General features: G+C 43.9%; 3 protein-coding genes across 4 annotated transcripts; 2 read left to right on the forward strand and 1 right to left on the reverse strand.

The window, feature by feature from the left end:
• Positions 1-55,979: 55,979 nt before the first annotated feature.
• B3GALT6 (beta-1,3-galactosyltransferase 6) lies at positions 55,980-61,084 on the reverse strand. 2 transcript variants are annotated; one of them, XM_005292898.5, is made up of 2 exons: positions 60,686-61,084; positions 55,980-60,032 (listed from the first exon to the last, which is right to left on the reverse strand). In XM_005292898.5, the coding sequence occupies exon 2, from the start codon at positions 59,535-59,537 to the stop codon at positions 58,497-58,499; it is 1,041 nt and encodes a 346-aa protein (XP_005292955.2). In that variant the 5' UTR covers positions 59,538-60,032; positions 60,686-61,084; the 3' UTR covers positions 55,980-58,496. The 2 variants fall into 2 exon arrangements, with proteins under 2 accessions (XP_005292955.2, XP_023960124.2); XM_024104356.3 differs by having other exon boundaries at positions 60,585-61,084.
• Positions 61,085-62,093: 1,009 nt separating this feature from the next.
• Positions 62,094-102,510, forward strand: SDF4 (stromal cell derived factor 4). Its single transcript, XM_005292897.4, has 7 exons — positions 62,094-62,413; positions 66,881-67,248; positions 78,042-78,178; positions 79,268-79,381; positions 90,177-90,335; positions 93,947-94,122; positions 100,433-102,510. The coding sequence occupies exons 2-7, from the start codon at positions 66,941-66,943 to the stop codon at positions 100,607-100,609; spliced, it is 1,071 nt and encodes a 356-aa protein (XP_005292954.1). The 5' UTR covers positions 62,094-62,413; positions 66,881-66,940; the 3' UTR covers positions 100,610-102,510.
• A 1,908-nt stretch (positions 102,511-104,418) lies between these two features.
• TNFRSF4 (TNF receptor superfamily member 4) lies at positions 104,419-120,025 on the forward strand. Its single transcript, XM_024104355.3, has 7 exons — positions 104,419-105,648; positions 110,193-110,315; positions 110,801-110,917; positions 111,369-111,435; positions 112,348-112,562; positions 113,926-114,051; positions 115,789-120,025. Exons 1-7 carry the CDS (start codon positions 105,498-105,500, stop codon positions 115,857-115,859), a joined length of 870 nt encoding a protein of 289 aa, XP_023960123.2. The 5' UTR covers positions 104,419-105,497; the 3' UTR covers positions 115,860-120,025.
• The last annotated feature ends 10,140 nt before the right edge of the window (positions 120,026-130,165 follow it).

Raw genomic sequence — 130,165 nt, forward strand, 5'->3', positions numbered from 1 at the left:
ATTAGGAGATTAGCTTTTCCTGTAGTATTTCTGAATGTCAGCTTCTAGTCCTGCCTGAAGCCTGGCAACACACGCAGAGCATGAAACAGAACAATATTGGGAGTGGAGAGAGTAAATGATTTTTCCTCAGCCTCCAAAAAGGTTTCATTCAAAATGTCTGAACCTATGAAATTCTGGGAAAAGGATCAATGGGAGAGAATTTTTTTTCAATTCTGCCATTGTGCAAATTCTGTCAAGGCATTTGTTTTTTTATCATTTTGAAAACCTTTAGTGCAAACATTCATCACCTTGAAATAAGAAAAAAAAAAAACCTCAAAAATAAATAAAATCCATTTTGTCGTTCTCCTTTTTAGAAAGAAATGAAAGGGGGGGGGAGAGATCTACAATTAATCCCCCAACATGGCTTCTGTAGATAGTTCCTTAGGGCAGGAGCGATATGTATGTAAGGGGCTTAGAACAGCTGGGCACTGGGTACTGCTGTAACACAAATAAATCATCATAAGAGATGGTTCGTGAAGTGTATTTGGCGATAGAAAGATAAGGACTCACTGCAACTGAGCTGGGGGAGCTAGTCAGGTCCGTTAACTTCTTGAAAAGTGGGTAGGCCAAATCCCATATCCCATTTGCAGATGATGTTGCTAATACTTGCCATTCAGCTGCAATCTAAAGACCATTCTGTGACTGGAAAGAATTCAGGCGTATAGCAGACGGCGCCAGGCTGGAGGAAGGAAAGGCACTTCAGGATCTGCCTCTTGGCAGTTTAGCTCACAATAAAGGGACAAAGAGACAGGGTAGAGTGTGCTTTATTATGGCTGCTTATTTTATTTTGGAAAGTGAATCTGGAGCTGAGGAACAGACTGGGATTGGCAGTCCAGGAGTTGTGGATAAAGGAAAAGGTACCGAAAACACAAGTAGCAAGCGTGTGCTTGCACACACAAATACTCGGTGATACTGTGACTTGCCCGCACAGGAGCAGAGTAGGCTGGCTAGTAAGTTCTGGAGTCAGAGACATTGCTTAGCACCAACAGTAATGGTGAGACGCAGAGGATAGGAGGGAAAACGCCCCTTTGTCTTGGCAATAAAGCTAGCCAGATGAAGGCATTGAGGTCTAGCTAGGAGCGTGCTGGTCTGGGAAGGTGGCAGTCCCGGGTTGTGTTCCCAGCTCTGCTACTGATTTGTTTTGCAATCTTGAGCAAGACATTTCATTGCTCTGTGCCTCAGTGGCCCCATCTATAAAATAGGATAGATAAATAAATGGAGATATCCCATCTCCTAGAACTGGAAGGGACCTTGAAAAGTCATTGAGTCCAGCCCCCTGCCTTCACTAGCAGGACCAAATACTGATTTTGCCCCAGATCCCCAAGTGGCCCCCTCAAGGATTGAACTCACAACCCTGGGTTTAGCAGGCCAATGCGCAAACCACTGAGCTATCCCTCCCCCCGTGGGTATGAATAACGATACGTACCCATGTGTGGGATGCACTTTGAATCTTTGCATGAAAAAATGCTACCGGTGGCTGATTTTTACTAACTAAGGGGAGAAGGTGGCTGATAGACTGAGAAAGGATAACAACCCCTCCCAACCCTTTTGTACAATTTCTGGCTTGAAAGCCCAAACCCAAACTGGAATTAGGGCTAACGCAGCTGGGGTCAGAGTCAAATCAGGTCAGAGCCAGGCCCACAAGGCAGCACATGGCTATTCGGAGGCGTGTGCACTAACGTCTGCTTGTGCCTCTGCCCGTGAGCCTGTAGAGGCTGCCTGTGTGGTTCTGTGGTGGTGTGAGTTATGACTTCAGAAGGGGGGGGGGGGAGGGAGAAAATAAGTAGCTGAGGATGAATAGTGGGTTTTTTCGACAGCTCATTAAGCCTGTAATAAGTGCCTGGCTGTGTTGCTTTTGGGAGCAGGTTCTGTGGTGGCGGAGGAAAAGATGGCTAATGCGTTTATTTGTACATCGCAGTTCGGAAAATTGCTTAAGTTGTATTTCTGACTGTTTCCATCACGGCCTCGGCTCTGTCTGCGCGCAGCCTGCCAAAGCTGGCCAGAGAAGAGCCATGCTGCAGCAAGAAAGGGCTTCTGGGCCTTCACAAGAGTCTAGAACAACCCCCTCCCCTCCTTATACCCTGCTTCCCCCCACCCCTCAGATAACAGAGACCTCGGCGTCATGGCAAAGGGGACTTGAAGAAGGGACAGACCATGCCGGAGCCTGCCTCCCGTGCCCACCCGGCTAGATGGTTGAGTCTGTTTCTAATGCTGTGGGCAGGAAAGGTGCTCACCATCGGGGAGTGTAGTCCCGCTGTGGGATAGGCGTGGCCTGAACCCCTTGCTCCTCTTCCCCCCCCCCCTTTGAGGGGGTTTAAATAGATTTCTTCAGCTCTGGATTAGCTTCTCATTTGGCCATGGGCATTGCTTTGTCTTGGTACCTTTCCTGAGTCTGTTTCATTTGCAAAAAGTAAAGCTGGATGCAGGTTAAGTTGAACAAGTGGCACGTGATTGAACCCTAGGGACTGCTCTGTCCATGGGCCTCAGTTGCTTCCAGCCTAACTCTTCTCCGGCTGTCCCCTCGGACTCTAGTTCCACTGATCATGATACATTGATCACAGAGAGCTTGGTCATGAGTGGCTGCACAACGCTGAGTGAGCTACCCACACCAGCAATCTGTGCAATCTGCTCCCCTCCCCCAATGCAGGAATGAGCGGGCAAGAAGTGGGTGGAGCCAAGGCTCAGTTTGCCAAATGGGCCAGCCAGTAGAGCTGAACTGGTACATAGGGGGCAGTAATTTGTACCAGGTTTAGGCATGGCATCGTTTACTTCCTGCCTGGAGCAAGGGCGGAATCAAGGACTGAATTGCAACTTTTTTTGTTGCAATTTGGTCTCTGGTCTGCTCTTAGGCCAACACAACTATGCTCTGTCCTTTACCTAGGACTTGTCGTAACTGCACAATCCAATCCAAAACGGGGCCAGAGTTGCAAAATTTGAATTAAGATCCAGAATTTGACACCTCTTTTCTCCACCAATTGCTAGGGTTGCCAATTTGGGTTGGATGTAGTGCCATGACATCCCATGTCATCCCATGACATAATCTTTAATTAAAGATTGATCTTTAATTCCTGGAGACTCCAGGACAATCCTGGAGGCTTGGCAACTCTACCAACAGCCCAAATAACCATGGGATAGAATTTCAAGCTATTGAATAATTAGTGGAATTCTGGCACATAAGATTCATCCAGAGCTGGGGGTACTTAATGGGGAAGGTCTATAACCAGCTGTCGACCCACCATTTCAGAAGAATGTTCAAAACCATAATCCCCAAGCAATTGTACTTTAGGAAACTCCCACCATCTGTGTGAGAAATCCACTATGAAGGTGTAACGCACTCCCGGCATTGGCCAGATATTATATACTGCATCATTATTACATTTATGAGAAAAAAGATAGGAAATATGTTAATGGGCAGCTCAAATGCTGTATGTTTGGGAAGAGTGGTGTATCATGCAACATGTTTAAGTCCTTCTGGTTTCAAACTGTGATCAACACTAAATCTACAATTATCACACACTTGGCCACACAGCTTTCTTGTGTATTAGAATTATTATCAACCAACCAAGTTGCATCACTCTGAACTCCATGATATTTTCCTCTGCACCAATCTACATACAAGGGATATTTTCTTAGTATGTTTAAGACAAGAACACAATTTATTGGGGGCCGTGGGGTTGGACTTTTTTTAGAGATGAACAAATATCTCAAACAATTTTCACAACTATTTACTCCAAAAGAAAAATAAATTCACTTCACCTGTTTTTTTTTATACCTTTGTGAGCATTTGTTTTCCATGGATCTATACAAGGGAATGAATCTACCATCTAGGATGTTTGCAGAAGTAGTCATTTTTAAGGCTAGTTGAAATTTTTCAAATTAAAAAACAATGGTGATCAAATTTTCAATTTTAAAATGTCACCCTGGCCCAATTACAGAACTGCTAATTTTAATTTTATTTTTTTAATTTCAAATTTGGAAGAAAAAAAAAAGGAAATTATTTTGCATTTTTTTTCCTGATCTTGTGTGTGTGTGTGTGTGTGTGAAACTCTAATAAATTTGACATAAATATTAGAAATTATTCACGGGAAAATAGATGCTGAGTTTATAAATGTGAGAATTTGCACCAAAAAACAGCTGTTATGAGTTATGTTCATCCAACAAAAACAGAAGACTGTAAAAGAAGTAAAAACATGTGTCCAAACAGAACTAACCAGCACAGCTCAAATTCTGAATATCGGCAAAGAGAGGGAAAGGAGGAGAAGACCTCAGAAGGCCTATGGTTGGTGATGAAACATATTTAGACCAGTGCTGGGTTTCCAAAAAGGAGCCTAACTTTTCCAGTATTCAAACGGAGGATAAAACATTCTAGTTGGACAGATCCTATCCCAGATGGCAAAGTGTAGCTAATGGTGTCCGCCACTAACTCAGTTGTTATACTCCTAGCTCTAGGCTGAATGTCAATGGTATAAACAGGTGCAACTCAATTCATTTCAATAAAGACGCTTCAGTTTACAGCTTATCTTCGGTCCCCCCTACAGTCAGCTTCCACATCAGGACTTTCCCCACCCAGCTGCCTGGGGGTATTGGTCTCGAGTGCTGGACTGGAATAATTACACTTGAGAACTAGAGAAATTATTGCAATTGCCATCCATCAGGTGCAGTGTTAACACAAAGGTGCCTTCCACCCAGGGCCGGCTCCAGCAGGTGCTTGGGGCGGCCACTTCGGAGAGGGGCGGCACGTCCAGCTGTTCGGCGGCAATTCGGCGGACGGTCCCTCACTCCTGCTCGGATCACGATCACGGCTTTTTTTGTTTGTTTTTGTTTGGCTGCTTGGGGCGGCCAAAACCCTGGAGCGGGCCCTGCTTCCACCTGCTCCTAGCATGGTTCCAGGTGGCAATTAAATGAGAGAACCCTCTTATCCTAGCCAGCATTCCTGTTCCCACCATGACATGTTCTCACATCAGTCTGGGCTGTGTGCAAGCTATTGCTGAGTGCCTAACAGCTGCCTCGTGTTCCCTACAGAGCCCTGGCACTGCCAATGCTTAAATCATTATCTGCCACAGGAACTCCACACCCAGGACTAGTCAGATCTTCATTAACTCGATGAGAGCTCCTAAAGGGTTTGGAAGTGGAAAACTTCAGGCTCCTTTGGGTTCCTCCAAACAGATCTGCTCCCCGTGAGGACTGGCTACTACCGCTGGGGGGCGGGGGATGCAGAAAGTGAGGAGATGCCATTACAGTGAGGGGGTGACATTGCAGCTACTGTAGCTGTAATTCATCCTCTCACTTTCTGAAGATGCCCCTCCCCCAGCAATGCCCCCCCCCTTTGTTAGTTGCTATTTCTCTCCCGGCCCCCAGCCACCCACCCGCCTGGCAGTCTAGACTGCCAATCTGCAAGGTTCCTCCTCTGTCTTTCTGCTCAGGATGAGTAATGTTTACACTCATTTATTTAATCCCAACTACTTCAAGATGTCCTCAGGCCAGCAGGAATGCAGGGCTGAGACATTAACAGGAGGCCTGGAGAGCAGTAAAAACAGAGCACAAAATGTAGGGCCTTTCCCCCTTGGTACTGGTGGGGTTCCGGATTCTATAGAACTGAGTATCCTAAGTGCACTGGGGGGATGGGGGTGGGGGGAATCCCTTCATCTAACTGCCCCTGCCAGCCGGTCAGACGTTCCTTTCCTAACTACCCTTTAAATCTAAGGACTCCTCTTTTCCTTCCCTGAATGTTCTCTTCACTGGCCCTGGCCCTAGAGACCCATCCTGCCCCTTTCTCCTCAGGACTCTACCTCTGGCTTCTTGGGCAGTCATGCTGCAACCACTGCCCTCGCTAACTCGGGATTAGGGCCATTTTATCTACCTGCACAGTATTCCCTATAGCCCCCCAAGTCCTCCCTGTGGTGCCACAACTGCTACTCACAGGCCAAAGGCCATCCCTTTCAGTTACCACCCTCCCTAGCAGGCTTTCCCTGGGAACCTGCCACCCTTCCCCTCCTGCAACCCTGCCCCAGAGCAAACTCTTCCTTGGAGTGTGCCTCCTCATTCTCAGCCACCCACCTGGTGTGATGGGCTCCTCTGCTGGGGAAGATGCCCCCGTTCTTATGCAGTGGGGTTCCTCCAATGAATCCCCCTCGCCTCTGCCTTCCTTATGAACTCCCCAGCCAAACAGCCTAGGGGTGAGCCCCATCCAGTTCTCCCATGTGGACATTTGCCCTCCTGGGTTTCTCCTTCTGTCCACCCCCAATAGCAAATAACCCTCTGTGTCTCAGTACGCTGCCCCTGAGAACTTCGTCCACCAGCTCTGGAGGTCTTCAAAACCCCTGTCTTGATGCTGTCTCAACACGTAGCAGGCCGCTGACCTATCTGCTTCTATTCCAGTTTCTGTTAATTCTGCGGCCAGAAACATGGCATCCTGACATCCCACTTCTGGTACCACATCCCATTTCTGGTACCACATGTGCAGGATCCTTCCTAGGCTTCATGACTCAGTTTCCTTTGTACTCTGTGTAAACTAGCCCAAACAGGCTTTTCCTTTAGTCTCTAGTGTGTGCTTCTGTACTCTGACTCTTCTCTCCTTGAAAGCAGTTATACACACCCTCCCCCAGCCCCCACAAGCTGGGGGTTACCAATCTCTTCTTCAGAGTTGTCTGCTGAGAGTGTATTCCTTCGGTGGGTCTTTCCAATTCCCTTCTCCCTCCCTGAGCACTATTTTTTCTATCACAGGCTTCTTCTGAGTCTTCCTGCCCACCTGGTGAATCCCCTTTATTGTGCTCCAGTCCTGGTTTGCCAATAAACCACCCTCTGGAATAGCCAGTTGCTCCAAGGTGGAGTACAGACTAGGGTTGTCATGGGCAAACTAAGCCCATTGAAAGGCCATTTGCCCCATAATGGGGTGAAGGATATCTGAATGGATGGCTGGGTGTGTTGACGTCACTAGGCCTCACCCTAGGTAACTCGGGAGGGTGGAAGGCCACAAAGTGTCAATGAAGCCTTCCTGCACTAGGCCTAAGTGAACCAAACTCTATCCTTCCATGTTTAAACTCTAATCAACCTCAAAAGCCAGGTGCAATTGGAATATGTAAGCAACCAGTTATCTGTGTGCAACCCCCTGCTCAAGCGGTAATAATGAGGCTGCATGTTTCTGGCTGAAGGGAAAAAGGACAAGATAACGGTTTAAAGAAGTTACTAACAAGCTAGGCTTATAGCTGCCAAGAATGACTTAACTATTACCAGGGATGGGAGGGGTAGCGGGAGGAATGGGGGGGGGGGAGAAAGGGAGGGCTAGAGGGGAAAGGGGGGGTGAGGCTTAACTGCAAAATGTATAAAAGAAGAAAAACTGTTTCTGTTAATGTGCTTGATTTGAGACTTGCCAGTCTCCTTGCATCGCTTTGGGATCCCAAATAAACTTTGTTTTCTTCTCCCCCTGGTGTGTTTATTGGCGCGAAGCACACCGGGCAACGAACCCGCTGTTGCTTTGCCTCGGGCACTCTGTGCTGGCAACAGGTGGATTCATAAGAGGATGGATAGATGGATGCACAGGATTAGCGCTCCTGATCCCATCTTGTGTTCAGACCACCAGATCATGCCTATAAGCTACTGCAAAACAGAATTCATCCTGGAATAAACTGAGATCCCTGTCTAGAGCTGCTGTAGCAGCTGCTGCTGTCTTCCCCTGTCTTACAAATTTTATTTTTAAACAGAGACTGCACCTTTTATTGAAAACCAACAGCAGCAGACCATGAGTGGCTTTCTTTGATGGAAATTTCCATCTCCTCTAGCCCTCAGTAGCATGAGGCACAGAGACGGAGCATGAACACGATGAGTTGTGCCCGGGTATGGCGTCGCCATGACGGCGCCACCGGTGGGCCTGTGGCTTGCCAGGCCCTTTGGCGCTCTGTCAAAGGCCCCACACCGAGAGCGTGTTTGGGTTCCGTGTCGGTGGTTTGTTTATTCATTTCTCCAAGGGGTGTCTGGGTAAACTCCATGGGTCTGTCTGCGTGAACACTCACACAGAGAGAACTTGCCATGAGCAGCAGTAGGGATTCGGGATGCCGGCTTGTGATAAGACACCCCAGCGTGGCGAGCATAGCTGGAGGTAACGTCCAGGAGCTAGGGGACCAACCAGCAGTGCTATGGTCATACAACACAGCGCTGTGATAAAGTAGGCTCATGGTCCCAGGGGGTTGGATTGAGTTGTGGAGACAAACAGCACAGCCCTGGGTTGCTGCTCCTTGGGAGAATCAGAGGCCAGTCTTTCAGCACAACACAGCTTTGAGTCTTCCCTGTCCATTGCCTTCATTACCTCCCCTGGCTCCATCCTTCACGACTTGTGTGGTGTACCCTACCCAAGCAGATGTATGCCTGCCTTCCTGTTAGTAGATTATTCTTGGCAGTTACCACGCTTCTCATAATTAGCTTTCTAAGAGGGCTAAGCAAGAGCAACACGTACTCTGCCATTTTGTCTGTCAAGCTGGCGGGGGAAGGTACAAAGAAAAAGGGAGCTGTGACCTGTGGCAAGCAGGCTAGAGGAGCCGTCTCTCATTTCAGAATGCATCTGAAGGCCCTTCACTCAAACAGGACAGACCATCAGATGGCGTAACCCAGTCAGGTCAATGGGGTTATGCCACTTCATGGCAACGGAGGATCCCACTCAACATCATTTTGCAAAAGATGCAAACTGGGTTTAAGCTAAAGCAGGAGCTGCTGCCCCAGTGACCCAGATGGAGGCGGATACGGGCTGAAGCCACAATGGAGAAGAGGCACTGGTTACCTCAGCTATGCAGACTACGTTCTGTGGTGCTTGATTAAGCAGCTGTGGCTGCCGATGATTTAATCAATGTGGAGCCATTCTGCATTGCTGAACCAAGGCGGATTTAAAAGTATATTAGCTCGCAATAGGTCACCCTGACTCCAGGAGGGCTTATCTGGACTGAGGTTTGAAAAAGAAAATGATCAAACTCGAGTGAGTTATTTGCAGTGTTGTTGTAGCCATGCTGGCCCCAGTATATTAGCGAGACAAGGTGGGTGAGGTAATAACTTTTATTGGACCAACTTCTATTGGTGAAAGAGACAAGCTTTCGGCCTGAAGGAGCGCTCTGTGTCGCTCAATAGCTTGTTTCTTTCACCCGCAGGAGTTGGTCCCATAAGAGGTATTACCTCACCCAGCTTGTCTCTCTGATGAGTTAGATCAGGCTCCATGAAGAGAAATTGTATTAACATAAACTCACAAAAAGGCAGGACATTTGTGATCAAAAAAAGCCAAGTCTCGGCTCTGATGGTGAAATTCACCCCTGTGCGGAAGGCCAGCACTATCTAAGCACCACTTACATCCCACTTTAGGGCCCATAAAGATCTAAATGACACATAGGTCTTGTCCTGGGCATCTGCACAGGGATGAATTTCATCCTTAACTCACATCATGATTATCCCCGTTGTTTCCACAGCAGCCCCACTGCCGCTGACTTAACACATGGCCTTGGGTAAGTCACATCACTGCTCCGGGCCTCAGTTTCCCCACGTTAAAATGGGGACTGTACTCCTTAACCTACCTTATGGATGTGTTAAGGATGGAGAGAGCCCCTGATAGCCTGGTGTTTCATCAGTTTGTTTTACAATGCATTTTTTTTAATACACACAAAGGACCTGTGTGGAAAGTCCAATAGAAATTAATAAATAACGGGACCTTTCGGTATGTTCTCAGAAGCAAATTACAATATCCCTTGTGCTGGTTTAGGTTTGTTGACTGGCACATTGGAGGGGAAGAAACCAAATCTACACCCATTTCATTCCTCCTCACCCACTTGCTTTGCACATTCCTTTATGCCCAGCTCTTACTTCCCTGCATGGACAGAGCGCCCGATTACAAGCTAGTTATATGAACGTTATTTATTGAGCCGTAAGCACACAGAACTCTTGTGTCATGGGTGATCTGTAGTAAGAATACAGCAGACTGCCGAAGAACATACCAACAAATTTACAACCTAAAGCCACGAGCGCAGGCAGTGGAGTCTGAAGCCAAACAGAGAATGCGCGTCCATAGCACTTTTCATCTGCAAAGCAAGAATTGACTACAGTGAATTGCAATGGCCTGCGTTGTGTAGATGGTCACAATGGTTCCGTTCAGGCCTTAAAATCTACAAGTTCTGCAAACATTAACCAATTAATTTTCATAACTGTCCCACGAGACTGGTCAGAATCATTATCCCTATTTTACAGATGGGAAAACTGAGGCAGAGAACAGTCAAATGACATATCCAGAGCCACCACAAGAGTCAGTGGCAGATCTGGGATAGGAATATCCTGGTTCTTAGTCCTCTGGAGTTCCTCCATCTTGTATCTGAGGAGATGCATGAGCTAACTTCTTGGCTGAACCAGCCAATGTATGAAATCAGCATTTTACTGTCAGAATCTCTGATATTTCATGGCAGAATGAAGTTAATTTACTCGGTCGACCTGCAATTTCACACATAACGGTTCACACTTTACTAAACAAACAAGTGTAGTTTGGTAGCTCCAGTTCTCTCAACATGAGATCATGTCCGTTCTGACTCTAACACAGTATTTTTGTTTTATGCTGGCCTGACGCCTGGATAAAAACTCTACTTGTCTTACACAGTGTTCGGAGGTGTGTGTGTGTGCAGGGGGCTGGGAATGACTAGAGCTCAGTTTTGAAAGCGACGTATTTCCAAGAACACTCAGAGTGAAGGCATTTAACCCTAAATCTTGACCTACCTTTGCATAGCACCTTTAAAATTGTTCATATTGAGTTAAAATCAGAGGACTAGCAAAAGACATAGGCACTATTTATGACTTTGAAATGCAATTTAAGTGGGACTGCAGCATGGTCAATGCTCACCATTTTATCGTGAGGCTGAGACTCTGGGGTGTTCTTAAAGCTCCAGCTTCTGGATTCCTGTGATGATGTGAGCATCTCAGCTTTCCTTTAAAAGAAATAAATATGGTTTTTGTGGCTGCAAAGAAAAGCCTGAAATTGTGAACCCCAAAAAGCCTCCAATTCTAGAAGGCCAATACAAAGAACCCTGCATAGATTGTTTAATAATCTCATGGTTTTTAAAGGCCATTTTATGATTTTGGGAGTCCGGAGTCAGGATTTTTGAATGCATGGGGGGGTGGGAGGGGCTGGCCTCCTGCAGCGGAGTTGCAGGGGGAGGAAAATTTCATTGATCAATTAGTAACAGAGAGGAGAGGTCAGTTTCCTAGCTGGCCGAAGAGCATGTATTTTAGTTTTGCAAAACAAAACCTAACCCAGCTCAGTTTCTCCCACAATCAAACTCCCTGCTCCCAGGAATGGAACATTGGTCTGCAAAGCCACCATCTCCTCTGCATTCAGCTCCCATCTGAAGACCCACTTCTACAGAGAATGAAAGACAGCCTACTGCGGTATTCAACCTGCCCATCTAAATTAGATCTTATCCCCTTTCAAGCCATTGATCCAATAGATAAAATTCCATAGTTCTGGTGGGAGTTGGGTGACGAGACAGCAAGTATGAAAAATCGGGACAGAGTTTGGGGAGTAATAGGTACCCATATAAGAAAAAGCTCCGAAAATCGGGACTGTCCCTATAAAATCAGGACATCTGGTCACTGTTGCCACCTCATTATGGATGTGTCTGAAGGACACATTCAACATAGCGTGAAACAGACGACACAACAGCGCTGCTGACATGGGATGCAGCGATGTTAACTGGCTGAGGATTTCTCTTTCAGTTGCTTTGTTAACTGACTGGTGTCTCTTCCCTTAATGCTGCTTTTGCTTCTGTTCTGTTCTCTCTGGGCCCTCCATCAAACATATCAGAGGGACGGGACCTACTGCCCCATCCCATCATGAGAGGTGGGATGCCTCTGTCTGTATGTACAGCGCGCACAGATGGGCTCGACATGGAAAGTGCCCCATGGCCATGAGAATGGTGCTTTAATGATTACATTAGAAGAAAATATTACAGCCCTCAGCTAAGACACATTTAGTGAAATGAGTCACTACCAATATCCCTTTAGCGTGGGGTCTATTTGCTTTGAATGCAACACCCCCGTGGAGTGATAACATCAATTTTACAACAGCAAATGTGTCACATCACAACCTGGGGCTATTCTACCAGCTGCAGGCACCTAACACATTTTGACAAGAGAAGACCCGGGCTCTTTATTGTGTTTGCTCAGAAAAGATGACTGCCTAGCGAGGTCTGGCATGCTCATTTGATCATTAGCAGTCATCTGTTAAGCCAGACTTCTTAGAGGGGCTGGGGAGTGGGGAGGGAGATGTGCTTGAGTGAAACAGTGCTGGTTTGCTCTCAGGGTGTCAGACAGTGGAGGGAAACGCAAGCAGAGTAAAGCCATCCTTGCACATGCTGGTTAAAGCAGAAAATATCACGGTCTACAGATCCGCTTCTGCGGGCTGCTGGGCTGGCCCTAATGAATAGCATTGGGCAGGTTCTCCAGGGGTGTAAATTGATTTCAAAGGCACTGCACCTGTTTACACCAGTTGAGGATCTGGCCCCATATTTGGGAAAAAGAAAGAAAGAAGGAAACAGTAGAAGGGAAATAGGGAAACGTCTGTGATTGCTTTGCTGCTCTTCACCCACAGCCCTTCTGTGCTACCAGGCACATAGGGTGACCAGACAGCAAGTGTGAAAAATTGGGACGGGAGGTGGGGGGTAATAGGAGCCTATATAAGAAAAAGACCCAAAAATCGGGACTGTCCCTTTAAATTGGGACATCTGGTCACCCTACAGGCACATGTCATTGACATCAATAGAATGGGAAGCTGTTCCTGGTACATTCAGCAGCACAGCAGGTGCATTCTAATTCAGGTGTGCTCTATCAGGGCAAACCGTGTGTGTTCATCAACAGGATGTACCTGACACATTCAGCTCTGTTGTGTTCTATCGGTTCGTACCTGGTGCATTCCATAGCCGTTCAGATGTGTTCTCCCCGAATGCACTGCCTGGTATGTTCAGCCGGGGAGTTTATCCTGAGTGTTCTACAATATTTGTCATTACACAGAGCACATTGTCTCCAGATGGACCCGGAGCAGCAGTTGAGCTGTGTTCTACTGGACACGGGTGGTACTTTCAGCAGCAGAGCAGAAATGTTCTTCCTGAATGTACTTTATTTCTCCACCACTCTTGAAAGTAGAACCAGGTTAGGAGACTTTTGGGTTCAGCTCAGGCACTTGGGGCGGATCCCAGGGGTTTTAACCCATACTCAGAGGTGGGTTCATTGTGTGAACATGCAGGACTCACTGTGCAGTCACTCTACCTCTTTGTACCACTGGTATGTCAGCCTTTAAGGTGGGCAAATCAGTAAAATTAGGGCCAACTCGGACTTTTTGGAGTTTCATTTAATTCTGTCATTCTGTTTTCATTTCTATGCACCTCTTCACTTCTGGTTCTGCCTGGTAATTCCGGGCCCAGCTGGGAACAGGACCAGTCAGCAATCTGGCGAGAGAGCCTATTCCCATGAAATTCCCAACCCTCGCTTACAGGCCAAGGCAGGATGGTTATACATTTTGGTTCACACCCTGATGTCTGGGTGTTTAGCTGAATTGAGCTGCTGAATCTGTCAGGCTTCACCCGTTGCTATTCAAAAGCAGGGACCTCAATGATTTTTCTTGGGGAAACATACTTTCCTTCCAACTACCAGGGCAAGACAGGGGTTGGATGCAAAGCCCATTGAAATCCCACTGGCTTTAATGGGGGGGGGGGTTGATCAAGCCCGCACAGCAACACAAATACAATTCTGCCCTGCTCTTCTCTGCTAAAAGTGACCTTCCTGACTCCTTGGTTGTGAATGACTTGGGAACCCCTTAGGGATTGTCCTGTTTGCCTTACAGAGAAGTTGAGTGAGTAGGATTCCAGGCAAGCTAACCTTCCTTTCACCCATCTGGGGAAATAACAATTTTTAAGATGCTTTCTAAGTGGCGGGAAACTACAGACCCATCCAGACAGCACCAGGTCGGGGGTGTTCACAACTATCGATGAGCTGTTTAGTTAAGATAACAAAGGCAGTAAGTGATCCCAGTCCTGTTTCCCTTTCCAGAGGTATATTTCAGGTGTGTTCGCTGCTACGCCCACTCCTGCAGCCGTAGTAAATATTAAACCTTTCAGGACAGGATTATTCTCTCCCCTCTGCACTCAGAAAGGCCAGGGGAAAGTTTCATCAACTTTCCTAGCAGGAATGAGACACTATGCAAAACCACCAGTGTCCACTGCCACTAAGCCTGATCCCCATATGGTCACTGACTTCTGGTTCTGCTGACCATGCCTGCTACATAAGGACCTTTACAGGAAACATATTCCTTTCTTTGTAGCACCTCAGAAGATTGGTGGAAGTGGCAAACAGCTTCTAAGGGTCCATCTACATAGGAAACTCTGTAAGCGTTTTTTAAATTTAAATTTAGCATGGGTGGAAGCTGGATTAGAGACTGGACCTGGGAATTTTACCCTGAACTGAAAAGGGTCAGATAACACGTGGATAAGATTGCTGGTAGACAAGCCTCCAGCACTGGTAGCTCCAATGAAACTGCAGAAGTTTTCCTACCACAATCAAGGCCTTATGGCTTAGTTACCCACAGATGAGGCCATTTTCCCCACAACAACGTAGCACTCAACCTATGGTGCACATCACAGGGTCTCTGTGTATGTGTGTGTGTGTGTGTGTATTACATATTCGAAGCGTCTGGGTCTCAGACCCACCATTAGAGGATTCCTCTACCTATACCTGTATCAACACAGTATCTGAGCACCTAGGATATGATCTAAGAACCTGTGGTAAACGGCACCTGTGAAACGTAGCATGGGAATGAGGGAAGAATATCAAAGGTCCCCAGCACCTAACTATGGTGCAATGGCTTTAATACTAAATGTATCTCTGCCTTCCCCTGACATCCCAGCTCCATGCCACTGACAGAACCAGGGAGATCCTCTACTGGAGTGTGGGTAGAATGTGCAAGGGGGAGTCCCTTCTCTGGGTGTGGAGAGGATGGAGGAAAAGCATTCTCCTTGAGAGTCAGTTCATCTGCCATTGGACCCTGGGCACATACAAGCCAAGGTCCCTGCTAACAGCAGAAGCCTGCTAGGATTTGCAGAGCTGTTGCTCAGCTCACTGTCTGTCGCTGCTCGTATTTCAGGAACTAACTGGCAACTGGAGCAGCACGGGTGAAACAAGAAAGGCGTAACCGCTGATCTCCCCCCTCATTGCAATTGCTCAGACCCCGTCCCCTTTCCACATGTACCAGAATCTACTGGAGTTGCTCCAGGATTTTATCCCATGATCAGACCCAGGGGACCACCACCACAAACACCCTGGATGTCTTCCCTTGCTTGGCTGCCCAATACAGTATCATAAGTAATCTGTGGGATGCAGCTGATTCCTAGGGCAACCTGCTTCTGATCATCCGTGAAGTGGCACCTGGTTTCTGGTTTCTCTTCAAGCGCATGGGCCAAATTTCCTCCCCACCCACCGGTGGGACAACGACATAATGGACGAGAGAATGCCAAGCTGGAAGCTTGTCTGAGTGCAAAGCATTCCAGTGGGCGAGGAAACATGATGGTATTCACCGCTGGGAAAGGATGGGAAGCAAATTGTAGATGAATACTTTACATGTCAAAAGATGATGAAGAGCCTAGTGCCGTCTACTGGGGTTTGGAGTGGAATAAACAGGAAAGCCAACGTCCGAGAGAGAAAGAATCTGCCTTTGAAATGGACTCTCTCCAAAGGCATCTGCTGACGTTCTCACCGTGAGGATGATTTATTACATGCTTAGCACGGCCGGTAAGCCCAGCCTGCTGCAGAACACACAGGAAAGACCTACCCTGCCCCAAAGAACGTACAGTATAAAACATAATCACCCAGCTGCGAGGATGCAACGGGAACCCAGAGCAGGGGATAACTTCGGGGCTGAGTCTTCTGCTCTTAGGATTTGTCATCCCCATTAGAAAGTTTGCACTAGCTTAACCTCAGTTGGTTTTTAAACCAATTTAAGTGAAACTGAAATAAGTCACTGTTAAATAGAAATCAGAGCATTCACAAAGGGGTTTGCACCACTAGAACTAAATCAGCCAAAAATTGGGTAAACTGGTACCACTCTGTCATGTCCATAAGGCCTTAGTCATGCCTTACTCCGAAAGTTAGACACACAAGGGCTACTCGCTGATCTATGCAGCATGACTAAGGGTGACAGAACTGGGTCCTTCTTGTTTTCCCACCCCCGCCTTTCTTGTTCATTGCCATGTGCTCCCTTCTTGAGGGCACTCTGGAAGATATGGGGATTTGAATGAGGGGAAGAGGTATCTTAGTGAACTGGGACTGGGAGTTTGTTCTGCGCAGAAGGAGCAGTGTGGAATTTTTACTTCGTTCACTGAATTATGTATTCAATTAATAGTTGTTGATCAGCTGATCAATAGTAGAGTTGGCTGAAATTCACCGAAAAATGTATTTGATCAGCATTCCATCAGCTCTGCCTTCCATCCAGCCCTGCACATACACAGTGAGGGCCTATGGCTGCATCCATCAAAGACAATGGGAGTTGCCACCGACTTCAATGGAAGCGGGAACAGGCCTGTATCCAGTGGACTTCATTGCGAATGTCTCTAGTACATCCTTCTTGATTGCTAGCAGACCTTGCTGTGCCTGCCACACATTGTCAAGGTAGGCATCATGTCAGCAATAAAAAATAACAGAAAAATGTGCCTATTTTCTCTTACAAAAGGAAGCAGTAGAAGCAGAAGGCACCGAAAAAAAATCAAATCACTTGGATGTGATCTCATGTATCCCTAATTGGATACATGTAGGTCACCAGCAAAACTGCAAACATGCAACATAGGGACTAGAACTCAGGACCAGGTCTCGGCCAGCTCAGTTAAAGGAACATGCCTACGACAGAAGGTTGACACGGGATACATGATGTTTTGGCCATATTATTAAAGTTCACCCCCACTTCTGTTAGTCTCAAAGGTGCCACAGGACCCTCTGTTGCTTTTTACAGATTCAGACTAACACGGCGACCCCTCTGATACTTGACCCCCACTTTGTGAACCAACCACAAGGGGGCGACAGATTCTCACACGTGGACAAGTCTGATTCCATCCAGTGGTGCCCAGAGACACCAGCCACGTACATTAGACAATCACTCATAAAGGACGATGTGGTGATGACACGAAGGCACTGAAGAAATACAGCCAACGTCCGCAGAAAACGGGAGTAGTAGATGCACAAGAGCCGTGCTTCGCACAAAGGGAAACAAGCTGACTTTCATTCCAGAAAATGCTTTCATTCACTGGAGAATGTAATTAGCCATGCAAGGAGCTCTAATTACCTACCCTTCTAAAAAAAAAAAAGAAGCCCAGAATACACGTGACTGAGAGCCACGTTCTTTTTCTGTTGTTTCTAAAGTAAACAGTGGAGGCTGAGGCAATTTTGGGATCATCTGAGCTACAAAGGGATGTATGTAGTAGATCTAAATGCTGGCTTTTTTGGAAAACGGGGTATTTCCCATGAGCACAGTGCCTGGCCTTGCCAGCAAGTGCACACTTGGTAGCCACACTCCGAAACCTCACACCGCTTAAAAAAAAAGAATAGGCTGTGGTATGTTTGCAACTGATTTATCCGCTAGCAATTTCCCCAGCATTGCTCCTCGAGGAATGCTGGTCGTCGGTTTGTCTTTCTTCCTTTGTTTGTTAATAGACAGATATTCCATGTGCTGGTTAACTGGCCAAATGCACAATGTACCTCTTATGGAATGGAGGTGTGAGGGAATAGGAAAGTGGACAGGCCACCTCACACAACACAGCACAGTTTATTCCCTCAATAGAGTGGGATTATTTTGACCGATGGGAAAATCACAGGGAGGCCCTGGGAGTTAAGACTTCTGGGGTCTGTTCCTGGCTGTTTCACTGGCATGCTGGATGCCCTGGATAGTGTCAACAACAACGAGCACATCCAGACATTTCTGACCTGGTAAATCAATACTGCACTGTACATTCTTGGGGCTGGCAAATGATTGTAATACCATCGTGCTGAGCTCTGGTGCTCACTGGAGAGCCCAGGACCTTCTTGTATGAGTCATGGTGGTAAATTAACTCTGCTGGCCTGGCTAAATCCTAATTTGGGTTGTTTTACACTCCAGCTATCTAAATTCTTTCTCCAATCCCAACTGGATTCCTCTCTGTCTGGTCAGTTGGCTGCATGTCAATAGTGGGTGATGGGATCCCTTTGGATATACTGTTACAGCAGGCGTCCCCAGATGGAGCTATCGCATATAGTCTTCCAAGCTTTTGTTCTTAGTATATGATCAGTGTTCAGTCCTCAAAGAAATGCAGTATTGTTCGTTTCTGATGCTGGATTTTATTTATTTATTTATTTATTTATTTATTGAGGGACCTTTCTGCAAACAGCAGAAGAGCTTGCGCTCTGCCTTGATCTCTCTAACAACAGTCAATTCTTGGTGCAGTTGCTCCCTGGGAACCCAGCACTAGTGTTTGGGCTGAGATTTCTGAAAGAGGGGATTGTGTGCTTGCTCTTTGTGACCACCTCTGTTCAAGGACAGGTGTGTATATCTGTATATAGAATAAGTAAACAAGCTGCACCAAGAAAACACACAGGATCTGTGTAGTTGATTCATCCTCCAAAGGATGAAACTGACCTACAAGGCCCTGAAATCTGCTACTGCTCCACAGAAGGGCAACAATACACCGAGTGCTGCGATGTAACAGGCCATCAAACTCAAAGGAACTGTGTCGGTTTACATCACTGAGGATTTGGCCCATTATTCTTAATCTTCCCAGACTTTAGGAAAGCCTGAGCTAAATGTGAACAAAGGGCAAATCCACAAGGCTGTTGAGTGTGGAACACAAAGCAATGATCAGTTTCAGTTGAGTGTTTTTTTGCCCTATTTTGTGCTATTGACATATTCAGCCAGCCAAGTGTACTGTATTTTGCCCATTGTAGATATCAGTTTGTGGAAGGATAAAAAGTCACAGTTTTCAGGGACACTGAAGTGTCAGACTAAAGGATTCCAGGGGCAATTACAGCTAGTTTGAATGATGGCCTTTGAATACAGAATTTAATCCAGGCGATTCTTAAGTATTTATAATTCTTCCTGTTTTTATCATTGGAAGAAGATCGGTCTGTCTGCTTGGACCAACACTGGGGTTTGAACCCAAGACCTACACTGGTAAAAGCACAAGCCTTTACCACTGGAGCTAAAGAGATGAATCTATTGGCTGGCAGCTGTAATAGACTCTTAGGGTCAGAACCACAACTGGTGTAAATTGTTGTAACTCCATTGAAGCCGGGGGAATTATGCTGATTTTACCACAGCTGAGGGTCTGACCCTGAATGTCTTATGTGCATCAGCCACTGGAGAGGGACAGCATCCATGAGTTACACTTGGCTCCAAGACTGCAGGATTTGTGAATGTCAAAGAGTAACTGAGGGAAAAACCTGAGGGCTAGCTCAGTGGTTTGAGCACAAGCCTGCTAAGTCCAGGGTTGTAAATTCAATCCTTGAGGGGGCCACTTAGGGATCTGGGGCAAAATCAGTATGTGGCCTGCTAGTGAAGGCATATATATATATATCCATATATTTAAATGAATATTTTTCTCTTCTGTTTTGTCCAGTGCCCAGATGCAAAGGAAATGCATCTTGGACAGAAGCTACAGACATTCTCATTTCACCTCAGAGTCTCAGGGGTTCTTTAGATCAGGGCTTGGGGCCTGGTAACGGAACCTGGAGCCTGTCTCTTCAATGCTGCATCTCTGAATCCATCTAGCTCAGCTAAGGGGTGGCCCAACATTGTAGCTGCTTACGGCAGGCAGTGTGTTAGTGGATAAGAGCACAATGCTAGACTGGTCCTCTTCATGGCTCTGCTGCCTGACTTTGGACATGCCATTTCCTCTGCTTCCCATCCCACCTTTTGTCTATTTAGATTATAAACTCGTCAGGGCAGGGAGGGTTTCTCACAATGCGGCTGTACAGCACCAAGCACAGTGGGACCCTGATCTTGGTTGGGAGTGGGACCCTGTGTGCTACTCTAATACAAATACAAACTACGTTTGGGGGCCTATCTGAACTGAGTCGGTGATCTCTAGTGAACAGCGCAGCTCGTACTAATCGGCCATCTTAGCTGAGAGGCCAAGGACTGGACAGAGACTGAACTATGTTGTCCAACTCCAAAGCGGACAGGACTGAGGTACATTAGCAAGGGGCAGCTAACACCTTCCGCATTATTGGCTGCACACATGCTATGGAGAAACAGACAGCTTTGGCTACCACCATTGTCAATCTGGTACCTTTCAAGAGCATCCAAAAACCAAATCCAACCCTTCCTGTTTATGAGCAGATGCCTCATTCTTGGGGCAGCTCTGTTTTCAGCTTGGCCTGGCATGTTATAGATCTCTGGCCCTTATTTTTTAAGGGGCTCTGAAGATTAGCTCAGTGATTGGAGGTCTTTTTAGGTGGGGACGTGTACTCGTGACTGAAAAGAAGCAAAGCCAGCTCGTTGTCTTGCTTCCAATCCCTCTTTAAAACTCAACTACAAAATACTCAACAGTGGTTTAGGGAGGTGGTGTGCTGAAACCATGGTCTAGCAGGCTGACCAATATTGTCTCATTGTTTCCTTGCATTTCCCCTCTGTCTGTATCCAGCTCTTGTCTTGTACTTTGGGGTAGAGACTGTCTTTGTGACTTGTGTCTGTACAGCGCCTAGCTCAAAGGGGTCCTGTTCCATGATTGGGGCTCCTAAGTGCTACTACGCTACAAATCATAAATAATAATACGAGAATATAAAGGAAACCTATTTCAACAAGTGCGTTGAAATCTAGTTCTTTATAACCCACTCTTACACTGATCTTTTGCCTAATATTAGGTCTTTAAACCCTGATCCAAAGCACATTGAAGTCAGATGGAGCCTTTCTGTTCATTTCAATGGATGACAGAGAATTGTTGCTGCCCAGTTTGGGCAATCCGTGCTAATGATGGAGATCGGAGATTAATGCATTAGTTACAGCATTAACAGCCCTCAGATCAGAGCAACAGGAGGGGAGTTTATCCAGGCCCAGAAGGTTCATGCTTTATAATGGATTGTATGAGATCTGGCCACCCACCCTCACTATGCTTTATTTACCCAAGTGCAACAACCCTGATTGCTTCCGTAGGGAATGTGGAGGAATATGTTTATTGGCTTTCTACTGCATTTAGTTAACCTCTTCATGGTTATTATCCATTGCAGTGCAACTCCACCAGAGAGAGCAAAGGAAATGGAGAGAGAGCTGTCAACCTGCAGGGCATGGGGGGCAAGTTCTGAGCTGAGAATAGGAGGGCATTTTGCACAGCTCTTTTACCTCACAAAAACAAGACCTAGCTCTTCTGCACTGTTAACGTATGGAACCTCTCCCAGGCTCGGCTCGGCCCCAGCACTTGTCTACAGGAGGTCAGACTAGATGATTATGATGGTCCCTCTTGACCTTAGAGTCAAGGAGTCTTTGAGTCTACCATTCAGCTTCAGAAGAGGTGATTAGATATGTGATGACAGCTGGGTCCTAGAGCTGTCTAGACTGGAAGAGTGTCTCCTTTCCCCTGGAATCTGAACCGCAACATCAGATCATATCCTCTTGCTACAGCAAAGCTCGTGTTCCCCAGATGAGTAGTAAAATGTGCTCTAGAAGTGCAAAGTAATAGTAATTTTAATTGCTTTAACATCTTGTATTTACAGGGTGCCTTTCAGCCCGAAACATCCCAAAGCACTTTGCCAATTATGGTCTGAATCCTACATTCCTTACACAGGCAAAACGCCCATTAGAGGCAAAAGGAATTTTGCCAGAGTAAGAACTTCAGAATGCATACATCCCACTGATGTGCAGCCACCTCTGGGGTGGAGCACTGCAGACCGATGAGGCACAACACACTGCATCATGCTGAGAGGAGGGCCAGGAACAACAGAACAAACCCCTGCTTTTGTGAAAAGTGTCAGGGGCTCAAGAGCTGATAGGACCTCAGTTTCTGGGTCTCCTCTGAAACACACACACACACACACACACACACACACACGGCCAGCACAAGGAGGAGACGCCAATTAAGCACTGCGAAGAGGGGTGAGTGGTACTTAATTGGTGTCTAGGCCTCATGCTGGCTCCTCTGCATGGGGTGAATTTCACTTACAGAGAGCAAAGTAACTGGGAGTAAAGTGAATGAGGTTCTTATTGCTGCTGCTGCTAATAGCCTCCAGTATTTGCACAGAAAGAGAGCTGGTTTAGTGAACCATGGGCGAGAAGAGCTAATCACCTGCAGTTCCATTGTGACATCTCACCGCTCAGAATCCACCCAAACTTTGCTGCCAATACCCGCTGCACCCAGATCTCATCTGGCACCAGTGCTGTCCTGGGAACTGGCTCTGCTCAAAGCCTTCCCATTTTAGAGCGTTAGCCCATTTACTTGGGTTAGAATCACTCCCAAGATCCATCCAAGTTGTTTCTGAGGCTTGGTCTACACTACCCCCCCTAATTCGAACTAAGGTACGCAACTTCAGCTACGTGAATAACGTAGCTGAAGTTCGAAGTACCTTATTTCGAATTAGTTCAAACTTACCTTGGTCCACACTCGGCAGGCAGGCTCCCCCGTCGACTCCGCGGTACTCCTCTCGGCGAGCTGGAGTACCGCAGTCGACGGCGAGCACTTCCGGGTTCGACTTATCGCGTCCAGACTAGACGCGATAAGTCGAACCCAGAAGTTCGATTTCCAGCCGTCGAACTTGCCGGTAAGTGTAGCCAAGGCCTGAGCTACGCTTGCCTTCAGCCAGGAGTGTATCACCCTCTAGTGCATGAGCGCTGAATAGCAGAGACCCCAGCGAGAAGTGCGTTTGGAGCATGACCAGGCTCAGGCTGATAGGGTGCCTTTGGGGACAGGGTTATGATGAAAATATCTGACAACAGGCCAGTAACTACAGGACTGTGAAGAGGAACGAGACCCAGACCCAGAGAGAACCGTGGAATCAGATTACGTTAGAGATGGAAAAGTCTAATACATCCTCTGCCATGACCGCCACCCCGAGACCAGGACCCATGTCCAATTGCGCCCATTCACCTGCACCTGCTGACTTAGTTCTAGAGCTAATCAAAGGAAAAAACTGGATGGAAAATGGCCTTTTTTGGAAACAAACATGTCAGTTTCTAAATTTTTATGAGGTTTTTTTTGGAAGAATGGGAAACTTTTGATTTTTGGTAGAAAAACCAGAAAGTGTTTGTTTTCGACAATTCGCCCCTCCCCCCACTCCAAATTGTATGTTTCTTTTGAAAATGTTCATGGAAAAGATTCACCATTTTCTGACCAGCTCTAACTGGTTCCAGCAGGCCGGGGGTTCTGATCACTGTCCTAGCTGCTAAATTTCTGCCAAACAGCTGCATGTGATGGGGGCTACCCAAGCCTGGGTTGCTCAGGGCCCCAGCAATGTCAAGCATGTCTGGGTCCTGGGCAGTGGCCCTAGCATTCCTGGGGCTGGCTATGCCGTAGGTGAGTTGATTTGGACCATTGTGCATGATCCCAAAATGTCAGTCTCCATTTTCCAAATGTCACTGCACAGCCAGCTGTTGGAGAAGGGACTTGTCACTGCACAGCTGTGCATCATGCGTCACTGCACTATGGAACCTTGTTGTGCACGCATGTATCACTGCATTGTTGGGTTTCGTTGCCTGTCGCAGCGCAGCGTGTTTCGTCAAGCCCTGGGGCCTGCAGTTTCCTCATCGGAGAGGATTTTTCTTGCAACAGATATGCGAAAAGCCCCCCCCCAAAGTAGCACTCTGAGTTAAAATAATCAGTCCCTTTCAGAACCAGAGAGAGCCCAACCCAGAACTTCAAATCTAAAGTCTCTTTGTTTTTCAGAGCGACTTCTGACATAGAGCCTGGGAACTATGATTTTTGGTTCTGGAGAGAATCCAAAGCCAGAAGGGGGTGCTATTTTCTGGTTCGGGTAGGGCCAAAATCTCAGGCAAAGTTTTCAGCTGTAAAATAGTGGAAATCTCATGAGAGCAGCTCGTCTCGCTCCATTTGCACCATTCAAGATGGCAGAAATCTTGCCCGCTGAGATAATTTTGTGAAACGTTTGCCATTGTGGGACTGACATCGTCCCATCGAGAAGCCTGTACAGTTTCAGTGCTGGCGAACTGGAACCCAAAACAAGATTTGGACACAAACCCAAACCCAAACCAAACAAACTCAATCTGGATCCCAATCAAGGTAGCAACATATTCCTTTGGGTTAGCTCAGGTCGACATATTAACCCAACTGCAGTTTTCAGCAACACTGGCATAAATCTGAAACAACTCCACTGGCTTTCGTACGGTAACTCCCGGTGCACACTGATGGAACTGAAACGAGAATTTGACCCTTCAGCTTCTCCTTAGAGGTGAAATATTGTCCCCCTATGCTGGAAAAAAATCCCTCTCGTCTGTAATGGGGGACGGCTTTGCAAACATAATTTATGTACTGCGGTCAAATTTAAGCCTCCATTTTTTTTTATTCCTTTGCTTTTAGTTATGAGCTGGAACTGACTTGAGCAGCCTCCCACGGAGAAACATGTGTTACCAATTAAAAACACTCTAGCGCCCTCTTTTGTACAAAGTGTGCACCACCCATTACTCAGGGGAACCCTCCCGATAGGGCTTTTTTCCGATGAAAACACAGGGCACCTCCAGTTTTTCACCGTCCCACCCTCGCTGGCAATTTGGTCACGTGATCAGAGCCCAGAAAGGAAGCACCCTATTTTCCTGATTTCATTTTGTCTCCTTTATTTTGACAGCCTAAAAGATCCGGTTTCTGCTCACTGCGGATGGGCTTATGCCAATAAAAGAAGCTGTGTGCATGTGTTGCAGTTTCACCACAAGACGCATAAAGAGCGTGTCCTTCCTCCCATCAGTTGTCTTTATCCTGATGGCGCCTCCTTCATCATCGATGGAACGTACTAAATTGCAGCCTCGTGGGGCAGATCTGAGGCATGAAAATCCTCCAGGGCGCAACCTGCCTCAAGCAGCGCCCTCTTTTGTACAAAGTGTGCACCACCCATCACTCAGGGGAACCCTCCCGATAGGACTTTTTTCCGATGAAAACACGGAGCACCTTCAGTTTCCTGAGCAGCCTTTGTTTGGAATCTTGGAGTGGAACACGACTGAGTGCTGGTGCGAATCACAGAGATGGGGCCAAAGTCCACGTGATGCCCACTCCCAAACGCTGCTGAAAAGCACCGTCAGCCATGAGAACAGGCAGGGGAGTAATACAGTCATCTTTAATTGCCTGGAGACATGGGGCAAATCCAGCTTAAAAACCCACAGGAGTCCAGGCTGGACTGCCTCTCTGTTTATCAAGAAAGGCCCAATGCTGCACCACAAGCGGGATGTTGCAGGTCAGGGTTGAGAAGCCCGAGCAGAAGGCTTGGGTTTAGGACTGGGATAATAGAGGGTGGGGTTGTAGATCAGGACGCAGAACTCTGAACAGGTGCAGGTGGAAGGAAGCTCTGGGATAACAGGAGCGTTATCAGCAAAGTAGCTCCTGGCTGCCCCAGCTGAGAGCAGCTGCATGCACATAGTGATAGATAGTGTCTGTCCAAAACAGCTTATAATGCAAACGGACAAGGCGAAAGATAGGAGAGGAAAGAGAAGCAATTTGGACAGGGTCACAAAGCCAGGAATAGAATCCGAGTGTCCTGGCCCGCAGTCCGGTGCACTCTCCACTAGACCACACTGCCTCCTTGTGGGCCCTTGGCAGAGCGGTACCAGTAAGGGGCCCAAGCCTAGCATACAGAAGGAAGCGGAGAGTGCATCAGGATTCACCTGCACTGAACAGCACAAAGGTTTCATAGATACGGAGCTCTGCCCCAGAGCTGTGTGGAGAGCCCAGGGTTGGCATGGCAGGGAGGTGTCCGTATTCAGATCTACTAGCAGAGCTGTGGAGTGACCCAAGGAGAAGGCGCTAGCCAAGGGTTGTCAGAGGCTTGAGATTACTGAGTGTTGAGTTCTGCCGAGCGTTCTTGGGTGCTGTGCAGAGGGGAGCCTTGGCCGCAGGTAACCGGCAAACAGGCAATGCCATCAGATTCTGTAGACAGGTAAAGACGCTTTAAAAGTCAGTGCAGCACCCTTCCTGGGCCGGGGTGGAAACTCTTAGCATCCCACATGAGCCCACACCAGAGGGCAAAGCAGCCCTTCGACAAGCAGGTTGTGTGTTTGCAGAGCTTAGGGGTTATCCCAGTGCTCCCCCTGTGGCATCACTTCATCCCATGCCTCCCAAAAGGCTCCCGGGGACAATGCAGCCCTCAGCTCCCCTTCCTGCATCCCCTCTCTCCTCCCCACGGAGGTTTGATTTGGAATGGCCGGGTGGGTCTAATCCCATCCCCCTTTGATTAAAGCCCTTGCAGATAAATTAAGAGAATCCTTTTATTTTTTGGTGGGATCTTATCAGCCTAATCCCGTGCGGCAGAGTTATTCCTTTCCTTCGCTGGGAGCCTGTGTGTGTGCACAGAGCACGCTGCTGCAGAGCCTGGGACCTGAAACCACAGATGAAAGTAGGAAATGAATGTATAAATCAGAGTATTACCATGGCGCCCGCTAGCACAGCCATACCAGAGAGACGCTGCCTCTCATTGTCTCGCCCGTAAACCCCCGACTTTTAGGGGTTTAGGATACAGCTATAGGAATCCATTCCCTTTTCCTGTCCCTCCCCCTCATTGCTGGGATCGGGTTGGCCATGGTGAAGTTCCAGGAATAAAAGGAAGGAAACTTAGCGGTTTGGAGATTGCAGGGCCCTGGGGTTTTTTTTAAGCTCCTGCGACTGTGGAGAAAAACAAAATTCTATGGGCTTCATTTATTGCACTGGCAATAAATGCACGAGTCAGCTTGCAAAGTGGATCAATTGCATCTGCCACTCAGCGGAGGAAAAATGAAATCAAATATTGATTTATTCCCACGGCCCAGGAGCCCGTTTTGTTAACAGATTATTTCTCCATCAAGGATTTCCCATCCCTAGGATTCTTCCTTAGTGGTTCAGTTCTGTGCAGTGCGTGTGATAACAAAAACTCCCCTTGTTGTGGTCATCATTCCCAAATAAAGCCCGTTCCAAGGGGATTGTGGCCAAATGCAATATAGCCCCACATGTAGGCTGTAGACATGTAGGAGCATAAAGAGACAACTAGTATTTATTCGATCAAAAGCCCTAGGGTCCCAATGGACAATGGAGCCTTCTGCCTCTAGGTCACCAGTTCAAATCCTGCCTCGGTTGGTCCTGTGACCTAATGTTGCTAGCATTGGATGGCCATTGGGCAGCCAGCCTGAAATCAGCTGACAGATGTCCACATTAAAACAAAGCACCGTCACGACTGGAACGTCATTCCCTGAGCATTAGCAGCCTGAGCAGAGAGACCCACTATGGAATGGGCATGGAAGGAAAGACTGCCTGCCTTTTCGTCTTCACAAGGGTCCCATCCATGGGCGGCGGGACTGGGAGGGCCTTTTGGCAGAGCAGAGCATGTGGGAAGTTGGCACCCCTGCTGCCCAAGCTATTCCTGTTCTTTTGCACAAACACCTTTGCCAGATTGGGACCTTGCACCAGCATTATGTTGACTCATAATTCTTGGATCCTAGGGGCAGGGAAGAGAGGAGGGAAATGGGAATTATCTCCTCCTCCCACACCAGGACAGGGGGGACTATGGGAACGTGCTCACACCCTTGTGAGTGGAGCTGTCCAGGATCTGAGTGGAGACGTAAGAAGCCTCCTGTGTCCCTTAGCCAGGCAAAGCACCTTTGAGAGCAAAGATGACAGGTGAACTTCTCAGTGCTCTCTGGCCCCTCCCAACCCATCCGACTGGGCCTAGCACGCAGGGGCGTCTCTTGTATACCTGTGAGGCACTGAGCACCCTCAACTTCCACTGAGGTCAATGGGAGTTGGGAACGCTCAGCCTCGCAGAATTAAACCCTGTATAAACTGAACCATCTAGGCAGAAGAGGGCAGGTGAAGGATGCGATTCCAGCCTCCGCAATGCATGCCCTGGCCTTTTGAGGGCCGGACTCAGACTCTGAGCATTGCTTTAACCTAGTATTTGTTGGTTTAATTTTCTAATAACGTATTCCACAGAGCAATGCAGCCAGCCTGGAGCCATAACCCAGAACAGCTGCTGGCATGAAAAACGCTACTGTAGCTCTGACACTAGAGTCTTTTATAGCCAAGTTACGATGGTTTCAGCACTGGTGCTCTCACAGCCGAGTATTAAATATCTCAATTAGTGCACCCCGTTCACAGCTCTCGACAACCCTGGTTTCTTTCCAACATTCCCCAAGGACAAGAAAATGGTCTGTAGGAGGCACCTTGAGGTGAAGGCTCAGGGAGGCCAGTTGTCAAGGTGACACTGAGCTTTTTAACCTGTCGGTCTCTGGGTGAGAGTTGGCGCCAGTCAGTGGTAATGTAATTGTAATGCTTGAATCTCATTACGTGGCCAGGTGACATGAATCGGATGGTCTCAGCCCATTCCTAGTGAGCATGATGTCCACATCAACAGACCCATGTGAGCAACTGGCACTCGCTGGCCCCCTGCCGGCAGACAGCTGGAGCCAGTGACTGAATGGGCCATGAAGACTGAACTAGACTATGCTTCCCAGGCGGTACTTGTCCTGTATTTATCTTAGACGTCTGTCTGTTCCTCCTGATTATTCCCTAGCTTCCAACGCAGGCCTTTACCTTAGGTCTATCCAGATCCCCAGGTCCATTCTACAGGCCGGCAGCTCCCACTGACTTCAGTGACTGATGCACGTTCATCTTGGAAAACAGAGCTTCAAACCGTACGCCATATTCTGCATTTCCCATCTACTAAAACCCCACTGACGAGAGCTGCTAAAAACGGAAACTTTCACGGGAAAATTTCAGTCTCTCTCAACAATTTTTTAGGGGGTGGGGAAAAAGAAAAACTCCCAGCCTCCAAATTTTTCAGTTTCCAAAAACTGAAAAATTTCATGGAAAAACTTAGACAAAAAACAAAGCAAAAAAATAAAATAAAAATTTTCTTTGAAAAATGTCACAAGCATTATATTTTTCCTGAGCAGCCCTGCCATCGAGCTGTGTTCCCTCCCCCTGCGCTGCAGTGGTGGATGAAGATGACCCCCGGACTTACCCTCTATGGCGCCTGTCACTATGATGCTCGTTTGTCTGTTTGGTTCCTGAACTGTCCATTGAGATGTCTAAGCAGTCCATCTCTGCAGAGGCATAGTGTCTGGCAGTATCACACTCTTACATTCATGGGCCCTGTAAATTCACTAGCAAATTTTTGTTTAAAAAAGGGGAAAATATCCCTAAAGTTGCTCTTTTACCCTCCTCCATCACTGTTTCTTTGGCTTCTCTAGGAGTTAAGGCCCTGGTCTTGCAAACATTTGAGCATGTGATTAAAATAATAAAAAAAAAAGCATGAGTAACCTCAGTGAAGTCAAAGGCACATGCTTTAGAATTGGCAGGACCAAGACCTGTATCAAAGTGGATTCTGAGTGAGAGCCTCACCTTGATTTCTCTTTCTTTTCCTTTTTCCTTCTCTCTTTCCCTCCTTCATTTTCTTTCAGCAGAAGCCGAGTGAGCAACAAATCTGAAAAAGATGCCGGCTTTCCAGAATCATGAATGATAGTTTTTAAAAAAAGCGCAAATCATAACTGCTCTTCAAATAAACACGGACGTTTCTGATCTAGTTGTTTATGACTCGCTGTTACAGCCCATTTAGCTGACAAAAGCCAAGCGAAATCAGCATTTGATGGCTGCAAAGAAATGAAAAGCCATAGGCCCCACATGAAAGGGAAGGCAGCGGAATAAACAAACTCTGATTACATGGAAGGAGTTGTGTGTTTGCTTAGAAAGAGATCAGTGAATCACAGCCGGTTGTTTGCCATGGAGGAGGGGAAGGGAAAGAGCACATCCTGAATAATTCTCCCAGTGGGAACATTTACACCAAAGGTAGTCAATTATTTTTTGTCAAGAGCCACATTTCTTGGTCAAGGTACAGTCAAGGTCCAGAGTCCAGAGAAAATAATATAAAAATAACAATGATGATGATAATAAGTAAATAAAAATATGTTGCAGTCCGTTCGAAAGTGTCTGGTGGTCTGGATTTGGTAGGCTGGCCAGACAGCAAGTGTGAAAAATTGGGATGGGGGTGGGGGGTAATAAGCGCCTATATAAGAAAAAGCCCCAAATAGTGGGACTGTCCCTATAAAATCAGGACATCTGGTCACCCTAGGATTTGGCCCGTGGTCCACCTACCCTGATTTACACACATCACACGCGTGATTCTCCTGCTCAGGGCTCTAAGACAGGAAGGCTGGCTCAGTGGTTAGTGCGCTAACCTGGGACTTAGGTGATCTTGGAGTTTGGCTGTGCCTCAGTTCCCCTCTAGAAAATGGGCATAATGGCACTGCCCTACCTCACAGGAGTATTGGGAGGATACATACATTAAAGACGGTGAGGGGCTCAGATGCTGTGGGAATGGAGGCCCTGTAAGTAACTAAGATCAATAAGTGTCTCCAAAGAGTTACTCATCGCCACAGCGTGTCAGAGGATGGGTTCTTGTGATGGCATTGGGTGGCTTTGATATAGCTTAAATCTTAAGATAATTTTAAAAATATTATCAACACTGTTCTGTTCACTGTGGTCACCAACATCTTTTATTCTGGTGCTCTCCCCCTGAGGCTAACCGGCTTCCATCGAGCGAGACAGGCTGGTCTAGACTGGACTGGGCTCGGTTCAAATCCTACCTCTGCCAAAGCCGCCCTGGATTAGACCATTACTGCAGACTGTACGTGATTGTTCTGGATGCAAAATGAGGGTGGGAAAGCAGAACTAGCTACATTGTACAGCAAACTGAGGCACAGAATGACTAAGTGACTTGGCCCAAAGTCACACAGTGAGTCAGTGGTAGAGCCAGGGATAGACGTGAGGTGTGGTGATGCCCTGTCCCAGGACTTAGTCGCTGGACCAAGCTGCTTGTAGAAATGGTCTTAAGAGCTCACCGTCTTTGAGCATTTCATAGAGAGGAAGGATGCTCCATTGCCTCGGGTGCCGCAGACATAGGGGCAGCTCCAGGCTCTGCCAAAGGCTTCTTGAATGGCCTTGGACAAGTCACTCCGCCTCTGTGTTCCCTAGCTGTAAAAGGAGGGTATCTCTTGGGGGCGCATGACCACCCAAAATGAAATGGTGCCCATGTTCCCGAGGTTTTCATAGAAGAATTTTCCCAGCACTACTAGTTCTAATGCCTCCAGAAAAGGACCACAAGATCTTCTGCCCAGCAGACTCTGAGCCCATCATTTTAATTTGGCTTTGAACAATCACACTCCCAAATATTTCCCAAAGAACCCATGTAAACCTGCAGCCATGTCACCTGTGCGTACACCTTCCTCATTGCTGGCCACAGCTCCTCCCATGCCGGGACTCTGTTAATTATCTAGCTGGTTTTACTGGATGGATTTCCAGCACCCAGAGGAACCCCCTGGGTCTATGCAAACTCAAGGTTGACTGAAGGAAGGGAAAATCAGTGGGTGGAAAGGAATATAAAGCCAGGGTCTTTGATCTTTTACATCATCTGCAAGACATTCGAAAGCTAAATGCAACATAATAAACAAGCTGTCAGGGGTAGGGAGTGAAGGGCTCCACATGCATTGGGTGGGGTGCTCTCCACACAGGGCAGAACGGAATGGGAGGTGAGACAAGAGACGGAACGCCTCCCAAATGTTCCACCACCCCTGATTATGCCATCTCTCATTTGTCATCGGTTTTGCTCGCTTCTCAGCTTTCAGCACGAATGGTGCGTGGAGGCAGCCTCATGCTTCATGCCGCACCGCCGCTTTGATTTGGGAAAAGGCAGGTAGAGAAGTGCCCATCATGCTTCCTTCGTGTTCAATCAATTCTCTGTGTGGTGTCTGTCTTCTGCAGACGGCTTGGGAGCCCTTTGGGGGCTCTGGATTCATTTATAGAACAATGGCCAACATAAGGCAAATCAAAATGGAGTGAAAGGATCTAAACCAATAAGGCCTGAAGCCAGCACAGCTGCTTGGATGAATCTCAAAAAAGTTGGAGGATTAGTTTGGCTCCAATAAAGCATCCAGAAATCTAGAGGCTTGTGTAATACAGTAGATGAGTGTCTGGGATCATGTCACCCTCTAGTGGCTGTCCTTAGTGACTATAACAGATTATTACTTTCTTTCACCTATGGGAGGTGCTCATTAAGCCCAGATGGTAAAGGTTTGCGTTTCCGCTGCTGAAATTCCCAAGTTTGATTTCTGTTGCTAACCGTGGTGTCTGTACATATGTGGCACAATTTTATTATGCTTACTTAGATTATCTGAACTTCTTGGGACTGCAAATGTAAGCCTGATGTCTCAGAGGAATAGGTTTGCACATGGTATTTTGGATTTTCTGCTCTCCACTGTAAGCCCACAGTAAATATACCATACAAATATTTTATATATAGATCTAGATAGAGAGAATTTATATATATATGCAGTAAATTATCTAATCTATCTATCTATATATATATACAATTTGTGTATATAACCTTTACTGCAGATATACACAACTTGTCTCTCAGAAGCCAGAGGCCATAGGCATAACTGTGCAGTTAGTCCACATATTTTCTGCGATGGCCACAATGGGCAAGTGAGACTCCTCTGTGACCTTTGGCATATGCAAATACCCTGGTTGCCTGCATTCATAAAAACTGCATTCGCCAGTTAATTGCACACGTTTAAGCACACAACGAAACAGCCAATAACCTCGTCCCCACCACCCAAAAACCCTCTGGAACTCACAGTGCGGGCGCCTGCCATCAACCTGTTCATTCTGTTTGGATGTTGTATCCTTGCCCTTCCTCCCCCCACCCCATCCTCATTGGTTGTTTGGCCATGAGCATTGGGGATTGGTCCTGCTTTGAGCAGGGGATTGGACTAGATGACCTTCTGAGGTCCCTTCCAACCCTGATATTCTATGATTCTATGATTCTATGTTTGGAAGACACTTACAGTAACACATTGTGGCCACTACCTCATTATAAACGGCAAGGGCTACTATTCACACAGCACTGTCCACTTGGAATATATGCCTTGGGCCAGCTCCTTAGCTGGTTGAAACCAACTTCACTGCCATCAATGCCCCTTTGCACTAGCTGAGGATCTGGCCTTAAAGTGATGTATATGGGCTAAACAATACTCTGATTCTTTTGCTCGTGCACCAGGCTCTGTTCCTACCAGCAAACAGAGCTCCCAGTTGCAGGAGAACTCAGCAATGCCCCTCTGCCATGTACATTGGCCAAACCGAACAGTCTCTATGCAAAAGAATAAATGGACACAAATCTGACATCAGAAATCATAACATTCAAAAACCAGGAGGAGAACACTTCAATTTCCCTGGTCACTCAGTAACAGACTTAAAGGTGGCAATTTTGCAACAGAAAAGCTTCAAAAACTGACTCCAATGAGAAACTGCTGAGCTTGAATTAATATGCAAACTAGATACCATTAACTTTGGCTTGAATAGAGACTGGGAGTGGCTGGATCATTACACAAATTGAATCTATTTCCCCATGTTAAGTATCCTCACACCTTTTTGTCAACTGGTCTGAAGTGGGCCATCTTGATTATCACTACAAAAGTTTTTTTTTTCCTGCTGTTAATAGCTCATCTTAATTAATTAGCCTCCTAGAGTTGGTAGGGCAACTTCCACCTTTTCATGTTCTCTGTATGTATATATATCTTCTTACTGTATGTTCCATTCTATGCACCTGATAAAGTGGGCTGTAGCCCACGAAACTTATGCTCAAATAAATTTGTTAGTCTCTAAGATGCCACGAGTACTCGCATTCATTTTTCAGGCTCTAATGCATTGTTATGTGGATAAAGTCCCTTTTCTTACGGAAGAGACATGTTGGGAATAAAACGGAGGTCATTTCACCCCCTTGCCTGTGTTCCGGATTCCCCCTGAGACTGGCGTCTCTCTGTCTTCTCCAGTGACCTCAGCATTCGGGATGGGAGCCTGCCTGGTAGCTGGTTCCACCCTGTTGCAATATTTATTTATTTCTTGCTCTTGTGCTCGCTCTCTGGGACCCTTCAGCTTCCTGACCACTGCACTTAATTTGTCTCAGGTTTTAGAATTTATTTCGGTGCCTCCAGTCCTAGCGTCTGGGACTAGCTGAAAATAGTAACCCAGGCTGATCTTATCTGCAGCTATTATAGACTTCAATTATATCCTCCCTGGACTATCTGTTACTTCTAAGAAATTAGATCTTGGTTGTTGTTTTCTTACCCCTTTGCTTGTCCTCATAAACCTTCCAGGCTCGGGATCTGCCTTCGGTGCAGCGCTTCAGAAGCCAGATTGGGTTTTTATAACAATAATGTAATAATGCTTTGCACTTCCATAGCCCCTTCCATGGAAGGCTTCCAACTCCTTTTGTGAATTAAGCCTCACCACAGCCTTGCACGAGGCATTGTCATCCTCATTCTACTGATGGGGAAACTGAGGCATGGAGGGGCTACGGCCTAATTTTGAGAGGGGCTTTCAGTGGCTTTACTTGGATTTGTGGGTGCTCAGCACCTCTGAACATCAGGCCCTGAGTGACTCACTCGAGGCCACATGGTGGGTAGGTGTCAGAGCCAGCAGTGGACCCCCAATTGTCCTGATTCCCAGTCCCCTGCTATAACCTCTGGGCAGTGCCCTCCCCTGTTAAAGGCCAGGCAGTTAGCCAGGCAGCAAATGGCTGCCAGGATAGGACACTTATGTTTTCCAGATGCAGTATTTGGGAGCAGCCTTTGAATGGGGAGGAGATCCCAGAATTAACTAAATATCCTGGAATCGTACTAAAAAAACTGGCGACAATGGGCTGTTAAGACTGAAGCCAGAGCAGGATGTTCCCCAGGCTCATGCCGAATTCCAGGGGCCCTCCCCTCTTTCCTCAACCCCAGCTCACACGTGCCCTGGCAGCCTCTGCACTTCATTTCCCTCTCACAACTGCAGCCTGGGGCGCCCTCCTCTTTACTTCATCCCCGTTAGAGTCCACCTCAATGGCTCCCCACTAACATGCTAGAAAAGCTGGCGAGAGACCCATCGTTCCTTTCCTCAGAGCTTTGCTGCTGGGGTTCCCATCAAATCAGATAGGTGGTGTATTGGATTAAGGAACTTCTTGCTCCTAGAGGAAAGGCAGGTCAGAGGGAGATGCAGGAAGACCCGTTAGGTACCATAACTGTCCCTGCAGAAGGGAATATGGCAGGAATGACAAAGAGAGCCGGATAGAGAGGTTATTGCCCAACTAACTCATTGTAATCAGCATCACACTGCAGCCAAAATATCCCACTGCCAGCCAGGGTCTTACCCCTGCAATTCTCTCCAGTCAAATGCAGAGGGATCAGATTCATATTAAGAACACACTATAGCCTACGTGGAGTGGTTATTACTCCTGTACTACCAGGCCTAGATACAGACAGCTGAGCGAGTTGTTCCCCTAGACTCGCGGTCGGGTAAGGGCTCCTTACTACTGAAGGTAAAGAAATTGATCTACACTTAGGATGAAATCCTGATCCCCTTGAAGTCAATGGCAAAACTCCCATTGCCTTCAGTGGAGCTAGGATTTCGCCCTGGAAGTTTAGCATGGGGTGATTTTTTTAGCTGGTTTCCCGAAGCAAAGGATGTTCTTTGTCTTGGGGGGTCACAGGATGAAAGGAGGGCCAGATAGATCAGACAGACCCAAACCAAAATGACAGTTCTCAACGCCCCCAAACTTCGGGAAGTTTGGAATCTAGATCTGATATCTACAGCGGCAGGCCAATATTTTCAACTTAGGGAAGGGACTGTCTTTTAATAAGTGTTGAAAAGGACCTAGCGCAATGAGGTCTCAACCCCGACTGGAACTCTTAAACACTACGCCAAAGAACCACATCCATAAATGATAAACTAATAATAATAATTATAATTCCCGTGCTTAAAATGGTCGGGTTATTGTTTTGACGTCCACCTAGCTCCCCTCTATTATTTAAATATGGTCCTTTCAGTTCTGGAAATGGTTTCTTGGTTTGTGCTAGAATCAATCCCTATTGATTTTTATGCTGGAATTAATAAATAGATCCTTCAGAATAGTTCAGCTTCCTCAGCTCTTGTGTGGCAAACAGAAGCAGGGAAACGCACTGAGCTGCCACAAGGTGGGGGCCTGTGGCTTCATTAACCCTCCTGTGGTGACATCTTGGCTACAATATGCTGCCACATATTAGGAGGCGGTGTTTAGGTGGTGGCTTCCAGAAATCAGGGCTGGAGTGATAAGCAAATAGGAGGCAGATGGGATAATTGTGGCCTTTTGAATTTTCATAAAAACTCTAAATATTTTCTAAGTTTCTCCATATTTCTCACCAAAATCAACAGCAAAGAATGAGAAAGAGAGCGAGCGACAGAGGGAACAAAAAGAAAAGATGGATGAAAACCATAATATTTTAGCTGTTGCACATTTGCTTGTGCAGAGTCTATGATCCATCTGTAAATGTACACGGCTGCCAGAGATCATTAAGTCAGATAACAGGGCTGGACCTAAACCAGGGCCAGATCATTGCATAGCCACTGGACAACATTTGCATCCGTATTATTATGAATAGCGGTGACCCCAATTCTACAATCTGAACTGCATGGGCAGAAACCCACAGAGACTTTAATTGGATTCTCTGCAAATACATTAGTTCCAGCATGCTGGTCAGATGGCAGGACCAGGGCCCACTTACAGCACATTTAGATATAATGAGGAAGACTTTGTCCGTCTCTGAAGCACTTACAGTGACACTGTGCAACCTGCTGTGATATGACAAGTGTAACCAACCCTCATTCTTCCAGGATGTAGGCTAATCCCTGCAGTGTTCAGGAAGGGGTTTCTCCCCCATGTATCGTATTGCACAATTGGCCGGGTGCACCTGATCTGATACCTATCAGAGTCAAGGGGAATGAGGCTCCTTGCAATCCAGGGCTTATTCTTGTTTTCACATCAGGTAGTCAGCAGGCCTGATTAAAAGGACCAATTGTCTGATCTAGTACAGGGTTCCCAGGCTTGGTAACTGACTTGTGGAAACCTGATTTCACAAGAAAAATGCTTTGTGTTGGGCAAGAGTGAAGGATGCGCCTGTCAGCCCTGGGAATGTGCAGTGGCCAAAGGGAATTCCACCCAAAGCTGAGCATTTTTACCAGCTGACCCGTGGGTGTCTCAAGACTTGGAGGAAAAGCACCAAAGAAACCCCTACCAGCCATTTACATGTGATCAGGTTCTCTGCTGTGCAGTCAATTTTGCAGTCAATTCTGTCCTCAGATAAGTTGGTGCAACACGTGCTGGTTTCAGTGGGAGCTGGACCTGCAAACCCGAGGGTGGGGATTGAACATTGTGCCACGGCACCGTATGCTTTAGCACCAGGGCATTAATGCGGGCCTCTTTTGTCACGTTTTAAACAATCTTACATCTCTTCTAACTCTCCGAGTGAAGGTGTAAGTACTTGTGCAGAGAAGGCCTGATTCGGTGAGGTTTTCTCAGAGGGAGTGGTACTTACTCATGTGAGTGGTGTCATTGATCACGAAGGCACAGTGCCTGGGAAGAGATTCCTCAGAATTAGTGAGGATCACACAGAATCAGGCTGAGCATAAATAGAAGCGTTACCCTAACGACGGTAACGTCACCCTGTCCCCTCACCCTGCTTTTAAAAAAAAAATCCTTCATTCAACCCCTCCCTCCCTTCCCTTCAGCATTGCAATGCCAATGGATTTTTTCTTTCAGGTAACTGATTTGAGTGCTCAGTGATTATTTACTCTCTCTCAGAGAGGCGTCCTTTGATTGACTCCTGGAGTAGCTCAGCACATTGATTTTAATTTAAAAAAATCCATCAGTCACGTTCCCGCTTGCTAATTAACTAAACAAAGCAGGCAAAAAAGATCCACACACACACCTAGTCAGGAAATTTTTTTTCTTTGAAAATTTTGCAGGTTTTGTTGAAAAACTGACAGCCCAAAGCCCAATTGTTTTCAGGTGCTTTTTTTTTTTTTTTTTACATAAACCCAGAAAATTTTGACTGAAATGGAAATGTCCATTTCCTTTAAAACGTTATTTCCTGTCAAAAAATACTTCGATGGAAATTTTTCCATCAGCTCTAACCACACACACTTTCTCTCTCTCTCTTTCTCCTCCAAAAGCTTTGACAAGCACTGGTTTCATTTCTCAAACAGGGCAAAGCTCGCTAGTCTCCTGTAACCTTTTAGCCCCGGTATGTCGCTGGATTCCATAATTACTTCAATAGTGCAAAGCCCAGGCACTTGGGCATCAGATGGGGACGAGTCACACAGATCTCATTTCCAGCTTCACCATGTGGCCTGCATGAAATATTCTTCATGCTGGACTTTGAGACATTAAGAGCATATTTATGTATATTTGGAAGCTCCATTGGTTTAAGCAGGGGGTTATCGAGGTGGGGATGGAACATGGCTGAGATGAGAGCAAGCTCCTGTCATCTATCCTCAATTCCATGGAGGAATATACTTGGGAGCTAATAATACTGGCTCAGTCCCCATTCATTCCTGTGGGCTCCCCTCTCTGTGCTGGCAACCCCAGAATCTATCTTAAAAGGCAGCATTTATTAAGAAACATAACTACAATTCTAGCCACAACCATGATTCCACCAGCTTGGGTTTCAGCTTTGTCCTTTGCTAACCAGAGACCAAGCCCTGTGTGGAACAATATAAACACACAGTGACATCTAGTGGCTGAATGATATACTGCAGGTAAATATATCATACAGCCGGTTGAAAAATCCAATTTGATTTCCATGAAAAATTTCAAATGAAACAATTTCATTCTTAGAGCATTACAGAAAATTTCAGTTTTTCTAATGGCAAAGAAAAAGAAAATAAAAATTTCATTTCATTTTCAAAAACCAACTGACAATTTCAATTTGAAATTAAAGAGAAAGTTTCATTTTTGTTTCATTTTTTTTCATCTACAAGTTTAAAAAATGTCATTGATATCAAAATGTTTCACCAAATGTTCATGCTACTTCAACAAAAAGGCATTTTTAAAGAAAAAAGTCAGTCTAAATCTTTCAGCTAGTCTCACACAGGCCAGAGAAAGCAGGTAGGGACAAAGTCACAGGGTAGCTGGCCCAATAAGGGAACTGGGTTTAGCTCCCATATATAATTGATCAGCTGCCTCCCAGCAGAGGCTGTGCGGTCAGGGATCATGCGATAGCTTGAAGATTACCTGGTCCTCATAAAAACCAGCAGAGGCCGGCAAGCAAACTTAGTTTACACTTGACTTCTAGGCAAACGACCTGCAGAGTGTTATCCAGGAAGAGATGGGAGATTACTGGGACTTCCAAGCAGGTGCCCTGGGGAGTGTAATCCTGTAGGATGCAGATAGGTCCCTACAAACCCAAGGGGAAGAAGGAACTCGACTGAGGTGTTTAGCTTGTGTTATTTTGAAGAAATAACAGGGAAGCCCTGAAGAAAAGGTGACTGGAATCCTGTAGCTGGAAAGTGTTCTTTGGTGCAGGGGCCAGTGAGTTAGCCCCCTGGGCTTGCTTGAGGATATCTAGAACCACTCTCCCAGAGGAGATGGAGGGTCCCTGGTAGCAATGCAGAATGACCAGCCCTTTGTGTCAACACTCCAGTCTTCTGCAGGCGTCCTGAGACATGTGGGATTTTCCTGTAGAACCTGGGACAGATGGTTGGGTTCAAAGGCCCAGGCTTATTCTACAAGGAGGCAACTCCAGTCTCCTCATCGCAGAAGCACTTCCGGACAAACAGGCTGGATCTGGCCCTTGCTTTGCCAAAGCCAATGAGATTTCACTAGTGCCATGTTTTCTGTTTTCTCTTAGTTGCACACTAATTCCATGATCATTTGATTAATCAAAACACTTTGATATACACCAGATGTTCCAATTCCCTTTGCTATAAAGGGTCCCTGATGTATGTTTAATTAAGCCAATAATAATTTTGAAAAGAAACAAAATAAAACTTCTATGACTCAAGGCCGCTGCAGGCGAAGGAATTAAAATTTAATCTTGTGCTGAATTATTAAATCAAATAGAGTGCTTACCTTGAGACCGTAGTAAATGGGAATTCATAGGCAGCCAAAAGATGACTGGGAGGACATTTCCCAGCATGCTTTTGGCAGACCACATCCTTTGTGGTTTCTGGCTTTGTGCACACTTTGTATGCAAGAGCGCATCAGGGCAAGAAAACTCCAGCCAGAGAACCTGCAATTAGACCCCCATGGCTGGCCTATGCTAGCTGGGCTAAGGGGCTGTTTAATTGGGATGTAGATATTCTCTCCCACCACACAGGGGCCTAGAGCCTTGGCTCCAGCCTGAGTCCGACTGTCCACACTGCAATTAAACGGCCCCTTATCCTGAGCCCTGCACGCCCAAGTCAACTGGCACAGGCCAGCGGCGAGTTTTTAATTGCAGTATAGACATACTCTTAAGAATCACCAGGGCTTGGACATAGGAGTTGGCAATTTGGAGAGCTCCTCAGACCTTTTACTATTATGCAAACTTGCAAAGCAAGTTCCCACTTTGTATAACCATTTCCCCCACCTCCTATAAGTGAAGGCTGGGTTTGGTTTCAAGGCAGATTTAATTAACAACATTTGTCTACCAAGGGAATTCTAGGCTATGCAGACAATGAAGAACCATGGAAGACTATGCTTGCTCTTCTCTCCAGGAGAGAGAGCGCGCACGCACCCAGAGCAGTGACAGGTGCTCAGATAACAGGATGATAGGGCTCGTATAGTAGTACAACAGCTAGATTGCAAACCCCACATTTTTAAATTTGACTAGTGATTTGTACCTAAATTGAGACACCTTAAAGGGACCTGATACTCAGAGGACAAGTGCTCAACACTTTCTGAAAATGAGACCCCCTATTAGGTGTGTGAGTTGGAGCCCCTAAAATCACCAGCCACTTTTGAAAATGTATTGCCTTAAGTATAGGCTAGCTTCTGGCTTAACTGGATCTATTAGCAAATACAAAGAAGATGTGCGGGTGTGTTTACAAATCAAACATGAACATTGGTGTTCTGTGATTTGTTTAGAAGTCCAATTAAAAGACCTTTCTATTCACATGTCCTCCTACAATCGTGTGAAAGCATAACACATTATAGCTGAGGTTTTGCATGAGAATTGGAAAGTGAAATTCACTGTAAACAAAAATGAAACTGAACAGACTAGTCGCAAATGGGGAAATGCAAAAATTAAACAAATAGCAAAAACACTGGGGTTAAAAAGTCTTGCCATTAATAGTAAGAGAGGGAAAGGACTTATTTTAAATTGTGATTTGTTATATTGCTAGTGTCTTAAAATCAGTCTCTCTTTCAGATAATGTGAGTCTTGCTTTTAATTTTGTTGAAAGGACGGTTTAGACTGGGACCCCAGAGATTGGGTTCATCTGCTGGCTCTGCCACAGGCACCTCTCTGTGCTTTAGTTTCTCATCCATAAAATGGGCACAATAATATTTCCTTTGTCCATCTTGTCTATTTAGACTGTAAGCTTTTTGGGGCAGCAACTGTCTCTTACAATGCGTACAGACAGTGCTTAGCACAAAGGGGCTCATTCTCAGTTTGGGGCTTTTACGTGTTACTCTAATACAAATAACTACATAATAATTGTCTTTCGCTTATAAGTGGCCCATTGAAATATGCTCCAGTTGTGTGTGGCCAGACTAGCCTGTTATGAATGAAAGTTTTGTTGTTGCCGTTGTTACTTTATTATCTGTATTTTTCCCTCTTCTTACCCCTTTTTACTTTGATATATCAAACTGCATTCATGTATGCCAGAAGGATAGCAGGCTCCATGCTTTATGGCTGCGACTGCTTATTTCTAGTTGATTGCATGGGCTTGGAATAATTTCTGAAGTGATTTAAACTCCGTCATCCAAGTCCATAGACACCAGAGCCAATCCAGCAATGAAGACACGCCGTGTCCCAAAGAGACAATAAATTAAAGATGTAACATAGTCAGGGCCGACATAAAACATAACTCATGCATAATTCACAGTGCCTCCCAAACTATGCAAAAGCCATACACAATCCGAGCCATTTGCTCTCAGTTTCCTCAGGAACCATTGAGATTAAAACTATGAAGATGTGAGCGTGTGACTGCAAAAGCTCATTCCCGCCACCCTTACTCTAACCCTAGCAACCATAAGGTTGCATGGAGCCCTCGAGGAGAGAGGGGGAAAGCTGAAGCCTCTAAACTGTAGCCAGATGCTGAGCAGGGGTGAAAGGCAGCACATCTCTTTTCACTCCCGCGCCAGGTCTGGGATAATGAAGATGGGTTGCAGAAACGGTGGTGGTTTGAAGCTCTTCTCCTGAGTGTTCTGGAGTCTGTGACATTTGCATCTCTGTGCAATGGCAAAGCAGGGCTCTAGGGCATGAGCCCGGCTATTGTTTATTGCCAGGGACTTTGCCTCTCCAGTGACTGGAAAAGCAATCTTGGGTTTACAACTCACCCCGCTGTAGAACCCCTCTTCTTCCCCTCAATACCCAAGTTTCCTCTCCTCCCCTGAGTACCGGAGCACCAGCCAGACCAGAAGAGCCACACGAGTTTCCTCTTCTTGATAAGGATGCATTAGCCTTCTTGCTAGCTCTCAAGTAATCTAGGCATTGCTGATCCTGCCCCTCCCTATGGTGTTTAGCTGTCAGCTAAGGAGCTCACAGCAATTTACACCCCTTTATACCCTGGGTATCATTAGCCCACTCTTAGAGATGGATAAGTCAAGGCACCAAAATCAGGTGCTGATCCCCATTTGGGTGAAAAGGGATATAGATGTGAATGTACATCTCACCGTGAGCTAGGGCAAGGAACGAGGATTCAGCTCTGTTTTGTATGCCATAGCTGGAGCTTGGACACAATGGTGGTAGGGGCTTTAGAAATGTTATTGGCAGTGGGTTAGATTGATATAGAATATCAGGGTTGGAAGGGACCTCAGGAGGTCAGCCTGTCTAACCCTCTGCTCAAAGCAGGACCAATCCCCAGCCAGATTTTTGCCCCAGATCCCTAAATGGCCCCCTCAAGGATTGAACTCACAACCCTGGGTTTAGCAGACCAATGCTCAAACCACTGAGCTATCCCTCCCCCTATGTAGCTAGAAAAGGACCCTCTCACTGCATGGGCTAAGGAGGAGAGGGGAGCTATGGCAGAGCACTGCTGTAATCCAGACCAGGAAGAGGAGGGGGAACTCACCAAGACTGTGATTTTAGCAGAGGAGAGGGAGCAGGACTCACCCCCTTTCTAGTGCGCCAGCTATCCAGGTCACTCTATGACCAACACACCCACCTGGAATTCTACTCCATTGACCTGGGCTGGATTTGAGCACTGAAGGCCTCACAAAAATCTCATGCCAGTCTCCTGCGTCATTTATGGCCAGATTTTTAAAGCTATCTAGGCACCGAGTAGGATTTTCAAAAGCGCCTAGGCACCTAACTCCCATTGGGCTCCTAAGCGCTTTTGAAAATCCCACCAGGCACTTATCTACATCCTTAGGAGTCTAAATACCTTTAAAAATCTGTCCCTCACTCTTGGCTGCCTGCCTAGCAAATGAGACACAGAAACAATTGCTGGGGAACTCTCCCCAGGGAGCCGGTAACCTGCTCAGTGTTCATTTTTGTGCCCATGAATACAAGTTTTGAGATTGATTTCATCTTTTCAATTTAACGTTGGTGCTTTGCTTTTATTAGTATTTGCTTTCATTTCAGGCAATAATCCATCTGTAAATGATGTCGACAGCTAAACATTTCCTAATGGAATTTTAAACCGCGGTCACAGTCAACATTGGCTGCGGGAAAATGATTAGCAAGGCTCTCTGCCGGAAGAAGAGGTGCAGGCAGTGTAAATATGTTAAATTAATGAATCCTGCTAATTCCATTTGCCCTTAGAAATGAAAACTAACCCAGGAAATCCTATTTGTTTGTATATGGCCCTTCTGAAGAGCATTAATACCTCATGCCACTGAGGTCACATGGCAACCGTGAGACCATGAAGCAAATCTAGGGCAAAATTACTAGAAGAGAGTATAATTGGTTGTATTATTGCAATACCTAGAGGATCCGATGGTGCTATACGCATGGACAGTAAGACACACTCCCGGTCCTGAAGAGTTTACAATCTAGCAAGGCAAGACAGAAAACGTGTGGGTGAATGGACAGTACTGTCATCTCTATTGCACAGAAGGGGCTCAGAGATACAGAAAGATTAAATGTCTTACCTGAGATCACAAAAGGAATCTGGGGCAGAGACATAAATTCAGCCCAATGAACCTACATCACTTCCAGGGTGAAGCTGAATAATGGAAGTAAAGGCTGATGCCTGCATTGAGCGGTGAAGGTCAGTTGAGAAGGGAAATGTGTTTTGTTTGTTTTTTTAATGTAATAGGAATTCCTTCCCTTCCCTTCGTTTGAGGCAAGATTTTATTGTGTGAACAACAAAAGGTTCTGAGGATTGAATTGGATGAACCCCCAAAATCTGAGTATCAGTCTGGACTATGCAAACCTCTTGGGCCTGCATATTGAAATGCAACTTTTGCAAAACCAGCCTGTCTTCAAGACACTTCTACTTCTATTCCTGGTCAGAACAAGCAAACCCCTGATCCAACTCCCATTTAAGTCAAAGGGACCATGCCCATTGTCTTTAACAGGAATTAGAAAGGGTCCTTAAACAAAGACTCCAGGCTTCCAGATGAAAAATAACACAGAGAAAATTCACTGGGTTTTTGCGGACTTCAAAAACAGATTCAGTTCAGGTTTGCTTCCAATTTTAGCCCTGCATCTCTGAAGAAGTGGTGTTTTTTACCCATGAAAACTTATGCCCAAATAAATCTGTTAGTCTTTAAAGGTGCCACCGGACTCCTGGTTGTTTTTGTGGATACAGACTAACATGGCTACCCCCTGATAATTTTAGGTGAGTTTGGGTCAATTCTTCTGCTGCAGTCAGGAGCCCTATCTATAATTTCAAAGTGCATTAGAGTCTGAACATGTAGCATTTTAGGTTCAAAATCATTTTTCCAAGCCATGTAATATGCAAATACTTATGATCCTTGGACAAACTATTACTAACATTCTGCTCTTTTATGTCTTTGAACTTGCAACATGGCAAGCTACACAAAAGTAACCAATTGAAATGAATAACTGGAGAGTTTTCCAGCACACAATTGCTGCCTTGGATAAAAATAATAATGGATTTCTTGATTTATTTTTCTTCGTTTCCCACTCTGCATAACATAATCTAAGGGTGTTAATGAGAATGGGTGAGCAATCAGGTTAAATGTGTTATTAAAGTTTAAATACTCCACTGGATTCATAACCAACAAATGAGAGAGACTTTGACTTCATGCTAGTGAAAGAATCGATTGCGTTCATACTCTGATAATTGCAAAGTGCTTTACAAATATAAATTAAGCTCAACACCACACCTCGGTGCTAAGTTTTAGGATACCCATTTTACAAAGAAAGAAACAAACACAGAAAGGTACGGCCTAATTTTTGTAGAGCGTCTATTAATTTTGAGTGGCCAAATTTAGACTTTGGGCCTGATTTGCAGAGATTCTGAGCAGACACAGCTCCTATTGACTTAAATTGGGGTCAGCAGCACCGCGGAATGCCAGAGCCAGGGGGTCTCAAATTGGGCACTCAAAAAAAAAAAATGAGTCCCCCAAAATTGAAAATGGAAACCTAACTGATTTTCTCAAGGCCACAGAGCAAGGCACATGCATAATCAAGAATAGGAGCCAGGAGCCATTTACGGCTGTGTTCTAACCTTCCTCTCTGGCAGGATAGCTTGATTCTACCAAACATCCTATAACCCACAACGTTCCTTTGTGACTAGCTGACTATGTAGCATTGCTACTTGATATTATTAAACAGGTTAATTTATATACAGATATAGAGTTGCTCCCTGGGAACCAGGGATTAATATTTTAACTGAGATTCTTATAAAAGGAGATGACCTCCATGCTGTTTGACCATCTCCATTCCAGGACTGGTTTGTATAATGTAAATAAACAAATTGAATTAAGAATATACCCAGACTCCCCGTCACTAATTTCTCCTCTAACTGAAAGCCAACCAGCAACGCCCCAACATCTGCTATGGCTTTCATTCACCAAAGAATAATCTTTCCTCTTATTATGAAATGTATTTTGAATGCAAGGTCTTTTTAACTACAATACAGCCCTACAATCAATTGCTCCAAAGACATGAAGGGAAATCATTATCTAAGTGCACATCACTTGCTTTATGGCTCTAAAGCTAGCATATATATTGCCAACTGCCACACTGTGGAGACGTTGTATGCCATCAAGAGAGAGTGCACCACAGGATACATCTTCCCATAAGCACTTTCCTGTGCAATGCAACAGCAAGATGCATAAAAGCATACATCCCCTCCCCGCCACATTTTATTTTATTGTTCAGGCTGCTTGACACAACATTAGCAGTGATCTTCCATCACTTATAGCTGTTGTCTGTTGAGCAGAACTTTTCATGGAAGTTTACTTTCTTCCTGGCTTTACAGCATTCCCTGTGGGGTTATGCGCCAATCGCAGTACAGAACAACTCTTGCTTGTCTGTGATTTGTTGTGGACAGAGAACAAGGCATGGCTGTAGAGATAGAGTGCCAAACATTTAGCCCTTGGGCCAGACCTGATATATTGGTATGACCACATGGTCAGCAGTGCACTACAGTAGCCACAGAACAAAGTGATAGTTTCCAAAAGGGCTGGAAGGAATTAGGCATACAATTCCCACTGAAAGTCTATAGGAACCAGGTGTCCAGTTCCCATAGATGAGTATTTCTCAATGAATGGTCCATGGACCGGTCCTTGTCTCGGAGATCTCCCTGACACAGTTTAGGAAGGCAGCAAGCCGGTCCCTGGTATCAAAAAGATTGCGAAACACTGCGATAGATGCCTTTGAAAAGCCCAGCCCTAATTAATTTTCACATACTCGCATTAACAATTCATCCAACACTTATAAGGACAAATGCAAACAAACACCTCTTTGCCTAGTCACAAATACAGGGCTCAATTCAGGCTGCAGGCAAGTCCCCCCTAAAGCAAATGCACATAAATGCAGTGAAAGCAGGTTTAGTGATGGCCGTTTACTAGATGCCCTCAGCTCCAAGTGCAGCTATTAGGCAAAACATACAGATTTATGTTATCAGTTGAAAATTCAATAGCTTGTTGTAGGCGCCCACGGCATAATATAGTACAAATATTCAAATAGCTCCCTTATTACAACTCCAGCATTCCCATCCAACAGTTAACCAGCAAAGCCATGCAATACAAACCGAAAAGTCTCCCCGTCTGCCCCCACAATCAACTTAGAAAGTTGTCCTCTGTCTCTTAAAGCTGGAGAAAAGAGATGGGTTTTGTAGCATGTGCTTAAGAGCAATACATTCAAGCTATTTCAGTTCATGAAAACACAACAGACAGAGCGTTGGTTTATATGAAGCTCTGATCCAGCAACTGGCTCTCCATGGATGAACCCTGGTTCTCAGAGTCTCAGTAGAGACTATGGGGCTCCACTTTGGGGCAAGAGATCCAAGTTGACCAGATTAGATTGCAGGATTGGGGTCATAGTTATGATCACGTAATGCAAGGCCACCTTCAATTGGTGCAGGCTTTTTTGGTTCCTTTTACATGCCTAGCACACATATTGTGGGGTTCTGTATGGTCATGATGACATTCAAGAGATCTGAAGTAGAAACGTCTTACAAGTGGGCAGCCTATTCTACTGGAAATGGGCATTTCACAGAGGAATTATCATACACGTTTGCCATTAATTATTCACTGGCACTATCGCTTTCAACCATTCTCTACAACGAGCTGCCACATTTGAGAGATTAAAGACAAACCAAGATCATTAAGCACATGGCTTGACTTTGTGTTATCAGGATCCCAAAACTGCAGTCCCACTTCACAGTTCACTTTGGTGCCAGATATTTTCCTTGACGTAATGCAGCGTTGAATGTTTAATGGATTTCTTTCCCCTGAACACTTTTTCTAGTCGGAGAAGGATAAATACAAGTGTGAATATGAGGTAAAAACTGGCAAGCCTGCCAGACCAAAATAAAATAAATAAATAATTGCATTTCAATTGTGACAAGTTAGTTGTACCCTGATTTTCAGAGTTCCTTAGCATCTGGAATTCCCATTAAAGGCAATGGCAGACCTCCCATTGACTTCAATGGTAGAGGATCAGACCCCAAAAGTATTATATTAATATACTACAAATTACAGGATAAATGCAGAGGGCCAGATGCTAATCTCAGCCCCATGTGATTGCACATCTACAACGGCACTTTAATGAAGTTCACCACTGAAACACGATTGGTATAAGTCAGGATGTACCACAACAGTGTTAACATGCCTTAGGGCATTACTAATACCCCTCTTTTCCTTGTATATTTATCTTAAAATAATCTAATTAACATCTTGACAGACCTGACATTTCTGACATCAGAATTTAGAGCATAAAAAAAATTGCTAGCCAGCCCTGAGAATTTAACTGACTGGTAAGTCAATTGATGGAGTAGTTGAACGACAAGGATATGAGAACAAACATGTAGATTTGCTAAGTTAAAATAAATAAATGGAGCTGACAATAGTGTAATTGTGACTTATTGTCATTTTGTTTAAAATATGCTGGGGAGAGGGTGTAATTTAATGTTTTACACCTCCACAGTAATATCAATGGGCCAAATTGTCTTAGTCCAGCACAAGATTTAAGCTGATGCTTAAAGTTAAGCTCCTGAGGAGTCTCATTGACTGACAAGGATGATTTCATTAAATTTAAGTATGTGGTTGTGCGCTCAGTTGGACTGGGCTTTATACAGGTGATTCCTGAATAGTGGGCTTGAACCTCTGGAATTTGAACTTAAATTCCACCCAGTTGTAGTCATGGGGAAGGTTTCCTCACTGCAGAACAAGGGAGTTTGACCCCTGAAATCTGCAGATCCCACAACAGACCCACCTCTGTGCTGCTTCTAAGCCGATAGCAGCATGGACCATGGTTTCCCTGCGGCCACTATTTCCCAAACCCCCTTGGTGGGATGGTTTCACATCACAAAGGAGGATCTTGGTTCCCCTACAGGGGTTCAGGACTAGGGTGACAATGCTGAAGCAGCTACCCTACCCACCAAACCATTCAGGAGCCTCTCTCCCCACATCCACCTCTGCCCTCCACTCATGAAAGTAGTTGGGGGCAAGTGAAGACGATATAGCCAGACAAGTTTACTGACTGTTTATTGAGGGGGAAATTAACAGCTGTAATTCTATCATTCACAATTATATGACAATAGGGAAAACCAGCTGCAATCTATGTATTTCTGAAGCTAGTTCTGCAAAAATATCAGTACAGCCATATGTAGTGCAAAGTGTGGGTCAACCTTTCCCCTTTCCAGGATGAGTGTCAATACTTCTCCACATCACAATTGGAGCAAGTTTTGTGGTCACAATGAATGTGGTCCACATCCAACTTTACATTGGGAGTTCTATTTGAAATGGCAAGATATCAATATATCAATATATTCATAAATGATTTGGATACTGGCATGGAGACACACTTAGAGAGAGTACGCTTACAAAGTTTGTGGATGATACAAAGCTGAGAGGGGTTGCAAGCACTTTGGAGGACAAGCTTAGAATTCAAAACAATCTTGACAACCCGGAGAAATGGTCTGAAATAGACAGGATTAAATTCAATAAGGACAAATGCAAAGCATTTAGGAAGGAATAATCAATTGCACAAATAGAAAATGGTAAATGGCTGCCTGGGAAGGAGCACTGAAGAAAAGGATCTGCGGGTTATAGTGGATCACAAACTAAATATGAGTCAACAATATAATACTGTTGCAAAAAAAGTGAACATTCTGGGATGTATTAGCAGGAGTGTTGTAAGCAAGTCACAAGACCTCAGCTGGAGTACTGTATCCAGTTCTGGGCACCACACTTCAGGAATAAGGACAAATTGAAGAAAGTCCAGAGGAGAGCAACAAAAATGATTAAAGATCAGAAAACATGACCTATGAGGAAAGATGGGAAAAAGTGGGTTTGTTTAGTCTGGATAAGAGAAGACTGAGTGGGGACATAATTTTTTACGTACTTGAAGATTGCTATTGTTATAAAGGAGGGTGATAAATTGTTCCTCTTAACTACTGAGGTCAGGACAAGAAGTAACGAGCTTAAATTGCAGCCAGGGAGATTTAGGTTAGATATTAGGAAAAACTTGCTGTCAGGGTAATTAAGCACTGGAACAAGTTACCTAGGAAGGTTGTGGAATCTCCCATATTGGATGTTTTTAAGAACAGGTTAGACAAACACACACCTGTCAGCAATGGTCTAGATGACAGTTAGTCCTGCCTCAACACAGGGGACCGGACTAGATGACCTACTGAGGTCCCTTCCAACCCCACATGTCTATGGTTCTATATCTGCTCAAGGCTCCAAATAAACATGACAAATGAACAAGCCAAACATGCTCAAAAGAAGTTATGGTAGGTGTCTTTTAGCAAAGTCTGCTTCCGCTTCCCCTAGTGTTTAAGAAAAAACAACAACAAAATACAACAACTTGAGTGTTGAAAGTCTTATCTGCTTTCCACTGCACTGAATGTAGCTCGCGTGCTACATACAAGCAGGTGTGACAATAGTGTTACTAGTATTTAAACTAGTCCTCAGTTTAAGACCACCCCAGAAAACTGGGCAAGTAGCAACCTTTAAATTCTTAAAGAACTTCACAACACATTATTCAAAGAATCCTCCTTCCCAAGCTACAGAGCTACTTCATCCTCAGGTCTGAAGAAGCCTCTGTTGACCTAGTGCCCCTATTCCTTGGGATCGGGAGCCAGATGGCCAGTGAAACCTCTATTCCAGTCTAAATTTGCTTTTGCAGATATTCATTAAACAGAAAGTAAAATCCTACATTAATATAATATTAAATCTGCAAATATAGACCCCGATCTAGCAAAGCACTTAAGCACCTGAGTAATCTCAATGAAGTCAAAGGGACTACTTATGTGTCTAAATTTAAACATGCTTAAATGCTTTTCTGGCTCAAAGCCTTAAGCACACAAGTTACATAATGAACGTTAAAGTCTGTATAGCAAGGTTGATTGTGTGATGACAGAATGTGAGCCAATTTTGTCATTTTTTAAAAACTTACATAATCATTTTTCTTGAGATCTAGCCACATAGGATACTGTCATTTTAGAGTTCAATTGATTTCTTAACTTACATAAAAAAGGGCTGAAACTAGATACTGAAATAAGGCATGAGTGAAAGCAGTGTGTTATAAGGAACATCACACTGCAATCTTAACTTTAGCTTTGGCTGTCATTAAAGTGGTAACACAGGTTTGTCTGATCCCAAACACAGAAGCAGTTATAAATGATTAATGTATGCATTTCAGAAGCACTGTCACTACTTCCCCATGATTGTCCATCAGCAAATGCAGTAATATACTTAATACAGATGTCATACTGTGCTGAGCATCTAAGTCATCTCGTCTAATTAGGTCAGAGCTATTCATAGTTAGATCAGAGCTGTTCTTTTTATACCACACCAGAAATCAACCAATATGGCTAGTTATGCCTTACATTTGCTAAACCTTTCCAAATGCTGTATACTGGGGATAACTGCATTGTTTTTATAGGAAGATTAAAATATTAAAAAGGAGACATTAAGTATTGGTACTCCAGGTAGAATTTATTAATGCTCTTTCCTGTCAAGGAAAAACTAACGGGTATTCACAGAGCTGCCAATGAAAACTGGTAACCTTTCACAACCAAAATATAAAATTTGTATATAGTTGGGAGTAATAACCGGTTATAACTCAAACTCATCTTGGACCTGTACCTAATTCACTTGCAAAATGTTAAACACATAGGATTATTCTAATAAAGACAAGACTTCGTCAGTGCTAGTTTTCTGATCTGTTTCTTTTAATACCGATTTAGCAGTAAGAGAGAAGATGGGTAAGAATATAGTCACTTTTCAATAAGAGCAGAACTCAGCAAACAGGAAAGATGTTTTGAACATGTGCTTTCAGTTGACCAAATTATTCCACTGACATCTGAAAATCACCTGCAGATATTAAAGTGAAGTGTCTTATGTTTTGCCAGAATTTTTAAAACCACTGTCTATAGGATTCGTGTATCAGATTAGACATGGAATGTTTGTTTAATGGGTTTGGAGAAGTTCTCAGTTAGGATAGGATCCCAGGCCCATTAAATCAATAGGAGTCGTTCTACTGACTTCATTCTACTGGGATCAAGCCCTTTCATAGCTGCTAACAATTAAAAATGAAGGTAAATATGTGCAGCATTTACCCAAACACTATTTTTTAGTATTTTCTGTAAATTATGTACATTATTTATTGTATAAATGTATCCATATCATTGGACCTGATCTTGCAGTGCTAAAGCAGAAAAAAAAAGACAACCTAGGGAGAAGGTTGATGTAAGCACTGAGATATGTTTTGGACTTGTTTGCATTGTGTTTAATAAATGGAGCCTGGATGCTGATTTGGGATTCTGGGCACGATGCTAACATTACATAATGTATGGAAATGGAAATCAATGGAAATGTTGCACATGAAAGGACTGCATGATTGAGCCAACTGCCTATACCTCTACTACACAATGGTATAGAAAAAAAATTAAATATAACCACAGGTCATAGTGAAGTTGACTTTTGTTTCCCATACTATACAAGAAGTGACCACTACAGCAACAGTCATTTTAATAAAAGTTCTAGCACACAGACATGTATTGGCCAATAAAGGCATAAAACTAAGGAGATGCATAGTACATGTTATAGCTATCCAAGATGCTTATGAGTACTTTTAGTTTCTTACCATTCTTCTCTATATAAAGGCTGAAAGAAGAGACAACTGAGACCTCTAACTGGCAATGCTTTGTAGCTGAAAACGGGCAACTTCAGTCAATTGTTTAGACTATATTGGGCACAAAACCTCAACTATTTTATTGTTTCTAAAGGCGCACTTTATAACCGGCAACTTTCAGCTTCAAGAATGTCCAGTAAATAAACTAATGTACTCCCACAGCTGACTAGATATTGGATAAAAACGGAGGGTGGTCTGTATTAGAAGATAAGAATTAACTAGCAAAGTAGCATACCAGGAATGAAATAGTTTAAAGATATTTCACAGAGGTATACAAAGCAACATCTGCAGGAATACTCTGGATAGCATGTCCTAAATGACCATTTCTATACATGCTCTATTGACAGCTTACGTCAAGTATCCAGCAACATTAAATTCTACTTCAACTATGATTCTGGAGTTGATCGAAAATGCGTGGAAGTGCAAAGCATAATCACCTTCCAATGTTTTTCTTAATCCAAGTTACAAAAATAATAACCTTAATGCCAGGAAAAATTCAATGCAGTTGTGGCATGAAGTAGTTCCTCCAGTAGTTCAAAGGCCAAAATAAATTGATGTAAAGTATATAAAAGGAAATATCTGCCACAATTGGCACATTTTAAAGCCGAACTTCTGCATTCTTTATACAGACAGGATTAGACAGCAGGGAAATCAAATGCTTAAAAGCACAGGTATTTGTTTTCCTGGTAGCTGTTTCTGACAGCTCCAAGAAGAGTATTTAGAAGTCAGTTACCTATTTACCTAAAATAGTTGCAGGCCTTACTGGGCAATATTTTTTTAAAATAGCAAAACTATTTTTAATTGAGTTGTTAAATTTTTAATATAAGACGACTCAGCTAGTTCACTTTTACACATTAAACAAGATCACTAATCATTCTGCATGCCATTTTAAAAATCACTCGAAGGAAAGCAAAATTTCTCTGTTTTTCTATTTGAATTTACATCAGAGCGACCACTTCAAGAGGAATTCAATCGGTGCACCAAAATCTTTCGGTCTTGCACTTGAAACACTATCATGGTAATAGGATTTTATGAAGGACCTAATTTAAAGCATGCAGCTTCTAATATGGATGATAGACAATTCTAGATGTACAATTTGAAAACTATTAAAGAAATCATCTAGTGAATAACAAAAAAAAAAGTTAAAAATGCTTTTAATGTTCTGTCAAATAGCATAGTTTTACTATAGCCCTGCAAAGAACACAAGTGTAATATTAATATAATACTTCAAATAAACAGTGACTTGCAGCCCACATCAACTGACATTTAGAAAATTGTTTAGGTCAACTGAGGTGAGCCATCTTGCTCTTGTCTTCCAGGGAAGAGTCCTGTGGATGTTTTCTATAACACCATAATAGTAACAAGTATAAATGGCAGACATTTTTTTTTAAATGAGGAATTCCCTTAGAAGTCAGCTGAAATGTTATTTAATAAAAGTTTGATTCCATATCATTAATTTAACACAGACATAAAAAAATTACAAATGAATATATTTTGGGCCTGATCTTGCTTCTATCAAAATCAGTGGCAAAACTCCCATTAACTTCAATACAAGGATCTTTAAGGACAGGCCAAAATACTTTTTTACTTGTTAGGATCAGATGTTAGGCATGTGGGTGAAATCCTGGCCCCAATGAAGATAATGGACTTTCCTATTAGCTTCAAAGGGGCCAGGATTTCACTTTGTTTTTCAAACAGCAGTACAGGACGTCTAATCACCTAAATCATGAAATCCTTATAGTGCATTAAATTTTTGTGATGTCACCATCCCTTGTAAAAGAAATACAGAACTCAGTCATAAGGTCAGAAAAACAATTTTCAGCTATTTTGTTTTAAAATATATTTGTCCTTTAACCCTGTATTTTATATAAGTGTGTGTGTGTGTAGGCATGTGCTGTTCCGGATCTGGGATGTTAAATGCTATTTTTAAAATATACGTTCATAATTAAATGCAAACAAAATGTTTTAGTGCCTATAAAACATTGCCTGGGTCAAGTTACTTGATATTTAACCTTAACATTGCATTAGCAGTAGGTTTTTTACCTGTGACTTCCTAATTAAAGAAATACAGCTCTTGAGTTATTTGGCTTGTGAAGCGGATAATGATCCTGGATTTATAATAATGACTTCTGGGTCACCAATTCTCTTTGCTTATTAACTCAGCAGACTCTCTGCCCCAGTGACTAACAGAACCAACCTTAAAACACTTTTTAAACTCACTGAACTGCAATTTATTTGGCTTGCAGATCTTGAAAACTTTGCCAGTTCTACTGAACATCCAACATGCAAAATAGCAGTCATTAAAAATTCAACTTTGGAATTTTTAAAGTGTCAATCAGATTTACAAGTTAGACAGGTTTGAAATTTTTTTATCTTGAGGCACTTTAGAGTTTTTCCAAGCATAAATATTCTGATCAGAACATATGGGGAAATGTTTTTTTCTATATTCCAGAACATAAAAAAAAAAAAAATAGATCAACTTAGGTAAGTCATACCTTCCAAAACAATTAATTTTTGAGCTGAGATAAAACATAGGTAATTCCAGACCAGAAGGACTTTGTTACTCAAATTTGTTGTTAGACTAGAACAAGATTTCAAATAGAACTATATTCACCACAATAATTTATGGACTTAATTCTGCAAGGTGCTGAGCACTTTGGTCTTGATTTGGTCCCAGTGAAATCAAGAGGACTACTCATATGTTTAAGTAAGCGCTTTGCAAGAGGAAGCTCCATATTCTTGGAACTCAGAGGCACAGCAAGAACTCAGTATTCTACAAAAAAGTTAACCAGTGTGTGTGTGTGTGTGTTCGCATTTGTATATTTTCTATGGGCCAGCTGTCACATGGGATTTGACAATTAATTTTCCATTCTTCTGAAGCTCAAAATTCTCATCCTCACATGAAAGCTCTGAAAGGAGAACTTTTCAAAAAGCAAAACAAAACAAAGCAACAACAAAGAAGCGACAATGCTCATGACTTACATAAACATTGATATTTAGACAAATGGGTGATCAGTACAATCTTACCAGGTTAAGAGAGTCATGCAGCAGATTTTTGGATCTACAACTCAGACCCTGACTATTTAAATTAGGAACTGTACATCAATAAATTAAAGCATTTCACGAATAATACTTGTGAAACTTAACACACTTTCTTAAATAATTATAAAATAAGATGATACTTAGCTATCTTGAGCTTTTAACAATACATAGTACATTTATAATATTTATAAATAAATTATCACAATTACAAACACTGAATTATATGTGTACAATACTAATTTAGCCCAAAGAGACATACAGACTTTAAAAGTATTACTGAAACCAATTTAATTTCTTGCAACCGGGTGAAGTCTTAAACTTTTTGTTCTGCGGGAATATATTCAACTGAAGGGCACATCTTCAGTAAGTGTCACTATGTCAAAGTACAAAAGACTGGATTCATCAGAGTAAATAAGTTACTTTTTCGATGTCTTCATTAATTAATTTTGTTTTTAGAAGGAAAGTTACAGAATGTATTGTTGAAACACTTAATGTAAATAAGGAGTTATTTTCCTTTCCAACAGGGCTTTGGAGCGGAGCGTGGAGCTGGTGCATGGAGCAGCTCCGGTGCAGTGGAGCTGCAGGTTTTTGCCTGGAGCTGGAGCGGAGCTCCAAAGCCCTGTTTCCAAAAGAGTTTGTTTCCACTTAATCCTCTCCAGCAATTGTTTAAAACTAGATAGAAGAAGTGGATTTTAATGAAGAGAAAATAAATACACTTGATTCCTTTGGAATAAATTACTAAATCGGGTCTGAAAAGCAAAAATGTTATGATGTCAGCACCAACTCTTATTATTTAAAGTTGAAGTCTCCCTCCACAGGTAAGAGAAAGAGGTGTACCGTCCAGTGAGAGAAAGAAATAATAATAGTATGAAGTGCCCTGTGCAACAAACCGTAAGAAAGACTGAAGACTGTGAACATGCCCTTTAGGCATCAATTTTAAAGCGGAGTCTTTACTAGACAAGAGATCTGTTGCTGACAAGGGTTTTCAGAAGGGAGTCCCCCGAACCAGTGTAGACAAAGGTGTAATTGTGTGCACAGATGGAACCATTTTCAACACCATTACGGGATGTCAGGATTATTCAGAGTCACACAACTAAAAGTCTGCACAGAAAATTTGCTAGAATTATTTGAGAGTGTAATGCATTCTGTCACTGTGCTAAAAGTGGCCCATTTATACTCTCAGTTAAACACCAAACATGCCTGATAACCCTTGTCAGCAATGGATTCATTTGTAGTGTAGACAGGACTATAGAGAAGTGAAAAAATAAATCCCAGTCATTTACATACCATATTAGCAACTAAAGTAACCTATTCTTCAGATTTTTTTTTTGAACACAGAATTATTACTTTAAAAATCTAGTCCAGATAACTTGATAAAGTTTTGTACTTCCAATTTGAGACGTTATAGGTCCAATCCTGCTAACTCTTACATCAGTAAGGATTACCTATGTGAGTAAGTAGTCCTATTGTTTGCATAATTAGATCATATACTTCTCAATGTGATCTTTTTTGTAAAAATTAGGAAATTAAAATTTCTTTGTACACAATGCACTTGGAGAATACAAGCACAGCTTCTAATCCCAATAACTGAGTGCTAGGTTTGTAGCATAAATGTTTACTTCCAAATCAAGATAGTTGAGAACCTATCCTAATATAATACTGCAGTATGGCATAAAACATACGCTTTTCCAAATACAGACCCATTTAGTAGCTGCCAGATAATCCAGATTACATAGTATATCATAAACCATTAAAAAAAAATGATTGAAGATTTAAATTCAGGGATATTACCCAAGACCTATTATAATTAAATCAGAACACTTTCTAAAGACTGGACACACCCTCCCCTCCCTCAGCGAGAGTATAAAGTAACCAGTGCAAATATCTGACAAACGCTTCCCTTCATTTAGATGCCAGGCCAGTGGTTCTAACCAGCCATCTGCTTCCACTGGCACTAGCAACTGATTTGCTCTCTCTTTATTACAGTCTTCAAAACTTGCCAATATGGTTGGCCAAAATTACACTTTTTCCCTGCAAAAATTAAACAGCAGACATTATTTTCACAATCTCGGGGATGGTGTGAAGGCATGACATGTTCTTAACAAACAAACTTTGGAATCTGGGACACATCTTCCAACCTGCTCTGCATCCAAGTTATTTAAAAAAAAGTTTGCTTTTTCCCCCCTTTGCACTAAGTTCCATCACATGACCTTTCCCACACTTTTCCCCTTTATTCCTGTGTTTTGTGTATCTGTAGACAAATCACAGCACTTCAGTAGCTTTTATGAATTATGGTGCTATGTTGGTCCTGCACACAGTCTTGATACATGAATCGTGCAAAATCTCAAAATAATTTTTAAGCCTTACATACAGGGGGTGTCCCCATATGACACTGACCCAGCCCAGAGAGTTCCCCTTTGATACTTTGCCCTTCCTTTTTCCAAAACTTTCAGGGGATGCCATCTTTCCTTTGGCAACACTGTGAAGGAGGCACTCCCCAGTCATACATGTAGGATAGCCTGAGCTTAACCTCCTCCTTGCAGAGCTTCCCTTCTTTGGCCAAAGTCTGATGCTTCTCTAACATGTCCTCAATGCTCTGCTTGTGAGTGACAATATACTTATTGTTGCAGCCCCGTGACTTGTATTCAGTGTCAAAACGTGGGTCATGCACCCTCTTCACATCAACAGGAGCCAGCCAAGCACCCAGAGACACATCTTCACTCTGCCACATGTTGAAATAGTCTTGGCTGAGTCGCAGGTAATGCACCAGGTCTGCAGAGAGCACATAGCCACCACCCAGGGCGTAAGGCAGGTAGTAGTCACATAGGAGCCAGGTGCTCTCTTTCCATTTGCCACCCGACTTCACTCGACCACGGCCAGAAAAGAAACCCCAGTAGAGACGACGTGGCTCCTTGGCCCTCAGCTCTTCCACGAGTACGTCCAGGCGTACAAAAGTGTCATCATCAGCCTTGAGGACAAAGCGGAAATCCAAGTGCAGATCAAGCCAGACATACATTGCCAGGACCTTGGCAGTCAGGTTCTCATAGGAATCACGAAGCTCAGGCAGCAACAGCAGGTCCCGGTGACGGCTCTGCTCCAACTCTAAGCTGTGAAGCTCCTCCCCAGCCAGGCTGCCTGTGCCTATCACGAAACGACACCAGATGTCGTCCTGAGGGGGCCGGCCAGCCATCGAGAGCCAGGTGCTGCGGATGATACTGCGGCGCTCCGTATACTTGGGGCCGCTGGCGATGAGGACAGCCAGGAAAGCCGTCTCCTCAGGGGGTAGCGGGGCTGCCGGTAGGGGCGGCCCGGCTCCCACTCCACCGCGGGGCGGCTGCGGTGCCTGGTTGTGGGGCAGACCCCGACCTGGCAAGGGCCTGAGGCTCTCTGAGGTGCACTTGGCCAGGTAGAGCAGGACCACAGCGAAGAGCGCCAGGCCACCCAGGCCCAGCGCTGTCTTGTGGCGGCACAGGAGTCTCAGCAGCTTCATTGTGGCAGGGAGAGACACCGACGCCTCCTCGGGGGCCGAGGCAAGAACCAGGCCCAAGGATGCTATGGGCAGCCCCTTCTTAGGTCAGCACCAGGCCAGGCCCAACCCTCACACCTCCCTCCCCCTGGGCGGGCAGGACGAGGGCAGCGCAAACCTCAGCCCCCACAACGGATCCTGCCCCTCAGCACCTGGCACGGCCCTGAGGATTGGGTGGGAATCGCAGCAGCCACGCCCCCTTCCTGCAGAATGTCCTGGATGGAGACGGGCACGGGTAGCGGGCTGGGAGACTCTTCCTCTCCAAGCACAGTGAGGGTGCCACAAGTCCCCTCAGCAGCGGCTTCATGCCCTGGTCCCTCCACCTCTTTCTCTTCGTTCACGGAGCCGGGTCGGTAGAGCAGCTCCGTCGCTGCCGAGTCAGCGTTAGCAGCACCTGCTGCTGGGCCGGCTGCCCCTGTGCCAGGGGGAGACACTCGGACTGGGGGAGGGGCTGAGATCCTAGGGTGACCAGATGCAAGAATAAAATATTGGAACACATGGTGGGGGGGGGGGGGAAGATGGGCAGCGGGTGGACCCCCCGAACTGCTCTCCCCCCCCCGCCCATCTGGAACCCCAAGCCTCCCTCTCTCCCCCCTGTGGGCTGGAACCCCAAGCCCCTTCTTCCCTCCCTCCCCCAGACTGGAACCCCAAACCCCTCTCTCTTGCGCCGGCTCAAACCCCGAGCCCCTCTCTCTTGCCCCCTCCCCCCCCCAGCTGGAACCTCAAGCCCCTCTCTCTTGCCCCCTTCCCCGGGCTGGAACCCAGAGCCCCCCTCTCCTCCCCGGGGCTGGAACCCGAGCCCCCTTCCCACCTTTCTCCCCCCCCCCCCGGCTGGAACCCCGAGCCCCGCCCCTCCCCTCCCAGTGGAACCCCGAGCCACTCTCTCTTCTCCCCCCCCCGAACCGCTCTCTCTCTCTCCCCCTCCCCCACGAGCCCCTCTCTTCTCCCCTCTCCCCCAGAACCCCTCGCCGCTCCCCCTCGCCGCCCCAGCGCCACGGGTCGGGGACGCACCGCTCCGGCTCCAGTCCCCGCTGCAAGGAGAGGGCTCAGGGCTGGGATAAGCATGGTTGGGCGCGGGAGGGAGTGCGGGCTCCGGGCCCGGCGGTACTTACCTCGGGCAGCTCCCCCCGAAGCGGAGAAATCTCCCTCCGGGTCCTAGGCGGAGGAAAGGCCAGGTGGCTCTGCGCGCTGCTGCTGCTTCCGCCCGCAGGCACCGCCCCCGCAGCTCCCATTGGCCACAGTTCCCGACCAATGGGAGCTGCGGAGCCGGCGCGGGTGGCGGGGGCAGAGCAGGGCGATGTCGCCGCTTGTGGGGAGCTGCGGGGAGCCCGCTAGCCCCGCGCCAACCGGACGCCTGGCAACCCTACATAGCGGAACAAAGAGTTAAATATCGGGGCAGTCCCGATTTGATCGGGTCATGCTACCTGAGTCTGCTTCTGGGCCCTTCCCATAAGAGGCCAGGGTAAAAACTCCAAGACTCTGGGGCCCGGGGCTCTCTTGTGGGAAGGAGGTGGAGGGTGTGCGGCTGGGGGCTGACATGGGGCCTTTGGACAAATTAATCTGAACGCCCACGCCCAGATCCTCAAAGGTATTGAGGGGCCTAACTCCCATAGAAATCAATGGAAATTAGGCACTTTAGTACCCATGTGAACTAAGTTAGAAACGATCAGCTTGGGCTTCCCAGTCAGGGGTTGAATTGGAAGGCTTTATAGTGGAATGGCAATTTTTGGGGAGACTTCCATGTTGTACTTTGGGAACTAAACTTTTTTTAAAAAAATTAACCCTCTTGCTTGTATGCTGGCAAAGATAACCTGCACATTGTGAACTAAGCATGACACAGTGATGTCTGCCTGAGTCAGCAGACAGCCTTATGCAATAACTCAGAGGTGAGGGGACCAAGGCCTGCAGAATGGCGTTAAGGTACCGGTTTGGTAGAAAAGTTACCACCCTCTTGCAAAACAAAAAAATTGATTCTATTATATTTGTGTGATCTATTGAGATTCCCCTTCTAGTTTTACTTTTTTAAATGATTATCATTAGTAGTTTGAGGTCTGATTGCATGGCACATACATAATTGACAATCAGGGCTTACATCTGAAAGAAACAGAACAGACAAGAGGTAGAGGGTAGCGTTATGGCATAGAAGTAAATGAACATGAGGAGTTTTGTAAGTTACACTTTGCTGTTTTATTTGTTGTTACTTTGGAGTAGAGGAAGGCTGAGAAGCAGTAGGAATGGGGAAGTTAGGAAGAGTAAGGGAGCTGGTAAATTCCATTTATTAATATTTCTATTTTATATTATCATCTCAGCTTGACCAGTGTCATCTGGTAGCAGCATAGAGGGTCCTCTGGCCCCAATCAAAGATGGTTGCAACGGTATCCAGATAACATTTGCCTCTCTGCCCCAATCAAAGATGGCCGCACACTGCCACTGAAAGAATAACTACTGGGGCTCCCTGCCCCAAACAAAGATGGCCGCTCTCTCCCCAATCCAAGATGGTCGCTCACTCTGCGGTCCTTTTTTTATAGGTGACTCTGGCGGTGCCTGCTCTGAACTCGCTCCTTCTTGGCACTGCTCAGGTGTCCGTTCCTCTCAGGAGAGAGAAGTCTCCGTGTGTGTAGCCCCCGGACCCCACCCCTGTGCTGTGGCTCCTTCCCGCCACTCAGGCGGGGTGGGAAACCCCGGGGTCCTTGCGTTAGTGTTGAGTGGCGCTTCCGGTTTCCTGTCGTCCCCCCTCAGCCATCGCTGCCTGAGGGGGTTTCGGCGGAGGGTCGGCAGGGGAGCGGAACCGAGGGGCCCGGCCGGGCTGGGCATGAGGAGCCTGGCCGCATCCCGCACAGGTACCGGCGTTGGCGTGGGCTGCTTGCCGCGGAGCCCCCCCCCCCCGCCCCGGCGCTTGGGGCTGGGAGCTCTGAGGGGCTGGGGAAGGGAGCGGAGTCTCTCTGTACCCACTTGGGTTTGGGGCGGGGGAGCCTACACACCGGGGCGGGGGGCTGCGCTGGGACCCTGAGGCAGCGGGTGGATGGAGACTTGGGGTCTGGAGATGGCCGTGTGGGGTAGGGGGCCGGGGGGCAACACTGGGACCTGGAGGTGTCAGCGGGTTCCTTTCTCCCCTCGTCGCTGGATGACCCTCGTCCGCTCCTTTCAGCTCCCTTTCCCCCGTCTCCCTTCTGTCACTAGTTGTGTGTTAGTGCACGTGGCTCTTATTCCTGGGGGAATTCTGTGCCAACCCCCCCCCCAAATCAAAAAAATCCGTGCACAATATTTTAAAATCTGCCTAATTCATTTGTCAGAATGACACTGTATAATCATGCCGGTTTCAATTGTTTTGGTAATTTATTTCAAAATACCTGTAACAATACAGATGACAAAATTCCCCTAGGAATAGAGAGTTAACGAAACCTCTATGCCAACCCAGTTCCTGTTTCTGTGCCCTCTCTCCCCCAGAGCCCAACTTGGGGGGGGGGACCCCACACACCCTCCCCAGTGCTTCATTTGTAATGAAAGAGGGGCTCAAACAATTTTTTTTTACTTTCATAACTGATGCAGTAAGCCCAGAAGTGCAGGGCTATGAACCGCCAAGCCTAGAGATGCCAGGGCTCAGCTCTGGCACACATTAAACATAGCCTAATATAAGAACTAGGGGTCACCAAATGAAATTAATGGGCAGCACATTTAAAACAAATAAAAGGAAGTAGTTCTTCACACAGCGCACAGTCAACCTGTGGAAATCCTTGTCTGAGGAGGTTGTGAAGGCTAGGACTATAGGAGGTTTAAAAGAGAACTAGATAAATTCATGGAGGTTAAGTCCATTAATGGCTATTAGCCAGGATGGATAAGGAATGGTGTCCCTAGCCTCTGTTTGTCAGAGGGTGGAGATGGACGGCAGGAGAGAGATCACTTGATCATTGCTGGTTAGGTTCACTCCCTCTGGGGAACCTGGGCAGAAAGGATGCTGGGCTGGATGGACCCTTAGTCTGATCCAGTATGGCCGTTCTTATGTTGGCCCAGCTGGGAGGTGCCCCCCCCAGCCCAGACACCCGTACCACCTTCCCCCAGAGCCCAGCTGCGCACCCCAGCCCAGACACTCTTACTCAGGGATACAGATGGAGAAACAGCCTTTTGCTGGATTCGAGGCTTGTTTCCTGCACACCACTTCCTTCCTTCAGGGAGTGCCTGGAACCCTCTGGCTCCCCCTTCAGCAGTGTCTGCTGTTTGCGAGCTGGGATCTGCCTGGTCCAGCAGCCCCTACTGGTGGCCAGCAGCTATGCAATGCCAATTCTGCAGGGGAAAAAGGAAATTCTGCACAGAGCATTGATTTGTGCACAAATTCTGCACTGCACAGTGGTGCAGAATTCCCCCAGGAGTAAGTGGCTGTATACAGTATGTACAGTCTGTGCATGCTGACAGCTTTTCCTCAAGTTGTTGCTGTATAGTTGAGCTATTGGGTGGGATGGGGCAGGTGAAGGTTCAATAACAAAGTTTGGTAGAAAGTGGGGTTAGCCTGCAAAAAGGGAAACTCGAGATGGACGTGTTCAATTCAGCCTTGTAAAAATGGTCATGAAAATGCATCAGCCTTAACAGAATCTGCTTAAATTTACCATGATGATGGGACTCTGGTAGCTTTAACTGACTAAAAAAATAGTGCCCTCTAAACAGCTTTCCCTTAATTAAAAACAAAATCATTAAAACATTCACTCTCGCCCCCCACCCCATGTTTAGAAAGATTTTTTGGCTGGGCCTGAGAGTAATAACAATAATAAATGTTGTTGGGCTCTTGTTCCCCTCCTTCTTGATGCATAGCTATCTATTTACTTTCAGTTTCAGCTTCCTTGCAGTGATTACTTGTAAACACTCTTGCAGTGGCTGGATAATGGCATCCACTATCAACAAATGGTGAAACTCACTAGACACAAAGTTATGTCAAATGCACAAGCCAAACAAACTAGAGAAAATATTTTCTTTTTTTCAGTTTCTTTGTTACAATAATTTTAGGGATTATTGGTAACAATAGTAGGTACAAAATTTTCAGATGGAGAAGTGATGCTTGAAATTAATATTATTGTCCGGTATAATGGTGGTGGTGGTGGGGATTTTCTCACATGTCAAAATAATAGTTCTGTCCAGGTAGGTGTGCAAACAGAAACTTACAAGGTTGATTTTAATTGTGTAGTTCTTGAGCATGGGAGGAAAAATGTCCACATCTGATCTTAAATGTGATCGTATTAAGTTCTGAAACATTATGGTTGATATTCCTCAAAACTATGAGCAAACGTCTTAAGCTTGTCTGTTGTAATTATAAACTTGTAATACTGTTATGACTCTACCAGGATTCTGTCTGAAACTTACTTCTGTAATTGGCGAAATCTCCTTTTACCAGGATGTTTTAGTAAATGCACTTTTGATAATAACTTTATCTCTTGAGATTTAAAATGTTGTTTTAGTCTGAAAAATGACTTAAAAAACAAAAAAAAGAAGCATTGTGATGTTCCATGTTTGTTTCTCACTGATTCCATATCAGATTTGCTCAGTTCTAAGTAAAGATTCTTTCCTACCTGCCAGCCCTATAAATATTTCTTGGGAACTTGGTCATGTGCTGCCCACAAAGAGTCTTGAAACAGTCTGTTGTTGGCACACATTCTAGGTTAGAATCAGCTCTCTCTTTCCGAGTTGAACTGGATTTGGAGTGCTAACTGAAATAAAGTTAGTAAAAGGAGTAAAAACTTAATTCAGGTTGTGATTTTGCAAATACTTGTCCAGTGAAGCACTTCTGATTGTCAGAAGCTGGGAGTGGATGACAGGGAATGGATCACTTGATGATTGCTTGTTCTGTTCATTCCCTCTGAAGTACCAGGCATCTACCACTGTTGGAAGACTGGACACTGGACCATTGGCCCTTCTTACATACGTATATGTGTGTTTGCAAGATTGGGGCCTTAGGTCCGAGTTCTTCAGTGAGTTTTATGCCTACGCAGTGCTTCATTGACCACAAGTGATACTCTGTACAGGCACAAGCATCTGCCTACATCAGGGGTGGGCCATGAAAGCTCACAAAATTGGGGATGGGGTGCGGGCTCTGGAATGGAGCCAGAAATGAGGTGTTCAGGGTGTGGGAGGAGGCTCCGGCTGGGGGTCCAGGCTCTGGGGTGGGGCTGAGGATGAGGAGTTGGGGTGTAGGAAGGTGCTCCAGGCTGGGACTGAGGGGTTCGGAGGGCAGGAGGGGGATCAGGGCTGGGGCAGAGGGTTGGGGTGTGGGGAACTGGAGGGGGGCCATGCTGCTGCTTCCGGGACCCTCTCTTCTTCCCAGCTGGAGTGCCAGAGCGGGGCAAGCCCCAGACCCTGCTCCCCAGCAGGAGCTCAAGGATCGGATAAAAACGGCTGGCAGGCCGGATCTGGCCCGTGGGCTGTAGTTTGCCCACCCCTGGCCTATATGGTGCCCAATGCAGGATGAGGGTCTGAGCAGCAAGCTGATGTGACTCTGACTCTATAAAACAGTGGTTCTTAACCTTTACTGCAGCCTGCACCTCTTTGGTTCTCAAAATATGTTCTCGCACCCCTTATCAAAAATCAAAATATATTCTCACACCACTTAAACCTAGATATATTTTTTATTTGTATATTACAGTAATCGTTAAAAATGTATAATGTTAATAAATACATAAGTTTGATGAAACAAAGTAGTTGTACTTACATGCCTGTGCTTAATTTGTGTTTTTGATGATATACCTTATATAAAAAAAAATCTGGCATGTCTCGCACCCCCAGAAAGGGCATCTTGCACCCCAGCTTAAGAACCACTGCTATAAAGGGAGGAAATCTGTTAAATAAGACACTTTTCAGAACAAAGCCCCATGTTTCTCTGTTGGTTGTAGAATGTAGCTTCATATCTCTTAAACTTGCCTGATGTATGCTAGAATTATGCCAGTAATGTAACATTTTGCCTCAGCCTTTGTCATCTGATCTGTGCATGTGCTCTTGTGAAACAGATGTACATTGAACTTCACGACATTCCCTACACTCAGATTTTACTGCTCTCCCTTTTTTTCTTTTGGTAGCTGGAACTTCTTTTGCAACTGCACTAAACTTTTTTGCTAAACCTGTTTCTTACTCTAGTTACTTATACAATATTCATTTATTATAATTGCAAAACAGGTTTCTGTCATTTAAGATAAGCTTTTTAATGTTGACCAACAGAATATGCTGGGTTTTTACTTTCAGATTTGGAGCTTAAAATAAAATTGTAGCTTTACAATTTTAGGTTCCTTATTTCTGCTTTTCTCTCCCCCCCCCCCTCCCCCCACCTCCAGGTCATTTAATCTCTTTCACCGTAATTTAATTTGGTAATATTTTGGACAAGAAGAACAACAATGATGTCAAAACAAGCCTTCCTCTGCAGTTTGGGCTCTCTCTATTTGTCCCTCCTGTTTGTGTTTCTGCTGATGGATGTCTATGCCAGGCCTGCAAACAATTCTGCCTTGAAAGAGAAAGCGGTTGACAGCAAAGATGAGAATGAGATCCTGCCCCCAGACCACCTGAATGGGGTCAAAATGGAGATGGATGGACATCTTAACAAGGAGTTTCATCAAGAGGTTTTTCTAGGAAAAGAGATGGAAGAGTTTGATGAAGATTCTGAACCAAGAAGGAACAGAAGGAAGCTTATGGCCATATTTTCAAAGTAAGTTATGTTATAGTGTATCAAGAAAAATATGCAGCCAATCCCGCTGCGTTTATATTTCTTTCTCTCCTTCCTTGATGTTCAATTCATGAAACTTCTTTGAAAAACAAGATTGAAAGGTTTTTTGAAGGGTGATTACAATGAGAGGAATGAGCAACCTTGACCAAAGCATTAAATTTATGTTAGTGAAGTATTCAACTAACTTAGACTCTGATCCTTTAAGCTAATCAGTGGGGCTTAATGTGTGCGGTTCTCCCCACCTCCAGTGTCCAGGCAGAACCACTTTAATCAGCTTTCAGGATTGGGCCTTAGATTGTTGGTAAAATCCACCACAGAAAATGAAATTCCCACATGAAAAAGCTTACTGTTAAGTAACTTCTTGGATTACTAAAATTGAAAGATTTAGGAGTTTTTTCCCCCCCTCCCAGCTTGTTTACTTTTTGGATTTTGAGTGCTTTGGGTATAGTCAGGCTCATTTTCTAGTCTCCTGCATTAGTGCAGTAGAATTTTCCAACGGATAGGGCACTGCACTGTGAATTAGAAAACATGGGTTCTATTCCAGACGCTGCCACTGGACCTGCACTGTGACCTTGGGCAAGTCACTTCATTTCTCTGTTACTCAATTTTAATCAATGAGTAAGTATATGTTGTTTAGGGCTGCTGTTGGGCCTGCGCTTACTTCCCTTCTGGTGTGATCCACAGAAATACTAGCAGGGGAAAAGAAAATATTGTGGAGAGAATCAGGACTAAAGAAAAAGGACAAACTCAGCAAAAAGCTCACTTGAAGTTGATACTATTCTGACTTTCTTTTTTTCTTTTTCTTGTATTTTACATGTTTAAACGCTTAAATAACTCCTGTCACCTTAGTATTTTGGTCCATCCCAAGTATTTATAAACTGAAATAATTTCTCTCCCTTTCTTCATGTGTTCCCGAAGAGCTTACAAAATTCTGTTACTGCTGCAGTTAAGCATGTAGGCAACTCCCCAGAGCTTAGAAAGGGAAGTATAATGAAAGATAAGGTATAATATTTAAATTATGACATCATGCTAAAGATCATTACTTGAAGTTCCTCAGAATAGATGGGCTCTTATTCTAATGTAACAAAAACAAAATTAAATCCTATTTAAGCATAAAAATATGCCCACTTTTTGTATGTTTATAAAGCACCTTTCATTCTATTAGGAGAGGCTTAAATCAATAACTAGATCAATTCCTATGTTAGCAGACATGTAAATCAGTGCACTAAAGTGCACTTGTGTAAGTTTTAAGACTAGAACATATGAAGAATGAAAACACAGTGAATTGTCACTACCACTAGATGGCAGAGTTGCTTCTCTTTGTGTTTTGCAACTGTGGGTTTATTTGTTATAACAGTGTAGACTGAGTTGGTACTTCTAATATTTGTAGGTAATTCTGGTGGCAGTAAAAAAAAGATCTTGAATATGTGACTTTTTTCATTTTGTTTAATTGTGCAGGAATTGGCAGGGAGGCTTTGAAATCCATTTTTATTGGAACAGTTTATAATTGAGTATCTGGCAAGGATGGAGGTGACTATGCATTTGCAATTTTGAAGACTGCTAATTTCCCCAGATATTTCTCTGCAGCAATTCTGTTCTTTAACTTGGAAAACAAGGTGTTGCTTCTTCAGTAGGGTGTTGCTTCTTCTGTCAATGCAGCTCCATTGAGGGTGGTTGTTTTTTTTTAAGGTACTCATTTAGCACTCCGTTCTCCCTGCCAAACAAAGCAATCTACTCCATGAAATGTCTGATTTGTAATTCCTGGGAGCAGGATAGTTCTGTGATGTGTTGTAATGACACCACCCCTGTCATTAGAGCCCTGCGCAGATACAAAATTTGTATCCGCATCCAATCTGCAAAAATGGTCTGCGGATATCTGCATCAATGGATATAAAGCAAATATCTGTGGATTTACAGGACTCTAATTATCATTACAATGAATACATTTTGTAATACTTAATATTGCACCTTTAAAATGCTGTATCACTAACTAAACTTTACAGCACTCCTGTGAGATGGTCACGTATTATTCTACTTTTAAACCTGGGAAGAACTGAGGCACAGATGTTAAGAGGATTGCTCAAGGCTAAAGAGAGTTTGTATCAGACTGGGGAGTTCCTGGCAACTAATTGTTTACTTGGATCATGGCTCTTTTTTATCATAGACTTGAACCTTGCAAAACTTGTTGTCTCTTTAGCCACTGCAACAAACCCAGCTCTAAAAACATAACTTACTAATGAAAAACACTGGTGTATCTGTGCTGTATTCTCAACAGCGGATGTCTGAAAGGGTTAACACAAAGCTTATTTTTCAAATGCTAACCAATGTGTATAGTTATCTTGGCTTACCCTTCTGTACTGAAAACTAAAATCATTTATTGCTAATCTGCTGTTCAACCAGTCACTCCACTGACAGTTTATTTACAAATTAAGGATTTATTGTTAAGACTATATCAAATAAACATCTGGCAATAATGAAACTGAAAGCTGATTAGCACATTCAGATGTTGATTAGGGACTTTTGTAAATCAGAAATTTCAGTCTCCCTTTGCTTTTATCTATTTGTTGTGATGGAGGCTGCCTTGGCAGGTCAAAAGCAGTTTGGCCGCCTCTGTCCTGACCTTAGAAATGATTATCGACCTACTTCAAGTGCTTTTCCACATTGTGTTCCATCATGAGATCAGATTAGAAGGTTCGCCAAATTCTTCGGGGAATTAGAAGAAGCTTGTTTTCCAGATGTACTCCTAAAGATTGAGTTAGGAGATGAAAAATGACCTTCCTTTGACCAGTGGTAAGGAGTCTTTGGGAAAAGAAAAAGGCCTCTGTTAAAGACTTTAAAAAAAGAAAAGTAATTTTTTTTTAATGAGTAGCAGCTAAGGTTCCTGGACCTGTTTATACTGCACTTGGAATGGTACCCTCAAAGTGTAGGATGTTATCTAATGGGGTGATTAAGGAACAAGGTGAGACGCTATTCCTTTTCTGGAAAAGGCAACTCAGAGGTAGAGTTTTTATCCTATCCTCATTCTTTTAGATAAGTTAGTAACTATTGGATCTTTTAGGCGCTTATCAAAACAGGCATGTTTTCAAACCTAAACACTGAGGCAGAGATTTGAAACTCTGAGAAAAATGGGTAAAATCAATAGTTGCTGTTGCAGTCTTACATGGAGATTAGGGAAACTGTGATGAGACAGTTCCCCCCCATCCTCCCATCTCTTGTACAATTGGGGGGTCCTGTCTTTTTAAATAGATAACTTGACCCAATAGTTAGATATTTAACTGATGCTGTCTTTGAACCAACAACAGGGCTGAAGTGACTAGAGTTCAGGGGACTAGAATTTTTTTTCTTTAATTTTGAGCCTGGAATTTTTTATATTTAGCAAAGTACAACTAAAGCCCCTTTAATGGACTGGTGTTTAGAGTAAACTGTGCCCGAAGTAGATCTGTCAGCTGTATTCTGCAGCCAACTCTTCTTAAATATATTAAAATAAACATTGGTTATGTTTTCGTGTTCTACCTGATTTTTCCCATACCAGAAGATTTGGTTAGCCTTGTTTCAGTTATTCTCTGGTGTCACTCTTATCAGACAAAGTGTGCTTTGATCAGTTAATTAGGGATGCAGCCTTTCTTTCGTACAAAATAATAGCTGACATTTTTGTCGTCAGTAATTACCGTATATACTCGTTCATTAGCCCGTTCGTTTATACCCAAAATGGATAGGAAAAAATAGCAAAAACTGTATGACCCTTTCATAAGCCGAACCTATATTTCAGGGGTTGGAAAACTTTGGCTCCCGGGCCGTCAGGGTAAGCTACTGGCAGGTCGGGACGTTTTGTTTACTTGGAGCATCTGCACGCATGGAGCCCCTCAGCTCCCTGTGGCCGCAGTTCGCCATTCCCAGCCAATAGGAACTGCGGGAAGGCGAACTGCGGCCACGGGGTGCTGAGGGGCTCCATGCCTGCAGATGCTCCAGGTAAACAAAGCTATAATGTATTAGATCAGGGTTCGGCAACCTTTGGCACACTGCTCATCAGGGTAAGCACCCTGGTGGGCCAAGCAGGTTTGTTTACCTGTCGCATCCGCAGGTTTGGCCGATCGCGGCTCCCACTGGCCTCAGTTCGCCGCTCCAGGCCAATGGGGACGGCAGGAAGTGGCGGCCAGCACATCCCTTGGCCCGCATCTCTTCCTGCCGCCCCCATTGGCCTGGAGCGGCGAACTGCGGCCAGTGGGAGCCGTGATCGGCCGAACCTGCGGACGCGACAGGTAAACAAACCGGCCCAGCCCACCAGGGTGCTTACCCTGGTGGGCCGTGTGCCAAAGGTTGCCGATCCCTGTATTAGATATTCAATTCAATGATTCCATAGAGTTTAAAATCATCAAATTTTGGTGTAGACCCCTTTATAAGCCGACCCCCGCTCTTTGATGCGTCACCTTTTACCAAAAATATTCGGCTTATGAACGAGTATATACGGTAATGTGTTTGATCAAATGCAGTTTGTCTTGTGGGGTAAGCCCAATGATGTAATGTGCTGAATATCTCTAATTGGAACTTAATATAACTTTCAGATCTGAAAAATACAAATTGTTTTATATAATTAGATTTTGCACATCAATCATCTATAACAAACTAGACCTAGGAACTAAGAATACATGCCCATGCAATGTCTCACTGTTGTAGCTGTTCCAACATTCATGCATTATGTAAAATTTAAAAATGATGGGGATGAGCTAGACAAAATATGGTGATAAGTTCTGTGATTAATGCAGCACAGCCCTTTTTGTCCCATTGCATTTTAACTAGTCCTCTGCTCTTATTAGCTTATACAGTTTTCTAAGACTGTGTTCCTTACTATTCAGTGTAGGTTTCTTTGAATTATAGTCATACACTTTTTTTTCTTTTCAGAGATTATAGAAAGCCTGGAGTAGATAAGATTGTGTAACTGAAGAGAGTAAGGTACTTGTCGTAAGTCTTGCCTTCTGTTTGTGAGGCTACTCTCACTTAGTGGAGACAAGATGTCCCGCTAGCACAAAGTCATTCTAAATGTAGGGACTAAATATGGATTAAAAACAGACTGTTCCAGTACTTTTGGTGGAGTCATCGGGGGGCGGTGGTGTTTTCTGGGGTTTTTTTTGGGTGAATGGGACATAAAAAAAAGTGAATCTGATACTAAAGTATTAAAGACTTTTCATTCTCTGTCCAGTTACTGAGAAAGACAGGGAAAGATACAGCAAACTTCAATTTCTCCCTGTGATAAGAGCAAATTTATTTTTAATTATGTTTAAAAAGGAAGTTAAAGAATTGTCAGGTTCCACAGGGGAATGAACTGAGAGGGTCTGATCTTCAAGATTCAGACATGCCAATCGGCTAATTGATTTAAACTGTAACTGTAACTTGCCTATTTTCATAAAGTCTGAAACCTGGATGTTAAATGAAGTCTTTTTTTTTTTTTTTTTGCAAACTACTTTTTCATATTTTTTTACTCTTGTTATGGGAAAAGCATGCTAAATTGAATTTCTGGGTCAACGCAAAAAAACTCCATATTTATCTGTCTCTAAAACGAAAAACAACAACAATAAAAAGTCCCCTGAATTATTTCCTGGTGGAAGTATACTGAGATAAGGGCTAATTTTGACAAGACGTCTGTCATTGAAGTCTTGGCCAAAAATGATCACTTTGTGCAGAAATTCCTGATGCATATCATAAGAACATAACATAACATTATCATAACATATAAACATATCTGCTTATCTTTTTATCTTTATGTAAGAAGGTGAGTATTTGGGCACTTGGTGGGCCAAGAAGTGTGTTAAGATATTCAGTATTCAATGTGTGGCCATACCATGAATTACCATAGACTAGACTGGATGCCAGAATTCAAACCAAAAAGAATGAGAACTTGTTGCACCTTAGAGAGACTAACAAATTTATTTGGGCATAAGCTTTCGTGGGCTAAAATCCACTTCATCGGATGCATGCCCAAATAAATGTGTTAGTCTCTAAGGTGCCACAAGTACTCCTCGTTCTTTTTGCTGATACAGACTAACATGGCTACCGCTCTAAAAGAATTCAAACCACAAATCTCAGTTGTAAAAGGTGGGCTTTCTTGGTTAATTAAATCTGTTTTGTAGTTTGAATTTAGTAATTCCATTTCAGTAATGTAGTACATGTGGTTTCCTGTCAGGATGTGTATGTGGTAATGGACCTACCACTGTGCACGTCTGGAAAGTGAGTATTCAGCTTTTAATTGCTCATATTATGCTAATATCTCCTGCCCCTTATAAGCGCACACATTTGGGAATTGAATGTCATTCATGGGGTCCCTAGCCAGAAAACTTACATCCTGTCTGCTTCCAGTATGTGTAGGGGTAAGGTTGTTTCCCTTTTTCTCCTGTGGAACTCCTGAGCTCAGTCCTTCTTGAGGCAGAGCACATGAGGTTCTTAACAAGCACTGAAAGGGAAGCGGCTGAACTTTAGTGATGCTTGTAAGCTCTCATAGCGTTTGAGGTCCATTATTCTTATCACTCAGAATAGAAGTAGGGGAGTGGTTATGTTGGGGATTGCCAAAACCACTGGAGTATTTTAATGTAGTAGTTAAAAAGGGCATAATTTGGGGATAATGTTGAAGTACATTTGGTATACTTAAGCACAATTTTCATTTATAACGCCATCACCTATCCTTTTGTGGGGGAAAGCAGATGATGAGACTATAGCCATGCAGTGGTAGATGTGGACAATTATACCGAAAGTGGAATGAAGTTCAGGGGATGTTAGCTTGCTTGTTGTTATAAAGTTGGACTTTTAGATTTGATGGGTTGTTTAGCAAAAAACCTTACCTACGTTGATAGTTGTGTCCTATTTGTCATGATCTGTGTATTTTTAAAGTGTGCTGCATCTAGTGATTTTAAAAAAGTAGTCTAGCAAACTCTTGTATGTCACTTTAACTGTAAATAAATTGCATTGTTCTCATTATTAAATATTACCTTTTGAATCTGGTTTTCATTATCTGTATGCAACGGGAATAGTCTTGTTCTTAAACAAATTGTATATTTAGAGCTAATGGAAATTGCTAGCCTGACAATCTTAATATATACAGCATGAGCAGGAGCAGTACAGTCTTCCCCAAATGGCTGTGTCAGTGTGCCTGGAAACCTGATGTGGGGAATGGACTCTAGTTCCAAGAAGGGAGTTCAGTCTCCTTTCAGTCATTGATCTGTCTGCTGAGGTTGCCACAAAGGTCCAGTTGTGGTGGTTTGTGATGTGGACTCCTACCGGGTGGAAAATAGCTCATTTCATGTAGGCCATTGGATAACTGTCAGTTGGGTGGCTGGTTTGTTACTTTGGTCAATACTGTGCTTGATTCACTACAAATAAACTGAATTTCTGTAAGTAAGCCTTCTCCTATGGGACACCTATAATAAGGCCACACTTGTTCCTTTTAACAGAAATACCGTGTTTATCTTTAAAGGCCTGATGTAAACATTAGTACTAATATTTTTTAACTATTTTTGCTGTGCATAGATAATGAAATATAATACAGGTGTTGTCACTGAATATCCCTATTATACCTAAACTTATTGCCACCGGTTAAGAGTGCTAACCTTGACTGGATTTACTTGCTTATTAAGTGTAATGGTATTTTGTAACAGTTTTTGTGAATTACACTGGATGTCACTAAAATGCATTCAGACCATGGCACAGTTGTCACGTATTGCAGCAGCTGCCATCTATTTTTGGAAATCTGTAATTTTCTTGTGGAAAAAGCACAGTTTAGTGAACTATAATGTAAGATCATTTATCTTGTATTTGATGTTGTTGAGAACTCAGAAAGGATTATTGTCAGAGGAAGGCTGTTTGTCTGACTTCTTATTCTGGAAACAATTCCTTGGAGAGATTTCTACAGAATTTATGAAATGCTACATTAATTTTTGCTGTAATATTAATGGTATTTCTTGAAGAACGAGAGGAACCAATGTACTTATCAGAGCTGATACATGGCAAAGTGTTGAAAGATTATCATCCTGCATCAGGCATTTTGCACCCAGAGATAACTGAGGAATGTCTACGCTGAGCTGTATTTCTTCTGTATATTTTGTTCACTTTACATGGAAGCTTAAATTCTCTAAGATCATGTAGGCTACAGTTCTGTGGAATATACAGTATTTCTGAACTAACGTCTGGTTTTTTTCCCCTTTAGCTGAACACTTTGCTGTCTTCTCAGAGCTCTTAGCAAAACTTTCCCTATTACTTAAATATTCATGAATTGTAGGCTGTACTAGCTTCATTTGTCAGTTTTGTTTGTACAGCTTTAGCCCCATGTTACCCAGTAGCTAACCTTTCATTACTATTCCTGGGAATCTTTTTCAATAGTCCATTCTAAATAAGATATCTCTACACACTATTATTTTGATGATCCATTCTGCCTCTTAGATTGTAAGGTCAGAGCAAAGACCATGTCTTGTTCTGTACAGTTGTAAGTGCACTGTTTGCCTAAAAAATATGATGCTTTATAGATATCAAACTGAATATGGGCAGCCTTACCACCGGGCGTACCAATTCATTGAATCAATACATCTGGATGATTCTTGGGAACACAGTGGTGAATAAAAGCAATAACATACAGAAAACTGAGGAACGGGTCAATAGACCATTAGATAGAGGCAAATGCAAGAAGACTGCCTTTTTACAATCACTAAATGGACAGTCTTATTTGGGAGCCATTATTAAATTTCTGTAGTGGATAGAGGTCATGTGAGGTGACTGTAGGCTTCTCATCTGATCTGGTCTATTGCAATTGAGAGGTGTCATTAAGGATAACACTTTCTGTTGCCATTTTGTTACTTATTCAGAACCAAAAATATCACACACATCATTACTCAGATAGCTTAACTATAATGTATGGACAAGTGTGATGAACATATTTTACTATTGTCTGCTGTAAATTACTGCTTGCCACAGTGAGTCTGATATTCCATGTGTGCATGTACTTGCATTGTGAGAAAATAATACAGTATTTAAAAACTTTAATGTTGCACTTTTTAATACAGATGAACATTTAAAAAGATCAGATGTTTGGGTTGTTCTAACTGTAACATTTGAGTTGACATTTAAAGGTGGAGGAACGTATTAAATAACCTAAGTTTCAGTGATAAAATTTCGGAAATCTTAAGATAGTGATGCAAACGGATAAAAAGATGAAGTGAAGCCTGTGCCTGTATGCGCTTCTTAAAATTTTAACATGGGTGGTTTTGGTATACTTTAAATAGGTTCTTAAATGTCAACAAAATGTCTTTTCTGTTTTTGATGCTCACTTACATTTGGATTATTGATGTTGTGTTCAGAAAAGGGACTCTAAAAATGACATTTGGGTGATCATACTTATTTTCATTTCATGATATATTAAATTTGCTCAACTGAAATATGATTTATTTTAACTGTCAATAGTGAAGTCTCATCTGTTCTCTAAAAGTTGAACAAACTTCTTGCTCTTTTATCCATCATTGCCAACAGACTTTACAATTAGCACATATCTTGCAATTTGGTCAATGAGACAGAATGTAATATAGGTTATGGTTCTGCACCTGAGCAGTACTGAACATAGAAATATCTTGTCTTTGTCCTAAAAAAGGAAAGCAGATCTGACTGGCGAGACTCACAGGGAGCAGATGTCCATTACCTCAGCTTTAACTTTTGAAAGATCACTTTTCAGTCAACCATCCTATAAACATGTAGAAACAAAGGTCTTCTTCACAGATCAAGGGATAAAAATAATCGTTAGAAGACCTTCTGGATATCTTTTAAGGTTACAACAATAGCATTAAAGGAATTGAGAAACCTTTCTGGAGGCCCATGCACCAAGGTTTTTCACTTTATTTTCTTTCTCTTAATGACTATAGTTTTTTCTAATAAATAGTTAAGCATAAGGGGAATCTCATCTTCCCAGTAAATGAGGGAGAGTTAATGTATTTAATAATAAAAAAAAGGGGGGGGCAGAGTGCTAGATCCTGAAAGCCAGCAGGAGACAAGTTTGGAAGTACACTGAATTGAGATATTGAGGTGAACACAGAGTAAGAAAGGGTCTAGAAGGAAGAAAGAAGTAAAAGATACTGAGACATCTGCACTAGTGAGAGTCTACAATAGCAAGCAAGTTGAAAAATCAGAAACAATAATTAAACCTGAAATTTAGGAAAGGTAGAGTTAACATAGCATGGACCATGCAGTATATTACTGTCTGTGATTTCTTTATTTAAAAAAAACAAACTTTGCTGTTTTTAAATTTGGGTGGATGTTGCCCACTTACAGGATAATGAAAGATAATTAAGCACCTTACTTCACTGGGCAGTCCCCCTAACATTGTTCTTCATTTGAGAAGAGCAAAAAGGCTGACTGCTGCAACTGAAGGAAAACAGCGTGGCGTACTTAAAACATGATGGCCGTCCTGAACAGTGAAAGAAACAATCTTAAAATGAAAATAACTGATCCTATTAAGGGAGTTTGTCTCATTCTGCCCACTCATCTATTCAGACTTCACATTTAGCCATTTTTAACTTCCCAGGTAACTTTATAGCTGTCTCTGAAATGTTTACTCTTTAGTCAATGGCTCAGTGTTAAATAATACATTACTCAAGTAGTGAGCAATATAATTTTTTTCTGTAATTAAACTGAACCATCTCACTTCTGTTTTAACTGTCTTCTGTTCTTGTTAGTGGGCAGTGAAGTGACATGTCTAGTGTTTTGAGTTATATTTGGACTCTTAGCTGTTCTCATATCTTCCTCTGCAGGGTAGATATTAATAGGGACAAAAAAATAAGCGCTAAAGAGATGCAGCGTTGGATCATGGAGAAGACAGAAGAGCATTTCCAGGAAGCTGTGGAAGAGAACAAAATGCATTTCCGAGCTGTGGACCCTGATGGCGATGGTAGGAGAACAACATTTATCTTGTGAAATAGTCATTCTAGGGTATCTAAAAACATTATAGCTAGAGGTCAAACTGACTATGGGCTGCACATTTAGTTGCTCTGAAGCACTCATCGTAGGCCAAACCCTAGACTTAGTCCCTTTGAAGTCCATGAGACCAGTTTCATCCATACATTTGTATCCTTCATTGGGGAGGACAAAAGAGGATTTTTTTTCTCTGAAGACTTGACTACACTAGGAGAAACTTTCTGAATATTTTCTATGATTGCTATCTCTGGTTCAAGCTTTACCAACATTAGTAATATTGGGAGCTCTTGTTTGCTCCCACAGTTACTTTTAACGTCATGTATATCATGTAACCCTGCTCAGGGCAGGTCTAATTGACTGTATTTAAAAATGCGTATCAGTATTGGGGCTTCCAACATTACTAATGCTGGCTGAGATGTGCTGGTGTTGGCAACGGTCGGAAATTTAGAAAAAAAATTCCCCAGGGTTATCAGGGCCTTTGAGTTGGTGTTTAATTTACTTTAAAGAAATCAAAGAGAGCAGATTCAATGATAACACTGTAAGGCAAAAGCCGTATAGTTAACCAGACAAATGTAGCTATTAGATCTTTGATACTCTCTGGGAAGCTGCTTAGTTTTGTAATAGAAAAGACTTAAAAGGAACAAGAAATTTAAAATGGTTGTCATTGAGTCAGATTGAATCCTTAGGCAGCCCTACCCATTAAAAATAACGTAGGGATCAAATTCTGCCCTTGATAATGCATTTGAGCTCTCATTGACTTCCAAAGACATAATTTTGACCCTTAGAGTGGACAATCATAGGAATATTTCAGGCGTTACCATTGTGGAAAGGAACCTTAGTCCACTTTGAGGAGGATTGGTTGGGAGGTATTTTTGCCACATCACTGCTCCCAATGAAATTTACAAGTGTTGGGTGGTTGAGTAAATGTGAATGGATGTGGTTCTTACAGATTGCAGATGTGTAAAGGGTTTTAACAGATGATTTCAAAAGAAACAAGACCAGAAGTTTGGATTTTAAAATGTAAGACTATTTGTCATGTCTGAGATATGTCTCTATCTTACAGGCCATGTGTCTTGGGACGAGTATAAAATAAAGTTTTTGGCAAGCAAGGGCTTTAATGAAAAAGAGATTGCAGAGAAGATCAAAAACAACGAAGAGCTAAAAATTGATGAAGAAAGTAAGTATTTTCAGTTGCTGATACCGGCATATTTTGCCTAAGAAAAGCATTGTACTGCTCCAGTCCTTTGGCCAGTAGTAAATTGGCTGAAGTGGCAGCTTAGAAATCAGGACTCAGGACAGGACTGTTGTTCTAGCTGTATGACTGCATCTACTTTGGCTTTGAAAGGAGACAGAGGTGAAATGCCACAGTAGCTGCTGCCAAGAATGAAGAGAGGAAAGGAGCTGAACATTAAACACCAGCTTGCATGATCAGGTCCTTGAGAGCTCTCTAATCCTATAAAGGTTGGGCCCTAAATTTTTAGGAGCACTGGATTTCAGTTTTGCAATTATCACCTTTTTAGCTGTGATTTATAAACTGGAAAATTCACTTCTCAATAGAATGGCAAGTTTGGGGGGGGGGGGGAGAGGGGGAGAAAAGGCAGAATAAATTAGTTATTGTGCCCAATACGTTCTACAGCAAATGCAGATTAGCCCAGCTCATTGTTTACTTTGAGAAGTAGGAATGGTCATGTGAAAAAAGAAATACAGCAAAGCCCCATTTATCCAATCTAATTGGGACCGGGACCAGATTGGATAATCTGGAGAATGGGTACATGCAATGCTGCAGCGCCATCTAGCAGTCACAGGAGAGAGTGCCTGCTTCTGGACCTCTGCGTGAGCTGGATAATGGAGGACTGGATAAATGGGGTTCTACTGTAAATTCTTTCTCTCTATCCTGGGCTGGGTTGTGTGCTGGGTTGGTACAATAGCTTTTCATTTCTGAAGACTTAAGGTCAAATTCTTTGTTCAAAGTGAAGGTTAGTTAGGCAGTCTCAACTTTGTCCTCATTCATCCAATGTGCCTTGTGATGCTGGCAAACCAGGGGCCAGCTCTTTCCAAGTCTGTAGGTGTCAGCTGAGTACTGATAAATTCATAGCTGGAAACCAGACCAGATCACCTCTATGTTGCCATGCTCCACCCCTTGACTCAACATATTCATCAGCAATTACTGCAGCCTCCAAAACTGTGGAAGGTTGTGACAGATGTCTGCCTTCACCTCATCTGTAACTACCCATAGCAACTACTCCTGTACCATCAGATGAGTTTTTCATAGACACCTTCAGCCCCAACTCTATTATCCATTTTTCATAAAATTACACATTTTATGCACATATTCAACATGAGTGATATTGTCAAACATTTTAAGATTCCTATACTTCAAATCGATGGGACTCAGGTGTAATCTTAAACCTTCTCAATATATTTTCTTTAAATTTCTTATACATCTGAGCATCACCCTCCTCTGTATCATTAAAAATGTGTCTTTCCTCCCCAGTTATTCTGGTCAAGAGGATTGGTATCCACTTATCCTCTGGAATCTTGTTGATACCATACAGTCGCTCAGAAATGAACAGGAACTCCTCTGAACAGTCAGCCTGCCCAATTTATCAGGAGACTTTCTCCTTGCGCGGGGGGGTATACTCACTAGCTGGGGATGCTGCTTTTGCTGCTCCAGTACTTGGAGCTGCAATGTGCGAGCGTCCTTCTGTTTCTGGTGTGCTCTCTCCTCAGCTTCTAGTTCCATGCATCTTTGGTGAGCTTCCTCCTCCACCTCTTAGGTTTCTTTCTTCTCCTTGATCTGCAATTCCACCATCAGTCTCTAGTGTTCACATTCTTCCTGGGTTGCCCGGAACTTCAGCCATACCAGTCAGTGGCTGTGGCATCTGGGGCAGAAGGTATTCATGCCCCACCTTTATTCCCTTCCCTGCTGCCAGGTCAAAACTTATGCGCAAAGCTCTCAGTTGCTGATCTGAAGCTATCTTTACAGAACTTTTCAAGAGGGGTAGGGGCAAATCCCAAGGGAAGGGAAATCCCCTTGTCCCCCAGGTTAAAAGGGGGGGTGGAGGAGTCTAGAAATAAACCTAACCTCAACTTTATTACAAAAAATCCTCAAGGGAGCCCAGATTTAAAGCTCCTTATCCAGAGGTGAAAGTAAGCCGGTCTGGTATGGCATACCGGCAAGAGCTGGTACGCCGGACCGGACTGGCTTCCCCAGGCTGGCGGTGTAAAGGGCCTGGGGCTCCCGGAAGCAGCTGGAGCCCCGGGCCCTTTAAATTGCCACCAGAGCCCTGGGGTAGTGGAGGCGGCTCGGGCAGTGATTTAAAAGGCCCTTTAAATCACTGCTGGAGCCCCAGGCTGCTGCCGCTACCCCAGGGGCTTTGGCACTGGGGCTCGGGCCGTGATTTAAAGGGTCCAGGGCTCCGGCCGCTGTGGGGAGCCCCAGACCCTTTAAATCGCCACCTGAGCCCCGCTGCAGGAGCCCTGAGGTAATGGCAGTGGAGCTCTGGCAGTGATTTAAAGGGCATGGGGCTCCCAGCTGCCGCTACCGCAGCGGCGCTCCGGGTCCTTTAAATCTCCACCAGAGCCCTGAGTGCCAGGGTAGCGGCTAGAGCCCCGGGCCCTTTAAATTGCCCCCAAGCCCCGGGACTCTAGGGGTGATTTAAAGGGCCCAGGGCTCCCAGCTACCGCAGCCAGAGCCCTGGGCCTTTTAAATCTTGATGTAAAGGGTCCAGGGATTTAAAGGTCCTTCCTCTTCCGGTTGAGGCCCCACCCCTTCCAGTTGATGCCCCGCCCTCTGCGCACAACTCCAGTGTACCAGTAAGTTCTTTAAGTTACTTTCACCCCTGCCCTTACCCTAAGGCAAGGCAGGTAGTCTGCCACACTGCTTGGCTCCCAATGTGATGAAGTTAGGCTGGTCAGTTATAAAGAGAATGGTGGAAGGCAGGTATACTAGCTCTAGAATGATAAAAGCACTTTTCCCTATAAGCTGAAAAGGGGTTACCTCTGGTCAACTAGGAACATCTGAGTCCAGTTAAGGGTTGCCTGAGACCTTTAAAAACCCCTGCACTTGTGAGAGGAGGAGAGGCAAGCTGCTGAAGCCCTAGCAGGCATAGGGGGAGAGACTTCTCCAGGGTAGGAGGCTGCTCTCCTCCCTACAAGGAAAGCTACCCTAACTGCCTGTTTAGGAAGGACCGGCACCTTGGGGCCAATAACAAGGCCACCCCACCCCCAGAAAGGGGGTAATAAAAGATATTCCCCTTTGTTTTGTGTTATGAATTTCTTTCTTTTGTTTGGCGGAGGAGTACTTGGGCCTGCCCCGAGACCTACCTGGAAAATATTGAGAAATAAACCCCAAGTGGTGAAATAAACACCATCCAGAGTGGGGCTGATTTACTCCAGGCCTCCTCCTCCCGCACCCCCCATCAGAGAGGGAAGCACTGAGCCTGGCAAAGTGGAGGAGGTGCCTTGGCACTCCAGCCATATAAAACTAAGTTACACAAAATTTAAAGACCCCCCCCCCCCCCCTTTACACTCCCAGTCCTTGGTGTTAATGCCACGACTGTTGTCCCAAGGACAGCAGTCGAGGAGGAGGAAGAGCCAGTGAACTATTTTAGAATTGAGTCTTGGGAAGGTAGCGAAAAATGTACCAAGGATGCTAAGGTAAATGTCAGATTGTAAGGGCTGGAGGGACACAGCATTCCCAAGTCACTTTGGTTAAGGAGAGTTTGGTGAGAGGAAGACAAAACTCCCTGTAAGAGTTTAAATGTAATGCTTTGGCTGAGTTCTCTGTGTCTGTGCCTCTGGCTAAGATCCACCTTGAGCAGGGGAATTTTAAGGTTGAGGTCATGGTAGCATCAGGAATTTTTCCTGCTGACATTTTAATAGGTAGTAACATTTTAGCCATGTCTAAGCAGGTTAATGTTATAACCCACAGCCAGAAAGAGTGTTCCTCTGTCCACAGAAAAGCAGGGAGGATGGGAAGGGGCTGAAGGAATGCCCTCAGTTCTTTGTCTGTTGAGAGTAATAACTTGTCTTCAGAGGAGAAATTTGAAAATGCCATTGCTTTGGCCAGAATCTGCTCTGAACTTGTGCGGCTCAAAATGAGTTTATGAAGGCTGAACAAGCTGACCCTTCTCTCGACCAAGAGAGGGTTGCGGCTCAGAATAATACCCCAGCTGGGGAAGGAAAAGGTCGATTTTTGTAGAAAGATGTGCTGGTGAGGTTTGCAAGCAGGTAGTTGTGCCTGAGAAATACAGAGGAGAGTTACTGCAGCTAGCTCATGATTGTCCATTTACAAGACACTTAAGAATGGAAAGAACCTGTAACAGGCTTAAACGGAATTTGTTGCCCTCACATGTTTGAGACAATAAAAAATTACTGTAAGAGTTGTGACTTATGGTCAGAAGCATAAGAGATTAAAGGGACCCCGCAAGGCTGCTATACAGCCATTTCCCATAATCAAACAGGTGTTTGCCAGAGTGTCTGTAGATATTGTAGTATCGCTCACTAAACCGTCCAGGACTGGAAAGAAATATATACTTGGTGTGATGGATTCTGCCACCAGGTACCCTGAATTCACAGTATTATCTAATATAAAAGCTGAGATGGTAGCCACTGCCTATTCACCATTTTTAGCAAGTGGGTTTTCCCAGGGAAATTGTCATAGAATCCAAGAAGTGTAGGACTGAAAGGGACTTCACTAGGTTATCTAGTCCAGTCCTCTGCACTCAAGGCAAGACTAAGTAATAACTAGACCACTTCTGTGGTGCTTGTCTAACATGTTCTTAAAAACTTCCAATGATGGAGACTCCACAACCTCCCTAAGCAATTTGTTCCAGTGCTTAACTACCCTGACAGGAAGTTTTTTCCTAATGTCCAACCTAAACCTCCCTTCCTGCAATTAAGCGCATTGCTACTTGTCCTATCCTCAGAGGTTAAGGAGAACAGTATTTCATTTTCCTCTTTGTAACAACCATTTATGTACTTGAAAACTGTTATGTCCCCCCTCAGTCTTCTCCAGAATACACAAACCCAGTTTTTTCAATCTTTCCTCATAGGTTATGTTTTTTAGATCATTTAATCATTTTTGTTGCTTTCCTCTGGACCTCCTTCAATTTGTCCACATCTTTCCTGAAGTGTGGCACCCAGAACTGGACACAATACTGCAGTTGAGCCTTAGCACAGAACAGAGTGGAAGAATTACTCCTTGTGTCTTGCTTACAACAATCCCAGAACGATGCCCCCCACCCCCACCCCTTTTTTTTTTTTTTTTGCAATAGTATTACATTGTTGACTTACATTTTGCTTGTTATCCACTATAATCCTTCTGCGGTACTCCTTCCTAGGCAGTCATTTCCCATTTTGTATGTGTTCAATTGATTGTTCCTTCCTAAGTGGAGTACTTTACATTTGTCCTTATTGAATTTCATCTTGTCAGACCATGGTGCCAACTTCATGTCTGTGGTCTTTAAAAAGTTGTGGGAGTTGTTTGAAGTGAATCATTCAAAGGCTGCCCCCTATCATCCAGAAACTAATGGTCTGGTGGAGAGATTTAATGGAACTTCGAAAGCTGTACTGAAAATGTATGGCACCAGGTGAGAGAAGGAGTGGGATGTGTTATTCCCTCATTTGCTATTTGCATACAGAAGTGTCTCCCTAGAATCTTCTGGCCTTGCCCCCTTTGATCTCCTGTATGGGAGACAGGTTAGGGGACCCCTAGATTTAATTCAAGGCTCTTGGGAGCATAGTACTGAGGAGCTAAGACAACTTGTAGGGGAGTATGTCACTCGTTTTAAAGAGAATTTACAAGTTGTGATGGATCTGTTGCAACAGAACCTGGAAAGAAGTCAGGAATCGCAGAAGGCTTGGTATGATAGGCATGCTGAAGAAAGATCATGTGCTATTAGTGATTTGGTGTTAGTGCTGATTCTAGTGAGGAAAAACAAAATGCATGATTGTTGGGAAGGATTGTCAAGAAGCCTCATGGCAGGGAAGCTGTACAAACTGTACGTGTCAATAGATTGAAAGTTTACCACAAAACGGAGATGGGAGTGAATATGGTTTGTTGTGCTGATAAGGGAACGTTTACTGACCCTTTAATTGATTTGGTCAGGGAGAGTAAGGAAGAGACTCCTCTGGAGAACACTGAGATGTGGGAGGGTCTGAAAAGCCCCAAAGCAAGAAATGTTAGCCCCTTTAAAGCATCACAGACAGGTATTTTCCAACTAGCCAAGTTTAACTGACAGGTTGGCACTCAGTCATGAACCACTCCAGACAGTGTGACATGCCCCTCCTCCCTCAAAAAAAAAAAAAAAAAATACCACCACAGTTTTTGCATAGTGGGTGGTCTTTTCTTAGGAGATACTTAAGACTTGAATAACAGAAGATCTGTCAAAGCTGTTAGGATAGTGGTGGGTTAGAACTAACACTGTCCCTGTTACTAGCCAGCGGTTTGGGGTCTCTTACTCTCATGAGGACTAAATCCAGAAAATATTCTCCATCTTGGTGCTGAATGCCTCCATTGCTCTTCTGTTCTTGTGGACAAATATATAACATAACAAGCTGATTAGTTAGTAAAACAGTGTACAATTTCAGTTCTAGTGTAATATTTTTGTTGAATATTTTGTTTATTAAAATGACAAGGAGGAATTTGCAATTTGCAGTACTTTCTCTTATATATAAACACAATACATGCAAGAAACTATCTGAAGTATGTACTGTCTGCCTAGCACTCAACGAATACACCTCTACCCCTATATAACATAACCCAATATAACATGAATTCGGATATAACGCAGTAAAGCAGCGCTCCCGGAGGGCGGGGCTGCGCGCTCTGGCGGATGAAAGCAAGTTTGATATAACGCGGTTTCACCTATAATGCGGTAAGATTTTTTGGCTCCAGAGGACAGCGCTATATCGGGGTAGAAGTGTACTACAAATATAGCAGCAAAATCAGATCAATTCACAGCCTTCTCATTTCCATATTGTGTAAAAAGAGATTCTTCAAGTTAGTGAGATTGAACATTGCTCTGTGCCACTCTGCAGTTTTGTGTTGAACCACACCTGTTGTTCTTCTAAATGTGTTACTATTAAGAAGTAATTTCTTTTCCTGTCTCAAAAGTAATAAAATTTACTGTTAGTCCTTCCTTGCAGGAATTAGTCATTTGAAAGTGGGTTATGTTTCCACTCATCAAAAGGCAACTAAAATGCAAATAGGCCTTTGAATTTTATGCAATACAGGTGTTTTCCCTGCCATATCTTATGGCATTGTGGTTAACTACAGTTTACAGGAATGCTGATCAGATAAAAATGTTTTAAGATTTGCTGAATAAGGAAATTGTATGTACAGTTAATTTTAGTACCTGGGCAACAGACAACTGAGCTTTGTTTGAGAAAATTAAACTAATTGTCTACCACTTCCTGAGGATGAGGACAGGCAGAATTACTCTTCGTTTACTCTCGATACAATATCTCATCTTGATTAGATAGTCTAGATAAAATATTCATCATGTTGCTCTCAAGATCCAGGCTATGTGTAAGGATGGGGCACTCTTACTCTCAGTAATTGTGCAAATGTAACTTAAGGGTGACCTGCAACATCCCTGCCGTTCTAATACTGGGACATCCAAAGTGTAAGGGCACTGGGTGGTAGTTTGGTGCAGCAGAGTAGGTTGAAACTATAATTTCACTTCACTTGTGACAAAAATCCACAGAGGAAAAGGGCAATTTTGAGGGAGCCTGACTCGTGATTTTTGAATATTTAGGGCTGACAATGCTAAGACCGTGTAAGCAAACCTTGCAGCTACTATATGCTCAGTGATGCTTATGAGCAGCCACGTGCACATCAGAATCTATTTTAGGAGCCTGATCCAAAGTTCATTGAAGTCAGTGGGGAGTCTTTCCATTCACTTCAATAGTCCTTGGATCAGGCCCGTACTGAGAGCGAGAATGTTGCCCAGGAAACTTGGTTTGTCTAGTTCTCCTTTTCAAAATATACATTGGGTATTTTAACTCCTTTCTGGCTGGCTCCTGTTATTCCTTAGACTAGCATGTTCTAAAGATGGAAGGAGAACTTGGTGTAAGAAATAGGCAGAGGGAACCTCAGTTAAAAAATAAACAGTGTAAAGTGTAGTTTGTGTTTGTTTCCAAACTTGCCCCATAGTTGGAGCACACACTAAGACCACTTGAAGGATTCCTCCCGCCCTCTATAACAAACTGTAACAGGGTGGTCACCCGTTCCTCCTCTGAGGGGTTTAAAGACAGCCCTTGGAGAGGGCTGGAGTTGAGAGAGAAAACCCTAGGCTTATTGGGGAAATGGCCGGACCTGGGCCACGCCCCAATCAGGCCCCAGCTGGCCTGTATAAAGAGGCTGGGAGCCAGGAGCTCAGTGTCTCTCTCTGTTTGTAGAGGGAGATGGCCCTGGGTGCAGGGGGCTAGAGACAGGGTACCTGAGTGGAGCAGGGCTGGGGAAAGGCAGAGGAGCCAGGGAGCTCTAGCCTGGAAAGCCCCAGGCTGCGGCCTAGCAGAAGGCAAATAGGTATTGGGGGTTGCAGAGGGCAGCCCAAGGGTAGGCAAAGGCAGCAGGTCCAAACCCAACCTTGCCGGTGATGAGTAGGCTAATACTGCAGTCTGCCCCAGGGCATGGGAGCTAGACAATGATTGTCAGTGGTCTTAAACTGAGGCTGGGTGGGGGTTCCCGGGGGAGGGGAGACCCAAAGAGAAAGGGATTACTGTCAGGGGGCAGCACCCCAGATAAAGGGGCACCAGGTCCTGGGAGGGACATGGGGGCCAAGAGGCAGTGGGATACCGGGCTGCAGAGGGCACTCCAACGGCTGGAGAACTAATTCCCGGAAGAGACCAGCAGGAGGCACACAGGGGTGAGTCCCACATTGCTACACAAACCCTTTTCTAAATTCTGGGGAAAGATAATTATGAAATGGCTATAGAACTATAGAGGCAACTGCTGCTTTCTTCCTTATTTATAGTTTAACAGGAAAGTGTGTTAGACACCTCCCAAAACAGATAAAACATGATCCCTGTCACAAGGAATTTACACATTAATTTTGTACTTGCATTACAGGATTATATAGAATATTGTTGGGTCTTGCTAAATGTTTGTTGGCATAGGTGATGGGTGGTAAGTGTCTGTGTGTGAAAGGCTGGACTTCCAGTGTTTCTGTCATTAAAAAATGCCCAAAATAGGAGGGAAACTTTATGTATTTAATCCCTTCAAGTTCAGTTTCAGTCCCAGATTGCCTAGATGTGTGTTGTAAATTATATTGCAGATTTAAAAAACAACTCTGTAGTGTACTTTCAGTGGAAACTATTGTAATTTTTTCAGTCAGTCAAATTCAGGCAAACATCCTCATTAAAAAAAAAAAAATGCTTGTCAGACATATGACACGTGCAAAAAAATGAAAGGAAAGTGTAAGGTGGCTTTTTTTTGTTCCGATGTAACTCTGTGCATGTGTGGTTAAATTTGCATCCGCTCCTTGCAGCAAAAATGTTCCACTTATTAGATTCTAACCATAACTGAAGAATTTGCAAGGTTTGCCTCTAGAATACAATCGTTTTTTTAAATAAAACATTCTGAAATACTCCAATTCTAATACAGAACACTTGGGTTACTGAGAGGAGTTCCAAACTCATTGAAATGTAAATTTAGTTTTACTGTGCAGCTGGAGTGATAACTATGGTTAAGGTTGCCACAGCATTTCCATTCTAAGCTGTTACTTTAAGTCTCGTTTATAAGTTTCCAAAACTATCATCTGTTGGGCTAAAATTTCACAGGTTTAGTCTTTGACCAAGGTCTTTGGAGAGTTCTTGTTTTCGTTTTTGAAGTCTGAGTCAAAAATGATTCAGACATATGGTACATATGGGGAGGTGGAGTGGAACAGTCACTAGTTTTGTGGTGGTTTTTTTTTTTTTTTTTTTTTTTAATCGAACTTTAAGTATGGCGCTAGCTGTTCGAAATTGATAGAATATAGAAACTTGCAAGGAACAGATCTCCATTGAGAGTGCTTTTGACTCTCTTCATAAACTCATAGACTTTAAGGTCAGAAGGGACCATCATGATCATCTAGCCTGACCTCCTGCACATCGCAGGCCACAGAATCTTACCTACCCACTCTTGTAATAGGCCCATAGCCTCTGGCTGAGTTACTGAAGTCCTCAAATCTTGATGTAAAGATTGCACAAAGTACCAGCAGAGTACCAATAATAATAACTTAACTCAGTAGATACTCTGAAAAATCTATAAGAGCAAATCAAGTTCAGAGAAGTCTGTTTGGATTGGGGACATTCAATGAACACTTAAGCGGTGTAGTGTTTTTGTGATTTAGTAGGAGACCGTCTTTTGTCTTTTCTGAACCATTTACCAGCATAGTAGCAGGGGGTATTGTGCTGCTAAAGATTATCTTTTAGATAAGCCATAAAACCAAAATATTGAGTCTGACAACTTGTTGCCATTAAAAATACCATGGCACTTTTTTTCCCAAACAAAGAAGTGTTAATCCCATTGTTTTGGCTCTCTCAATAAGAGTATTGTCTTGTACTAAATTGTTTTGTAGTATTAGTGTTTGCTAAAAGTTATTTTTGTCCCAAAGGTAGCTATACTTCAGTGGCATATGAAATGATTTCTTTGTATAGTTTGGGATGTTTTGGAGTGAAACATTCCACCTATGCATCTGAAGAAGTGAGCTGCAGCCCACGAAAGCTTATGCTGAAATAAATTTGTTAGTCTCTAAGGTGCCACAAGTACTCACATTCCATCATTGTAAGAGATTATTACTTATTTAGTACCCTGAAGTATTAAACAGGTTCCAGCTAACAGGTCAGTCTATTTTACATAAATTAATTCATGAAAAATTATGTTGTATTTTAAGAACTGTAAATAAAATCTATATTATCCAAATACAGAATATTATACTACTATTAAGTTTACGGGGCTAATTATTACAATTTTTTTTTTTTAGCACAGGAAGTTTTAGATAATCTGAAAGACCGTTGGTACCAAGCTGACAATCCACCTGCTGACCTGTTACTGAATGAGGAAGAGTTCTTGTCTTTTCTTCATCCGGAGCATAGTAGGGGGATGCTGAAGTTTATGGTCAAAGAAATCATCCGTGATCTAGGTATGCCAGTTACTTGGGGCCTGTGTACCCTACAAAACTTACTGTTTGGGGACATGTTACATAATGGTAGCATCCTGGAACAAACTGAAACATGGTTTGATCTTGTATGTGTGGCTGGGACCAAACCGCTATCATCAGGGTACGGCTCTGAAGGCAAATACACTACTGGTGTAAGTGGAGGCAACTCAATGGAGTTGCTCCTGCTTATATCAGAGGTGAACTCTGCCTGTAACACAATACTAACGCTAAGGGTGTTATAGGTTTTGGTCCACTGTACTACAGTATGTTTGGATACTGCTGTGTTACTACAAGGTCACTCAATCTGGTAGATTGTAGCATAGATGGACTTGATGTGTGTTCTCATCATTTGGTGATGCAGTGGCATGAAGGAGTGTCACAGGGTGATGCTGGCCCTATAAGAGGGAAGATGCTTGTGCACCCATGATTGGTCAGCTGACTCCAGTTGGTCTTAAAAGAGGGCACTGGGCCCTAAAGCGGTAGACAGCAGCAGGAGAGACCAGGAGTCTGGAGGAATTCCCCAAAGGAAGCTGTGGTGGCTCCTGGGGGAAGGCTGAAAGCAAGAGAGCAGCAGAGGGAGTTCTCTGCTGACTTTTAAACCTAAGAATCAAAGCTGAGGGCCAGAGAGGGTTGAAGCAGAGGTGTAGCAGACAGTCTTATCCACTGATGACTCCATGCTAGAGAGCTGGAGCCAGGGGAACAGTGGAAGGGCCTACCTCTTGGCCTGTCTTAGACAAAACGGTTAACAGAACAGGGGACATGACAGATGCTCCCATGAGGAGGATTAACTCCCATTAGAGAAGCTGGGGTGGGAGAATGCTCTGCTAGGAAGCGCGGGGTCGCACTCCAGCTGAAGGGCTGGGGTGGCAGTCCTGGTTCAAGGACAGGAGAGGACTGACAAAGAGCCTGGGTGTGGTGGAAGGCACTAAACATAGTATGTGCTGTGCCTGAACTAGAGGATCTGAGACTGAGGACTGTCTGCACTGGGTGTGAGAAATGGACTGTGTCTGGGACTTTCCTTATGGATTATTTGAACTATGTTTTAGTAATAAACCAGACCCAAAAGGGTATTAGTGAGTCAAGAAAGTTCATGTGGAGTTACTGGAGAGTCTGAAGAAGGAAAACGGAGGTGCTCTGGGCTCAGTTGCCCTATGACGAGGACACTGTGGAAACTAATTGCTTTGTCCTTTCCAAGTACCACTAGTAGATTGTCCAGAATCATACCTTTTACGCATGTTAAAGTAGGAAATAGTCGATATTTCTAAGAATTTAATACCTCATCAAGTGCTCATTGCCACAAAATCATCGCTGCTTTTTTTTAACTTGTTAATAGTTCAGCAAAATAATTTCTCTGCTTGTTGGAATGTAAAAACCGTTTATAAGTGCAAGAGTTTGTGTTGGTTCTGGAATAGATCTTGAAAGCATGATGGATGTTCCTGTTTATCTAGAATAGGCATGCCCAGATTCGATGGTTGTCAGTGCTTCTTACAGTCATATCAAAACAAATGAGCTTTAAACGTTATACCTGAGGCTCTGTGTGTGTCACGGAGGTCATGGATTCGTGACTTTCTGTGACCTCCGTGACTTCTGCAGCAGCCCGTGCAGCTGGTCCCCGGGAGCTGCCTGAGCAGCTCGGGAAGCCCCTAGGCCAGTCGCACCTGCTGCTGCTGGGGCAGTCGGCCTCCCCCACTCCCCAGCAGCAGGAGTTGGGGGTGGGGGGCCTCAGGACTGAGGATTGGGGTGCAGGGCAGTGCTTACCTTGGGGGACTCCCCGGAAGGGTGACAGGAACTCCCTTCCCTCAGCTCCTAGCTCCACATGCTGCCTCCGTCCACAGGCACCCAGCCAATGGGAGCTGCAGAACCGGGGCTTGGGGTGGAGCAGAGGCAGCATGTGGAGCTAGGAGCTGGAGGTTGCGGCTTCTCAGGAGCTGGGTAGAGAACCTGTCCCAGCCACGCCCACCCTCCCGAGCACCCACGGCGCCCCCCAGGCCGCACCCCCCCATGGCCACCGCGCACACACACACCCCACACCGCCACACACAGGTTTTAGTCAGGGGTATATATAGTACAAGTCATGGACAGGTCACAGGCCATGAATTTTTGTTTACAGCCTGTGACCTGTCCATGACTTTTACTAAAAATATCCGTGACTAAAACGTAGCCTTAATTATACCGTTCACTGGCAAACATCAAATCATAAAATAAAATTGTGATACCTCTCATTGGACTACTAATAGAGTCTGGTTCAAATATTTAACTTTCCTCTGTCATAATTTTAATTAGAATGATTGATGTATTTTTATAATAGTGCTAGAACAATTCATTATTTTAAAAACAAATTCATAATAATCAGTAGTAAGTCTTACAAAATATTATTGCAGATCCTTCTGTAGGTTTCTTCTAATGCACATAGCACACTCCAACGATTACAATATCAAGAAAAGATCATTTCATACATTGATAAGGAAACACCTGCCACGTATATTAAGCATCCCTACAGCATTCAATTAATGTTGTTAAAATGTCACAAGGCCAGGGTTCTGGAGACGGCCAGGGTTCTCATTTTTTCCAGATTGCATGTTCAAGAAGAAATTCAACTTGTATGCCTTTCAGTAAGGGACTTACTGGAATAATTTTCAAATAAGTACAAGTAAAGCCTTAAGATATGTATGGGAATTTAAAGTATAAACCTTTACAGACTACGGAAAAGTGTACATCGTGAAGACTATTCTAAAAACAGTTTAAAACACTGTAGCCAATATAATCTGTACGGAAGAGCTTTTCCCGCTAATTACACGGCTATATATGGTTTGTGTTCATGCTCATGAGGGTTAAAAACATGCTGTCATCATTCATAAACCAGAAACTGATTTGAAAGGACACGCATGGTTTATGAAAGTGGCGGTGGAGTGGAGGGAACCAATAGTGTTCTACGTATAGCCAGACTAACTGACCAACTGATGCACAAAGCCCTCTACTGTGCATGCAATAGTGAGCTGTTAATCTGACAGTACATTGCATGTCTCTCCCTTTTTTTTAACTTTGGTTTGAAAAATGAAATAACTTGCAAATCAAGATTTCTCAGTTGGATCATTCTTAAAGCATGTTAGTTTTTTGGCCTAATATCCTTTGAGTATACTTCCAAAAATAACTGGTTCCTGTTGATCATTTTATCTGCAGGTGAGGTGTAGTGTAAGCAGTATATGGTTCATTTTTCTCTGCTGCTCTGCTTCAGATCAGAGATGGCATGGAGCACCCCAAGGCATAAGCAGTTTGAGCAGTATGAACTACAGAACTTATGGCACCTAGGGAGTTGGGTTTGTGCTTATAACCAGAAGCTGAACACTGAAAGACAGGGTTTATCTCACTTAGCCAGCCATTTTCTTAACTGATCGTTTTCTACTTTAGCTGGAAACAACTTAGGAACAAATGGAATCAGTTTTATAATTTCCTCACTTACACTTGTGCGGAAACCACAGGGCCTGTACCACCAAGAGCTTTGAACTCTAGGAATTGTTCATGTCTTGCTTCTCAATGGACACTTGTAAGTAAATAGACTTCTCACTCCAGTTGTGTTTTGGCTTGCATTACAGATCAAGATGGAGATAAGAAACTCACCCTTTCGGAGTTCATTTCCTTGCCTGTTGGTACAGTAGAGAACCAGCAAGCTCAGGATATTGATGACGATTGGGTGAAAGATAGAAAGAAGGAATTTGAGGAAGTGATTGATGCCAACCACGATGGCATTGTCACCATGGAAGAGCTGGAGGTGGGTGACTCTGAAATCATTATTTTATTTATGTATATCATTGTTGAAAATATGACGGCACTTTCCAAACCCAGTGGAAGCCCAAACCTGGCCTCAGATGAAGGGTGATGGAAAAGATGCTGTTCTTAGGCTTACATTTTGGACCATAATATAGCCAGGTACAAATATAGAAGGATGCTAGAGTAACTTTAGGCTACATACCAGTTGCTTGGGTGTGTTTTTTTTCTTTTTTCTTTTGCATATTGCCTTGCATAGGGATTTTTAAATGTGTAGTGCACAAAACCATAGGAGTAGAAGCACAACGTATTGGGAGAATGAATCACACTTCCGATCTGAAAGTGAGTAACTGGCAACCTATGTATTCAATTTCATTAAAAAAAAAAAAAGTGAGAACCATGATTTGTGAACATACTCTTTTTTCAAAAATCATTTATCTGTAAGAGTTGCCAAGTAGGTGTGCCATCGACTGCACAACGTGCACTTGTTTTTTGTTAAGAGACTTTGATTCTGAAAATATTGGATTGTTAAAAACATGAAAACTAGAGATGAATCAGATTAGGCAGACTATGATCTGTCTTGTTATGTGAAGGAGTCCTAGAGTTAATGAGTCTTTTCTCACTGGTTCTCCTCTCTAAGGGAGGACACTTGTGGGTGGGTGAGGGGAGGAGGGAGAGGAGTAAGATTAGTGAGAAATAAGAGAACAAAATTCCAGAAAGTAGATGCTTTTTTAGATGGCTTATTAAAGGAATAATCAGTAACATGTGCAAAAGGTTCTGAGTTCCAAAATCTAAATTTGGAGTAGTAGGGAGGAAAGTGGATAGACTGAGAAATTGTGTTGAGTTAGTGTGTTTTGAGGTAAGTAAGTAAGAGTTATATAAAGATAATGGAATGAAATCTCCTATGGAGTGGAACATGGTTTCTCTTTAACAGTGCAGAGCACCACTACCTAAGCGTTGGGTTCATCATAGTGCCTGAGTTAGAATGTGTCCTGGATGGTGGGATTAATACCTCTAGTGCTTCTTCAAGTAATGTCTCTGAGTGCTCCCCATCAGGATGCATGTGCCCCCATGTACTCTTGCTCATTGATTTGTCAGCCTGTCTGCACCTGCACCCTAGACACCCTCATGCTCTGGCACAAGAGTATAAAGGGAGGGGGCAGACCTGCCACCACTCCAGTTCCTTCTCCGCCTTTACTGCTCAAGATCCTAAACAAATTGAAACAGGAAAAATGAGTAGCCATCCTCATAGCACCGTTGTGGTTGAGACAGGTGTGGTTTCCAGAGCTGGTTCACATTTCTCTGTAACCATCTCTCTCTTCCCATGACAGCGAATCTCCTCACCCAGCAGTCAGGAGCCATCACTCACCCTGCCTCTCGTTACTTCACCTCAAGGCATGGCTACTAATTTACTCTATGGTATAGAACAGGTCTGTTCCCCAGAGCTACAAACAGTGCTGCTTAAAAGTAGAAAACCCACAACAAGGAAAATTTGCCTCCAGAAATTAAAATGCTTCCAGACTTGGTGCAGTCACCAATCTGTGCCTCCTCTCAAGTCTTGTCTGAGACATATTCTCTATTATCTGCTGAATTTAAAAACTACAGGCTTATTACTGAGCTCTGTTAAGGTTCATTTAGCTGCCATCACACCTTGTCATTTTCGTCGAAGTGTTTTCAATCTTCTCCCACCTGACCACTACAAGGTTTATCAAAGACCTGTTCAACCTCTTCCCTCCTGTCAAGAAGTCAGCTCGACCATGGGATTTCAGCTTGAAGGTTTCCTCAGCACACTGAGGAAACCTTCATTGAACCTTTGGGGAACTGTTCCCTCCTTCATTTGTCCCTCATTCCTCATAGTCATCAACTTGGCCACGAGGGAAGGGGAGCTTGGAGCCTACCTAAAGTCTCCCCCCCCCCCCCCCCCAATTCCACCTTAATCAGGAGTTTCACTTACAAGTGTTTTATTCCAGGCCTCACTCTTTGAGAGAAAAAACAAATCTCCATGTACTGAACATAAAAAGGGCCTTTTATCTAGATCAGAGTAGGGCCTTTAAGGCTTTGCCCAGGCTTTACATCTTGTTTGCAGAACCAATGAAAGGACATCTGACTTCCACCCAAAGACTGTCCAGATGGGTTGCAGGGTACATCTTAACCTATTATGAAGCCTTGGTGGTTTGTCCCCCTTTGAGGGTGATTGAGCCCTGGTGGAATAAGCAATTCTACTTCTGTAACCCTACTGAAAAACATACCTATTTCAGACATCTGCAGGGCAGCCACCTGGTCTTTAGTGCATACATTTTCCCAGAACTATGCTCTCCTTCCTGCTTCCAGAGCTGACGCAGCTTTCGATGATGCTGTTCTACAATCCATACTGAATCCGTCTCTTCAGCACCCTCTTTCATACTGCTTGAGAATCTCCTGACATGGAGCATCCATAGGGATACTGCTTGAAGGAGGAGAGGTTGCTTACCTTGTACAGTAACTGGAGTTCTTCAAGATGTGTCCCCCAGTGGGTGCTCCATTACCCATCCTCTTTTCCCCTCTGCCTTGAAGTCTTTCTCTGGACTTTTGTGATTGAGAAGAAACTGGGCAGAGCATTAAGAAGTAGGGCACAAAATCCACATTAGTTGATAGTTCTAAACTTAGCTTTCTCTAGCCAATTATCAAGTGTAAATTCCTCCGGCACTATAAGAGTGTTAATATGGAGTCACAGATAGTCCCCTTGGGTACTTCAATCTGCCTCACCACCCTGGAAAGCTTGCCTTTGTGATAGATGGTCCCTTACACCAAAATCACAACAATATTCAGATTACTCCCAGTCCGAAAGGACCAGTCACTTACCCCAGGTCAACTGCCCCTTAGGTTTCACACCAAAGACCAATCAGATGATCAACTATCTGAAGATTTATTATATAGGAAAAGGAAATAAGTTATTTACAAGGTTAACAGGTACACATATATACACACAGATGAATTCCAGTCTGATGTTTCAAAAAGTAATACAAACTTCTATGAAAAGCAAGCTGTATATGCCCTTTAAGGCTAACCCAGGCTAAGCACTTGGGTATCTTTTGCTTATGCTTGGTAATTCTTGCCCTCAGAGTCTGAGCAGCAAAAAGATACAGTTCCTCCTTGTTAGGGTTTTTTATTCCTTCCCACCCTTCTGTTTCGAGTTGCAAACTTAGCGGAGGGAAGGAAATCACTTACTTGCATGTCTTTTCTTCATTGGGGAACCCCGGGGGTGGGGTGGGAAGAGCAATCAACAAAGTCTTTTGTCCTCTGAGGTTGCACAATAGTTTGTCTGGTGTTGATGGGCCTTCTCTTTTGGGCAGGAGCTAACACCTTCTTTTGGAAGCTAGCATTTCACACTAATTCATGTTTCTTTCCTGTCTGATTTACACAGGTACAGAGGTTTACAATACAAACACTTAAATATTACCTTATAACAGAGGTGGGCAAACTACGGCCTGCCAGCCATTTTAATCCAACCCTCGAGTTCCCGCTGGGCAGCGAGGTCTGGGGCTTGTCCCACTCCGGCGCTCCAGCTGGGGAGCAGGGTTGGTGGCTGCTCCACACAGTTCCTGGAAGCGGCGACATGGCCCCACTCCAGCTCCTACGTGTAGGGGAAGCCAGGGGGCTCCACTCTGCATGCTGCCCCCGCCCCAAGTGCCGCCCCCACAGCTCCCATTGGCTGAGAACTGCAGCCAATGGGAGCTGCAGGGGTGGCGCTTGCAGACGGGGCAGCATGCAGAGCCGCCTTGTCGCGCCGCTGCATAGGAGCCGGAGAAGGGACGTGCCGCTGCTTCCGGGAGCCACTTGAGGTAAGCGCCACCTGGAGCCTGCACCCCTGAGCCTCTCCCTATGCCCCAGCCCTGATCCCCCCTCCAGTTCTCTGAACCCCTCGATCCCAGCCCGGAGCACCCTCCTGCACCCCAAATTCCTTATCCCCAGCTCCACCCAGAGCGTGCACCCGCAGCCAGAGCCTGCACCCCTGTCCCAGCCCTGATCCTCCAGCCACCCTTCAAACCCGTTGGTCCCAGCCTGGAGCACCCTCCTACACCCCAAACTCCTCATCCCCACCCCAGAGCCCCCTCACACACACCCCGCACCCCAGCCAGGATCCCCCTCCCGCACCCTGAACTCCTAATTTCTGGCCCCACCCCAGATCCCTTACCCCCTCCCACACTCCAACCGCAATTTTGTGAGCATTCATGGCCCGCCGTACAATTTCTATTCCCAGATGTGGCCCTCGGGCCAAAAATTTTGCCCACCCCTGCCTTATAACATGGGATGCAGATGTTATATGTGAGATTAATACATGCAGCAATTTACAAGCATTCAATAAAGTCTAAACACTAAAGACATTTTTATAACTTGGATACCTATTTTAACAGTACTAATACACAGGTGAGCCAGACTGATTCCAGCTATGTATTTGTCAGTATCCAAGTGAGCATGGGGACCTTGGTGTAAGTTGGAATCTGATTTGCTAGTGTCACAGTATTGCATGTCAGTTTTTTGACGGCGGGTTTGGAGGAGGCTATCTAGATCAAAAGTTTCCTTCAGAAATCCTGGTTATCTGATAGTTACAAATATATTTCAAATTTGAAATATTGTGATTTGTTCGCTTCACCTATCCCAGTGCATGTAAAGCAATTCCTCCGCCTAAAAGTGCCCAACAATGCCCACACCCATAAATCGTGCAAGAAAACAGACCTCTTACAACTTTAATTTATATTTTTTTCATTTACTCAACACCTGGTGTCGCAGAAACTTCTGTAATTTGTTTCCGTTTTAATGTTCAATAGAGCCAAAAGTTTAATAATGTAGATTTTTGTGTGAAACCAAGTCATCACAGAAAATGGGGCATTCTTAGCAATCTTATCAAAACAGGTGATCACATTTGGTTTATGTGTTTTTGTTTCTGGGTTAGTCATTGTGAGAGAGTTTAATTTGGATCTTTCTAGTTTCCATTTTACAAAAATGTGCCAGGCAGACAGTAAGTCATAGAAACCATTGGCACCTTGAAATTACTCTGGTAGAACTTGTTGCTGTTTTATCTGACTTGAAGAGCTTTACATATATCATGAATGGAATCCTTTTTTCTCTCCAGAGTGGAATATTTTGAGTTCAGAATGGGGGAGAGTCCTTACAAATGCCTTGTATTTTTACTTTCCACAGTGGTGGTGTCTGACTGATAAATTCTATTCAATAATAGCTTAAACTGAAAAAATCAGGTTTTGTCTTTTGAAAGAAAAACCTTCCTTTATCATGAAAATCTACTTTGTTTAAGAAAGTTTAAATGAAGAGGCCACTGATGCCCTTTGTCTGAGGTTTGGTTATTTTGTCAGAGCACAGGTTCCTTTAAACCGGTATCACCAGAATACATATTGTCTGTCTGTCTCTCTCATGCACATGCTCATTGAATTTGTTAGAATTGGGTAAGTGAAGTGACTTTAAAATGGATCCAGGGCTTCCATCAGAGACTTCCTGATCACATTTGCTCAGGTTACAAGATCAAAGATATTGTTTGTTACCTGGCTCAACCTGCTTTCTGAAAATCAAGCTGTGCTCTTAATGTCTCCTACAGTTCATGAACAACGCGGTAGCAGGCATCTGCATCTCTTGGCAATTTTGTGAATAAAGCATGATGCAGAGTGGATTTCAGATAACTTCTCTCATCAGTCATATGAGCTTTACTTGTGAAAGAGGTCTTGTAATAAATGCCTGTGCAGAAAAGTGTTAATCCAAAAGATTGAGGGTTAGACTATCAAAGGGACCCTAGCTCGGCCTCTCTATTTGCAGGTGTAATTTTCCTCAGAAAAAGAAATTGTTTTTATTTTTGTTTCCTCCCAATCTCCAATGTTGTCTAGTGGGGCCTAAGCAACCACTACTTTTATTTTGTATGGGATCTTTTCTTGCCTGATTCTAGGTCTAATCTGGTGTCTGGAAACTTGCAGACCTCTCTTGCCTTCTGTCACTGACTAAGACTGCTGGAGGCCAATTTCCCCATCAAACAAATTGTTGAAATACCAGTTGCAATCAGCCACCAGCTAACATCAGAAGTTTTGGACTTTTGGTAGAACCAAGGAGGGGATGATGTTTGGAAGGACCTTTTGAGAGGAAAGTTATTGACCTGGCAGACTGACATATTTTAGTGCTTTCTATTGTTTATGTTCATTTTTGGGTCAAGTAATGGAGGCCTCAGTATTTTCTCAAATAGTCAAGGGCTGAGGATTCCAAATTTTGGCTTGGAGGCATGTGCTAGACTGCACCCAATGGCAGAAATTGATGACCTTTCTTATCTATTGTAGGAATACATGGATCCTATGAATGAGTACAATGCCCTAAATGAAGCCAAGCAGATGATAGCTGTGGCAGATGAGAATCAGAACCATCACTTGGAGCTGGAGGAGATCCTGAAATACAGCGAATACTTCACTGGCAGCAAGCTTATGGACTATGCACGTAATGTTCACGAGGAGTTCTGATCATGCTCATCTCTGCAGAGCTCTGAAGCACCTTCTTGCTTTCCAAAAACAAAAAGAAAGTTACCTTGCTGCTATATGTGTTGTGTGTGTATGATGTGTTGTCCTAGACTTAAAAAAACAAAACAAAAAACCCGTCCATATAGAAGAACTGCAGTTCTCCTTTAACCTTCAGTATAAAGAAGGAAAGGGCTGTAAGTAACAAGGCAGGATCTGGACTAACCAGTTTCATACTACCTTGTGCAGTTATTGTAGCTGAAAGTTCAGCTTAGGCCTTGTGAAGGCATCTTTAAATATCTAACTTCTGTTGCCTACAAAGCAGCTGATCTATGAAAATCATCATTAACATTGGAGGATCTTAGTTTTTTTTTTTTAAAGGCGATCGTTTCGGATATTTCTTTTCTGACAGCATTCTAGGAGAATCCAACAAGGGATTAATTGGCGTATAAGGTGCGTTGGTTTTGCTCAGCACAGGATCCTTTATATTTAGGGGTGTGGATATGTACTTTTCAGCTCGTGAACGTCAGCTGTAAATTGCATCAGAGGTGCACACGGTCTCAATGCAGGTGGGCTGATTAGGTTATGTTTTCAGCTGCCAAAATCAAGTGTGTATTCATCTCACTCACTCCTAATTGTACTAGGGTGGCCACTAGCAGGGTGAAGAAAAGAAAAATGTGAACACTCTTACAATAGTCACTATAAGTGAAAGGCTCCATCAGACAAACTATGACTGCTGAGGAGTTTATTTATATTCGCCATTGCTTGTGTCTGGACCGGCCTGGGTTTCATCTCATTCCATCATACGGATGAGAAGCCTGCTGCATCTGAGTCTGTTAAAGTTTTTGAACAGAGTAAGTGTTTTCTTTTAGCACTCTGCTGACAGGAACAATATGGCTGGAAAGAACAGACAGCCATGAGAAAGGAAATGGCAACCACATTGCTTTAAAGGCTATCCAACCCGATCTGTACTTTTTTTGGTTCATCTTCCTCCTCTTCCTGCATTTTTCACAATACCTTTTAGTCTGGGTATTGGGTGTCCAGTGTTGGAGACTATTATTAAATAACTGCTTTTCCAACACTGCTTTCGCAATCTGAAAAGTTACTTTCCGTTTTAAACAGGAGTGTTCGAAATTTTACAAGTGAAATCCTTTTTTTTTTATTTAAAGCAGAATGGAAACTGATCTACAGTGTGACAGAAATCCCGCCCTTGTGCTGTTCTGCAGCAGTGGGAAAGAGAAGCTCATTTTAATCACTTTCATTTCAAAAGAGCTCACATTTCTAAATACAGAGAGAGGAATGTCTTAACCTGTGAATGTTCAGGGAGCTGCAGGGAGCAAAAATGGATTCAGCTTTTAGAATCATGAACTGTGTTGCAACTAATTAGAATTCACTCTGTCTCAATCTGGTTAAATTTGTTAAAACTAGTTAAATTTGTAGAGCTGTTTGGTTAGGTCTCACAAGCTAATCCCTACAAGTAGGATTGGTTTCAACCTCCATTGGTTTAATTTATGTCCCACTCTTCTCTAGCTGTACTGTGGGCTAACAGAGGCAGTTCAGAACTTTTTAAGGTTCCTTGAGCTTTTTGGTTTAATCTGTTTTGGCGGTAATCTCTATGGAGAATCTTGCAACACAAGGGTCATATCCACTAATGTTTAAAATAAAAAATGCTTCACTTTATTCTAGCCTTACCCTTGCTGTAAAAAAACCATCTTTTGGGGGCTTGCTTGAAATTCCAATTAAGGTGTGTTATATCTAATCAAGTTCATTCTCTTAATATAATGTACATACAGGGATTGCTGTTTGTTTTGATTTAAAATGTCCCCTTTTTTTGTTAAATGGCTTGTATCAAAGTCTTTTTATATACATTTATCTTTTTTGCATTAAATATATTTCTCTGTGCTTTGGCAATGCTCCAGCATTGAGATTCTTCATTAAGACAAACTATTTAAGACCTCAGATTAAAGAAATTGAATCATGAAGTGAACATAAGTCAAATAGGAGGGGGAAAAGAGTGGGGAAATTGTGATCGTCTACTCATGTTCTACTTGTAACCAAAAGTAGCTGGATGTTCCTTCTATAATGAGTCTACAGAGACTGATTTGGACCCCAACTACTCTGACTTGCAACCAACTTCTGGGTTTGTTTAAACATGGTTGGATTGTACTGTAGACAGGGCCTGAAACAATACCTCTGATGTGATTTTTATCACACACCTGATGTTACCCTGGCATCACTGTTATCTCTTTCATTGTGGATTAATCTGTTCATTTTCCATCGTGAGGATTAGAAACCGAGACTTGATCTACACAATCTACTCTGTCTGTCTCCTCCCCCTCTTCAGGCACTAGTACCCTTTTTTGGGGGGAACCGGGGGGGCTTGCATTTTGGGGAAGGGGCAACTGGGCTGTGTGGAGACACTCAGATGATTCCTCTCTCTACATTTTAGAAAGAAGGAAACTAAGTTCAGATACCGTTCTGTTTAATCATCCTATGGTTCTTTAGTGTTCTACTTCCAATCTTGCCTTTCCCAATTTCTGCATCTGTCAGATTCTTAGCCACAGGGCAGTTTTCATCTGCCAGTAATCTACTATTGATCCAGTTCTTCCATTTAGCACTACTTACAGTAGTTGATTGTTTAACTTTGTCCATGGTCACTTACCACTGTTCATAACATAAAAGCAGTCTGCCTACTGCTATAAAGTGCTTGGTAGCCAAGCTATCACCGGCACATGGCAGTTGGGAGGGTTTGTATTTTAGAGAAAGGTGGGGGGAATTAAATTAAATCTATTTGGTCTTTAGTAGACTAATGTTGAGTTATTCATTGTGTGATATAACTTGGGATATGTGCATATAGTTACAACTTCCAGAACTGCAATGGAAAGGGTGTACATTAGCAGTATTTACCAACTGAATGATACTTTACCAGCATTCAATTGTAATGAAATAGAATCTGAATATATAGTCATCAATGTTTACATTGTTTTTGCTTTAAATGCGTTTAGAACATTTCCAACCTTATGTTGTTTGTAAATTTCATCCACATCAAAGTCTTTTGTTCGGATTCCCTTCCAAATGAATAAACAGATCCTGCTACTTGCGATGAAAGGGAGAGGAAGACCATTTAAGTTGATCAAAAGTTGCAAAGGGAAGAAATAAGTCAGTATGATATAAAATTATATTTACCTGATTTTTTTTTTTATAGTGATGCTATGTAGCAAGACTTATGCCACTTAATTTCCTATGTGCAGACCAGTGTGGGTTGTGTTCTTTTTTCATTGGAGATAGAGCAAAAGATAATTTGGAGTGAAAAAAACATCAGCTCTGGTTTCTTTTGAAAGGAACGGCTTTACTAAAGCTGTAACTTTCCAATGATTTTGAGAGGACTGTGGAATGGAAAAAAAAATTGGGGCATGTCTTTAAAAATTCAGAGACACTGGGGGAGAGGGGAACAGCATAAATAAAATACAGCAATAGAATTGCTCTGCAATCCTCTCAACTGTATCAGATTATAAAGGATGTCATTCATTTCCGGTCCAAATTTACTTCCCTCCAGTACAGACCTGGTGGTGGTTTCTTGCAAGTGAACTGTAAATTGACATCAGAAATGCTGAGTCTTAGAAGTCTGGTTCTAAAAAACTTGACAAATTTTAAATAAAAATCAAATAAAATCCCTTTTTGACTATTGTCTTTTAATTTGGGCCTTGGCTTGAACACTCTTAAAGGCCATTTTCACTAGGGTAGCTAAGCAGATTCGGGGAATCCCAAAACCTGTGTGTCTAACTCCTGTGAATAAAACTTGATGAATGTAGGTGAAACCTCGCTGCTTCTGTCATGGTCTCATTCTCCCCTTCTGTGCTGTACTAACTTGTTCATGAAGGAGAACAAGATGATGCCCTGTCCCCTTCTCACTACTGCTGGTGTCCCCCTCCCACATCCCAGGCACTCCTGTTTCAGGTCCTCCTTCTCAGGCACGAGGGGAACAGAACTGATGTGATTTTGCTGTACAGAAGGACACCAAACAATACTAAGGGACATCCATGTGGGTTCCTCATCCCCTGTGCCCTAAGAGAAACAATTCTGCAGGGTGCTTCATTTCCCATAGAGCACAGAAAGGCTTTGAGAGAAGGGTTAGAATGGCTGGTTGGTGTATAGGCCACACTCCCCTGGTTAGAGCAATGCAGCTGCTGTGGAAGGTACTGTGGCTCCAATACAGTAGCCCCACTGTTGTACTAAGGGCAAAGGGGCAGATTCCATGTGCACCTAGCCCCCATGGAATTAGCGTGTACACAGTCCATATTTCACATGCACCATTCCCTGAGCTATATATGATGCACCACACTCTTAATTTTAATACTTAGGAGTTAATTTTGTCATCATAATGGTGGATAGTGTCTCCTATTTCTCCCTCCATTAAAGCTCTGCCCATTTTCACAAGCTGGAGTGATACTTGCATAGCAAGAGGCTAATATGTGACATTTAACCACTATCCCTGAAAACTGCTAGCCAGAATTCTTGCAAAACTATTCAGTATGTTCCCCTTCTGGCTTTTGAAATGAGTGACAGTGCTTCAGTTCAGATAACGGGAGGCTAAGGCTGGTGTTACTCACAAAGGACGTGGTTCGTTCCTAATAAAACCTTAAGCTAAGAAATGGCATATGGCCTTTTTTTTAGGGCCTAAAATAATTCTTTCATAGAATTGATTCAGAAAACTTTATTTTCCCTTCTTCCTTGAAGGAACCCGAAAGCTGAAAGGAGGAGGAGCTGAAAAGAGGTGGTACATGGTGGGAATTTCCCCATTGCAGGCATATGAATTGCCTTCCTGTTCTTCAGCAGTCTAGGTTCAACCTCTCCTAGAGTTTACTTTTTTTTGCAGGGGAAGTGGAGAGTCAGCATGGCTGGGCGAGTATTAGCCAAATTTGTCGTCTCTTCTTTTACTGCTGATTTGTTCTTCCTGTTGCTCTCTGCTATGCAGTGTTCAGGGCTGATTTGTGGACAATTTGAATATCCCTTATATAAAAGATGCTGCAAAGAGTGTGCTCCTGGTAAGTCCTCGTCATCCACTCAATCTTGACAGTCCTTGTTAGATGTAAAGTCCAGCACTTAGTGAGGTAGGGGGGTGGGGGAAGTAATCTTGTGAACCCAAAATGTTACTGACATGTCGGAAACAAAGTCTGTTTTATAAGGTGTCTAGTTTGTAATAAACGCTTTCCGTAACTTAAGCGGGTAACCTTGAGAAACCCTATGCATCACTCTACGGAATGAAATCTTCAAAGACTTGTCTACGCCGGCGTATTTTTCCTAAAATTTCCCACTGGTGCAGGTCGATGATGGGAGCATTAGCAAGGACTGCCTGCCGAAATCTTAACTAACCTATTGTCTAGCCTGACTCAGATTAGCAGTAAATGGCATACCGGTTAAAATGCTGGTGGACACAGGAGACTTGTTGGTGCTAATACTTGCGTTGTAGCTGCAATGGTGGGTCATCTTAAGAAAATAGGTCTAGTATAGTTAAGGGTAAGACACTGCAAGATGTCTTTAAAGCGGCTTCCATTGAAACAGCGTTTACGGTCGCTAAAGCTTATATATTTTTGTTTTTATTAAAAAGTGTCGACTGACCATATGCTCTCCTATTGAAGAGAACAGGGCATGCCAAACATCACTGGAAAAATCAAGATTTATGGATGGCCGGCATCTTTGGATTTTTAAATTGCTCTGTAGGCACGATCCATATGCCATGTGGACGCCTCCCTGTGAAGAGAGCTAGTTCTCTTTGCTTCACGTAATTTATGAGCATGATTTGGCAAGACCATAGGCAGCAGCAAATGGAGTACTTGTTTCCTCCCACTTTCTCCTTTTTGGTAGAAACTGAATGAATTTTGCTCTGTCTGTTTTTTCTTTCTCACCGCCACTGTTAGAGCGGAATGACAGTTCTGCAATCAGAGCTGAGGAAGTGGAAAAGTGCAAAAAATACACAGGCACTATTAGTTGGATATGATCATAGAAATTACTTGACAACCCAGAGTAACCACAACTGGCATGTGACACCACACTGTACAATGGGCAGTCTGTTAATAGAAAGTGGCATGTAAAGTTCAGGGTTGACAGGAAGGGAAGGTACATTCTCATCTCTGCAAGATGGTTAGATTGTGTGCTTCCACCTTTTTGCAAGAGGTTTTTGTTTAAAAAAAAAAAAAAATCCTGTACAGAGTTGTCTATGCATCTTCAAATTAGAGCTCTTTCTTTATTCACAATTCCATCCCACCCGTCCACGTAAAATGTGTACTGCATTAGCTACTGCAGCGAAAACTGACATCAGTGTTTTCCAAAGATACTGGTTGTAACAGATCCCCATTTTTGAGACTTGGCTTGCCGCACAAGCCCTCAGGGTATTCCCAAAGCTACTGAATTATGAGGGGTTTTGAGTTCCTCATTCTGGGACACATCCCATTCCTGGTAAGTGGGTACAGACAATACCTCATGTGTCACATGCTACTTTTTTTCTCCTTAATGTGGTGAGGGAGTTTCCATGGGCTGTCACTTAGTTAGAAGCTACTGAGTAAGTGCTAGACTGGGAAGACATGTCTCCCTCCTGTCCCCGCGGGTGAATATATTACTATGTCTTGCAATTCATTACTGAGGTAAAGCAGTGGATACATATAGTCTTTGGTAATGGCCATATGAAAATGCAGCTGTCAAGATAGTTGATTTAGACAATAGCTTCTGTGGTACAAGGTCATTTAATTGTGGGTGTTGTGGGTTGGTATGGTTTTGTTCAAATGAATTCTTTCCCAGCTACTCGGAAAATGCCCCGAATTTTGCCTGCCAGTTCTTGGAACATTCTGCATTCAGGAGAGTAGTCTGTTTCCTGAGAGTGTAGGATGTGCAATAGATAGTGAGTTAATGGGTTTTAGTGCTGTGAGAATAATGAGTTATCCTTTCTCAGAACTGTTTGCTGTTAGCACCCAGTGAAACTTAGAGAAAATGAATGAGTGGGGTGGAAAAAAGTACAGTGTGATCCTCATTTTCCAAGAGCAAGGGTGAGAATAAAACATTAATTACAGCTGGATTTTAAAAGTACGGAGCATAAAAATGATTGCTCCTTATTTTCAAGTAGCCTATACCAGGGTTCTCAAACTGGGAGTCGTGACCCCTAAGGGGGTTGCAAGGTTGTTACATGGGAGTTGCAAGCGGTCAGCTTCATGGGGCTGACAGTCCCGAGCCCCCATTAAATTAACCCCCGCCCATTTTTAATTTATAAGGGGGTGTCGCACTCAAAGACATGCTGTGTGAAAGCGGTCACCCATACAAAAAGTTTGAAAACCCCTGTACTGTATGTTAGGCCATTAGCAAGATATAGGAAATGTGCCTCGATACCTAGAGCATAAGATGACTCAGAACCTCTTGATACTATTCCTGGCTCTGCCACTGACTTGCTGTTTGACCTTGGACAAGTCATTTAATCACTGTACCTAATTATCAGTCTACGAAACAGAAACTAGATTGAATTGTTACCGACTTCAAAAGTGTTGTGAAACGTAATTAATGTTTGAAAAGCATTCTGAACTCAGCTGAAAGTACAAAGTACAGTATTGTTGCATTATCTGTTGCAGCAACATAAGGGTGCCTCATTTCTTGCAAAAAAAACTACCCATTATATGCAAGTTCTCTGAGGAGAGTTTCTGGGCTTGAGATCAGGGCACAACTGACCAACATTTAACGGGGAACTTTCTGTCCATTCAGGCATTCCTTTAGTATAATGATGTGTGTATCTAAAACAAGTGCTCCTCGAAGGGGGAATTCAAATTCTGAGAGAGAGACATGGGATATGTTACCTAGCTGCCTGTAACAGCCGTGAGTAAAGCAGATAGCAGCAATCTCTAGAATAGAAGGAGAGAGACGTGTGCTGTCGTGTTTTATATGTCACTTTACAAACGTGATTTGATTATTTCCTGACATACCTCTGAGTGGGCTAAATAACAGTGGGATAGTGCAGGTGGGGAAACAGAACATTTAAGCCCAGTGCCACAGAAAAAATGAGCATCAGAGCCAGAATTAGAACTCGGGACCAATGCTTGAACCGCTGTACCACTCCACTCCTCTGATCTCAGTTATTATGCCATCTTACGTCACTTCTGAATTAGTGATTTGAATTCAGACTCCTCTGACAGCTGTTTTGGCGAAAGTGAAATGATTTTGGTGGCGTTAATCAAGTTCTTAGCGGACAGACGCCATGCTAATTAAGCATGTTAGAAATAAATAGGTGTTCATATTAGACACTGCTATCATAGTGGGCACCTGTGTCTAAGGAGAGAGGCTGAATCAATTTCCAACTCCTAGAGGCGGTCCACATTTGGATGATGCCAGGAAGGACTTCAGTGCTATCAAAACACAAATCTGAAAGGCAGAGCTAATACTGATTTGGGTACAAAACAAAACCGATACATTTGCGTGAAGAGTTAATTTCCCACATCCTCTACATCCCTCCTCCCTCTCCCCATCTAGTTCTATGTATCCGTCAATGTATTTTCAGTTTGGGCCATGGGGAAGTGCTCTGAAAAGAAGACTGAGAGAAGTATGTCCAGATCCTCCAAGGTATATAGACTCGTATGGTCTATTGATTTCAATGGAAGTCAGGTGCCTAAATAACGTTGAGGATCTGGGCTAGAGTGGCTGATCCTACAAGCTCAGAAGTCAAGGGGAATATGCAGGATTGGGTTTATAAACATTTCCTTTTGCACAGTGTTGCTCAACTGAAGGTGCTTCTCCATTTACTGAAACTTATTTTACAATTTTGTAGCAACCTCCCTGTTTCAAATAGGAGCCCTGTATTGACTCAAGATCCCCCTCTCCCCCATGAGTCAATGTAAATACTCCTTGTGTTGTGAATTCCTGCCTGGAGAATCTTTACTTTCATCCACCTTCTGCAAGCCTCTGTTAAACAGCAGCTCTATTCCTGGATCTGCCACGGCCTCACTGTGCGACCTTGTCACTTGCACTCTCTGGGTCTATTTTCCTGTTTCTAAAAAGGGGCCAACAATATCTGCTACTGTGATGAGTGCCAATATAAGAGCTTGGATGGATGCATAGATACCTCAGATGGGAGGCTGTCAGGCTTAATTAATTGATGTTTAATGTGCTTTGAGATCCCCCCCCCCCCCCTAGAGAAAGATGCTATAGACATGCACGTTATTAACTATTTAATTGCTGCGTGTTGTAATAGGTCTATCCAACCTACCTGCTATACCATCCATTGTATCTGTTTGTTTCTTGGTCCCTACTAAGGCAGTTCAAATGACTTTATCTTGGTGGAGGTACTGTGGGAAAGCCGCAGTATTGTACAGATATCCACTCCTTGTATCACAGCTGCAGTGGCAAATTGACCCTTGGCAGTGACCTCAGCTGCGTATCCTGACATTCAAAAGGTTCCGTTGTAGAAAAATGCTGTTTGGGATGCATTGGGGAAGGAGATGGATGTTACTGTCCACATTTTCAGAATGCTAGTAGGTGTCTAGAAGTGGGTCGTGGCTATTAATGCACGGACAGTGACACAAAGAGATTCCTCTCCTACACATGCTCTTTGTCCTAGGTGAGGAAATGAGAAACCGCTGCTCGCCATCATCAGAAACCGAGTGCGTCCCCTGCCAAGATGGATACTATAACTCAAAGCATAACTACTATTCGTGCAAAAGCTGCACCATCTGTGACACAGGTAAGTCAGCGACGCAGTGGCCACTTCTTTACAGGGGGTCCCCAGAATATCCCACTAAAGTCCTTAGGTGCTCTTCTCAGGCCTCTCCTCTTTCCTACTCCCCAAAGGGCTGGCAGATAAAGTTTTTGCATAGACAAAAATTGCCCAGTTTTTCAAGCCATTATAAGAGCTGGTGGAGTTTTTTAAAATTTTGACAAGATTTTGACGGGGGGGAAATGGTGGTTTAATTTTGCTTTTTTTTAATTATTATTATTATTTTTTCATGTTTCAAGTCAAAGAGAAACTGGATAAGACTCTAACTTGAACCCATTCATTCTGCTCTTTAATGACCTGGTTAAGTGGCACAAGGGGATCCATCGCATGCAGACGGGTTCAAGAGACTAGACTTGACCTCCACGTCTCCCGTTTGCCAATGCAGAACAATGAGCGTTAGGCCAATTAATTTCCTTTCTTCCCTTCCACCTCCCCAACTCTGTTGCTCCTAGATAGGGGAAGCATTGAGGTGAAGAAGTGCGATAAGATCTCAGATACAGTTTGCGTGTGCATGAAGGGTTACACTCCATACGACAGCGGATCGTCAGAGGAATCTCCATCAGGAAAAGGTGTGTAATATTAGCTTTTTTTTTTTTTAATTATAACAGTATTCCTCCCAGTGAAAAGCACCTGCTGGCTGTTTTGTAAATTATCCCCGTCTGCAAGACGACCATTGCTAACAGGGTGGTGTGCAAAATGCTGCCCCAGGACTTCTTCTCTTTAACCTCCATAAACACTCTGCAGGAAATGCAAGGTACCTCGCCAGGAAACAGAATAAAAAGGGTGTTGTACTTGTTCAATATGCTACCTTCCCTTTGTACAGACCCAAATGTTGACTGCAATTTCAATGGTGCTGTTGTATGTACTCTGGTTTTGCGTGACACTCTGGAATGGAAGCTGTTTTACACATTGTAATGCTCATGTATCATTCTTGCTCCAGGTTTATCCAAAAGATGTTCACAGCTACTCCAAATCTGTATCAAGCAACCATAGTTTTAAAATATTGTCTCTTTTTTTCAGAATGCTTCCCTTGTCCTGATGGGCATTTTTCCAATGGAAACAATGACAGATGTTGGCCCTGGACCAAGTACGTATCCCTCATCCAAACAAACTGGGCTTAAACTTTTTGTTTCTTGCACAGTAGTTAAGGGTTGCTCACAGCAGACCCTTCTATCTCCTTCCCTAAAGTCAGTATATGGAATTCCCAAAGGTAAGCCAGCAATTAATTTCAGTAAGACTTGTATTCATGATGACTCTTAAGATCTCTGCAAGAGGGCTATGTGCCAGCTCATGGGATGCATTGGCATCCTGCAGTTTCCCTTTTCCACCATGATGGCTTCAGTAGAAAGCTGGCTAAGTGGAAATTTCACATCTCTGGAAAGGGCTGCACCACCTCACACAGGGAAGCTATTCGAGATTGTAGCAAACCACATGGAACCTGAAGGGAGGACCACAGTTTGCAAGAGGGAAGAGTTTGGAGGAGGCTCCAGGAAATTGGCCTGTGTGCACATGACTAGAGCTGATGTCGCAACATCCTGGTAAACGGTTTTCTCCGTAAAGAGCCAGTTTAGTTTTACGAGCATGGGGTCTTTTCATGTTGTTAACCCAGCATGCATTGCCTGAAACGATGATGTTTTCTTCCCTGAGAGCAATTCTACACCCCTCTTCTTTTTGTCTCATCCCATGGTGTTCTCTCTAGTTGAGCAGAAGTTGGGAATACAGCTGCAACCCATGCTCCACTTTGGAGTGGCTACTGAGTGTTGCCGTGGAGGGATCATCTGAATTTCCAATGTTCAAGCAAGCAGGAAAAGATTTGTTTTGTTTTTGTTTTTTTAATTAAAAAAAAAAATCCAGGCCTCCTTTATACAACATAAAAAAGCTCCCTCCCCCCCCCCCCCCACAAATTTGCATATGCTCCATCTTTTTTCCTGTACAGGTCATCTTTATATTCGGCACCGAAGCTATTTAAATAATTCCATTTATTTATTTACACTGGCAGCTGCACCGCTTATGGTAAAAAGACTCTGAGAGCTGGGACAAAAATAGAAGATGCCATCTGTGATGACCAGGACAAACAGGCCACCACACTGCAAACATCCACCTTATACCTCTCTATCATCAGCCGCAGAAGCAATGGATCTACTACAGCACCCACCCCCTTCACGTCCAAAGACACCCTTTCCACCATTCCCGTTATAAAGGAGACTAACTGGGGTAAGGCCAGGCTGAGTCTTGTCTTCGAGTAGTTGCCTCCTTTTGCCTGCTCTTCTGAACAACTCTTTTGTTCCCCTTCAGTCTATCAAAAACGCCTCTGCCAAACTCCTCTTCCTCCAACTATATCAGCCCCCTTTGTAACCAGTCACTTCAGATTTCACATCCCCTTCCTTAGCAGTTTCAAACTCCCCGCACAGCTCTGTTACTGTCAACATCTCATCACTTGTTGCCTGCCTGCCTCCTCTTTTCCTCTGCATGCCTCCATGGCCCCTTTGTTACCTCTTTCCACAAGCACCTCTGTCCCTTCCCCAAGCATTGGGATGCCTTCTCCTAATCCTATATGCCATGCAGCCTCCCTCTCCTTCTCAGACCTATTTTCCCACAGCCCCACAATGAGCATTCCTCTCATCCTGTATATACACAAAAATAATTATATCTTAAAAAAAAATAACTCAAGGCATTAACAAGTATCAGAGGGGTAGCCGTGTTAGTCTGAATCTGTAAAAAGCAACAGAGGGTCCTGTGGCCCCTTTAAGACTAACAGAAGTATTGGGAGCATAAGCTTTCGTGGGTAAGAACCTCACTTCTTCAGATGCAAATAATGGAAATTTCCAGAGGCCGGTATAAATCAGTATGGAGATAACGAGGTTAGTTCAATCAAGGAGGGTGAGGTGCTCTGCTAGCAGTTGCGGTGTGAACATCAAGGGAGGAGAAACTGCTTCTGTAGTTGGATAGCCATTCACAGTCTTTGTTTAATCCTGATCTGATGGTGTCAATTTGATCAGGATTAACGAGGTGATTGTACCACCCAGGCATCCCATAACCTCTCGGGTGTATTCCTTCCTCAAACAGGAGGGATGACTCATTTCCACTTCCCCAGTTTATTTGGTTCCTGCTCTTCCTTAGCCTCATGTACATGCTAGATTTGAATTTGGCAGCTCTCATGACCTGCCAACTCTGCGAAACCATTTAATCTCTTGCCATCATCGCCACCTACCCACTTGCAGTCATAGTTAGCTTTTAAAAACTGTGGGAAACGTGGACACCCTGACTCCTGTGACATAAATGTAGCCTTAATTGTAGGACGACATGTTCACTTCATGGTTCTGAGGTTGCCACCGTTATGTCATTATCCTTACTGGAATAGTCATCGCTTTCTCATGCATTAAGTCTCCCAGGTTTCATGCTCATCATCATCTTGTTTGATTTAACAAGTTTTTGTGTGATGCTCATCATCGTGGCATTGGAGTGCCTACGTTGTACGTAACTCGGGATGGTAATCATGCAGGGGTCCAGCAGTGTGTGCTCTTGCACTCTCTCTCTCTGTCTCGTGTGTAATGTTCTTCCTTTATTTTTCCCCTAGGGTCTTTATCGCTCATTTTGATTTGCTTAACGTTGCTCATGGTATCTGGAATGTCCATCCTCCTCTTGATTATCCAGACGACCAAAAAGGAGAAGCCAAAGAGGCCTCCTGTGAATGGACAACTTGGTGAGTCTCTGTTTAAAAGCTTGCTGTTCTACACAATTAATTTGGAGTGAATGGGTGGATAACCTGAGTCTCTCAGGGGATGGCTACACGACAGTGTAGGCCCAGGGTTCAAACTCAGGCTCAAGCCTAATCCCCCTTCCTACTAAACAGACATTGTGCTAACCCAGGGCTTAGATCCAAGGGCCTAGGACCCTATGGGGTAGAAGGTCTGAGCCTGAGTCAAGCCGTGACCCAGGGTTCCACCCCTATTGCTTTGCAGTGTAGACACAGCCCCACTGGAATCATGCTTTTGGAGTCTGCCAAAAATATTCCACAATCCCCCTGGCCAACTTTTTGTCCTCTGGACAGTCAAGTTTTTCACGCTGCATGACTCCCTAATTTAAAAGAACTGTGGTGGGCCTTGAACAAAGATTTGCATACATCCCTGGCCCTTTGCCAATGGGAAAGTGCCTTGAAAAACATTAAAAACTGTGCTTGTGGTCTGGGTTTAAGGCTGATCCAGATTTTTCATTTTTATTGGTCCCTGCGTAAGTTATAGTGCATGGGTCTGGCCGATGCAGACAGTTGCTGGAGGTGCGGGTCTGCCAGAGCAGAGAACTGTTTTGGGGGATGTATCTGATCACCCTGGAAACTCTCCGGCTCACAGAAAGCTTGGCTCTCTAGAGCAGTGCCTGGAGCTGCATGGCTTGCTTAGATGGAAGAGAAAATTGCCTCCAGGGGTAGAAGCTTGACCTAGGGATCTGGATGACCTGGTAGCTAAAGAGCAGGCAGTATTTCAGAGAGGAGGGGCCTCAGACAAATCTGAAAAGATTTGGTCTAACTTTTTAGAAGGCTTTAATTAACCCTAAGTGGATGGGAACTGAGATGTTCTCCTTTCCCCTCTCTGCTCCCTTCCTTCTCTTCCCAGTCCTTTATCTTTTCTTCCTCCTGCCTTGCTTGCTGTTCCCCCTTCCTCCCTTTTCTCTTTACTTCATTACTCTCTTTTCTGTGTGGCTTTATAGCTACCAAAATATTTGACACACACACACACACACACACACACACACACACACACACCGCTGAGATCAGCTCACCAAGGAGGAGGATTGAATTTATACAGCATGCTGAAAAAAATAATAGTGCATCATATACCCATTGAGTGATTCTGTGACACAGGACCAGCCTGGCTGAAATGTGCTGTATCTGCCTATGTCGTCAGAACTTGTATTTCCCCCTCTATTTGCAATTTTGTACTTTCCTTCCTTTTTTCTTTCTCTTTTCTGTTTTACCCCTTACATGTGGAGAGGGGAATCAACAATATACAAATAATTAAAAAAAAAATTGCTACTCTATCGGGCAACCTTGCAAGATGCCTGCTGAAGTTGTGACCCTTTTCTATCCATTTACAAATGAGCTGCCGCAGGGTCTTTCATTCACCTTTTCCAAATGAATGAATTGTTTGACTGACAAGGGGGTGGGCACTCCATTCAAAGCCGATTAGACGCATGGTTCTGGGTCAGCCCACTGCTGCCTGCTCTTCTCGTTACACAGCACCAATAAAATATGTTCCCATTGTTCCCTAAACCCATCCCACTTCTACTACATACCCCGTATGGGCTAGACCAGCAAGCAGTAATCTAGAAGTCGCTCCCTGCCTTAGTTGTTCTGTGCGCCCATGTGTGCATGAAACCAGAAGAGCCATTTGCTTCTCTTTCCCCTCCTGCTCTATACAAAGTTTCTGTACTCTGTGTTTTTCAGATGGAAGGAGCTTTCGAATTCCTATCCAGGAAGAGCAAATCGACTCCAATTCCAGCCTCATCAAAAACTGATTCCCTTTTAAACGACAGTGTACTGTCATCTGAGCCAGTGGCGGCTCCGGGCACCAGCACTCCAAGCGCGTGCCTGGGGCGGCAAGCCGCGGAGGGAGCCCTGCCGGTTCCTGCAAGGGCGGCAGTCAGGCTGCCTTTGGCGGCATGCCTGCAGGAGGTCCGTGGATTCGGCGGCAATTCGGCGGCGGGTACGCCGAAGCCGCGGGACCGGGGACCTCCCGCAGGCAAGCCGCCAAAGGCAGCCTGCCTGCCGTGCTTGGCGCGGCAAAAAAGCTAGAGCCGCCCCTGATCTGAGCCAAACAGTAGGAACCTAGCAATGCAATAACTACTCCTGGCGGCGGCTCCAGGCACCAGCGCCCCAAGCGCGTGCCTGGGGCGGCAAGCCACAGAGGGGTGGCCTGGCGGTCGTTGTGAGCGTGGCAGTCAGGCTGCCTTCAGCGGCTTGCCTGCAGGAGGTCCGCGGTGTTCGTTCCAGGGCTGGCTGCACCCCCGGTCTCCTTTCTGGTCTCTCTAAGTGCTCCCCCTCAGGTCTTAGGCCTCATGCCTGTTCCTCCCTTGGGGTGGAATCATGTGATTCTCCCACTCTTAGACTGAGACGTGGGCTATAGAACCATGGGTATCAACTGAGCTTACCGAGCAGGTCCAACTGAGTTTGGGCACCTACCATTCTTCCCCTTGGGAGTTTGTGACCAGCGGTATATGGTGAGCAGACCTTTTTGAACCCAAAATATTGTATTTAGCAATAGTAGAATGCATTAGAGAGAGGATTTCAAAACAAATCTAGCCCTACCATCCTTTGGCGACCTAGGGAGGCCTAGCTTCTCCAGACCCCCCAAGTGGCTCCTCTTTCCGAGTCTCATTCCAGTCTGGTTTCCCTTTTGGCTCTCCCTCCCCCTGAGAGAGTGACCCCTTTTAAACCTTGCTAGGATCCTTTGTTGTCTTGTATTTTGTGGGCCTTGACTCTTCCTGGTCAAAACAGTTTTGTAGGTTGTCTGGAGACATGGAAACAGAATCGTGGAAGGTAATAACTCCAATACTGCCTCTTAACAGTTTTTAAGCGTTTGTTGAGAGGTGGTAATCTGGAGACATTCTGCTTCTTTCTGCCTGTCAGATTCCTGTTAAGCTAAACCAGTGTATTCATACCATCCCAATAACTCTTATTAAAGGGTAGTCCAAATCCGGGTGTCTGTGTATAAGGGCAGAGTCTTTATATTCACAGCCTTGAGAGAAAGCAAATTCAGATATGTGGGGAGAAGATTAAGAGACGGCCACTCAAAGCGAACAAGCATGAAACTTGTCCCGATTTCAGACTTTAGCACTCAGCATTTGCACTGCTACTTCACCTGCAAACCCAACACCCCCCCACTCTTGTGCTTCCTGTTTGCGTTCATGTGCATCACAATGAACATCCTGTTAAGAGGGGTGTTTGCAGAGGGGAAAACGAAGGTGAAGGGTGGGAACAGGCTGCATGAAAAGCAAATGCAGAGAGAGACTATGAAAAAAGGGAGGGGAGCGGAGGAAAAGAGAACTTCCAATGAAAGCATAAATAGTATTTATTGGGCCAGATCCCCACCCACTGACTTCAGTAGAACTACGTGTGTGCCACTGGGGATCTGGCCTACTGTCTCCATCTACGTTGTGTGTTTGGCCCCCATGTGGACGAGCGTAGCTTTCAAGGATTCTTCTGGCCCTGACATCACAATTAAACTGAATCACCCCGTGGAACGAAATTCCAATCAAACTCCAGCTAACTATGCAAAGCCCCAAATAGTTGGAGGTTCACAACCTGTCAGGCTCCCCTGCTGCTGGTTCTTGCCCCTTTCCGCTGTTGCTTTTGAACCCCTTTCTGTGCCCACAGGATTATCCTTGTTCGCTAAGTAACCTCAGCAAACCCCTCTCTGACTGCAGCTGTTGTCTTGTTCGCTTGGCAGAACACGACAATGTAAACAATTCAAAAAACACGAGGCCCCCTAGGTACAATATTTCTTCTTCTTGAAATGAGGCGTTGGCTGGGAGCAGCCAATAGATTGATATTCCAGTAGTGACACCCAGTGACACTTTCTGCAGCTAGCATTATAGTACAGCTCTGCAGAATCCTGCCGGTAATGGATAGACAATCCAGACCTGGGCTGCCGTTCTGTATTTGAACACTCTGGGGCAGTTCACACTCAAGAACTGAACAAGCACTGGACCTGCTCCTGCTCCCGGTTGAAATAAATAGGAGTCTGGCAATTAAATTCAGTTGGAGCAGGAATATGCTCTATGAACAAATGCTACTCTATATCTGTAATGGAGATGCTGCATGTCTTCATGTTGGCTCATAGATTTTCCAGGGGGTGAATGAGTTTTAAAGTTAATGGGAAGTGCCCTGTTAAAGACAAGCTGTGAAACGGGTCTTGGGCAAATCACTGAATCCCTCTGTTCCTCAGTCTGCCCGTCTGTAAAAACCGGAGTGATGATATTTACCTCCTTCCTGGCCGTGTGGGTGAGGTTTAATGTGAAGTACTCTTTCAGGGCTCTTTGAAAACCGAGGGGTGGCAAGTTGGATTGGCATCCAACAGCGACAAAAGCAAAAGATTAGCCTTTACACTGTACAAATGAATAAGTTAATTATCCCCGACAGATTTTGGTTTGTCTAATATAAATGGGTATAGTTTATTACATACCCTATGGTCCTAGCTCTGCAAACATATACAAACTAGCCTCCAGAGAGACTACTTCTGGGCTTAAAGCTAATCATGTGCATCACTGTTTGCAGGATCAGGACCTTACTGTGTGTGTACTTACTTATGTGTATATATTATAATATATTTTACATGTATATTCACAATCATGTAAAGTGTGATGATTATTTTATATATATGATATAGATCACAATATTTAACATGCCTGTAAGAGTATGTCCACACTGCAATTAGACACTTGCAGCTGACCCGTGCCAGCTGACACAGGCTAAGTGGTTGTTTAATTGCGGTGTAGATGCTCAGGCTGCAGCCTGGGTTCTGAGACCTTCCCACTGCCCAGGCTCCTAGAGCCCAGGCTCCAGCCAGAGCCTGAATGTCTACGCTACAGTTAAACAGCCCCTTAGCCCAAGCCCCAGTCAGCTAGCACAGGCCAGCCATGGATTTTTAATTGCAGTGTAGACCTCTCTTGAGTGAGTTTGCCTTACCTGTAATATGTTACACGATTTTGCAATATATTTTCCTGTAAATAGCTTTGGATGTAATTTCATGTGCCTTAATGTATAAAATAGAGGAAGGAAAAAACAATCCAAGTGCTATAGCGGAGCTGAGAAGTCTTTTTCATTTTAAATGCCTCTTCAATATGTAGTGAAATATTTATTTTGTATACAAAATAGCCACCACATGTGCCAAAATATGGCACGTCTTCCAGAACACAACAGCTGCCTGAAAACATGTTTTTTAAAAATACACCTCTACCCCAATATAACGCTGTCCTCGGGAGCCAAAAAATCTTACCGCATTATAGGTGAAACCACGTTATATCGAGCTTGTTTTGATGCACCGGAGTGCGCAGCCCCCCCCCCTCGCCCCCCGAGAGCGCTGCTTTACCACGTTATATCGGGTCGTGTTATATCGGAGTAGAGGTGTATGTGTTGTTATATGTTATACATATAGTGTAATTAATTATTTCCTAAAGTGAAATACAGAAAATTGTATACAAATTTTGTATTAAATGGAGGAATTGTTTTTAAAATAAAACATTTGTCTAAAATGTGGTGTGTGTGTGTGTGTAATCTGTATAATTGGAGAGACAAAACAAAGGGGAGTAGGGTGTTTCAACTTGCCTGGCGTAGCCTTGCACAAGGCATTACGATGAAGGTGAAGGCCAAGGGCAGGATTTTCAAAGAAGATTTGGCCCAGGTCCTCAAAGGTATTTAGGCACCTAACTCCAGTGGGAGCTAGGCATGTAATTACCTTTGAGGACCTGGGCCCTAGACAGTTAGGAGCATTGACTTTGAATGGGATTTGTGCTCTGAAGTTGCACAGGATAACATTTTTCAAAAGTTCCTATGTGACTTGGGAGCCTAAGTCTTGTTGAAAGTCATGCGCTTTAGTTTCACTGGGGATAATAGCACTTCTCTACCAGACAGGGATGTTGTGAGGATAAATCCAATGATGATTGTGAGGGGCTCAGCTACCATGGCAATGGGGGGCCATGTAAGTACCTGAGAGAGATAATCAGCAATTGGTTGAGATGTCACTTTTCTGTCCTTGCACCCAAAAGCAGAGATTGGGATCTGTGAATGTACCAGGCATTATTGATTTGGTCCAAGGAAGAATGACCCGGTTGTGCCTGGATGTCACCAAATGAAATGAACAGGCAGCAGGTTTAAAACAAACAAAAGGAAGTATTTCTTCACACAACGCACAGTCAACCTGTGAAACTCCTTGCCAGAGGATGTTGTGAAGGCCAAGACCATAACAGGGTTCAAAAAAGAACTAGATAAGTTCATGGAGGATAGGTCCATCAATGGCTATTAGCCAGGATGGGCAGGGATGGGGTCCCTAACCTTTGTTTGCCAGGAGCTGGGAGTGGGTGACAGGGGATGGATCACTTGATGATTCCCTGTTCTGTTCATTCCCTCTGGGGCAACTGGCATTGGCCACTGTCTGAAGACAAGATACTGGGCTAGATGGACCTTTGGTCTGACCCAGAAGGGCCATTCTTATGTTCTTCTGATTGTGGGAGACCTGGGCTTGATTTCCTGCTTTGCCACAGACTTCCTGTGTGACCTTGTGCAAGTTACTTAGCCTCTCGGGGCCTCACTTCCCCATAATAAGGGGTCCTGGTGAGGAGCTGGGCACTGCCCATTGAAACGCCATGAAACGATGCCATTGCAGTTAGGCCTGAGATGCGTAGGCAACGTAACTGAGAGCCCATCATTTCCAAAGGCATTTTGCAATAGACGTTTCTGTACGTGCTGAGTTTAGCAGTGAGTGGGCCATTGACATATCACGAATGAACCTTAAATGCTGCACCACTTAACACGTAAAACATAAAACACATCCGTGTACACCCAGAAACGATGGTCAGCCTCGTAGGCCACAGAGCTGCAACAACACAACTGGCAAATACCATCCTCATTTGAATAGTGCAGCGAATACGAAAGAACTGATGAACTGCTCCCTCTAATGGCTTTAGCAGAGGAGGCAGGAATCTCGGGAGGCTGGTTGCTGGGAAGGATTGTCTCTGGGCCATGGAATTTGGGGAAAGGGTGGAGTAATTTAACTCCATAGGGTGCCATATCTCTCTGGGCTCTTGTTAACCCACATTCTGAATTTTAATCATTATGTCCTCTAGAGACTACAGCCCTGAAATGCTGGTAAATGTATACATCTGCCCAGGACTAACCACCTTGCCAGCAGTGAATAAGGAACGGATTTAACCATTTTTTTTAAAAAATAAGAGCAATATCTTCATGCTCTGACATAAGTCAAAGATTCTGTGGTGATTTTTTTTTTTGAGCTTTCCTGTTTCTTTTAGGGAATTTAGAAGGGACAGTTAAAAATTAGATGAGAAAAAGGATTCAAGCACCTTAGGGTATAACAGCAGTGACATTTATTTCCATCCCTCTTCCTGGGCAGTCATAAAATTGTGAAAGAGAAAAGGAATCAAATACCCTCTTTGGAGACAGATTCACGTGCAAGCCAGATCCTCGGCTGATGTACATTGTACTAGTTCCATTGAAGGCACTGTGTTTATTATAAGACCTTGCACTTCTGAGCACTCTTTCTCTGCATATCACAATGAGAACCTTGTGTTCTAGGGAGCTGGGTTCCCGCAAGAGAAATGTTCTCCTGGTGGTCAAACAGAGTTGTGCATACGTACTTGGCAGGCAAGGGGAGGGGTTTGTGCAGCTTTCCAAGACTGGTGCATCTCATCCTTCGCTGTCCTGGCCCAGCTTGCTGGCGGATGAGGATTGGAATAACAAAGGGTGCTGGAATGAGATGCATCAGCAGCGCCATGACTGAGGGACATTGGCAAAACAGTGGGGAATTGGCTCAGCAATGACTGACTTGGATTTGGATTGCAAATACAAGTGTCACAGCCACGCTGTTCCTGAAAAATTGCCCCCTTTCTCATTTTTACCATTGTTGACCTGAATTTCATGGGTGAATTTTTATGGTTCGCCACTGATTGCATCCGACCAGAAGATTTATAGGTTCTTATCCAATTCAGACTCCAGAGTTTAAGAACTCAGAGAGTTCTCTAGTGGGAGAGGATTCTTGGGGTGCTTGGCAAGAACGCATACACTGAGGACAATAGCAAATTGATAAAATCTTTATTGCCATTAACATAAAAACAAGGAATGCAATGAAACTTAACTGCAAAACAGTAAAAGAATTCCAAAACTCCTGCTGGTAACATTTCTATTATAAGTATCTTAACCTAACATTCTCACACCCTTCTTTGGGAGCCCAGTAATAGGAGGTGAAGGACCAGCCTCACTACCGGCATGCCCGATTATACGATGGTACTGGCTTCCCCGATGGTTAGGAATGTTGAGTAGTTATACTATACTGCATAAACTGAGCTGATAGCGTGAGAAGATGGAGTACTTTATTCTATCTATCTATCTATTCTAAGGGCTGGGGGTGGGGGGTATCGATCTAAGATACGCAACTTCAGCTATGAGAATAGCGTAGCTGAAGTCGACGTATCTTAGATCGATTTACCTCGGGTCCTCACGGCCGCGGCTCCCCCATCAACTCGGCTTCCGCCTCTCGCTCTGGTGGAGTTCGAGGAGCGCGTTCGGGGATCAATTTATCGCGTCTAGACAAGACGCGATAAATCGATCCCCGATAGCTCGATTACTATCCGCCGATTTGGCGGGTAGTGAAGACGTACCCCAAGAAACCGAAGCTTCAGGAGTTAGAAGAGTATAGAGCTTAGAACCAGAACTTAGAATTGAGAGGAGAGAGAGCCTATCCCTAAAAGACTAACTAACTAACCAACCCTTACAGGGTATTTTATAGGATCCTGATCTATGTAATTCAGGCCCAACCTACTATACCCAAATCTTGTTTCTGTACCCTAAGAAATTTATGGGTATCCTTCTCCTATAGGTTAGTGGATTATGACACTTACTTTCTAAATATATTAATAAGAATTATCTCACTCTAAAACTGCCAACCTAGGCTCTCTTGATGACCTCAAGTTGTGGTGTACCTGCGGTTACCAACCGGTTGTAGGAGCCGGATAAACCTGTGATGTGATGTGGATAGTTCCTCCCCTTGGTTCCCCAAAGTTCAGGGACCAGTCTTAACGGTGCCAAAGGTTGCTAGCTTTTATGCTAACATATTTATAACTGATTATACTTTTTGCTATATAGCAGATTTTACAAGCTGGTAGGCTTCTTGCATTTCAGACTTATTATTAGGAAATACATGTCTCAACACACCCTAAATTCCAAGGAATTAATACTGATAAAATATAAGAATAAAATGGATTAATATCAGAAAAAAGAAAGATATTAATTAATACTGCTGGCTGAATTAGTAGGATATAATATCTAGCAAAATAAACCTATGGACTACACCATATAATTGTAAAATAAATCAAATATAAATGAACTTGCATTTCAGTGTATAGTCTATAGAGCAGTATAAAGAAGTCATTGTCTGTATGAAATTTAGTTTGTACTGACTTCACTAGTGCTTTTTATGTAGCCTGTTGTAAAACTAGGCTCATATCTAGCTGAATTGATTTACCCCTGGAAGACCCCTGCGTACCCCCAGCCCCAGGGTACATGTACCCCTGGTTGAGAACCACTGATCTAACCAACTGAATTAAAGCACAGTCAACAGAAGGAGCACAAAGTTCCCGTTAGAGTGAAAGAAAGAGAGAGAGAGCAGACTGGAGACAGAATCTCATAGCTTTGTCTCTGGTTTCCCTAGTCAACTGGGAGAATTCCCTCCGAATTCCTATGTACTTAATCAACACACACAGGTCCTGATCTGATCTAAAAGCCATTGAAATCAAGGGAAAGATTCCCATTAATTTCAAGGGGCTTTGGATCAGCCTCAAACGGTATAAAATAGACCTGAATCTAGACCTTTTGGGCTTCATTTTCTGAGGTGGGCTGAGCATTGATTTCACTGAGAACGACAAAGCTGAAAATCAGGCCCTTGCATTCTATAGAATTTAACAAATTTATTGATTTGATTTTGAAGGTTGGCGCCGGTAAAGTTCAGCTCTTTTTTTTTTTTTTAAGGTTTAACCTTAAAAAAAAGAGATGGCCCAGATGAACTTTAACCCCTTCCTCTTCACCGGGTAGAAAATTGCAGAGCCTGCATGTGGTAAAACCCCAACTCTACCCAAAACGCTGATAGGCAATTACGCAGAGGGGAGCACAGAATCTGAAAATAACCAAGTGCTCCGTGCTTTTGTACCCACACTGCTCTTACCGAGCCTGCCCACATGACAGCGAGAAACTTTCCCTTCTCTGAGGTGGATACCTGCATGACAGAGCCAGTTCCTGTTTTTAAACCTTTTTAGATTTCCCCGTTTTTGAGACGGCTTCTGGCAAGAAGACCCAGAGATGCTTTCTAGCTCATGCGGCTTTGTCTCAGTCAGTGATGCTAGGTCTGTACTGGAAACAATTGCTGGTACAATAATGGCAGGGGTCTGATTCTTTATACCGGCAAAAGCCCTAGGGTAGACTCTGGTATCCCAGCAAAAAAGTCCTTTTGCCACTACAGCTTGTTTTATTGGGGGAACTCGTCTAAGCTGTACCAGCAAAAGAACTCTGCTGGTATGAGCTGTAGCTCCAGTAGGGAGGTTGTTGGTATAATTGTATTGTACTGGCTAGTTCTCTCTAGACATCAGCCACGGGCCCATCTTTACTGTCTTGTAGAGAGATTTAGTTGTAACAAATAGGTTTGTGGACGATTTTCATTTTTTCACAATAAATTACAAAAAAAGGTGAAAAGCAAAAAACCTCCGAGTGTTTGGATTTTCAAAACTGATAGTCAAAATTGTTTTGGATTTTTGGTTTATTCCTCCTTTTTCTTTTTTACCTCTTCTCCCCCCCTTCCTCCCTCCCTTTTCTCATTTAGTCAGGGAAGGGGGAAGAGGGGGAAAAACTCATGAAAAATTGAAATCTTTTCCTCTTTTTTTATTTTATTTTTATTTATTTATTTTATTTTCATAAAACATACTTACCATTTTTCAACTAGCTTGGCCTATTGGCTTCTTGCATTTCAGGGCTGAGTTGGAAGGGCTTCAGACACAAAGCTCCCTGCCCCAGAGAGTTTATAATCTAAGTCATGAGATTTATACCTCTGGAAGCCAGGCCTTTGATTCACAAGTAAAACAAAGTCAAGTCAGGTCCCTTCCAGCAAAGTATTTAAGTACGCTTAACTTTCCGCTCAAGCACACCCATTGAAACCTCTCAATTGTCCCTCATTTCAAGGCTGTCACCAGCACTGGTCAAAAAAAGTCTAATTTTTTTTATGAAAAAGGGTCAAATTTTTCCCCCCAAAATGTTCTTGTTTTTCAACCAGCTCTAGACACTGCTAATAATTCCCAAAGTTACCTATGTTCCATGCAAATCTGGCATCCCCTCACTTTAATTGTTGGCCATTACTTACACCAGAAAGGCAGAATCATGTAACTAAGGTTCTCAAAGAACTTCTTACATGAAAGGAGAGAAATCTACAGCACTCTGTTTCCTGCCTGAAGTTTTTTCTTTCTTTTTTTTGTTTTCTTTTGGCCCTCATTTCGTCACACCTGATAGGTTGAGTGATCTCAACAGGACAACTCATGTGCTGATAGTTAAGCCCATGCTTAGTATTTTGCTGTGTTCAGACCTTGAAAAAGATCTGCTCAGGCTTACGGGCTATCTCTTTAAAATATTTGAATGACCAGCGCACCTGGGGTAGCTGTCCCTTAGAGCTAATTTCAGACTGCATATTCGACTGTAATAGTCAACATTCATGCTGCATTTGTTAGTTACACTGTTGAAAAATTTGGCCATAACGTTCTTCTCTTTTCTCACTGGCTCCTCTGGCTTTGCTCCATGGATCTGTGATGACAAGAACCTGATGTTATCGCTGCTCCCAGGTCCTTTCATCTGCTGCATTCTCTAGCCCATCAAACTGCCAAGACAGACTTGACAGTTGTTCACTTCCGAGGGATGTGGTGAGCCAAACAGAAAAGGGATGGCTTGCAGGTTGGTTCTCCCCTCCCTCTTTTTTTCCCCTCCTTTAAAGGAATTTTTCCAGTGTAAAGGATGCTCTGTGTGGTGATTCACACCTTGGTTGCTGGAACATGCAAACGAACAAGGAAAGAGACTTCAGGTTTATGGGCTAAGGCAGAACTCTGGTGATGTCAGCATGCTGGAGGTTCGTTAGCACTCCCAACAGGAGAGGAACCGTGTCTTTGCAAAGCCTCCAGCTTTAATTGTTTTAAAGGGAGGAAGGTCTTAAACTGCCAAGACATCCATAGTGCAGGCAAAGCAAGTGTTCTGCATACTTCTCATGCACCGCTCTGCCAAATTTCCTTATTCAAGACCTGCAGTATCACTGCTATTTCAGTCCAGGGCCCTTACATGGTTCTGACTATGCACTCGATTCTGATCTGCAGCCACCCCACTTATATTCCACGCTTGGGTCAGCCTGCACTGTTCTACCAGTGCAAACTTCAGTCCTGCCTGGCATATTTTCCCCAATGTACCATAAAACAGTAATTCCCCTTCTGGGCGAATGGAGGGCAGACTCTGACCAGGTTATAAGTCTGACTCGCTTAGCCAGGGCATACTGCAGTTTAGCAAATGCACCTAATGAAGTGAAAGGGAGCTAAGAAATGTTCAGCATGGCCAACCCAAAACATTTAACAATTATGAGATTGGCTTAAACAGAATGAGATTTTAAAATAATAACAATTTTTAAAAAATTGTCTTCTGGTTTCTTAGCTTTTCGGTTTACATTCAAGTCCCTTTTTAAAGATTTTCTCCAAAAAGAGGGTGAAAAAGTGGAGAGCTGCACATAATCCCAGGACTCTAGGAGTTGGGGATTTAAGAAAAAACACTAACTAGCATGACAGGTTTCAGAGTAGCAGCCCTCTTAGTCTGTATCCACAAAAAGAACAGGAGTACTTGTGGCACCTTAGAGACTAACAAATTTATTTGAGCATAAGCTTTTGTGGGCTACAGCCCACTTCGTCGGATGCATGTAGTGGAAAATACAGTAGGAAGATATATATATACACAAAGAACATGAAACAATGGGTGTTACCATACACACTATAAGGAGAGTGATCAGTTGAGGTGAGCTATTATCAGCAGGAGAGAAAAAGAACTGTTTGTAGTGGTAATGAAATGGTAATGAAAATTGCTGGAAATGGGCCATTTTCATTACCACTACAAACAGTTCTTTTTCTCTCTTGCTGATAATAGCTCACCTTAACTGATCACTCTCCTTATAGTGTGTATGGTAACACCCATTGTTTCATGTTCTCTGTGTGTGTGTATATATATATGTCTTCCTACTCAGGGCTGGCGCTTCCATTTAGGCATCCTAGGCGGTTGTCTCGGGCGCCAGGATTTGGGGGGGCGGCATTTTGCCGCTGCCGGCGGGGCGTCCTTCCGCGCTCCGGGTCTTCGGTGGCAATTCTGCGGTGGGTCCTTCACACGCTCCGGGACCCGCCGCCGAAGTGCCCCGAAGACCGGGAGCGCGGAAGGACCCCCCCGCCGCAGAATTGCCGACGACAACCAGAAGCGCGGAAGGACCCCTGCCTAGGGCGCCAAAAACCCTGGTGCCGCTCCTGTTTCTATTGTATTTTCCACTACATGCATCCGATGAAGTGGGTTGTAGCCCACAAAAGCTTATGCTCAAATAAATTTGTTAGTCTCTAAGGTGCCACAAATACTCCTGTTCTTTTACCTAGCATGAGACTCTCAATAAAATCACAGGAGTTGGCAACACTGCAGTATTTACATTAAAAACCCCTCTTAGCTCACTCAACTGTCAGTGGAAATCTTGGTATTTTTTAAACATTCTGCACATGTTTTATGATTAGCATACAAGCAGGGAGAAAGGGTTATTAGCTCACATACTTATGTATTATAGCATTGGCTCATTGGGTTTTTTTAAATGTTCAGGTTTATATTATAAATAGTTCCCAGTAGCACCAGCAGAGGGACCCCTCTATCCTTCTGTTAAACTTCAGCACGTTAAGTGTTCTCCCCAATGACAGGACATAGCAGCAGTGTGGAGTTTGGACAATATTAGTAACTCTGAAGACCAGGCTTATTCCTGGAGTAGTTGTGAGCCAAATAAGGAGGACAGAATCCTATGGGGGATGTAGGAAAACTCTGGAAACTAGTGGCAAGAGGGAGGACGGTTCAGTGGTTTGAGTGCTAGCCTGGGACTTGAGACCCCTGGGTTCAGTTCCTGGCTCTGCTACAGACTTTCTGCGTGCCCTTAGGCAAGTCACTTAGTCTCTCGTTGACTTAGTTCCTCATCCGTAAAATGGAGATAATAGTACGGGGGGGTTGCAAAGATAAATGTGTTGAGATTGTGAGGTGCTATGGTGCTGGGGCTCATATAAGTACTGAAGAGAAAGAGTGGGTGGGTTAATCATACGGGTAAAATTAGTAGATTTTTAGGTCAGAAGTGAGACTTCCTGCTTGACACAGGCTCAAGATTTTCACGCAGTTATCCCTGTGTCGAGCCCAATAACGTGTATGGCTAACGCAATTTCCAGAAAGGCATCTAGTCTTGATCTGATGACTTCAAAATATGAAGATTCCACCACTTCCCTTGGTAGTTTGTTCCATTGGTTCTCCACCCTCACTGCAAAAAATGTCTCTCATTTCTAATTTGAATTTGTAGGGCTTTAACCTCCGTCACTGGAAAGTCTTATGCCTTTTTCTGCTAAATTAAAGCCCTTTAGTACCTGGTATTTCTCTCCCTGAAGGTACATACACACAGTAATCAAGTCACTGCTCCATCTTTTTGACAAGCTAAGTGTATTGAGCTGAATTCCGTCTCTTAGGGTAAGTCATTTTTTCCCAGCCTTTGAATAATTTGTGTGGCTCTTTTCTGTATCGTCTCCAATTTTTCAGCCTCTTTTTTTAATGTGGGGAGGTCACAACTGGATGCAGTATTCCACTGTTGGTTTCACCGGTGCCAAATTGGTAAGATCCAGAGGCCTTTCTCTTTTATTGTTTTGTTGTTTGTTTCTTGTATCAGTTTAGCACAGCAGAAATCAACAGACATGAGGACATACAACTTACTCTCCCAGACGGGTCAATGGCCCTTCCAATTTAATATCCTGCTCCTGTTGATAGATACATCTGCTGGAGAGATACCTTAATAGCAGCCAACCCCGTTCTTGTTGGCTGGTCCAGTTAACTTGGATCTCCTAGCTTCTTCTCACCCTGTGAAAGAAGGTAGGGTTGAAATCCTGGCTTCATTGAAGTTAAAGGGATTTTGGCCATTCAAGTTAATAGAACCAAGATTTTACCCTAGCTCTCTAATGCAACAACTCTTTACTACTGGAGACCTGGGTTTAAATAAAATTGTTGTACACGGTTCATCTACTCCTGCAGCGTTGTCTATGTGGGAGAGGCCTAGGTCTGGGAATAGCATGTGTTGCAGGTCGGAACAGAGATGCAGTGGAAGAGCTGTGTGAGGCCCGGGATTGGAAGAGCAAGTCAGGACTGAGGTGATCGGTAGAGTTGTGTCAAAGCCTACAACTGGACTAAGAGGACATTCTCCTGGTCAGGAATGAGGCACAATGACAGAGCTGCGTGCAGGTGTGGAAAGATCCCCGGGACTGGAATCGCAGCGGGTGGTGTGCATCAGGGATCGGGTACCTGGGCAGAACTGTATGTGACTCTTTAGACTACACTCCCAGGGGGTTCTTGTGGCACCTTAGAGACTAAAAAATTTATTAGAGCATATTCTATATGCATCCGAAGAAGTGGGCTGTAGTCCACGAAAGCTTATGCTCTAATAAACTTGTTAGTCTCTAAGGTGCCACAAGTACTCCTGTTCTTTTTGCGGATACAGACTAACACGGCTGCTACTCTGAAACCAGGGGGTTCTGTGCATCAGCACTAAGATGCACTTGCAGAGCTGCGTGGCAAGGCCAGCTGCCTGGTGACTGAATCTAGCCAGGTTTATTAGTCCTTCAGCATTTCTGAGCATTGCTTGTGATTTAACACGCCTCTTACCTACCTCTAGGAAATGTACCAGGGTTGCTTCTTTGATCGTACGCTGTCAGCAATCAGAACACATCTCCACATCAGCAAGTTTGAACCAGATGCTTCTCTC

Source organism: Chrysemys picta, chromosome 21 (assembly GCF_011386835.1).
Source record: "Chrysemys picta bellii isolate R12L10 chromosome 21, ASM1138683v2, whole genome shotgun sequence".
Lineage (NCBI taxonomy): Eukaryota > Metazoa > Chordata > Testudines > Emydidae > Chrysemys > Chrysemys picta.

What these genes read in the sequence shown, in the direction of transcription:
- B3GALT6 (XM_005292898.5), bottom strand. Translation starts at nt 59,537, where the DNA reads ATGAAGCTGCTGAGACTCCTGTGCCGCCACAAGACAGCGCTGGGCCTG.
- SDF4 (XM_005292897.4), top strand. Translation starts at nt 66,941, where the DNA reads ATGATGTCAAAACAAGCCTTCCTCTGCAGTTTGGGCTCTCTCTATTTG. An exon ending in CTTATGGCCATATTTTCAAA is followed by an intron (nt 67,249 to 78,041) that starts GTAAGTTATGTT and finishes CTTCCTCTGCAG; the next exon opens with GGTAGATATTAATAGGGACA. An exon ending in TGTGGACCCTGATGGCGATG is followed by an intron (nt 78,179 to 79,267) that starts GTAGGAGAACAA and finishes TCTATCTTACAG; the next exon opens with GCCATGTGTCTTGGGACGAG.
- TNFRSF4 (XM_024104355.3), top strand. Translation starts at nt 105,498, where the DNA reads ATGGCTGGGCGAGTATTAGCCAAATTTGTCGTCTCTTCTTTTACTGCT. An exon ending in CTGCACCATCTGTGACACAG is followed by an intron (nt 110,316 to 110,800) that starts GTAAGTCAGCGA and finishes TGTTGCTCCTAG; the next exon opens with ATAGGGGAAGCATTGAGGTG. An exon ending in TCCTGTGAATGGACAACTTG is followed by an intron (nt 114,052 to 115,788) that starts GTGAGTCTCTGT and finishes TGTGTTTTTCAG; the next exon opens with ATGGAAGGAGCTTTCGAATT.